At 45.8% G+C, this 132793-nt stretch overlaps 2 protein-coding genes across 10 annotated transcripts; one reads left to right on the top strand and one right to left on the bottom strand.

Moving 5' to 3' along the window:
• Positions 1 to 17227: 17227 nt before the first annotated feature.
• NCBP2L (nuclear cap binding protein subunit 2 like) lies at positions 17228 to 35249 on the bottom strand. The gene is made up of 2 exons (XM_031006112.1): positions 35124 to 35249; positions 17228 to 18922 (listed from the first exon to the last, which is right to left on the bottom strand). The coding sequence occupies exon 2, from the start codon at positions 18848 to 18850 to the stop codon at positions 18389 to 18391; it is 462 nt and encodes a 153-aa protein (XP_030861972.1). The 5' UTR covers positions 18851 to 18922; positions 35124 to 35249; the 3' UTR covers positions 17228 to 18388.
• A 190-nt stretch (positions 35250 to 35439) lies between these two features.
• On the top strand, positions 35440 to 100019 carry TSC22D3 (TSC22 domain family member 3). 9 transcript variants are annotated; one of them, XM_055375483.1, is made up of 4 exons: positions 35440 to 36012; positions 37465 to 37887; positions 97290 to 97341; positions 98491 to 100019. In XM_055375483.1, the coding sequence occupies exons 1-4, from the start codon at positions 35933 to 35935 to the stop codon at positions 98719 to 98721; spliced, it is 786 nt and encodes a 261-aa protein (XP_055231458.1). In that variant the 5' UTR covers positions 35440 to 35932; the 3' UTR covers positions 98722 to 100019. The 9 variants fall into 9 exon arrangements, with proteins under 9 accessions (XP_055231458.1, XP_055231462.1, XP_055231461.1 ...); XM_055375487.1 differs by lacking the exon at positions 35440 to 36012 and adding an exon at positions 36570 to 36646 and having other exon boundaries at positions 37479 to 37887; XM_055375486.1 differs by lacking the exon at positions 35440 to 36012 and adding an exon at positions 36745 to 36844 and having other exon boundaries at positions 37479 to 37887.
• Positions 100020 to 132793: the final 32774 nt, after the last annotated feature.

Genomic DNA, 132793 nt, shown 5'->3' with positions numbered 1-132793 from the left:
ACCTACTTACTCCTGCAGATAACATCACAATTGTAGAACCTAAAATAGGTTTTTTGAGATATGTTTTCAGGTTTTTTGCAGATCTGACCACGGATGGCTCCACCTGGATCCCCCAACTGCTCTTGTGACCCCACAGAGGAGTGACTCAAGGTGCAAGAGGACCATTTCCCACCCCCATATGATTGCATCCCCAACCAACCAAGAGCAAGCACCCATAATCTAGCCACTCCCACCCCCTCCCCAAAACTACTTTTAAGAACTCCTAACCTCTAAGCTTTCGGTGAGGTTGATTTGAATAATAGCTCTGTCTTCCAGGTGGCATACCTGGCCGCTCATCAATTAAACTTTCTTCACTGTAATGCCATGGGCTCTGTGAATTGATTTTGTTTGTGCAGTGGGCAGGAAGAATCTGTCGGGTGGTTATACTAGCTCACTCCCAGCTAATATTTCCACAATTCCAAACAGCGTGCAACATTGCAATTCTCCATGTAGGTACTTCTCTGCCTTTGTTTATGCTGTGGCTTCTGCCTTGAGGCTCATCCCAACCCTTACCACTTACTCCCATTTTGCCTGGCTGACTTCTTTTCATCCTCTCAGATTGAGCCCAGGCACTATCTCCTCCAAGAAGGCTTCCCTTAACATGTCCCGTCCTGGGCTGGGTTAGGTGTCCATCTTCTATGCTTTCAAGGGATCCTTTTTTGAGGGGTTGGGGGGATGGGGTCTCACTCTGTCACCCAGCCTGAAGTGCAGTGGTGCAATCTAGCTCACTACAGCCTCAAACTCCCGGGCTCAGGAGATCCTCCCACCTCAGCCTCCTGAGTAGGTGGAACTACAGGCATGCACCACCATGCCCACCTAATTTTTTAAGTTATGATTTGTAGAGACAGGGTCTCATTATATTGCCCAGGCTGGTCTGGAACTCCCTGGCTCAACCGATTCTACACCTCAGACTCCCAAAGTACTGGGATTACAGGCATGAGCCACCATGCCCAGCCAAGACATTCTAAATTTGCCTTTATCACAGCACTTATTCTTCTGTATTTTTCTTGCCTGTTCACATGCCTGTATCCCTCATTAGACTATGAGTTCCTCAGAGCAGGAACTACAGCTTATCCACAGTTGTACCCACAGTGTTATGTACAGTGCCTGGCACATAGAGAGAATTCAATTAATGCTTAATGAGTCAGCTATTTTATGACCACCATACATTGCTGCTTCATTTAGTTGACTTATAACAACCTTAATTCTTTTTCACACAAGTAATTATTACATAGTGTGGTAAGTGCAATGATAGAGGTACAGCAAAAGAACAGAAAAGGGACACCTAACTTGGCCTGAGGTGAGTGGAATGGAAGGAAGAGGAGATACAGAAAATACACTAACTCAAACTTAGGCAGCAGTAATAGAAATAGAGTACACAAATCCAGAGAGGAAATAGTGTGGATCTATGCTGCATGGCCAAACTACACCTGAATAACAGGTAAGTTGGATTATTCAATAAATGGCAATCGTTTGGAAAAAATAAAGCTAAACCTCAGAAATGGTTGAAGGGGCTGGGTATAGTGGCTCAAATCTCTAATCCCAGCACTTTTGGAGGCCAAGATGCGAGGATTGCTTGAGCCCAGGAGTTTGTGAGCAGCCTTGGCAACATAGTGAGACCGAGGCTGCTCTACAAATAATAAAAAAGTAACTGGGCATGATGGCACATGCTTGTAGTCCCAGCTACTTGGGAGGCTGAGGTGGGAGAATCACTTGAGCCTGGGAGTTCAAGCCTGTACTGAACCATGATCGCACCACTGCACTCAGCTTGGGTGACAGAGTGAGACCCTGTCTCAAAAAAAAAAAAAAAAAAAAAAAAAGTTGAAGGAACAGGGAAGGTTTAGCCAGGATAAGGGAAGACTGTGAGGTATTTGATGGTTTTCTTCAAATATTTGAAGGGCTGTGTTATGAGTGGAATTGTGTGCCCCCTGCAAAATATGTTGATGTCCTAACCCCCAGAACCTCAGAATGTGACCTTATTTAACAATGGGATCTTTGCAGGTATAACTAGTTAATATGAGGTCATACTGGAATAGGGTGGTCCTTTATACCAATATGACTGGTGTCTTCATGAGAAGAGGGAAATTGGGACACAGAAATAGAGCGAAGACAGCCATGAAACGATGGAGACAGAAATTGGAATTACACTGCCACAGGTCAAGGAATGGGAGCCCCCCCACAAACTGGAAGAGGTAGGGAAAGATTCTCCTTTAGAGCATTCAGAGGGAACATAGTCCTGCCGACACCTTGATTTCAGACTTCCTTGATTTCAGACTTCCAGCCCAGCCTCCAGAACTGTGAGATAATTAATTTCTGTTGTTTTAAGCCATCAAGTTTGTAGTACTTTGTTATGGCAGTCACAGGAAACTAATACGCGCTGTCTTGGAGTGGAGGGAGCAGATTTGTTCTGTGTGACACCCAATGGATGGGAGACATAGGGAGACAAAAATATTTCTTTATGTTGAATGAAAACCTCATAGTCATGCTATCTAAAGATTAAAATGAGCTGCCATGGGAGCTAGCAAGCTCCGTCTCACTAGAGGTCAATGTATAGGCTAGAAGTTTCTTTGGCAAGGGTTGCAATGATAATATGATCAGTAATAATACAGATACCATCTTTATCCTGATTCAAAAATCCCTAATTGTCATAAACATTTTTCAAGATGACCTTGAAAAGATGTTTATGACAATTAGGGAATTTTATGTTTTTATTTATTTATTTATTTATTTATTTATTTATTTATTTATTTATTTATTTATTTTTTGAGACGGAGTCTCACTCTGTCGCCCAGACTGGAGTGCAGTGGCGCGACCGGCTCACTGCAAGCTCCGCCTCCCGGGTTCCAGCCATTCTCTTGCCTCAGGCTTCTTAGTAGCTGGGACTACAGGCGCCTGCCACCACGCCCGGCTAATTTTTTGTATTTTTAGTACAGACGGGTTTCACGGTGTTAGCCAGGATGGTCTCCATCTCCTGACCTCATGATCCACTCGCCTCGGCCTCCCAAAGTGCTGAGATTACAGGCGTGAGCCACCGCGCCCGGCGACAATTGGGAATTTTTGAATGCTGATTGGATATTTGATTATATTAAGGATTTTATGTTCATTTTTAGGTGAAAATAATAGTAAAATGGTTATAATGAGAGAGAAGGAGGGAGAGTGAGAAAAAAGGGGGAGGGGCGTCATCTTTTAAAGATATACACTGAAGTTTTCATGGAGGAAATTATATGGATGTCTAGTATTTGCTTTAAAATAATTCAGGGGATGCCAGGCACTGTGGCTTACATCTGTAATCTCAGCGCTTTGGGAGGCCAAGGTGGGCAGATTGAGGCAGATGTATTCTTTAAAAGGCATTCAGTGTTTGCCTTCCTCACATGATACTTTTAGATAGAAATATTTAATTCGTCATTACAATGATATTTTCCTCCAAAACCTTGGAGAAAAATTCAAATGTGTCAGGAGTATGGGCCACATTGTAACTGTGGCTTTTTGTGTCTGCCAGCACATTGCCACATACTCTGGGGGGCTCAGGCCCCAGGTGGAGGAGCACAGGGAGTCCCATAACAATGGGCAGATGGTAGAGGATGAGGGGACCACCTGGGAGCACATGCATATTTTGAAGGCTGCTTATTGGACATAACGCTCAACCCACAAATTTCCATCTACATATACTGCTTCATCCCTAGCTCCCTCCGAGAGGCATGTGGGTGCAAGGGCAGACCAGCGATGATAGGTTAGGGGACAGGTGGGCTTGCACTCACACTCCAATGTTATAGGCCACCTGTTACACACGGGTTGCCAGGACCCTGAGCAGCAATTACAGGGTCATCTTCTGATGAGTGTGGCTGCATCCATGCCTCTGTTTTCAGGGGAAGTGATTCATACGTAGGGTTGAAACCAGGCTTGGTGGCTCATGCCTGTAATCCCAGCACTTTGGGAGGCCAAAGTCGGCAGACCACTTAAGCTCAGTAGTTCAAGACCAGCCTGGGCAACATGGTGAAACCCGGTCTCTACTAAAAATACAAAAAATTAGCTGGGTGTGGTGGTTAGCACCTGTAGTCCCAGCTACTTTGGAGCCTGAGGTGGGAGGATTGCTTGAGCCCGAGTGGTTGTAGTGAGCTGAGATCGCACCACTGCACTCCAGTACCTGGGCGGCAGAGTGACAACTGTCTCAAAAAAAAAAAAAAAAAATACCTGCTACCATGTACTGAGCACCTGTGATGTGCTAGGAACCATACTAAGTGCTTTTAAAGCATTATCTCATTTAATTTAATCATAGCACATAAAAAGGACCTCAATAAAAAGAGACATACTCCTGTATTAAAAGACACAGTATTGTAAAGATATTTCTTACAAACTAGTCTGCATAATTAAGATGAAGAGAGAGTCCACTTTGTTTGAATTGCTGTAATTTTCAAAAGAATATATGTATGCCAATTTGTATACTTTAAAACAATCTCCAGGACAGCTCAATGAGGCACTATTATATCACTTTTAGAAATGGGGAAACCAGCTGGGCATGGTGGCTGCTGCCTGTAATCCCAGCATTTTGGGAGGCTGAGGCGAGAGGATTGCTTGAGTCCAGGAATTGGAGACTAGCCTGGGCAACATATGGAGACACTGTCTCTATAAAAAATTTTAAAAAGTTACAAAACAAAACAACAAAAGAAATGGGGAAACTGAAGATGAGACAAATGAAGTAAAGGCTGAACATCTAATTGGAGGCAGTAGGATTTAAACCCAGTTTTCTCTGACTCCACTGTTGCGTGCTTTTAATGCCTTTACTATTCAAAATGTGACCCAAGGACCACCAGCATCCTATTACAGGATAGTTTCCCAGAAATGCAGAATATCAGGCCCTTATTCAGACCTACTAAATGAAATTCCACATTAAAGTTTCAGAACAATACAGTTGTCCCACAAGTATCATGGAGGATTGGTTCCAGGACCTCCTGCAGGTACCAAAATCTGTGCATGTTCAAGTGTTTGATATAAAATGGTGCAGTATTTGTATATAACCTACATGCATCCTCCTGTATACTTTGAATCATCTCTAGATTACTTATAATAACTAATACAATGTAAATGCTATGTAAATCATTGTTACACTACATTGTTTAGGGAATAATGACAAGAAAAGTCTGTACATGTTCAGCACAGACACAATTTTTTTCAAATATATTTTTTAATAGAGATGGGGCGTCTCACTATGTTGCCCAGGCTGGTCTTGAACTCCTGGGCTCAAGTTATCCTCCCACCTCAGCCTCCTAAAGTGCTGGGATTACAGGCATGAGCCACCATACCCAGCCCTCAAATATTTTTGATCTGTGGTTGGTTGAATCCACTGATGTGGAACCTATGGCTATAGAAGGCTGAGTGTACTGCTATATAGGGTACATAAGCCCTGGAAGGATGGCTGGACCGGCTGGAGGTTTCTAAAAATCAATTGTTCATTTGGATTTATCAAGGGAAATTTAGAAATACTGGTCTCAAGTTGCATAGTATTTTATCTCTGCGATGGGGCCTGAGAATCTATATATTTACAGGCTTCTTCTGATGAACTATCAGGTTGGGAAACACTAAAAAATGAGACCAATAAAGGTCGTGTTCAACCCTTAGAGTCCCTAATTTCTGACACATTTTCAGGAGAAGATGAATAACTCAGTTATGTGTGACTATGAATAAATACTTACCTGTTCGCTGAAGATAATAGTTTAGAAGTGACTTTAAGTTTCTTTCTAAGGAAATAAAAGTTTCAAGGAGTGAAAATGGAGTGCAGATGGACAGAATCAGAGGATTAGGAAATATAGTATACCAAAAATATGACAATTAATATATGAATCTTTTATTTCAAAGAATTGTTAATGTATGCATATGTAATAAAACAAGATATAAACTTGTGACTCCAAAGCAATTTGATTGGTTCTCCTGGATGCCTTACATAAATCAAACTCATTACTCTGGAGTTTAATTGTTCAATATTTATTGGGTCCCTATTCTCAAGGAGCCCACATTCTAGTAGAGAAAAGATAAGTAAACAGACAATTGCAATAAAATGTGATGAAATACTGAGATATCAATACAAGCTGCTACAGTTCGTGTAGGATGGTATCATAATACACCACGGAAATAGCAGGAGGGTAGTCAGGGAAAGATGAGTCCTGAAAGTAGAGTAGCGGTTATCCAAGGGAAGAAGGGCATTTCAGAAAGATAGCACAGCATGCACAACAGCACAAAGGCCAAAGAGAATGTAATAACTTCTGATAATATTGTACGAACATAGGTTGAGTGTGGAGTGGAATGAAGAGAAAAGGTAGATGAAGTAGTCAGAGGATAGATCACAAACGTTCTTTATGCTATTCCAAAAAGTATGGACATTATCCAGTAACTATGGATAGAATTATGAAATTCCAAGGAGTATGAACATTATCCAGAATCTTTGAATGGTTTTAAATAAGAGAATGGCACGATATAATTTTTATTTTTAAAAAATTGCTCAGCTGTGGGAAGGGTGGATTTGAAGGGAATGAGAATGAAGCAGGAAAGCTGCTGAGAAACAATTGCACTATGTTAAGCAAGAGATAAAAAGGAGAACATATATTTAAAAGAAATGGCCGGGCGCGGTGGCTCACGCCTATAATCCCAGCACTTTGGGAGGCCGAGGCGGGCGGTTCACCACGTCAGGAGATCGTAGCCATCCTGGCTAACATGGTGAAACCCCATCTCTACTAAAAATACAAAAAGAAATTAGCTGGGCGTGGTGGCGGGCGCCTGTAGTCCCAGCTACTCGGGAGACTGAGGCAGGAGAATGGCGTGAACCAGGGAGGCGGAGCTTGCAGTGAGCCGAGATCGCGCCACTGTACTCCAGCCTGGGCGACAGAGCGAGACTCTGTCTCAGATAAATAAATAAATAAATAAATAAATAAATAAATAAATAAATAAATAAATAAATGAAATTTTAAAAGTTGAATATAATTTTGTGACATAATAAGTGAGGGAAGCCAGGCACGGTGGCTCACGCCTGTAATGCCAGCACTTTGGGAGGCTGAGGTGGGCAGATCACTTGAGGCCAGGAGTTCGAGACAGGCCTGGCCAACATGGCAAAAACCCTGTCTCTACTAAAAATACAAGAATTAGCCAGGCATGGTGGCACATGCTTGTAATCCCAGCTACTTGGGAGGCTGAGGCACAAGAATCGCTTGAACCCAGGAGGCGGAAGTTGCAGTGAGCGGAAATCATGCCACTGCCCTCCAGCCTGGGCGATAGAGTGAGACTCTGAAAATAAATAAATAAATAAATAAATAAATAAATAAATAAATAAAGTAAGTGAGAAGTGAAGAGTCAGTTTTCTGATTGGGTACTGGAGGTGGTGCCACTAACTGGGATAGGGAATGCAGACAGAGGAGCAGACTTTCAGAAGAAATGGGGATAAGAAAAAATAAAAATAAAATAAATAGAATTTTAAAAAGAAATGGGTTGGGGAAGGATAATGAGATCAGTTTTGGATATGTCGCATTTGAGTAGTCTATGGAACAACTAAGTAGAATTGTTGAGAAGACAAATGGATACTTGAATGAGTTGCTCAGAAGAGAGATAAGAACTAAAGACATAGATGTGGATGTCATGAGCATGCGCACTGGAATTACGAGAGCAGATAAATTCACCTAAGAAGAGACTGCAGCCAGGTGCAGTGGCTCAGGCCTGTAATCCCAGCATTTAGGGAGGCAGAGGTGGGAGGATAGCTTAAGCCCAGGAGTTCAAGACCTGCTGGGGCACCATAACAATACCCCATAGAAGTGTATATGATGTGTTGTGGGTAACGGGAGTCAGGTTTCTCACTGTTGGTGATGAGAGTGAGTGTCTGTTCATGTCCTTTGATCATTTTTAAATGGAGTGACTTGGTTTTTGCTTGTTGAATTTTTTTTTGTTTTTTGAGACAGGGTCTCGCTCTGTCGCCCAGGCTGGAGTGCAGTGGCATAATCATGGCTCACTGCAGCTTCAGCCTCCCAGGCTCAAGTGATCCTCTCACCTCAGCCTTCTGAGTAACTGGGAATACAGGTGCGTGCCACCACGCCCGGCTAATTTTTTGCATTTCTTGTAGAGACGGGTTTTCACCATGTTGTTCAGACTGGTCTCAAACTTCTGGGCTCTCGAATGCCTGTCTCAGCCTCCCAAAGTGCTGGGATTACAGGCGGGAGCCACTGCTCTGGGCATGTTGAATTGTTTAACTGGTTTATATAATAGACTCTTGTTATTAGACCTTTGTTGGATGCCTAGTTTGCAAATATTTTCTCCCATTCAGTAGATTGCCTGTTTACTTAACCATTCTGAATCCATGTTTCATCTTTGCAAATACACACTCAACTCCCTTGCCCACTTCTCCATTTTACTCTACTGGCAAAGCTCCAACCCTACATGAAATTTGTAATTTGTCTTTTTGGAGCCTGCACCCAAACTGCTGAATAGTGCAGGAGAATATCACACAACTGAGCTGATTGGTTTCACTTTAAGTTAGATCCATGAGAATGGATCTTAAAGTGTCCCTTACAGTCCATTAAACACAAAGCTCAAGAGTTCCTCCATTGTGCTCTGAATCCCATCCCTCTTTTTCTCCTCAAGGAATCTGTTCCTTCAGTTATCTTCTTTCTCTTCTGCAATAGCAATCTCTCCCTCTCCTTTGGATCATTTCCATCAGAGTTCAAGCAAGCTCTAGTACTGCTAATCTTAAAAAATAAACAGTCTCCCTTGACCAAGATAAATCTACCTCCAACTTCTATCCCATTTATTTGTTCCTCTATATTACCAACTTCTCATATATAAAGTTGTCAACATATGTTGTCTCCACTTCCTGCTGTCCCATTAAATCCTCAATCCATTTCAGTCAGACCTTCACCCCCTACCATTTCAGCAAAACAGTTATTGTCACCAATGACCTACATGTTGCCAAATTGAATGGGCACTTATCTGTCCTCATTTTACTCACACTCTCAGCAGTGTTCAGCACTGTTGACCATTCCTTTCATTTTGAAATACACTTTCCTTTTGCCTTTCTTGACACCATAATGTTTTGGTTTTCCTCCTAACTTCTTAGCCACTCCTCACTCTCCTTTGCTACCTGTTCTTCCTTTACCTTATGTTTAAATATTAGTATTCTTCAGTGATTTGCCCCATACCCTCCTCTTTTCATTCTACATTCTTTCATTGGGTGATCACTTCCATTCTCAAAAATGTAATGCATTTATTTATTTATTTATTTATTTATTTATTTATTTATTTATTTTTGTGACAGGATCTTACTCTATCTCTCAGGCTGGAGTGCAGTGGTACCATCCCAGCTCCCTGCAACCTCTGCCCCCTGGGCTCAAGAGATTCTCCCACCCCAGCCTCCCGAGTAGCTAAGACTACAGGCACATGCCACCACATCCAGCTAGTTTTTGTATTTTTTTGTAGAGATGGGGTCCCACCATGTTGTCCAGGCTGGTCTCGAACTCCTGGGCTCAAGCTATTTGCCCGCCTCAGCCTCCCATAGTGCTAGGATTACAAACCTGAGCCATCATGCCCAGCCCATTCTCATGGATTTAAATGCCATTTTTGCCACTCTAAAAGGAAGCCTCGGCACGGTGGCTCACACCTGTAATACCACCACTTTGGGAGGCCAAGGCGGGTGGATCACTTGAGGTCAAGAGTTTGAGGCCACCCTGGTCAACATGGTGAAACCGCCTCTCTACTAAAATAAAAATTAGGCTGGTGTGGTGGCAGGCACCTGTAGTCCCAGCTACCGGGGAGGCTAAGGCAGGTGAATCACTTGAACCCGGGAGGCAGAGATTGCATTGAGCCAAGATTGCATCACTGCATACTCCAGCCTGAGTGACAGAGTGAGACTCCATCTCAAAAAAAAAAAAAGAAAAGGGAAGCCTTATACTCATTAGTGGTCACTCTCTCCCCCATCCCCACCCCTGGCTCCTGGCAGCTATTAACCTGCTTTCTGTCTACAGATTTACCTACTCTGGAAATTTCATATAAGTGGAATCATACAATCTGTGGTCCTTTTTGACTTCTTTCATTTAAGGTAATATTTTAAAAGTTTATCCATTTTGTGGCATGTATCAATATTTCATTCCTTTTTATGACTGAATAGTATTCTATTGCATTGATATACCACATTTATTTATCCATTAATCAGTAGACGGGCATTTGGGCTGTTTCCACTTTTTGGCTATTATGGATAATGGTACTATGAACATTCGTGTACAAGTTTTCGTGTGGCCATGGAATACTACACAGCCTTTAAAAAAGTGAAATCATGTCCTTTGCAGCAACATGGATGCAGCTAGAGAACATTACCCTAATATAACTCATGCAAAAAACAGAAAAACAAACATCACATGTTCTCACTTATAAGTTGGAGCTAAACATTTGGTACTCACAGACATGAAGATGGCAAAAATAGACACTGGTGACTTCTCAATGGGGGGAAGAGTTGAAAAACTCTTAGAAACTATGCTCAGTACCTGGGTGACAGGACCAGTTATACCCCAAACCCCAGCATCATGTAATACACCCAAGTAACAAACCTGTACATGTAACCCCCAAATCTAAAATAAAAGTTGATGTTATAAAAATAAAAATGAAATAAAAAATTTTTGTGTGGACATGTTTTTTTTTTCATTTCTCTTGAGTATGTAACTAGGAGTAGAATTGCTGGGTCATATGGTCCTCCATGTTTAACATTTCAAGAAACTGCCAGGCTGTTTTCAAAATGGCTGCATCACTTTACATTCCCATCAGCAGTATATGAGAGTTCCAATTTCTCTACATTCTCATCGACACTTATTATTATCTGACTTTTTAGTTACATTTATCATGTGGGTGTGAACTAGTATCTCATTGTGATTTTGATTTGCATTTCCCTGATGGTTAATGATGTTGAAGATCTTTTTACATGCTTATTGGCTATGTGTATCTCTTTTTTAAAGAAATGTCTATTCAGACCCTTTGCACATTTTAAAATTGGGTTATTTGTCTTTATTGTTGAGTTGTAAGAGTTCTTTACATATTCTAGATACAAGCCTCTTATCACACGTATGATTTGCAAACTGTTTCTCCCATTCTGTGGGCTGTCTTTCTACTTTTTTTTTTTTTCTGAGATTGAGTCTTGTTCTGTCACCCAGGCTGGAGTGCAGTGCCATGATCTCAGCTCACTACAAACTCTGCCTCCCAAGTTCAAGCCATCCTCCCACCTCAGCTCCTGAGTAGCTGGGACTACAGGCATGTGCCACCATGCCCTGCTAATTTTTGTATTTTTGTAGAGACAGGGTTTTGCCATGTTGCCCAGGCTGGTCTTGAATTCGTGAGTTCAAGTGGTCCACCCACCTTGGCCTCCCAAAGTGCTGGGATTACAGGCATGAGTCACTGGACCTGGCCCAAGGTCTTGAAAATGTATATCTATGTTTTCTTCCAAGAATTTTATTGTATTAGCTCTTACATTTAGCTCATTGAACCATTTTGGGTTAATTTTAGTATATGGTGTGAGGTATAGACCCAAATTTATTCTTTTGCACATGTGTGTCCATTGTCCACCATGTGTATACCCAGTTGTGCACCATTTGCTTAAAAGGCTCTTCTTTCTCCCATTTAATCGTCGTTAACACTGTTATCAAAAATCAATTGACTGTAAATATGACAGTTACCTCTGGACTGTCAATTCTATCCCATCGATCTACATGTCTATTCTTTTGCCAGTACCATGCTGTCTTATGTATTGTAGCTTTGTAGTAAGTTTTGAAATCAGGAAGTGTGAGTCCTCCAACTTTGTTCTTCTCTTTCAAGATTGTTTTGGCTATGCTGACTATTGCATTTCCATATGAATTTTAGGATCCGCTTGTCAAATTTTTTTGTTTTTTTCCTAGTAGTTTGAAAAAACACTTAAGAGCTTATCGATTTCTACAAAAAAAGCCAGCTGAAATTTTTGATAGGAATTGCACTGAATCTATAGATTAATTTGTGGGTTATTGCCCTCTTAACAATATTAAGTCTTCCAATCCATGAATATGGAATATCTTTCCATTTATTTAGGTCTTCTTTAATTACTTTTGACAATGTTTTGTAGTTTTCAGAGTATATGTTTGGCACTTCTTTTGTTAAACCTGTTTTTAAGTACTTTGTTCTTTTTGATGATATTGTAAATGAAATTGATTTCTTAATTTGATTTTGGATTTATTGCTAGTGTATAGAAATACAGTTGATTTTTGTATATTAATCTTGTGTGCTACAACATTGCTGAACTATTAGCTCTAATAGACCTTTTTGTGGATGCCTTAGGATTTTCTATGTACAAGATCATGCCACCTGTAAATAAAGATAATTTTGCTTATTTTTTCCAATATAGGTGCCTTTTATTTCATTTTCTTGCCTAATTGTCCTAACTAGAACCTTCAGTACAATGTTGAATAGAAATGTCTTGTTCCTGATCCTAGGAAATCTATCAGTCTTTCGCAATTGATGGTATTAGCTGTGGGGTTTTCAGATGCCCTTTATCAGGGTGAGGAAGTTCTGTTCTATTCCTAGTTTGTTGAGTGTTTTTATCATGAAAAGGGTATTGAATTTTTTCAAATAATTTTTCTGGGTCTTTTGAGATGACTGTGTGGTTTTTATCCTTCATTCTATTGATGCACTCAGCACGATTTTGAAGAACATATTATAAGAACTACTGGAGGAGTCTTCTAGCCACACAGTAGGAAAGTCCCTTTACTTAACCAAAAATATGTTTCACAAGACATTGTTAAAAGCTTTTTCTGAGCCTAGGAAAACAATTGCTCTTCGGGAGCAATCCAGGTGGACAGCCACTAGAAGGAGTGGTTGAAAGATACTCCAATATACCCCTCAAGAAACACCCTGTGATAACAACAAATTTTAATTGTATGACTTTGCAAATCCTTTTTTTTATTTTGGGAAAGTTGCAGAGGAGAGATACTCAAACATTAGTAAACTCCATTGCTATATGCAGAATAAGCTAAATTGGCCAGAAATACATGTTGGATGTTCTTCCTTCCCCATTAGATTGTGGAGTCTGAGTGATTCTGGATGTCAAGGCAGAAAGGAGAGCACAGTTAAGAAGTTTGCTTGAAGGAGACAAAGCTCAAATGTGATATAGTCAGTGGGATAATTCCCTGAGAAAAAGGAAACTCAAAGAGAGGTTTGCACCTATGGCATGAGTGAAGGAAAGGGAAAGAGACAATATAGTACCCTGATTAAGGGCACCAGCTTTGACACAGACTCCTTTGGTTTGAATCCCAACTCTGCCACTTCCTAGTTAGTGACTTTGAGCGAATTACTTTACTTCTTCAATCGTCAGTTTCCTCACCTATATAATCGGCACAGAGTGGTTAAGAATAAGATATTGGGTTTTAAAACCTCTGGCAAAATGCCTAGCACATAATAGTCACTCCGTAAAAATGGGCATTCCAGTTCCCCCCTGATTCAGAAAACAAACAAAAATAAAAACAAAAAAAGTTACTGATCAGAGAGAATGAATTCAAGTCATAGGGTAAAGGATTCAGGAGCAAGACATTTATTTTTTCAAACTTTCCAGACAAAAGGTCATGAACCCTGGAGATACATGCTTGGTTTCATGAGGTATCAATTTAATTAATTTCTTTGTACAAGGATTAAACTAAAGGGAAAGTGTGTAAGTCTTGGTATCAGAGTGCTTTTTTAAAATTTAATTTAATTTAATTTTAAGTTCCAGGATACACGTGCAGGACGTGCAGGTTTGTTACATAAATAAATGTGTGCCATGGTGGTTTGCTGCACAGATTAAGCCCCACATGCATTAGCTATTTGTCCTATGCCCTCTCCCCACCCCCACCAACAAGTCCCAGTGTATGTTGTTCCCCTCCCTGAGTCCAGGTTTTCTTATTGTTCAGCTCCCACTTATAAGTGAGAACATACGGTTTTTGGTTTTTCTCTTCCTGCGTTAGTTTGCTGAGGATAATCGCTTCCAGCTCCATCCATGTTCCTGCAAAGGACATAATCTCATTCTTTTTTTATAGCTACGTAGTATTCTATGATGTATATGTACCACATTTTCTTTATCCAGTCTATCATTGATGGGCATTTGGGTTGATTCCTCAGAGTGCTTTTGACTGTATATTAACAGAAAATCCTGCACAAGCTGGCTTAAACAATAAAATATAATGTATTATCTCACATACAGAACATCCAGACATAGTGTATGCTGCAAGGTTAGTTGACTCAGCAACTAGATAATCTCATGAACAACACAGGTTCTTTGGGCCCTCTCTCTGCCATCTAAAATGTCCTATTCATCCTAGGGCTAGTTTATTTTGTGGTTTTAAGAAAGCTATCTGCAGTAATCACCATATGCATGCTTATTCATATCCAATAGGAAGGAGAGATACAGCCTCTCCTTTAAGCTAAAACTAAAAATCTTTCATTCGATCTCACTGGGGTCTCTATTGGTCGCTGTCCATCCCTCAGCTTATTAATATAATTTTAGGATTGTCCACTTCTAATTGGCTTCAGCCTAGGTTCCTAAACCAATCACTAGCAAGAAGGAGAGGATTATCATAACTGATTTACACTAATCAGGGCCATGAAAATTAGGGAATAAATCCAAAATGCCCAGTATCCAGCTAATAGGGGTTACAGAAACAGCAGAGGAAACAGAAGGGAAGAAACTACAAATAAGTGATACAAGACTTTAAGATTTAATGACTGTCTTACTGGGTTTCAGGCTTGCATGAGGCCAGTAGGCCCTTTGTTTTGGCCAATTTCTTCCATTTTGAATGGGAGCATTTATCCGATGCCTGTATCCACATTGTATCTTGGAGGTAATTAACTTTTTTTTTAATTATTTTACATGCTCATAGGTAGAAGGGACTTGTCTCAGATGAGATTTTGGACTGTGGACTTTTGAGTTAATACTGAAGTGAGTTAAGACTGGGGGACTATTCAGAAAGGATGATTGTATTTTGCAGTGTGAGAAGGACATGAGATTTGGGAGGAGCCAGGAGTGGAATGACATGGTTTGGATTTGTGTCCTGTCCAAATCTCATGTCTAATTGGAGGAGAGGACTGGTTGGAGGTGACTGGATCATGGGGGTGGATTTCCCCCATGCTGTTCTTGTGATAGTGAGTTATCATGAGATCTGATGGTTTAAAAGTGTGTGGCACTTCCCCCTTTGCTCTCTCACTCTCTCTCCTGCCCACCATGGTAAGATGTGCTTACTTCCCCTTCACCTTCTGCCATGATTGTAAGTTTCGTGAGGACTCTCAGTCATGCCTCCTGTTAAGCCTATAGAACTGTGAGTCAATTAAACCTTTTTGCTTCATAAATTACTCAGTCTCAGGTAGTTCTTTACAGCAGTGTGAAAATGGACTAATATAGAAGTAAATCACAAAAGGGATAAACACAGGATCCATGAAATAGTCAGTCCAATTCAGGACTATAGTGAAGAAAAATCTCTGGATGGAAACTGTTGTCTAGGGAGTGGTTTGCAGCCAGTTGTGATTTTGCCTCCCCACTGGCCTGCCAGAAACAACTGGTAATGTCTGGAGACATTTTTGGTTGTCACAAGTCGAAGTGTGTGTGCGCGCACAAATGCGTGCTACTGTATTTAATCGGTATATGAGGCCAAGGATACTGAATTCTACAATGCACTACACAGCCTTCCACAACAAATAATTCTCTGGTCCAAAACATCAGTAGGGCTGAGATTGAGAAATCCTGGTCTAGAGAGTAACAAATCCAAACTGGAATAGGAGGACAGACAGACCATGCAGAGGAAAGTAGAATTGTCGGGTGCAGTGGCTGACGCCTGTAATCTCAGCACTTTGGGAGGCCAACGTGGGTGGATCAGGAGGTCAGGAGTTTGAGACCAGCCTGGCCAACATGGTGAAACCCCGTGTCTACTAAAAAAAATACAAAAATGAGCTGCGTGTGGTGGCACACACCTGTAGTCCCAGCTACTCGGGAGGCTGAGGCAGGAGAATCGCTTGAACCCAGGAGACAGAGGTTGCAGTGAGCCAAGATTGTGCCACTGAACTCCAGCCTGGGCGACAGAGTGAGACTTCAAAAAAGAAAAAAGTAGGAGAATATCCATGGAAAGCTTAATTTTTTACAGAGTTTGGAGGAAATTAAGGGGTGCAATAAAGGCAAATATAAGAAAGAGAGAATGGTAAATAAAAATTCCAGCAGAAAAGATATAGATGTTGGACTCTCCCTGGCTTTGCAGGGAACTTTATTTATTTATTTATTTATTTATTTATTTATTTACTTATTTTTGAGATAGGGTCTCACACTGCCACCCAGGCTGGAGTGCAGTGGAACAATCTCAGTTCACTGCGACCTCCACCTCCTGGGCTCAGGAGGGATCACTACCCTACCACCTCAGCCTCCTGAGTAGCTGGGACCACGGGCACATGCCGCCATGCCCAGCAATTTTTGTATTTTTGGCAAAGACAGGGTTTCACCATGTTGCCCTGGCTGGTCTGGAACTCCTGACCTCAAGTGATCTGCCTACCTCAGTCTCCCAAAATTCTGGGATTACAAGCATAAGCCACTGCGCCTGACCAGGGAACAATATTTATATAGTCACAGTAATAAAATACTCTTTACTAATTGTAAACTTTTGGAATTAACTGAAAGACAGAGCACGGACAACTTTATCAAGTTTGACAATATAAAAACAGAAATATAGATGAAAAAAGCTAGAAAGTAGAAGGGGGAGGAAGAAAGATGAAGAAAAGGCAAAAGGACATTAACATCTTCATCTTACAAAGTGGGAAGTACTATATGGTGGAGCAAAACAAAAATGGGGTTATATTTGTATATATTAAAGTTATAGGAGAACCTGTAGTAAACTGTATAACTCATCACAAATATTCAGGATCTCTTCCTGCAGATCCTTCTCCACTTCCTCAGAATCAGTTTCGACAACATGTTTTGAGAATGGAAATGTGAGCAAAAGTGACGGATATCATTTCTGGGTGGAAGCTTGAGGAGCCAGGACATGATTTGTCACTCTGTTTTTCCCTCTGTCATCATCATTCCAGATAGTGGGTATACTATTAGCTTAGGCCCCAGAAGGAGGACAATCATGGCATGGAGCAGACCCCCGCACCATATAATCAGCAATAGGAATGTAGTGGGAGGAACAGAACTTAGTAATTTTAAGCACTACAATTTTTTGATTTTTTATTACTGCAGTATAACCTAAGTTATGCTATGTAACAGTAAAGAAAGTAAGTACAGATGCTCATTGACTTATGATGGGGTTACATCCTGATAAGCTCATTGTATATATTAAGTTGAAAATGCATTTAATACATCTAACCTCTCAAATATAGCATAGCACAACCTATCTTAAACGTGCTCAGAACATTTTACATTAGCCTACACTTGGGCAAAATCATCTAACCCAAAGCCTATTTTATAATAAAGTGTTAAGTATCTCATGCAATTTGTTGAATACTATACTGAAAGTCAAAAACGAAATAGTTGTATGGGTACCTGAAGTATGGTTTCTACTGAATGCATATCACTTTTATACCATTGTAAAGTCCAAACATTGTAAGCCAAGCCATTGTAACTCAGGAACCTTCTGTAAAGTGTTGTGAACTATATTGAGATGATGGAGAGTAGAGAAGTGCAAATGGGGGTGTAAGTGAGCTAAATCCTCATCTCTGAAAGTAGGAAGTCAGTACGTAGCGTTTAAAAAGAAAGTAAGTAGTCATGTTATTTGGAGATATGGAGGAAACTACCAAGAAACAAACAAACCAAAAACTAGTAAAAATAATTAAGCGTTATCATCCAGGGAATAGGCGTAGGATAGGAAGAGGTGGGGCAGGAGGATTTTTGTTTTTATTACAAATTCTTCCAGACTTTTCTATGGTTTCAAATAATAGTGCTTGTGTTTCTCTTGATAATTTTTTAAAATTTCCACTTATTTGACTGTATTTTATGCAAGCTCTAAAAAAAAATTATAATTTTGGGCTGCAGGAACATGGCCATAGAATCCAACAGAAATCTTCTTAAAAGGGAAGTTGTGCTTTGGTTGACTCTGATCTTACATACCTAATTTGTTCCCGAAGAACACTTCACTTTGGACCACCTAACAGTCAAACTGGTAATCTGAAAAGCATCTTCAAAATTCAGACAAAAACAAATGGATTTTTTTTTTGTTTCTGCTATTTAATAAAATTTCAGAGAAAAAAATACATCAACAAGTAAGGTAATTTAAACTTGGAATTGGCTATTTGCAGACTTGAGGTTGGTCTATAACACACTTTTCAAGGGGTTAGAGTTAAAACTTTTTCTCTATGGATTGTTCTAGATCTGAGTCTGTCTTCCAAAGCCTCCTCTACCAGAATGAAAATCTTCACGAAACTCATCCCTTACCTGACCCCCAGATGTACCGCGACCATACTGTTGACCCTCTCTAAAACCTACATCCCAATCAGTGCGGATAATCCATTCATCTAGGCAGGTCCCAGTTAGAAACCGCATGGCATTTTCAGCATCAGCTCTGTTATGGCATTCTACAAAGCAAAAACCACATGCTGTTTTCTTTATTTTACCCAGGCCCATAAAGATATTCCTGATATCAGATCTACTAAAGAGTTCATGTATTTTCTCTTCGGTTGTATAAAAGGAAAGATTCCCCATATTCAACGTGGAGCTTTCCTTCAGTAATTTTTCCTGCTGAAATTTACGGCCACTGAACTGATGGTCCCGGTAGCAGCTCAGCTCCAAAGCCGGGTCTTTACACAGAATTTTCAGGTCTTTGGACATGGTGCTGGTTGGGCAGCGTGCAGATGGCCGTTTTCAGTCCAGCTTGGCAGCAGTGACACCACCACTGAAAACCTAAGTTGAGTTGAAAAAAAGAGGGAAGTCAAAAGGAGGGAAACAGAAGTATAAACCTGTGAATATTTAACATATTTGTGTTCAGATACAAGAACACTTCAGCTCCTGACCATAAGGATCATGTCAAGGCACACTAAAAATAGACAGTTCCAGTCCCCAAAACATGGTCATAAAATCCAATTTGTCAAGTCTTCCTGAAAGGGAAGTTGTGCTGTCTTTGGTTGAGACTTAGACCTTATATACCTAATCTATTACCAAAGAGCACTTTTAATAACAGCATGTTCTTGGAAAATATGGCATAAAACAGTTAAATGGATCAAATTTACACAGAGAATGAGCACTAACAATTCTGATTAAGGGCTAAGCATCAGATAAATCACATATATAATCAATGTTAAAGCACAAGTACAGTTTGGACATACTCTTTCTTAATTTGCAATTCAAGTCTATAACATGGAATCAATATATTGTATTGTTGGGTTACACAATGGGTCCCTATATACCATCAAATATACAAGTAGCACTTTAAAAATGAAAACTCTCTGGTATCATAAAGTTGACCTAAATTAAGATTAGATTTTATTGTCAATAATTCCACTTGTTCAAAAGGTAAATAGTAATTAACCTTTCTAGACAATTTTAATTAATTCCTTTTTCTCTTTTACTAAAATTTACTACAGCATTCGGAGGCATTAAACACGATTTAGTCGGTTTTAGCTACACTTTTCAATGTTATTATAGGGAGGCATATATAGGGAGGCATTAGGTCTCCCTATTTCTATTCTGTTTCGCAGAGGTTCCCAAATTTTAGCATGAAAGAAACACTGCAAAACGAGATTAAAATACAGATTCTTGCAGCCCACTCTTAAGATATTCTCATTCAGTAGGTTTGGAGAGGGACCCAAGAATTAACATTTTAACCTACACCCCTCAATGATCCAGATGCAAATGGTCCAAAGATCACACTTTGAGAAACTCTGCTAAGGAAGTGCATTCCCTTAACAAACATTTAATAAGCACTCTACTTGCCAGACACTATGACAGGTGCTATAAGTACAACAACAAAAAGACACAGTGAAAATACAATTTTCAGAAATCACTGTGTCCCCAGTACCTACATGAACAATGCCTTGTACACCTTAGACACACAATAAATATTTGTTAATGACTGGATGAATGAATGATCACTCATAATTGAGTGATGAAGGCAGACAAGTAAACATGAAAATACAATATGGTGTAATCAATACTATTTTAGAGATATTCATGGAGGAAGGGGAGAAGGGAGTTAACATTTATTGGGGATCTACTTTGTGACAGGCACTGTGCTCACTTGCCACTACAACACCCAAGAGGAGAAGCAGTTACCTCATCCTGGGGACAACAGAGAAGGCTTCTGGAGAAGGGACTGCATGCACTGATTCTCAAAGGACAAGGAAGGTATGTATATGTGTGTGTTGCAGGGCTGGGGGGTGTAGGAGTTTAGGGAATGAACCAGGCAGAGGGAACATGTGCAAGGGCAGAACACAAAGAAAAAATAAAAGCCCAGAAAACTGAAATGGAAGATTAAATAAAACCAGATGTAAACAACAGTGCTGTGCAATTCAAAGCAATGAAAATGGGAGTCCCTATTTAGATGTCATTTGAAGAGAAGTAGGAAGCCCACTGGCCAAAAATCATCTTCCTGACACGCTGTCAAGGATGTCTGAAAGTATACCACTGGAAACTCATTACTTTAAGTCATTGACAAATTGCCCCGTTAAAAAACAAATATCCCTCCTAGACTTCATTTCCTTTTTTTTTTTTGATCTGGTTACTAGATAAGCTATCAGAAAATGTGATAGTTATAGTGGATTTCATTTCATCCAGGCATTGGACAAAGTTTGCCATAATTTCCTTGTAGATGAGATGGCAAAATATAAGCTGGATGCTTCAGGCATTTGTTGAGATGAGCCTATAACTAGTTGAACAACTATAGCCAAAGAAGCAAACACATGGTTTGGTGTCAGACTGGAAGGAAGGTTCTAGCAGAGAGCCAAAAGGCTCTGTTATTGGCCATGTCTTGTTTGGCTCATTTATAACTTGGCTCACTACAAACAAGAGCTTTTAAAATGGTCAGAGTAGTCCAAAGACAGTGGGCTGCCTTGAGCTAGGCACCCAGTAGTGAAGCAGTGGAGATGCCCCTTTGAATCAATGTAGTGTTATGACTCAAGCATGAATTTTGAAGTCAAAAGACCTTGGTTCAAATCTCAACTTCACCATTTACTAGCAATATGACCCTGGGCAGGGCACTTAACAATACTGATTTCAATCTTCTCATCTATAAACTGGAGAGCAAAATACCTATCTTGCAATAAATACTGTGACAATGTCATATGTAAAAACACCCAGCACACTGTTTGACACACTGTAGGTGTTCAATAAGCAATAGGTATTGTATCAATATTCTGATCAAGTGATTCAGAATAGGATATACAAATACATATCAAATCTACCCATAACACAAAAATAAGAGGGGCTTTGAAATGATCTGGGCAGTCTTACATGATGCTGAGCCCAAATTTACAAGATAATTGATGGATAGTACTTAAGAATAAATGTAAGGCCGGGTGCAGTGGCTCACGCCTGCAATCCCAGCACTTTGGGAGGCCGAGGCAGGTGGATTGCTTAATCCCAGGAGTTCAGGACCAGCCTGGGAAACATGGTGAAACCTCATCTTTACAAAAGATTACAAATATTAGCATGGCATGGTGGCATGTGACTATAGTCCCAGCTACTTGGAAGGCTGAGGTAGGAGGATCTAGAGCCCAGGAGATCGAGGCTGAAGTGAGCCATAATTGTGCCAGTGCACTCCAGCCTGGGTGACAGAGTGAGACCCTGTCTCAGAAAAAAAAAAAGTATAAATGTAAAGTATTACTTTCAAGCTCAACACGTGGCAAAAGGACAGATTGATGGGTATTGGGAAAGATAACTGGCTTGGGAGCTTTGTTTTATAATTTGGGGCATCCTCTACTTTATTCTTCTCTTCACTTGTTTCTCCATTCATTCAATCAACATTTATAGAGCACTATGTTAAATTCTGGGGAAACAATAAAAAGTAAGATGCAGCCCTTTCCCTCAGGTAGCTCACAATCTGGGGAGATGGACAACTTAACATACAAATTGCAATGCAATGTAATTATTCTAATCACAGGAGCATACAGTAGGCCCAGAGGTAGCACAAAGAAGGGAGCACAAAACTACAGAGGAGGATGAGGAGGGGAAAACAACTTTCTAAAGGACCTGATTCCTGAGCTTTTTTAACAAAAAATTTACATAGTATTTACTTTTTTGAATAGTGAATTCAGATTTGTGTTACAAAATGCAGAATGTACAAATAGGTGGAAAAAGGAAGTCTTCTTCCCACTCCTGTGCCCCAGTCACCCAATCATTGTCACTAGTTTCTTGTGTATCTACCCAGACATACTCTGAGTCCAATTTTGAAAGCTGAATAAAGACTTGACTGGAAGACCAAGGGGTCATTCTAGGCAGAGAGAACAGTGTGTATGAAGGCATGAAGGCGTGGTGGGGGGTGTTCAGTCTGACGTTATTTGGGAAAGAAAATAAGGAAAAGATGATAGGAGATAAGATTGGAAGGGTAGGCAAGGCCAGATTGTGAGGGGCCTTGTAAGCCTTGTGGAGCAGCTTGGACTGTATCAGTAAGCAGTGGGAACCATGATAGGGCTTCAAGCAGAGGAGTGATGTGATCTGATTTGCATTAGAGAAAATGCATTCTATCACAATGTGAAGGATAGACTAAGGGGGAGCAGACCAAGAGGCAGGAAGACCAGTTAAGGAGCTATTTGAATGGCTAAAAAACGAAAAGATGATGGAAAGCCTGGACTAATAATATGCTGTAGTAACATAAAGGAAACACATCTCAGATAGATACTTAGAAGACAGACTGAACAGGTCTTGGTGACTGGTTGAATGAAAAATTCAGGATGACTACCAAGTTTCAGCACTGTGTAGATAGAGGTCAACTGTGTAGATAGAGGTCTGAGTCACCAAAATGGTGTCAGTTGGGCAGACAGAGGAGGAGGGGCAGATTAGAATAAAAAAGATGAATTTGGAACATACTGAGTTTGGTCTTGAGGTACCTGTAGGATGTGCCGTATTATACCTGTCAAGTATTAACTAGTATATGGGTTTGGAGCTCTCAAGAGAGGTCTGTGTCTGGGACTACAGACACAGATTTGGGGCTCAATAGGATGGTAGATAAAACCATGGGTATGGATGAGATGATCTAGGGGAAAGGTGAGGAATGAAAAAACCTGGGAAAGACTGGCATTTAAGGGGTGGCAGATGAAAAGTCCACAAAACAGCATAAGAAGGAGTAATCAGAGAGGAATGAGGACAGTCAGAAGATGTGCAACATCACCAAAGCCAAGGAGTAGGCACTTTCAAGAGAGTCATGAGGACAGAAGTAGGGTGAGAGCAATTAATTATGTTAAATACATCAGAGAGAGGTCCAGTAAAATAAAGACTTAACATTGTTCATTAGATTTGGCAATTAGGATGTCATTGGTTTACTTAAAAAGAGAAATAACAGTGGTGTTCTGGGAACAGAAAAGCCATAGTGGGAGCTGAGTTTTTCACAGGAGGTGAGGAAATGGAGAGTGTCTACACTTTAGAAAAGATTCCCTAACAATAAAAGAAGAGAAATAGGGCAAATGCCAGTTGGGGATAGAGGCGAAGGAAAACTTGTTTGTTTCTTTTTTTAGAGTGAAAGTTGATCATGCCTGAAGGTTGATGGGAAGCAGCCAGTAAGTAGAGAAGGAGTTGTTGAAGACACGGATGACAGGAGGGATAACTGATGAAGTAAGTCCTCATGGAGGTGAGAAAGAATGGGCTCCAAAGCATACGTAGAGAAATTAGCCTTGAACTAGAGAAGCTATGTGTATTTCTGCAAGCCCAAAAAAAAAAAAAAAAGAGGTTAGGACATGTAGGGACACAACTATGTGGCAGGGTGGGGTTAGGACAGGAAAATGAGTGTTAGCATCCAACGACCTAGATTTTCATAATGGAATAAGAGGTGAGATCATCTGCTGAGAATAAAGTGGATCATTGAAAATAGTTGGTGAAGCAGAGTGGAGGTAAAATGATTGAAAGGATGAAGCTTATAAATGGGTCATCTATGAGGACATTAAGATCACTCAGGATGGTGGCTAGAGTTGGGGTGGAAAGGAAGACTATCAGTGAGGAGGTGAAGTCCTCAATAGGTGAGAGAACTAAAGTACAGCAGATGACAGTAGGAAGGATTGGAAGAGGGTGGCTGTACCATCTCCAGGCCCTATGGGGTAAGAAAGAACAGAGAACCTCTACCACTGAAAACAGAGGTTTCTAGTTGATGTTAGGTACCTGACCCAAAGTAGGTACTCACTAGATGTGAAGAAGTGAGTTACTCTTTTTTAAGCTAGCATGATCATAAAATTGCATCAGACCATCACAAGGAGTGGCAGTCCCAATGTGCTCCATGCTGGTCAAACTACACAGCGAGCACTACGTTCCATTTCGAGGTACTGTATTTTAAAGTGAACATTTACAAATCATAGTGCATCTGATGTTTATTGAATGAATGAAGGGTCAAGAAGTAACTGAGGACTGATTAGAAATTGGGGATGTTTAGTCTAGCAAAGAGATGGTTAAAGGGGGATATGACAAATGTCTTGAAATATTGAAAGTGCTATTTCTGCTCCATATGATAAAAGTAAGATTAATGGATAGAAGTTAAAAACAGAAGATTACAATTCTTTTTTAGCAGAGTTTTTAATTCATCCAGTGATAGAATGTGAACTTACCTAATCTATTCATGTGGAGGCTGCAATGAACACCTACCTGCTAAAGGTGTTAGAAGGGTCGCCCCCAAGGTTAACATCCCCAAAGGTTAAAGAGAAGATAGAAAAGCAATCCAGTTGCCAGGGACCACAGATCACCAAGTTGATCTGTAAACACTGTGAGAGAATATTTCTTACCTAAAAAGTAGAGCTTGGTTGGAGTGGAAAGTTTTCCTTGACTCTTGCTACTGGAGAAAATTAGTCAGAGAGTCTAAAAATAGAAGAAAAACATGAAGAATGGCTCAAAATGATCAGTCAAAATCCTAAGAGGACGGAGGAGAGGAGGTGGCAAAATAAAGTAAATTATCTTCCAGGAAACAAATTTCACTGGGCTTTTGGAGTTGGCAGGACTCTGCAAAGAATCTTTTCAATGGTTGCCTTAAACTAATGCTGGGATTGTTTCAACTGTGTGAAAGGAACAAGGATCTGGACTCTTTAAAAAGCCAGGCTACTTTCTGCTCCAGATGAAGGCAGTAGCTCTAAGAAAGGAAATTAGAAAGCGCTGGGACAGTAGTGTTACTACATGCCTTACCTTTATAAGACTGTTCCTAATGGGTGAGAGAGCTGAGAGCCATTGTTGAGGACTGGAACCCTGTGGCCAAATATCTACTTTGTGCCAAGAGAAACTCATGTCTGATTGAGACTGCCTAGTGCTCAGAGTGACAGAAGATGTTCATATGTATTTAACACCTGTATTTAAATGAGTAGTTAAACATAAACATTTCATGGAGGTGAGAGATGAGAAATTACTTAATGGGTACAATCTATACTGTTTGGGTGACGGTTACATTAAAAGCCCAGACTTCACCACTCTGCAATATATCCATGTACCAAAACTGCACTCGAACCCCTTAAATTTGTACAAATAAATAAATAAACAAACATAAGCTGAAACAGACTGGCAGAACTAAAGCGGAGACAATGGCCTGAGACAGGCTACAGGAGAAAAGAGGATAATAAGTGACTGTTTAGTGTAGAAGCTGATCTGGATTAAATTAGGAAGCAGGTGTTAATGGATGCTTGAATTTTTTTGTTTATCATTTGCACTATATGGCCTTACTGTTCAAACTGTCCGTGGGCCAGCAGGAGCAGCACACCTGGGAGCTTTTTAGAAATGCAGGATCTCAGGCCCCTCCCTAGATCTGCTGAATAATAATCTTCATTTTAACGAGTTTCGGGTGATTTGAGTGCACAGTACAGTTTGAGAAGCACTGACGTATGTGGTTTCTTAGTTGAACTTTTGCCTAACAAAATTCTCTGTCCCTTCCTCCTTCCTTCTCTCCCTTGTACCACCTCTCCTAGTTTCGCAATCTTAGTTTCCTTGTGATCTGGCAAATAACTCTAATCATGGCTGATAGCCCCAAAAGTAGTGTTCCCAATATATCCAGATAAAGAAAAGAAAAGAAAAGAAAAGAGTGGTCAGATATATATTGTAAAGCACAGGTTTGGGCAGTAGGAGACCATTGACTTGGCCTCTAATTGTGCTGTCTGTATAACTTTTGTCAAGTTCCTTGACCCTTCTGAGCCTCAGTCTGTAAAATAAGGGTCATTATAGTATTTACCTCATAGTGTTGTTGTGAGAATGAAATGAAATGAGGGGAAGGTATGTAAACTGCCTAGCACAGCGCCTGACACACAGTAAGTGCTCAGTATATGGTAGTCATTATTATTGAAAGCCATCAGTTTTGAAGTAAACTTAGAACTATGTTATGATTCCAGACTTTCAAAGTCCCCATGAGTCTTTCTGGAGAGCCTCCGGAAAGCCCTGTGTACCTCATCCAGTTCAGCTTTCTTGACTCCAGTACCAGCAGTCAAGCAAAAGTATTTCTTATTCCCTTGGATTGTCTTCTTGTTTTTACTGAATTACCAAGATTTCCTACTTTGTCATTGCAAATGGCCCACATTTTTAGTACATTAAAGCTAAAAACATCTTTTGTGGGCTGGTCTGGAAATGTAGTTCAATTTATAACAATTTTTTTCTCCTATGGAAAAATGCATGTCACCTTCCAAACAATTGACTTGAGAGTGAACTTTTAGAGCTCAGCCTGTCTGCAACTTGGAGGCTCCCTGTATGTCAATATATGGAGTGGTCACAAAGGCTAGGTAAACCAAGTCCAGAATTCCAGAGGTGGCTGAAAGACAATTGACAATGCTACAAGGAGTGGAAAGTAGGGCAAATGGATCAATCTGCGTGCCCAGTATCAAGATTTAGAAAGCTAATACAGGAAGGGAGATATGCCTCTGGAAGGATATTAAAAAATAGCCACAATGACAACACAAACCTTTTTTTTTTACTATATTAGGTCAGGGGCCCCTAATCGGTAGCTTGGGATCTACAAACAATATCAAGGCCTTGCAAGCTAACTCTCCAACATGATCGCCCTTCTCCTGCCCTGCTCTCTGCAGTTTACCTGGATTCTCAGCTCAGAGAGGAAGACAGTAAGCAGCATCTCCCCAATCCTCTTCACTCCCACACCCTGGTAGCCAGCCCCCAGATTCAGTCAACTTCCCTCTACCTTTAATTTCCGTCTTCCCAGGGAGATCAAGGCATCGGGAATATACAACACAGTTTTTCCTTACAAAAAGGATGAAGACTCCTGTATTGGGTAAAATGAGATGACTGGTGAAAACAGGGCCCCCAGGATGGAGAGGGCTGGAAAGACAGTAAGAAAGGACCATGAAAAAGCAAAGGACTTTTGTGCCTTCTCCCTGAAGTTGTTAGCAAGAAAACCAATTGTATCTGGGGGAACTCTGGGTTAACATGGCAGCAAGATAACACAGTCTGATACCCACCATCTAGGAATGCCCATTAAAATATCCATGAAGCTTTGCAACAAAAAACTAAAACTTGCACTAGCTACGGAAAATAGGGGAAAAGGGACTGTTAATTGCTAATGGAGAAGGAATTTCTGCTAGCTGTTGTAGGGAGATGGGGTTGGACTGAGGAACATATTTATAATCTACATACACTCTACCCTCCCATCCAGAACAGCAAAAGTGCCCAACAAAGTTGGGGAAAGATTTTGATTCACTTCTACCAACTGTCCTTAGATTGGAAATACAGAGGCTGATCAGAAAACCAATGTCATCCCTTTACTATAAAGAAAATATTTTCAGAGGCAACAACAGCTCTGTTCCACTTCTTCTACCATCAATTCCTCTATTTTATTTTTTTCTCTTTCTTTCTCCTTCCTTCCTTCCTTCCTTCCTTTCTTTCCTTCTTTCTTTCTTTCTTTCTTTCTTTCTTTCTTTCTTTCTTTCTTTCTTTCCTTCCTTCCTTCCTTCCTTCTTTCCTTCCTTCTTTCTTTTGTTTGTTTTTGAGACAAGGTCTCGCTCTGTGGCCCAGGCTGGAGTGCAGTGGCACAATCACAGCTCACTACAGCCTCAACCTCCCAGGCTCAAGCAATCTTCCCACCTCAGCCTCCTGAGTAGCTGAAACCACAGGTGCATGCCACCACACCTGGCTAATTTTTTTTTCTTTTTTTTTTTTTTGTGGAGATGGGGTTTTGCCATGTTGCCCAGGCTGGTCTTGAACTCCTGAGCTTAAGTGATCCACCCGCCTCAGCTTCCCAAAGTGTTGGAATTACAGGCGTGAGCCACCGCATCTGCCCAGCTCCTCTATTTCCTATATGCTTTGTGGAGACCACAACTTGAGAACACCATGTGGCTGGTGATGGTGGTAGCGGTGGTTGGGGCCAGAGATTGTTATGGCTGGGGCCAGAGATTGTTATCGGGAAAAGTTCTGAACATAAGCATGCTTGCAGACATTATATCTGAAAAAATGTAATGTGTAACATGTAATTTCATATTACATATATAAATATGTAATATGTAATTTCATGTAATATGAAATAATGTAACATGTAACAAATTGCAGAGTTGAATGACCCAAAAGATCAGAGATGGAAGATTCCATCTATCTCAGTCCAGCCAAACCTAAAAATAATGATAGCAGCAACAATAACACTATCAACTGCCACCAGTTGCTGGGCAATTATTATATGCCAGACACTATATTAAGTACTTAACATGCCATGCATTATCTTACATATTCCTCATAGTAAACATAACTTGCCATTCAAGTTTGTTTGAAAAGGTCAGGTAACAATAATGACATCTACCACATATTGAGCTGTGACTATGTGGTAGGTACCAAGTGTTATACATCCACCATCTCATTAGATGAATGCCTACTAGGCACTAAAAATGGGCTTGGATAAGTACTTTGTCCTTCTCAATTCATCCTTCGAGCCATCATCTCCTCTAGGAAGCCTTCCTTTACCCTTTCAATCTGTGTTTGGTATGCCCACTCTTTGTTCCCTCCATCACTATTCTGTGCTTCATTCCATGACAATCCTTATCATATATACTGTGATTGTCTCTTTACTTGCCTGTGCTCCCACCCTGGACACACACACACACACACACACACACACACACACACACACACACACATACGCACACCAGACTGTGAGCTCCAGAAGAAAACACTGTAGATATTAGGATGTAATAATATATGGCCTCCATGAAACAGTTCTACAAAGACAGGTTGATGTATATATTAATTAGCTTGATTGTGGTAATCGTTTCACAATGTATGTCAAAACATCATGGTGTACACCTTAAATATATACAATTCTTGGCCGGGTGCAGTGGCTCATGTCTGTAATCCCAGAACTTTGGGAGGCCGAGGCAGATGGATCACTTGAAGTCAGGAGTTCAAGACCAGCCTGGCCAACATGGTGAAACCCTGTCTCTACTAAAAATACAAAAACTAGCTGGGCATGGTGGCAGGTGCCTGTAATTTCAGCTACTTGGGAGGCTGAGGCAAGAGAATCGCCTGAATCCAGGAGGCAGAAGTTGCAGTGAGCCGAGATCGCGCCACTGCATTCCAGCCTGGGCGACAGAGTGAGACTCCCTCTAAAAAAAAAAAAAAAAAAAAAAAAAAGGCAAGTGCCACCATGCCAGGCTAATTTTTATATTTGTAGTAGAGACAGGGTTTCACCCTGTTGGCCAGGCTTGTCTCAAATTCCTGACCTCAAGTGATCCCACTGCCTCGGCCTCCCAAAGTGCTAGAATTACAGGCGTGAGCCACTGTGCCTGGCCCTCAAGGACAGCTTTTCAATTTCCCTCAGTTCCCCATCTCCATATTTTATTTCCCCTTCGTTAATCAGATATTTATTAGGTATCTACCATGCCCAAGCACTGTGCTAAGAAAGCTTGTGGAAACAGCCTAAGTGTCCATTGATAGATAAAAATGAGTTTTTATCCATTCATTTCAATTTCTAAATTAATTTCTAATTTTTTCTAAAAAAATTCAATTTCTAAATATAGAAATGGTGGTGTGTGTATATATATATATATACACATGTATGTGTGTGCATATGTGTATATGTATGTGTATATGAGTGTATATATATGTGTATATATGTATATTATGTGTATATATGTGTGTATATTAGGTGTATATATGTATGTATATATAAAATAAAATATTATTTAGCCTTAGTAGGAAATCCTGCCATTTGTGATAACATGAATGATCCTAGAGGATATTTTGCTAAGTGAAATAAGCCAAACACAGAAAAAAAACACTACATGATCTCACTTATATGTGGAATCTAAAAAAACTGAATTCATCAAAGCAGAGAGTAGATGGTGGTTACCAGGGGTTGGGTGGGGAACACATTGGGAGATGTTGGTCAAAGGGTTCAAAGCTTCAGTTACATGGGATGAATAAGTTCTAGAGATGTAATGTACAGCATGGTGACTATAGATAACAATACTGTATTGTTCACTTGAAATTTGCTAATAGCGTAGATCTCACTGCACACAGACGCACACACACACAAAGATAACTATGTGAAGAGATGGATATGTTAGCTTGACTGTAGTCTATGTGTGTATATATGTGTGGGTGTATATATATTATATATATATATATATATATATAGCCATGATGTACACCTTAAATATATACAATTTCAATTAAAATGTAAAATAAAAACAAAAAGTTTGTGGTTGAGAACATTAAAGCTCCCAAACCTGGCTACCTTTAAGAATCATCTGGGGACCTTTTAAAAATATAGATCCCTGCCCAGTGCAGTGGCTCACACCTGTAATCCCAGCACTTTGGGAAGCCGAGGTGGGCAGATCACCTCAGGTCAGGAGTTTGAGACTAGCCTGGCCAACATGGTGAAACCCTGTCTCTACTAAAAATACCAAAATTAGACAGAGCGAGACTCCATCTCAAAGAAAAATATATATATATATATAAATATATATATCTCTATATATATAAATATATATCTCTATATATAAATATATATCTCTCTATATTTAAATATATATATCTCTATATAAATATATATATCTCTATATATAAATATATATATCTCTATATATAAATATATATATGTATATATAATATAGATATCTATATATAAATTAGATATCTATATATAAATATAGATATCTATCTATCTATATATATATATAGAGAGAGAGAGAGATAGAGAGAGAGAGAGAGATAGATAGATAGATGATAGATAGATAGATAGATAGATAGAATGATAGATGGATCCCAGGCTGGGTGTGGTGGCTCACGCCTGTAATCCCAGCACCTTGGGAGGCCGAGGCAGGCGGATTGCTTGAGCTCAGGAGTTCAAAACCTGCCTGAGCAACATGATAAAGCCGCATCTCCACACACACACAAAAAAAATTAGCCGGGCGTGGTGGTACTCACCTGTAGCCCCAGCTACTCGGGACACTGAGATGAGAGGATCGCTTGAACCCGGGAGGCGGAGGTAGCAGTGAGGAGAGATTGCACGCCTGTAGTCCCAGCTACTCAGAAGGCTGAGTTGGGAGGACCCCTTGAGGCAGGCAGGCAGGCCGAGGCTGCAGTGAGCCGAGATCGTGCCACTGCACCCCAGCCTGGGCGGCAGAGCCAAACACTGTCCAAAAAAAAAAAAAAAAAAAAAAAAGCCGGCCTTCATGGCTCATGCCTGTAATCCCAGCACTATGGGAAGCCCAAGGCAGGCAGATTGCTTGAGCCAGGAGTTTGAGACCAGCCTGGGCAAAATGGCGAGACCTCGTCTCTACAAAATTTAGCTGGGCGTGGTAGCACACCCTTGCAGTCCCAGCTACTCAGAAGGCTGAGGCAGGAGGACCCCTGGAGCCCAGGAGGTCGAGACTGTAGTGAGCTGAGATTGTACAACTGCACTCCAGCTCTGGGCAACAGAGCAAGACCCTGTCTCAATAATTATAATAATAATAAGGCTGGGCTTGGTGGCTCCTGTAATCCCAGAACTTCGGGAGGCCAAGATGGGTGGATCTTAAGCTCAGGAGTTCAAGACCAGCCTGGGCAACATGGAGCAACCCCGTCTCTACTAAAAATACAAAAATGAGCCCTGCATGGTGGCGTGTGTCTGTAATCCCAGCTACTCGGGAGGCTGAAGCACAAGAATCACTCGAACCCGGGAGGCAGAGGTTGCAGTGAGCCGAGATTGTGGCACTGCACTCCAGCCTTGGTGACCAAGCGAGACTGTCAAAAAAAAAAAGTGAACTTCCCAGGTGATTCTAATGTAGCCATCCTGGTGCAGATCCAAGGCCTGAAGTTTGGGTGGGGCTTAAGTGACACTGACTCAGGGTCAAGTCCCATTTCTGCCCCTTGCCAGCTGTGTAACCTTAGAAAACAATTCCATGTCTCCGAGAGCTATGAAAACAAGGCTGCCTCACAGGCTTGTGATGATGAATCAGTAGAAAATGACTATAAAGGTTTTAGCACAGTGCTTGGCATATAGTAAAGACTCATTCATCTAATATTGTTATTAATATATATAAGGAGGTTGATCTAGAACTCTTCTCCCAGGCTGGAGTGCAGTGGAGCAATAATGGCTCACTGCAGTCTCAACCTACCCGGGCTCAGGTGATCCTCCCTGTGTAGCTGGGACTACAGATGCATGCTAGCATGCCCAGGGAATTTTTGTACTTTTTGTAGAGATAGTGTTTTGCCGTGTGGCCCAGGCTGGTCTTGAAATCCTGGCCTCAAGGGATCCGCCCACCCTGGCCTCTCAAAGTGCTGGGATTATAGGCATGGGCCACAGCACCTGGCCTTAGAACAGGGACCCCTAAAAATTCAGGGGAGGCTGGGCGCGGTGGCTCACGCCTGTAATCCCAGCACTTTGGGAGGCCGAGACGGGCGGATCACTAGGTCAGGAGATCAAGACCATCCTCGCTAACATGGTGAAACCCCGTCTCTACTAAAAATACAAAAAAATTAGCCGGGCGTGGTAGCAGGCACCTGTAGTCCCAGCTACTCGGGAGGCTGAGGCAGGAGAATGGTGTGAACCCGGGAGGTGGAGCTTGCATGAGCCAAGATCGCACCACTGCACTCCAGCCTGGGCGACAGAGAGAGACTCTGTCTCAAAAAAAAAAAAAAAAAAATTCAGGGGATAGGCTGGGCACCGTGGCTCACGCCTGTAATCCCAGCACTTTAGGAGGCCGAAGCGGGTGGATCACCTGAGGTCAGGGGTTCCAAACCAGCCTGGCCAATGTGGCGAAACCCTGTCTCTACTAAAAATACAAAATTAGCCCTGTGTGGTGGCACATGCCTGTAATCCCAGCTACTTGGGAGGCTGAGGAAGGAGAATCGCTTGAACCTGGGAGGCGGAGGTTGCAGTGAGTTGAAATCGCACCATTGTCTGGCCTGGGCAACAAAAGCAAGACTCGTTCTAAAAAAATAAATAAATAAATATTCAGGGGATAAATTAACTTAGATGGGAAAATATTACATCTTTGTTTTCACCAACCTCTAAAATTTAGATTTCCTTCAACTACAAATGCAGAGAACAGATCACGATAGTGTTAGCGGTACCTGTGACTTTGTCCCCAATAGAAATCACAATTTTATGTCACATTACTGTTACTACAGGTATCTTTAAATATGTTTACAATTATCATTACTTTCAAGTTGCCATGGTTATGAGAGTTGCTTCTATATATTGTTATTTATTACATTAATAACAAGCACTTCTATAACTATACCAGCTTCCATGTCTCACATTTTATTCTCCAGTAACACTGAACTGCTTTGTAATCCACACCCGGATATCAGCATACACACTGTTCTCAGCCCCAAGCCTCTGTTCACTAGTCTCTCTAGTCTCTCTACCTAGATTGTCCTTCTCTTCTGCCAGAGCTAACCCCTCCTCCACACCCAAGACATGCCACCCCCTATTCCCCCTACACACACCAAGCCTCCATTACCACTTAGTATTTGTACTGTTTTTGTCTGTCTGCAGCTCTGTTTCTGCAGCTAGACTATGAAGTCTTTGGGAGCTTGTCCTGTTTTGTTTACCTCTGAATCCCCACTTACACTATACCTGACACAGGACAAGCACACAGTGACTGTTGAATGAGTTCATCCGAGAAAGAGATGCCCCTTATACCCTCTTTCTGCTCCACCCAGAAAGCTACCAGCTCTGTCTGGAAGTGGGGGCCCCCCCTCTGCTTTCTTAGTTTATGCAAAACGTTTTGCTGCTTGGAGTCTCTCCATCCAACGCAATATATGTCAGCAAAGCAAGGCTTCACAGAAGGGAGCCAAGGTGGCCCTGCCCAGTCAGCCTTCTCCTGAGGAGGTGTGCAATATGTCAATACAAGCTGGACTTGTATGCAAATACATACCAGCTCCTGAACTCTATCTCTGAACTATGTAGTTTTTTTATATCTCAATTATATTTACTCTTGATCAGCCTGGATATAGTATGGAAAGCTGTACTGAATTATTAACAATACTGCTTGAGAGCAAGGACTACAACAAGGGAAATATCAAGGGGACAGAATCTTGAGTTTAATGGTGCCAAATGCCAAGAAGGAAATACTTCTACCAGGGCCTCATCCCAAGGTTATGCACAAAGATAAAAGGACTCAGGCAAATATAGAAACAAAAGTCCCAGCAGTTCACAAAACACAACTTAAATAAACATTTATGGGTCTAATATATTTTGCTATAACGTTTAACATGAAATAATTATAAACAAGAGGAAAAAACATAAACACTGTAATTACAAAACAATTTAGTAGACTATAAGTCTACACAATGCAGATGAAATTTCATATTCTACTACCTCCTCTGGCTTTTACCCAAGAACATTTAAAAAAAAAAAAGACAGCGAAGAAGAAGAAAAAGGGAAATTAATACATCTAAAGGGTTTGCTTTTGAGAGGAGAAATAGAGACTCCTCAGCAGTCTGTTAGAACAAAAGGACCATACTCTCAGTTTTGCAGGTATGGTCAGTGACCCCCAGCACCTCTTTCACCTCTGACCTTGGGATCCTGTCAAGAGCGAGAGGTACGGCTTGTTTTTGGCTTTCCGGCTGCTACAGCATAGAGACCACAACCCCACCTCCATTTTCCCCAAGTTGCAGGGCACATATAGGACCCACGGGGCCTTGGGAATAAGAGTTACAATAGTTGGCCGCTCTTTGCTCTTAATCACAGGCCTGATGCTTGTGGTACCTGGAGAAAGTTTCAAATCTATGGAAGTCCAATCCGCAGGGACTCAGGCCAAGTGAAGCTCCACTAGAAAAAAGGGCGGCTCTGGCCCTAATTGGTGTTCCTGCCTATTAGCTGGAGCTCTCTTAGTGTAGGAGCGTGTTCCTGCCTATTAGCTTGGCCACAGAACTCTCTTAGTGTAGCAGCTCCGCCTCCTACACTTCTTCCCTGCTACTCTTAGAACCAACGCACTGTGGATTCCACCAGGAGGTACCTCTGGTGCCTCTCCGAGCTTCTGTGGCGCAGGCAGAGAACGTTCAACGTCTTGGACACTAGATGGCAGTATATGCTGCTCTATTTCAAAGGCCAGACTTGTGAAGGAAGGAGCCGTTGGGGGGGTGGGGAGTACTGACTGAAATGTAAGTCAGTTTTACGTGAAAACTGAACGTCATGAAAAGTTTAGTTTTTTCAGACACTAATCGTTATTTAATCCTACACATTTAAAGTATTCCAAGTCTCTGAGTCCTGAGAAACCCTGGAAACCCACCACTTGCCCACCCAGAACATCCCTCCATCTTACAGAGCTGGGGCACGCCCCTCAGGCCTGTGAACATGCAATCGCTACATCTATTGAAAGGGTAATGACAGACGGAGATCAACTAAGGTGGCAGGTGAGGTTCAGAAAAGGAGAAGGAGAACAAATTTGGAGAAATAGGAGAAGGTAAGTGAAGTGAGGAAAAAGAGGGGGTGCTGAAGTAAGAAATGAGGGGAAAATAAAATAAGGGAAATGGCGGGGGTGGGGGAGAGAAAAATGAGAGAAAAGAGGAAAGGGGAGAAAGGGGAAATGAGGAAATAGAGAAAAGGAGAAAAGAAATAAGGAAAGAAAGGTAAAAGAATGGAAATGGGGGAGAAAGTAGAAGAAATGGGTAAAGAAAAGAGAAAAAATAAGGGAAATAGTGGAATGAGTGGAAGCAGAAGAGCAGAGAGAAGGAAGCGGAGGACTGAGGAGTGACGGCGAAGGGGCAGAGGGAAACCGGGACAGAGACTGCCTCTGAGGGGTTCAGGGAAGAGAGAACACAGCGAGCTGGGGAAAGGAGGTGACGATATCGTTAAGTAAGCAGAAAGAGACATAAACTGAGGAGAGTTTGAGCGTGCTTCTGTGAGTTTTGCTTACGGCATTTATTGGGTACTCCTAATGTGTGCCTGGCACTCTCTGACTCTCTGCAGAGGCAACCGCTCTCCTTGCAGGCCCCCCCCCCCCCAGAAAAAGGGGGGCTTTGGAGGGCGGCAGTTTAAGGCTACAACACTTGGGGCTCTCGAGGGCGTCGTCTCTTCTGTAGGGGGACCCATTCGAGGTGAGACTAGAGACATTTGCCCTCACGCCGAGCTCGAGCCCCGCGAGACCGGGCCACTGAGGGGGTACGGCAGTCCGGGTGGGCGGCGTGCGTATTTCTGGCGGAGGATGCGCCATGAGCGTTGAAAGAGCCTGAACCGAAGCGTCCGGCTCGCCGAGAGAGTGAGAGCCGGGCCGGCTCCCAGGAGCGCGGGCGAGGGTGCGAGCGGCAGCGTGGATGCCAGGGCACAAGGGTGCGGGCGGGGTGGGGCGAGGGGTGGAGGGACAGGATCCAGCCCGCTCGGGGCCCCCGCCCGCCAGCCGGAGAAGCGGCGGAGGACCGTCCTCCGTCGTCCCCTCTAGGGTAATTTACATGCTGTCATATCCCAGTGCTGACTCCCGGGCGTGCAGACCGCTCACTAGCTCACTCGCTCTCAGCTCCTGCCACCGCTCAGCCGTCACAGCCCAGGGGAGCCCGAGAGCCTGAGAGCCTGCAAACCGGGGAGGGAGGGAGCAAAGGAGGGAGGGAGCAAGGGCGCGCCCTGGCTCTCCCTCTGCCCTGCTGCCCGCCCTTCCTGCCTCCACAGGTCCGCCCCAATCCCCGCTCACACTTGGGAAACTTGGGACTGCGCTGGGGCCGCGTGTGGCACCTCAGGGGGGCGGCCCCAGCCTCAAGAGGAGGGGGAGGAGAAGGAGGAAGAGGAGGAAGTGAGCCCGAAGGATCCGCTCGGAGCTGTTTGTCCAGCTGTTTCTATTCGCACCCGGAGCAGTACAGCCAGAAGGGGGCCAAGCCGAAGGTGGCTGGCTTTAGGCGCTAATTTCCAACTCTTTTCCTCACAGCTTGTCTTTTCCAGGCACCCTGGAGTCCCCTCAGGCCAGCTCGGTGGGCGCGCACCTGCCAGCCGCCCCTGACCTCGCAGGCCAGGCGACCTCCGAGCCTGAGATGGCCCAGTCCAAGCTCGATTGCCGCTCACCTGTCGGCCTCGACTGCTGCAACTGCTGCCTGGACCTGGCCCATCGGAGTGGGCTCCAGCGAGGCAGCAGCGGGGAGAACAACAACCCGGGCAGCCCTATAGTGAGCAACTTTCGGCAGCTGCAGGAAAAGCTGGTCTTTGAGAACCTCAATACCGACAAGCTCAACAGCATAATGCGGCAGGATTCGCTAGAGCCGGTGCTGCGGGACCCCTGCTACCTGATCAACGAGGGCATCTGCAACCGCAACATCGACCAGACCATGCTCTCCATCCTGCTCTTCTTCCACAGGTGGGTGGCTCGGCACACGGCGGTAACTCAGTCCTTGCTCCCACCAGCCTCTGCTGCACCCTCATCTCTGGCAAAAGGGGCAACTAGGAAGTTCAGGAGGGGTACTGGGGAGGTCTGACTCAGGCTACAGTGACTGGACCTTGAGGTTGCCTGGAGTACCGCGGAGCTGAGGGGAGGCCTGGCAGGTGCAAGCCCTATTCTGAAAGCTGCCTGCAAAGGCTTTCTGATGGGGACGCTGGGGCCTAGAAGGTGGGCAGACCCCAGATGGTTTGGAGGTAGCTGAAAGTACCCCCTCCTCAAATGCATACATTTCCATAGCCCCTTTGGAGATTCTGCCATGGGGTCTTCTTGAGTTCCAAGTTCTACCCTTCTCAAAAGCCCATCTCAAATGTGCAAAATCAGATTGAAACTACAAGGGCTTTAAAATTACTGAGTGCCCCTGACTGACAGTGAGGGCAAGCAAAATGTCAAGAGAAATTAAACTGCTGGTGGTAGGAGAGGGAGATGGGGAGGGGGAAATTTTTAAAAATCGGAGACTTGTGAGAATTTCTTGAGCCTCTGGATGGGAGGGATTCGCCTCCTCCATGGATCACAGCCTTAAATTTCAAATGTAAGCTAAGCGCAACCCCAGAGAGCACCCTAGGATATCTTGAGTGCCTCAAGAACTATGTGTGGCAGGAGGGCGGATGAATCCATGTCGTTGCAGGCGTGTATTGGAGTACCGGTCAAGCTTTCTAGAAATCCTGCTGGGGAGGCAAGGAGAGGACAAGGGAGGGAAAAAACACAATGGGAAGACCCAAGGCAGCTGCTGTCCTTCAGTTTGAGACACTCTGGCAAGAGTGTCTCTGGGAACAACTGAGGCAATTTAGAGGCAGGGCAGACAACATCAGGAAACCCAGCCATGGATTTAGTGTCCTTAGCGCCATCAGGATAGGGCACCAACATGTGTGTGTGAGTGTATAAGTGAGGATTTATTCTTGCTCAACAACACAGGTTATGTAAGAGAGACATCGCCACTGTGGAAGACCTGGGTTGTAGTACAAGTTATGGCTTCACCTGTTTGTATGAGCCTGAGCAAGTCGCCTGACCTCTCTAGTCTCTCCAAGGTTCCTTTTAGCTCTGAGATTCTAGGTTGTAGGCAGGCGATGTGCCCAGACAAAGTGATAAGAAATTCTGAGCACCTACAAAATATTTGGAATGCAAGCAGGCTCAAATAGGAAATTTTAAAAACAATCGAGAAAGGCAGGCGCTATTCTCACTTAATGCTAAGAGCAGGTTTGCCTCCCTTGCCCCAAGACAAATCCACCATCGCCTCCCGCTCAGCCCAGCCCCAGTGATTCTGGGCAAGACAAGCAGGGCCGCTAACCTCGTTAGTGTTATTATAACAAGTCGTATTCCTCGGGCATTTTCGACACCATTGAAGCCCTTTCTCATCTATTATTTCACTTTAGGCATCAAATTATCTCATTGTCTAAAATAAACCAGGCTGAATTTTTAAAAATAATAAAATAAAATAAACCAGGCTGCGGGCAGAAAGGTTTCGAGGGAATCTTCATTTCTAGTGAAACATTACTACAAGTGTATTCAGCCCACAGACGCTGAAATCCTGCCAAGCGAAAGCCCTAACAGGCTCCTAAGGATCCCGCCTGTCTCTGTTGGAGAGTGGCAGTGGGGGAGGGGTAGTAGAAAAACCTGGAAAGAGCGCTTGTAGCATTTGCATTTGTTCAACTGGGAGAGAAACTGCCACTCCAGGCTTTAGGAAAGTGTGAGAGGGGGCGCTTCCTCTGGTTCTGGGCCTAGGAGGGTCAAACCTGGGTGAGGGAAGTGTGAGGCTAAAAGCCTGAGATCAAAGTGTTTCCTTCTGCCACACCTCGGGAGCATCCTGGTTGTTTGGGTTTGTGGAAAGGGAATACCTCCTTTGTCGTCTACTCCACTAATACGAGTTTATTGACTCTTGGTTTTCGGCAAAGCCTGGAAATGCTACAGGGTGGAGATGTAGTGGGGTGGCATTATAGGTATTGGTTGAGGGAGAAGCGCAAATTGTAGGGAAGGTTTATGTGAGCACCCTGCCTCCTTGGATCAGAGCAACTCACTCAGCGTTCAAAACCAGTGAGGAGCTAACCAGCAAGCTCTCAGGCTTCGCTAAGGCTGGGAATAACAGGGTCCTGTGGTAACAGTCTTATAGTTCTAAGAGGGCAAAGCATTCTCTTGCTTTTATTTATTTTTATTTTTATTTTTTTTCCTGAGACAGGGTCTCACTCTGTCACCCAGGCTGGAGTGCAGTTGCATGATCACAGCTCACTGCAGCCTCAAACTCCTGGGCTCCATCAATCCTCCCACTTCAGCCTCCCAAGTAGCTTGGACTACAGGCACACACCACCATGCCCAGCTAATTTTTGTATTTTTTTTTTTATAGATACGGGATCTTGCCATGTTGTGCAGGCTGGTCTCGAACTCCTGGGCTTAAGCGACCTGCCCACCTCAGCCTCCCAAAGTGCCAGGATCACAGGCATGAGCCACTGATCCCCTCTTGTTTTCCTTGACAATTGGGACCTTAGAGACTGGGGATTCTGAATTCGGTTTAGGTTTTGCCCAGTATGACATGCTCATTAGCAAACCAGAAGACGATTATTGCTGGTCATGGGGCTTCTCCAATATCTGGGGTAGACAGCCTTCTCCTAAGTGAACATATCCCTTGTTACTTCATTAAATTCCCTGGGTTTCTATCATCATACTTCAGCCATCGTTTTTACTTCTATTCAATTTAATGATTTGACATTTCAGGTTCCTGTTGGGTGCTTTTTTCCTTTGTCAACTTTCAAGGCCTCTCCTGTGCAGAAGCTAGTCTCCCACTCCTCCTCCTGCAGTCCATTCCTCTGCCAAGAGGGCTCCTATATTTTTAGGAAGAAGGGCAGGGCACATTCTTGATTTACATCTGGTTTGTCTGCTTTGACCTGTCCCTGGCTCCCAGCTTCGTTCTTGGTTTCCTTGGAACACAAGAGTATAAGCAATTTGAGGGCAGGGCTGTGTTTTACTTGCTTGGTTTTCCCTTGGCTTTTAGTTATACAGCCAATATTCAATAAAGGTTTCTTTAGTTGGATGACTACTTAAATATTGACATGGCCCCTTGTAAAGATTTTACAACTTTTTACTGTGCTAGAAAATCCTTATTAATGTTTAAAAGTTGTTTTCCTTCCGTTTTAACCACATGCAGTAACTCTCATAGCCTGATGGAAGTCCTGATAGTGCTGTGTATATACATACGAATCAGTGAGAATGGGCATGCAGCCTGTTGGTATGTAAACGGTACCTGTAAACAATTGGGTTGGGGAAGAAGTGTATTTTAAACACCATCCTTTCAATCTTGTATTATGTAACTAATAACCATAACAGATTAATAACTAACACTTCTTGAACATTCACAATGTACCTGCATAATCTAATTTAATATTTACATCAACTCTTTGGAATGGATTTATTTATTTATTTATTTATTTATTTATTTATTTTGAGACGGAGTCTTGTTCTGTCGCCCAGGCTGGAGTGCAGTGACACGATCTCAGCTCACTGCAGTCTCCACCTCCTGGGTTCAAGCAATTCCCCTGTCTCAGCCTCCTCAGTAGCTGGGACTACAGGCGCACGCCACCACACTCGGCTAATTTTTGTATTTTTCGTAGAGATGGGGTTTCACCATATTAGTCAGGCTGGTCTCGAACTCCTGATCTCAAATGATCCACCAGCCTTGGCCTCCCAAAGTGCTAGGATTACAGGCATGAGCCACTGCGCCCGACCAAATGGGTACTATTATCACCCATTTTCATTTTATAAAGAAGGAAATTGAGGCTTGGAAAAAATTAAGTATCTTGCCCAATGCCTCACAATGAAGAGCAGAGCCTGAATTGTCTATGAAGAAAGAATTGTTAAGAACACTCAGTAACTAAACTAATGCTAAAGAAATTCTTGTAACACTTAAGAATTGTCTATGAAGCAGAGGTAAATGTGAGCTCAGAACCTTTCCAAATGGTCAAAATGTCCTTATTAGGTAGGGAAACCAACCATCCCAGTCCTGTGACATAGGACTGCCTGTGCTCAAACTGGAACAGTCCTAGGGAAACTGGGATGGTTGGTCACCCTGTTGTTAGGGGACTTCCCCCTTGTCATTTGAATATGCTTCTAATACTGGAAAACTTAGGAGGGAGATAGAATATTCTGGGCAAACAGCAGAAGTTTCCAATTTAAACGTAGCATATGAAAAAGCTTCCCAAGTTGACATTTGAAGAGCCTTCCTTAATTTTTCTGACCTGTAAGGTATAACAACCTGTAACGGGAGCTTTGACAGTATTTGTTGTGATTGCTGTTGCTGTAACCTAAAATTTTTTTCTAAGATTTTACCCAAAACCTCTTAATCAGCTCTATTCTACCTTTGACCCCAGAGCGTACCTGGCTAGTGTGGTCTGAAATACTCTGAATCCGATTTCCCTTCCAGCTCTAAAAACCCTAGGATTCTACCTTTAAGCTTCTGACCTGGCCCCAACTGGTTCCCATATATAAATGCTCAGAAAATGATAAAAATAGCAAACATTTCTAATTGCTTTATGTGTGCTAATTCATTTAATATCCCCTATTAATATAGTAACAAAGGGGAAGGATATAGATTCAGAGATCAGGTTTTCAAGAAAAATTTGTGCAAAAAATTATTTGTGCTTCTCTAAGTGAGTCTCAGAACAAGTAATTTCATAATGTATATTCCTGGACCTGGCTTCTGAGGTGGTGGCCACTCACACGGCATGATTTGAGTGGCTGCCTGCTGCAGTGCCTAAGTTCATACTATTTAAGATTCAGTTCTCTGTCCATGTACCATCTAAAATTCCTCTCCCAGAGCACCGCTGGTATGTAGACCACACTGTGAGAAACCCTGTATTAGAGATTGCAACGCATTGTCAACTAATTTACCATTTGATTTTGAGGATGGAGTTACTTGCTATAGAGCGGTTTTGGGTTTCTGTGTGGTTAAGCCTGTCATTCTTTGCCTTTGTGATTTTTGCTTTTGGTATCAAGCTTCAAAAGTCCTTTCATAGCCCAAAGTAATTTAAAATAACTATTTCCTGAGTGCCTAGTGGTCTGACAAAGAATAGGCATTCTTGGATTAAGGGACATTCTCCATTAAAAGCACAAATACATTTGCAAACTTAACATTCATGGTTTGGATACTTCATGAGAACTCAGACTGGTAAGAAACTGTCTTTTTGCTGAGGCACAGATGTGAATCACATGTGCAAGGAGACTAGTATGTGGGGACCGGTCCTTTCACCAATGAGTGAGCCTGGTGCCCTACCCCACATCTACTAGTGTGTGTGTGTGTGTGTGTGTGTGTGTGTGTGTGTGTGTGTGTGTGTGAAAGAGAAAGAGAGAGATGTATTATATGCATATATTGTACATAGTACATATATATATAGTGGTAAAATAGATATAAAATTTGCCATTTTAACCATTTCTAAGTGTACGATTCAATAGCATTAGGTATATTAACAATGTTGTGCAACCATTATCATTCCCAAAATTTTGTCATCATCCCAAACAAAAACTCTGTACCCATTAAAGAATAACTCACCGTTTCCCTATTTTCCCCTCCCACTATCCCCTGGTAACCTCTATTCTACTTTCTGTCTCTACGGATTTGCCTATTTAGATATTTCATATAAATTGAATCATACAATATTTTGTGTCTGATTTCTTTCACTCAACATGTTTTAAAGTTCATCCATGTTGTAGCACATATCAGTACTTCATTCTTTTTATGGCTGAATAAAATTCCATTGTATGGATATACCTCTTTTGCTTATCCATTCATCTGTCAGTGGACACTTAGGTTGTTGCCCTCTTTTGGCTATTATGAAGAATGCTGCTATGAACACTGGTGTACAAGTATCTGTTCAAGTCCCTGCTTTTAATTCTTTGGGGTATATACCTAGGAGTGGCATTGCCCAGCACCTACTTTTCAACACAATTTTGTGGTCTACTGCTCGTAGTCCACACATATGTAGGAACCTGTCATAAAATGTGCAAATGTCTCAGGGCATTCCTTGAGGAGAATGCTCCCTCTCTAAGCCAGCTGCTGGTGCTAGTGATTACAACGAAGAGAAAGCTACAAAGTTTGGCAAAGTGATGGTGCTGCCTGGGAATAGACTTTTTATGGGGGAAATGACATGCTTTGGAGATTGCATCCATGAGTTGGAGACTGGCAAAAGTTTTAGTGTGTATCTTTCATGAATGGCCAAGGTCTAGCGTACCTTTTTAAAGAGTAACATGTGACACCATTACTTGCCATTAATTACTTTGTATGGATTTGTTTATCAGACCTCCGGTCATGGTGACAGCCCACTGGGAATAGGGTCCTATGGGACTGGAATGTGGCAAAGCCAACTTTGGAGGAGAGAGGTAGAGAGATGGGGCTGGAGTCCATGGAAGGCCTAGCTTGGGCTGTTACAGCACGGGGCCTGGACAGCATGAGAGTTCAAAAGATCTGTTTGGAAAGTTCATGCTCTTAAAGAAAGGTGGGAAGCACAGAGCTTGAATTTCATCTACTCAGTTTTTGCCAGGAGTGGACTATTATTTACTGAGTCCACACCTCAGCAAATAATGCTTTCCAGGGTGACCTTAGTTTTCTTCCCTGCCTGAAGAGAAGGTTAACACTCCTGCTTATATTTGCACTTACAGATAATCCAACAAGCTCTCCATTCCAGGTAGAGGGTTGGCTCCTTTCCAGATCAGGTACTGAAGGCCAGGGAGTCTGGGTGAAATGGAGATGGATGTATCTGGCCAAGACTGCCAAGACCTCTAGGCATCCTGGGTGATGGAACCCTGCAGAGTTCTTGCCCCCACCTGGTGGGTGGGTTGGTTGGGAGGAATGAGTTTGGCCATGTCTGCACCTGGTGGTGGCTGTTGCGCTGTTTGCTCATCGTGATTCTGCTCCTACCTGAACTTTCTCTTCTTCTTATGTAAGCTATCCCTAGAGATAACTGTAAAGCCATAATCTGCCATGGCTGGCTGGGCTTATATAACAAATTGGTTGGTATCGTGCAATAGCCTCTTGAACCCTGGAGAAACCAATGTGCTAAGTTGAGACTAAAACATGGGTTCATTTGATGGGGTATTTTGTGTGCTCAGTGAACTCAAGGGAGAGGAGTCCATGACCACAGGGGTCATAAAGATGAAATTTCCTTTTAAATAAAGAGAGCAATAATGGCCCAGAACATACTGTGCTGTCCCAAAGTCTGCAATAATGGGACAAGGGTTAGGGCATTGCTGTAGCACCACAGCTTTGGCAGAAAAGGCCCTCCACAGAACCCCATGGGCTAGGAGGAGCCCCATGAAGGCCAGAAGGCTAGATCCCAGTTTCAGGGCAACCTAGGTTTGATGAAGAGTCAGGTCAGGGAAAATGTCTTTTGGAGGCCACTATCTACCATGCTGAAATCCAGCTTAACTAGAGTTGGAGTGGGGCTAAGATGCGATCTGTGAGAGCAGAAAGCAAGCTTTTCTCGATTCTATTCCAGGCAGGAGGGAATTTCATCAGTAGGCAAGGCAAGTTCACTTGTACCTTCTAGCTGAAAATTCCTGCCCCAAAGTAGCTGTGGCCCTTCTGGAAACTGTATAAGAGGCATTAAGATCCCAGCCAGCACAGAAGACTGAATGGGAAGCTTCCCATTGTGCAGATACTAGCCCAAGGGAAAACAAGAGCTGGAAGCAGGCTGGATCACTGATGATCCAGGCTCACCATTGGCCTTTCTCTCCTGGGAGCCACTTTCCTCAAATAGGTCCAGCCAGAAATCGGGCCCCTGCCTATGGACAGAGCACACAGGGACCTTCCCCATCCTTCCTCGAAGGAAGACTTTACTCACAGAATAGGCTTGAGTATTCAACCCACTTCTTCTAATCTTCTCTTCAGGGGAGATGGAGAGCAGCTGTTCACAGCTTAGGGGTCTGGCCAGGATTCCGGCTCCGTGCAATCTAGGCTGGTGATTGGCTAGAGCTATCCCTAAGGAAGAAGGGGGTGAGAAGTGAGAGGAAAGGAAGCGACTCCAGCAGCTCCTTCCTGGCTTACCCCACTCCCAAGACACCCCTCCTTCAGCGCTGCCGTTTAGCCTCACTCCCAGACTAGGCTGGGCCTAGGCCAGCCTGAGGGCCCTGACTCATAACTAGCACATCTTATGTAACAGAGCCAGGTTACTGAGGCATCACACTTCTGCTTGCTCAGTGGTAGGCTTCCCTGGGGACAGGCATTTGGAAGCCTGCTGGGGGTCCAAGTCAAGCTCATCATACTTCCCAAGGAAAAGTCTACTCTCCCCAGTGTCAGGCAAGCAGTCTGCTCAGAGGCAAATGCCAGGCAGCAAAGCCTGACCCAGTCCCACACTCAGCCTCCACACTCAGCAGTAAATGTAAGCAGACAGGCAAGCTGGAGTGGACTTAGTTTGGCTTGAGGCATTTTGGAGGTGGCAGGGTGGAACCTACTATCACCTGATAATGCACTGCTAAAGAAACTGCGTGGTGCATGGAGAGGCCCCAGAACAGGTCGCAGAAGTCCCTCTTCCTTTTGTATCTGCTTGTTGGTTCAGAAACTACTGGGTGGATTGGGGTGGGGGGAGTTGTTGGGGGGGGGGCGGAAACTCCAGGCTGACTGACACCAGGTGAAAGGGTTTACCGGAAGCTGGAGGGGGTTTACCAGAAGGTGGAGGAGCTGTTTAAAGGAAGGCCTTTCAAGAGCCAATTCCCAGTCCACGCTCCATGAAGTCTCAAAGTCCCCAGGTTGACCTGAATTCACAGTGATTCTTAGCTCTCTGCCTGGCCTATTCAGAAAATTACATTACCGGCTTAGTGGAACTGAGCCCCCAGTGAAGTCAGTATTGCCAGATTCTATGACAGATTTCTCTAATAACAAATGTGACTATCTACAGCACAGAATACCCCCATCAATCTAATATTCCACTAACTCAAGGTTTGTAACTAAACCAATAGCTCCTCTTCTTCTCTTCCTTTGTCTTTTCCCCAGCCTGTCTCACATGTGTTGCCATCAAGTAAATGGCTCACAGACCGTGAGTAGGTGGGGACACTGCTCTCCACTCCAAGAAATAGAGGAGAAACAGGGAAACAAAGTCAAAAAGTGGTGTGGGAATTACCAGCAGGCATGATTTGTATCCAAAGCTGACTCATAAGTTCTTGGACAAGCTCAAGACTACCATCTCAGGGCTCAGAAGAGCTTGGCACCCCTAGTCCCCCAGATCACAGAATCCAGTGAAAATTAGGGGACCTGAGATGGAGATGCAGAATTTTCCTTTGTGGGACTCCTCCCAGGCTTCCAGCCCCTTTCTTCTCCCTATCCCCTCTGCCTTTTTGTTTCATAGGCTGTAGCAGTAAAAAAGAAAAAGAAACAAAGAAAACAAAACAAAGAAATAATAAATAATAAGAAAAAGAACTGCTCAGTTTTAAGGCAACATAATCTGCCTGCCCAGGTGCACAGAGAAATGAATGACGGCAGCACCTCATTCGGCCTTGTACCAAAGCGACCAAGCACTTCAATTAATCAATCCGTCATTTATTGACCAAGGGCCTGCTATGTATTGAGTACCAACTGAGGATTTATTGAATGCCTATCCTGCTAATCACTGTGGAGGACACAGGAGACGTCAGAGGCTAGGACCAGGGCCCTGAGGAGCTGAGGGTATAGCAGGAAGGAGTGGAGCAGCTGCACCCAAGGCCAATGGGGAACAAAGCACTGGCGTGACTGCAGGCCTTTGCAAACCTGGTCCAGCCTCCTGCTCCTTAAGGGAAAGGCCTTAAGCTTACTGCTCCTGGGGTCTGCAGGTCTGGAGCTTGGATGGTGCCAAAGCAAACTAGGAAGGGAGAGTCTCTTTATGGCGGCAGTTTCCAGCAGGGCCTGAAAGAATGGGTTGGCTTTGGCACGATGGAAAGCAGCAGGGCTTTCAGATTGGGAGAGGGGAGGAGAACCTCGCTAGTCCAGCAGGGCTCTTGAGTAGGAAGGGGATGGCCTGGGGTGGGGACACTTTTGATTCCTTCTGGGCTGGAACCCAGAGTCACCATTGATTCAGGAGCAAGAGAGAAAGGCCCACTCTGGCCCTCCCCTCATTGCCCCTCTCTGACACAGGGCAAACTGGACCCTAGCACCCTCTCCTTGGGAACCTAGGCTAGCCCTGGGGAGGCAGAGGCCTTCGGGGCCTGGGAGTAGGGAGGCACCTCCCTCTTATCCTGGAGAAAGCCCAGCAGAACAAGAAGAGTTGAGCAGGGTAGAACCAAGGGGTGCAGTCAAGGGTGGGCATCAGAGGAGCCTGGGGGCTGTGGCTTCCTATCTGTGCATCTCTGGCTTCAGTCTCCACGAGGTCCCTTCTGAGGTGGGTAACAGAAGCAGGGGTGTATCAAGGTGCTACCACGAGAATATATAGATAATCCACCCAAGTCTCTCTGGAAAAAAAAGTTGCTGATGGCCCTGCAGGGTGGCATTTTAACCTTGTTTGCACCTTGGTCAAACCTGTTTCCCAGATACCCTATAAATGAAAGCCTCAGGGTAGGGTTGAGAAAGGTAAGAAGCCTCAAGCTGACAGGAAGGGAGACAGAACCAGGGTGGAAAAAGAAAGCAGTCTCAGGTAAACTGGGGAAGAAAGGTGTTGTTCATGGTCAACGTTCCATCCTCACTCTCTGGGACCCTCTCCCCAAGTTAGTGTCTTGGACACACCTGTGCCCACATCCTTTCCCACCAGTACTCTGGAGAATTCATGTTTAAGTTCATGAATAGCTTCAGTCAATAACAAATATTCATTGCACACTTTCATGTGCCAGACTTGGTGGCAGGTACTAGAGATATCATGGGAAACACACGAAAGCTGTCATAGAACAGTCAACGGAGTGGGGAAGACAGGCATTAACCAGATAGTCATGCTAATGAAGTATAGTTACAAACTAGATGCCAAGAGAGAAAAGGAATAGACTTCTGTCAAAGAGTATAACAAAAGGTCAGAAAAGCCTTCCTGGAGAAGTTATATTTGAGCTAAAGAAATGAGTCTCTAGCACTGAAATTCTAATAATCAGACCCAGGCCAAAGGTGATATTTTCAGATAGAAGACTTTCTGAGTAACCACTGAAGCCATACCATGTAGGTAATTCTCACACCCCTGGAAGTATCTCTAGGCCATGAGTAGCCAGCAGGTCCCAAAGGGGAGGACTGACAGTTTTCTGACAAGAGGAAGAGATGAGTTTGAAGCTCATGGGGTAACTAGTATTTAATGTCATCCTTTGCTAAAAATAGTCCATGACAGTATGGAAATGTGTAAAGGCTAGCCCTGGGGACCAGTGATAAAGTGGGTATAGCCTGTGGGAAGGAAAATTTGTTTTTGTAAATTATTTACTGTAAAGGAAAAAGAAATGGGGGGTTGTCTGGGTTTTCTTTTCTCTTTGCGGGCTTCCTTCTGAGTTATGAATGCTTCTCATTGTACAGAGGCAGCGGGGCACAGAGCTTCAGGCTGCACTCCTTTCTGGGGCCCAAGGTGTAAATTTTCTGGGCTGCAAATATCAGATATTTGTCTAGGCTGAAAAACAGCCTGAATGCAGAAGGGGAGGGAGGCTAGACTTTCTTCTGGGAAAGACAAATAAATTGATCAAGGGGCCCCAAAGAGTGTTCATTTGAGAGAGGTAGCCCGTCTCTCAAATGGTGGGTATCACCTGCCCTCCACAATGGCAAGGCAGGTGATAGCTAACAGCCCAGCGTGATCCAAGGGAATCTGATTGTGAAGTGTCAGGAAAAGGCCAACAGGACTTGTTTAGCCAACAGGAGGCAAACATGAGACTCTAGGGACCTGTGGTGCAAAGCTAAAGGAACTAAGATTATTGATCTACAAGAAGTTTAAGGGTGGGGTGGAAGGTGGTAGAGAGCAAGAAGAGAGGTCAGTCTTCAAATATAAGAAAAGTAGAGGTCGGGCGCAGTGGCTCACGCCTGTAATCCCAGCACTTTGGGAGGCCAAGGCTGGTGGATCATGAGGTCAGGAGTTCGAGACCAGCCTGGCCAACATGGAGAAACCCTGTCTCTACTAAAAATACAAAAATTAGCTGGGTGTGGTGGTGGGCACTTGTAATCCCAGATACTCAGGAGGCTGAGGCAGAAGAATTGCTTGAGCCAGGGAGGCGGAGGTTGCAGTGATCCGAGATCGTGCCATTGCACTCCAGCCTGGGCAACAAGAGCAAGACTCCATCTCAGAAAAAAAAAAAAAAAAAGTACATGTGCAGGTTTTTTTTTAAAGGAAATATAAGAAAAGTCACAACTCAGAGATGGTGACTAGCTGTTTACCAACCACACTGGGAAGAGAACAAGAGGAAACAGGCCTACATTGTAGCATGAAGAATTGAGATTAGATAGCAGAAAGAACTTCCTGACTACAAGCATTCAGAGGAGGTGGACAAAATTACCAAGGGATGTTGTATGTAATTTATACATATGGGGAAGCTGATGACAGTAGAGATAAAGAATTGGATAAAAGTGTGAGAGTCCTGGTTTTATAAGGACCATGGTCAGAAGTGGACAGACAGGTGGGGAAAGCAAAGGGGTCAGGACCAGGTGCTTATAAGAAAAAAGAAAGTGTATGTGTGAAAGGTGAAGGTGTTTTCATGAAAATACTTTTATAATAAAAATGTCAATGAAATTTCCATTGGAGATAAGTCAGTAAAACTAGCATACATTCTCCTGTAACTGGAATAGTGTGGGAGAATGGATGAGGAGCTGGTAGGGCCCCTTCTATCATCCTTCAGCTCTCTTGTCTCCTGGATAAATTAGTCTCAAGGGGGCCCCCCATCTTCTACATTTTAACAATTTTGGAGCACACTCCTCTGCAGGGGGCATTGGAGTAAGGCCACCCACCCCAAGTACTTGTTGCAGAGGAGAATGTTTTCCTCTTCATGCACACAAACAAGATTAGACATAGGGGATACAAACTGAATACAAGGGGTACAGTGGCGAACAACAAACCATGCAGGATCCCTGCCGCAGGAAACTTACAATTTGGTGGTGGAGACAGGCATCAAATAGTAATTACACAAATAGCAACATCATTACAATTGATGGTAATGAAGGAAAAGTGCAGGAAGTCAGGAGAACACAGGCTAATGGGACTTCACCCAGAATTAGAAAATCCACAAAAGAAAATTCATTATGTAAAGACATGGGGCACTGCAAGTGCCCCACTGTGAGTGATTCTTGCCCAAAAATCAGTAGCGGAAAGGCAAAATGAACCCAGTCACTGCTAATGCCCTAAGATGTGGATTTTGAAGCTCCTCCGGCTCACTGAAGCCCTGTCAGATTAGGAGCAGGGAAATTTTCTCACTGCCAAGATCAGGTAGCCTTGATTTAGGCGAGTGACTCTCCAAAGGTCATAATGGCTCATCAGCTGAAAATCAGGATCAGGAAGACTGAAGAGCTCATCACTTGCCAGGTGTATAGGACGGAGGTCAGTGAAGAGAAGAAAGAACTAATGCGTGAAAATTGCACTTGAAATTGACCCCCAGCAGTGGCCATGTCTCCAAAATTCTATGTCCTCCATCTCCTCTTTAAATGTGGGAGGCTTTCCTGGTATATTCTAGTATTAGCTGCAAGGTGTGCCCCATGGCCTTTGAGCAGGAGCCCAGTCCTGGGGAGCCAGGATCCTAGAGAGATGGGGTCCCAGTCTGTTTTTCCCTGTCCCTCTTTCAGAGAGGCAGGAAGTTCTAGCCCTTGTGGGGAGCTAGGATGGGCTTCTCTGCCCTCACAAGGGCCTGGAGAGGCCACCAAGGAGCAGAGGACATTAGCCAGTATGTGATCATGAAGCACAGGTGCTTTGCGTCTAATAGACAACCACTGACAGACTGTGACCTTGGTAAGTGACAATCTCTCTAGACCTCGGTTTCCACCACTAGAAATTGGTGGTGGTGTGGTTGGGAAAGTGAAGTGAGAGGACGCTCCTAGAAAGCACTGAGTGTCTCTTTATTAGCATTAGCCAAGTCAAATGTGGTACCAGAACAAAACCTTATCTGGCTGGCCTTACCTCCCTCTCTCACAAAATCCTTCTCTCACCAGTCCTCTTCTTGCTCTGTCACTCACATACCCTTTTCTGTTCAGAGCCAGATGACACCTGAAACCCAGCCTGGCAAGCTTTCTCCCTGTCAAGGCTTGCTCTCTCAACTTTCTTCATTCACACACAGGTATAAATGACTGAGAACACTTCTGGTTTCCCTTCTTCAGGGAGGGGAGAGCAGGGAACTGTGAAGAACTTTGAAATTTTTACCAGAGATCAAAACCCACAGAAAGCACGAAGTTGCCCTACTGGCATTGCTAGCAACTGGGGAAGATCTCAGAGGACAATGGGCCTGGGGACGTTCTCTTCAAGCTCCTGAGCCTCTCCCTTTTCAGGGTTGGTGACCACACCTTGTACTTCCACGTGCACCTTAGATGGAGACACAGAGGCTCAGAACTGGTAGGAGTTTTCTCAGCCATCTGCCTGACCCTTTCCCATTACAGATGAGGAAACTGAGGCCCAATGTGGGGTGGGTACCTGCCCCAAACCAAACAGCCAATTAGTGACCAGCTGCAAAGGGAAACCATGTCTCCTGATTTTCTGATCCAATGATCTTCCGACTTCTCGTCTCTAGACGGCTGTGCAGCATCCCATCCCAGTAGGTACACAACATCTCCATGCCAGGAGACCAGCTTTGGGTACACCTGATGCCAAAAATGGTGATTTTTTTTTAATTTGATTTTGTTTAATAGAATTGACCAATGGTTTGGGTGTTATGAAGCCCCAGCCCTGGAATCTTGCTTCTGCTCAGGCTGGGGCTGCATGCCACAGCCACAGTCATGCAAGGGGGACAGAAAGGCTTGCTGTTCGGGTTGGAAAAGAAATCAGTTGCTGAAACATTGGTCTTTTTGAAAGTTCCAACCACAGGGGCTGGCTGGCAGAGCCGCCGTCTGGGCTCTCCCGGAGGATCCGGCCCTCCCCTTCAGTCTGGGAGTTAGTTTAGGAAGCTGGCCCGGTCTCGGCAGAAGATCCCGAGGGCAGCACTTGCCCCAGGAGCTCCAGCCTTCCCTCAGGGCCTGGGAGCTCCTGAAGACACTCAGGACCGTGAATTTCCTCCCGCCCCCACAGCCGAGCCAGCCCAGGCTGGCCCTGAGGCTCCTTGAGCACTTTTTCTTCTAAGCCTAGAGTTTCCAGTTGTCCCACCCTAGCCCGGCAGCTACAGAGAAAGAGAGAGAACGCAGGCAAGAGAGGAGAGAGCCAGAGCGTGAGAGTGCACTGTACTAAAAGAAAGGAGAGAAGCATCCCCAGCCAGGTAATCAAGGCTTGGGCAGCTGTGAGATGAAGGTGGAAAGGCTGGAGGAGCCCCAGCTCGTGGAGGAACCCCAACTCGGGGAGGACCCAGAGCTTGGGGAGGAGGCACAGTTCCTGGAGGAGCTACAGCTCGAGGTGGTAGAAAGTGGGTCAGATTTGGATCCAGAAGATTTGGGTTCGAGTCCAGACTTTGCCACCAATCTGATGCTTGAGCTTGAGTAAGTAACTCCTGCCCTTCTGTGGGCTGCTTTGCCTACTTACAAAATGGGGGAGGGGAGAGACAAGATGGTCTCTAGGGTCTCTTTCAATGCAGATATTCTGGAAGACTATGTTTCTAAAGTCTTGATATGTGAGAATGGGATGCATGGAAACTTGAATGAATAAGTCACTGAACCCCAGAATGTCAGAATGGTATTGTGCAGGGAGAGGGAGTTCACATAAGACAAAAAAAAGATAATGAGAAGGTAGTACCTGGATAAGAGTCATGACCCCAAGAGGGGGTCCCAGCTGAACAGAACATTGAGGTCGATTTTCAAAACTCAAGGATGGGCCGGGCACAGTGGCTCACGTCTGTAATCCCAGCACTTTAGGAGGCCAAGGCGGGTGGACCACCTGAAGTCAGGAGTTTGATGAAACCTGTCTCTACTAAAAAAGAAAATGCAACAACTAGCCAGGCGTGGTGGCCTGTACCTGTAATCCCAGCTACTCGGGAGGCTGAGGCAAGAGAATCACTTGAACCCCCGAGGCGGAGGTTGCAGTGAGCCGAGACTGCGCCACTGCACTCCAGCCTGTGCGACAGAGCGAGACTCCATCTCAAAAAAAGATTAAAAAAATCAAGGATGATGGGCTTGGAACGGATTAGTAACAAGAATCTGGGTGTTTGGAGGTGTCATTAATGTGCAGTTGTTAATAAGCTCCTTAACCACATGTCTCCCAGTGATCCCATGTGCCCCAAAATGCCAGCACTGAATGCACAATGCATTTCTTGAGTTCTTTATGTGTGTGTTTGCAGAAATTCTCTATTGAATTGTGAGGGATTTTCAGATAGTGATGTCCAGATCTAAAAAGCGAATCTACAAAGACAGACTGGTCTGGCCCTCTTTCTGAAAACCTCCTTTCTTGGTAAATCCCCACTCTCACCAGGCCCACTGTTGCATGACTCAGTGCAGGTCCCTTTGAGAATCTGACTGCTGCTATATACAGCTACTCTCCCCCAAATAATGCACAGATGAGCTACCAAAAGCCAATCTGCTTGGTGGGTGTTGATATCTGGTACATTTCACTGCATTAAAATTCCATCAAAATCAGTCATCCCTCTCTGGATTACATGGTGAGAGTCTCTTAAGCCATAACAGGTGACGTTCCATTAACCAGAGAGTGCCTTTCCAGGCCAGGCATGATATCTCAGGGCTCCCTATATCACAGATCATCTACAATGTGCTCCGCCAACCACATAACCACCAGTATCTACACTGCTGGGCAAAGTGTGATGGTGAGAGTGAGTAGACGAAGAACCTCCCTCCACCTGTCCAGACACCTGCCCACAGCCCTAGTGTGCTCACTACTGCACAGTCTCCTCCCTCCCTGCTAGCCCTCCTTCTTCTTGGCTCTGTTCATTCTTTCAACAATAATTTCTTGGGTGACTTCTGGCCACTCAGTTAATCTTTTGTTGTTGTTTTGTTTGTTTGAGACAGGGTCTTGCTTTGTCACCCAGGCTGGAGTGCAGTGGTGCAATCTCAGATCACTGCAGCCTCCACCTCCTGGGCTCAAGCAGCTTCCCCAGTAGCTGGGACTGTGCATCACAACACCTGGCTAATTTTTTTGTGTGTATTTTTTGTAGAGACAGAGTTTCACCATGTTGCCCAGGCTGGAAGTTAATCTTAATCAATTATAGATTCCTAAAGGAGGAGCTTTTAGAATTCCCTCAGGACAATGGTTTTCAAAGAACCCTTAGGGTCCTCCTTGGCGCCTTAGGGGCTGTGGGAACGGGAGGGGAAAGGGGGAAAGGGAAGAGAGTGTGGGGTAAGAGAGCAGAGGCAAGGGTGAATATGAGGGAGGGAAGGGGAGGGGGAGAATGGGTGGAGGACAAAAAGAAAGAGGAGAGGTAGATTGTGCCACAGCCCTCACCAAATATGGGCTACATCTGGAAACAAGGTTGCAAATAAGAATCTATATGTTTCTTTTAAAGTTTGTAGTGTTTTGTTCATCACCTGGCTTGTATCTCCTCACCAGAGAATTTTCAAGCTAAGTTCCTCCTACCTAGAAGGCATCTCCAAGTGGGTGATGGATGTTCAGGGGAGACCTGTGGGCTGGGTGGGTGGAGCTCCTGGCCTCAGCCCTGCCTCCCTCAGAGCAGTTCCACTCCTTTAAGGACTCTGTATCCAGAGACCCTGTGACCTCCCACATTAGACCGGGGAGTGGGATAGGGATTAGGGATGATTATCTGTTAAACAACAACAACAAAATATGTCGTAAGCCACAGAAGGATGTTAACTTCCCAGCTGCTACAAGAATCTCTTCTAAAGCACTCCCAGAGGGTGGACACGCTGCCTCAGCTCAAAGGCAATCTACATACAAGCCACTTCCCTTGTTGGTTGGCCCTGATTGTTAGACTGTCCATCTGTTTAGTCAAAATCAGCACACATCTTGCCCACAGAATGCTTTGGTCTCTCCTCTCTTGTTCCCACTGAAGGCCTCTTTTGTCTCCTGAACACCGGGGAACAGACTCTAGAAGGAGAGGAGTGGCCCCTGGCTTCCCCGGGAAGACCGAGTTCCCAGCTGGGGGCACCACGTGCTCCAAGGGGCCTATGTGAGCTCCGCGTGGACAGGCAGGTTACTGATGTGGGCATGGGGCACTCCAGCTGATGCAGCCCCTGGGGCTAAAGCAGAGGAAGTCCACTCCACAGAGGGCACTGGTCGACTTGAGTGAAGTCTAGTGTGGAATTCTCGGCAAGGGAAATAGCTCGAGGGAAGGAACACTTGACCAGGAATAAGGGCCTTGTGTTCTGTTGCAAACCCCAGCCTTGGCTGGGGCTGTCACCTGAAAGGAGAAAAATAATAACGGCCGGTGCCCTGGCCCTGAGAGGAAAGAGGGAGGGAGGCAGGCTCAGGACCGTATCCTGGCCATTTGCAGCAGTCTAAAGCCCAGCCCGCTTTACATTGGAGAAGGAAATAAAGCCGTGCTTGTTGGCGGTGGGGACCATCTGTGTGCACTATACAGAGAGCACTGTTTCCCCAAATGTGGTAAACATACACTGGTGGTGTGCAAGATGATTTTAGGTGGTACGTGGACTAACTTTGTTTTTCTATTTTTATAGCTATTTATTTATTTAACATGTATTGGGGGAATATACAGCTAACACATCCACTCCATGGTCTCAAAAAATATTATTTCTAAGGATGAGGCAGTTCTTAAAAAGGGAATCTGCTTAAAGTTAATTTACAGTAAATATTAAGTAAACAACAATACTCAGAAATGTCAAAAAATCTTGGTAGTGGTAGACAAGTAACTGGAGTCAAGAACATGCTACTACACTGTGTGTTAGCAGAAGTGTGACATGTGACAAGAGGGGCCAGAAGATATGTAACAGGAGCCACACAGTATGGTTTGAGATGGTCTTTTCCATGTATACCTAGCTTGAAGTCCCCCTCTGACAGCCTTCTTCCAAGTGTAAGAGCAACCTGCTATTTTTATATCCCCAGTGTCCTGCTCTGCCCCATGACACTCAACACTCCAGATTAGCAGCAGGCCTTTCCCTTGGTTGAAGGCACTGTCTCTACCACGTTCCTGGCAGACATGGGGAAATAGGCACTGGAGAATTGCTGGGTCTGTCCTCACCAGCCTCCATTGATTTCTTCTTGGCATTGTTCACGGGCTTTATTCAACCCAAATTAAGGGAGGTATTTCCAGGAAGCAAGTCAAGAGGTTACAATATTTCTCTGAATGCACAAAGTCACAGTAGAAGGACAGGAAATATGTCACTGTGGCAATTTCACATGGACTTGCTCTGATTTCCTGACAGATTCGGATAAGATTTGGTGGGAAATGTGTACAAAATCAGACTATACAAGAGAGTTCCCACTTCTACCAGGAGTTTATGATAGGCTGTGTGTAAATATGCGTGGTCCACTTCTTTCCATTCCCTGTGATACAAAACATGATTATTAATCCTGCTTCCTCCTAGGGCTCACCTTGTGGATTTCACGAAGGCAAGCCCTGGAGAGAAGCAGAAAGACGATGAAGGTTCTGGGTCTGGTCTCCTGCCTTCTGTCTGGGTTACACCTCAGGAGCCTTGTGTGTCTTTCCTATGTTGGCCAGTCCCTTGAACAGTTTTTAGCAAAAGCCTCAAGCAGAGACAGTTGATCTTCAAACACCTCCAAGAAAGGAAATACCGCAAAGTCCTTTGTTCATACATTCCAGTGTTTAACAACTTCTGCTCTCTGACATTATTCCTCCTAATTCTGTCCTCCAGCTTTCCTATGCTTAATAAATTTAATATGCTTAAATTGTAGTTATCCCATCCCTTGTCGGTCTTACTTTCCAAATTAGCTAAATCCATTTTTTTAAAGAAAAAACTTTGAACTAACTTTCATTTCTCCATCTTTTAGATAATGTCCAAGTTATCCACCAGAGATTTCATTCTGTCCTCTGTAACAGCTGAGATTGTGGCATGAAAACTTTGCCCTTAGCCAGTCACCCAAATCCATCCTCTGATCAGTGACACACATTTGCAAGATAGCAGGTTAGGAAAGGAGCAAAATTAACCCATTTATACCTGGTGTTCCATTATTGGAATGCTAAGCTTGTGTGGGAGTTATTTACATCCTACTGCTCAAGGTTATCGCCAAGGTCTGATTTTTCACGAAAAAAAATTTGCAATCTCTGTCATAAATGGGTTAACTGAACTGCAGAGGACGCAATCACCTGCCCTAACCCCCGAGCTAGCTGTTTTACAGGAAACTGTAGCTGTGTAAGATTTCATTAGTGGCCAATGACCATGGAATAGAGAAGGAAGATGACCTCATAGTTCCTACAAGCTTCTTTCCTATTTAGAGCATCCAGGATCATGCTTGTTCCTTAATGATATTAAATTGTGTGCTAGCAACTCATTGCAGCCTCTGCTCTTAGCTGCCTACCCACATAGCCCCATTCTTGTATCTGGGTAGAGTTTTGATTATTCCTATATTCATCATCCATTTTGTGGATTATCTATAGCAATCACAAAATTCCAGGCTGCCCCCCACCGACCTTCTAGCTAGTTTCTGGGAACTCTGGGGTGCAGGATCACTTTGATACCCGCCCAAGTAGTGCATAAAAAAAGTTTTTTCAAAAATAAATTACCCACTCACAAATGGATTCCAAATCCAAGTATGGCTGAGTTTCACATGGCTAGGGTAACATAGGACATGTGGCATGGATAATCCAAAATAAGAGATAATGTAGGAGAAACATCATGTCTAGCTAGCTTTGAAATTGCACCATGGTAGGCCAGGCGCGGTGGCTCACGCTTGTAATCCCAGCATTTGAGAGGCTGAAGCGGGCAGATCATGAGGTCAAGAGTTCGAGACCAGCATGGCCAACATAGTGAAACCCCGTCTCTACTAAAAATACAAAAAAAAAATTAGCTAGGCGTGGTGGCACGCTTCTGTAATCCCAGCTACTCGGGAGGCTGAGACAGGAGAATCACTTGAACCCGGGAGGTGGAGGTTGCAGTGAGCCAAGATCTCACTACTGCACTCCAGCCTGGGCAACAGAGTAAGACTCCGTCTTAAAAAAAAAAAAAAAAAAAAGGAAGAAAGAAATTGCACCATGGGTCTAACTTTTTTCAGTAGATCTGCCTTCTTAATTATTTGGGCTGATATGAAAATAAGCTTGCACCCCTGGAGTATACAGAAACTGGAAAAAACTGGATGTAGGGAGAAGCTAAGCTGAGACCAAGCATTGCCACTGCTATTTCACAAAATGGAAAAGCCACCTAGAAATACTTGGGAGTTGATTTTCAAGCATACTGAAGTCATTTCTGTGTGTCTTTGAAATATGTCATATGGTTGTGGATGCTGTGGATTTGTCCATGAAGACCTAAGGGGTCTGCGTAATGGTGCCTAGTTTGACTTGGGGAGACAGATCCAAGGAGTTACCAGGAAATTGATAGTTCCCTTCTTCTTCCTAACTATAACCTGATGGCTGTATCACAATGCCTGGTCTGATCATCTGACCCATGTGAGTCTGAAAGTGGTGGCGCAATTCATCTGAGGAAAATCACATCTGAAACAGGAAGGGGCATGGCAGCCTCTTCAGCCAAGGATTTATGTATCTGTCACAGGAGGGAAGTGTGAGCTGAGAAATGACTCCCAGAAGTGCTAGAATTGGAAGAGGCAGCACTGCTACCTATCATAGTCAGCAGTGTATTCATGGGGAATCTATGCTACCTCAGGAGGCCAGCATCCTGGCCCTTCCTCCCTTCCCTGAGTCCATCCTCCCTCCTCTCTCCTCTCTGGCTCAGCAAGCACTTAAGAAAACAGAGCTGAGCTAGCCAGGTGCACCCTGCCAGTGGCCAAGCAGTAGTTAAAGGGAAGGATAGGAGAGGCTTGTACTGCTCCTGGCCTGGCAGTTAGAGGCCCAGGGGACAAGTCCCAGGCCCTTGAGCCAGCCACAGTAGGCTTGCAGCTGATGCCGTGTCACCATGGCTGAAGCTAGTGGCAACCTGAGTGGATGGGGCTTCTCTGGTTCCTGCAGCCCACAGAGACCAACAAGTTCACTCAGTTGGGTTCTGTCTAGACTTAATTCTTGCTGTCTTTGTGAATTGATTTTTACATTCTGGCCTGCTGTGCGTATCTTGGCTATGGGATCTCTTGCTGAGCCTGGGACAGAGTCTTTTCTTCATGCCCCTTCTCCTCTGCAAGGCTGCCGGACCAGCTCCCTTGACAACCTCATCAGGCTCCAGTGGTGTCCGTGGGGAATCTAAACTGGGCAGCAGTGCTCCATCTTTAGGGCTCTCATCCATCCAGGTGGCTCCTAACCTCTCCAACGCAAAGGGACTCCAGCTGAAAAATCAAAACCAGCCTTCTTTGGGAGCCCCACTCATTGTTTGAGACAGGCTATGAGAAAGTCCACACCTCCAGGCATAGCTCCCCTTCCTTGTTCTTTGTCTCCAGGGCAGGAAGCTTGGCCAAGGAGGCAGATCACCCCCCAACTCACCACCCATAACAAAGAACTGATGACTGTTTTCACCATTCCCCTCCTCTGGAAGCAAGGGATGGGTCATGCCAGGCCTTGAAGTTGAGTAGGGAAAGTGAATCCCACCCAGGCTCCAGACCTGGTTCCTCCTCACCAGCACAAGGTCCCTGTATTACGTGGGAAGAGGTTAGTATGAATTCTGGATAAATGCCTCAGTCTGGAGAGGAGATTGTGTCTCCCTTGTTGTAAACCTAGCTGCCAAATCAGAACCACTTTCAGCTTGGATAGAGGAATCAAGCTCATCCCTCAGAAAACAGATGGTGAACAGTGTAGGCTTTGTTTTTCATACTCCCTTTTCTCATTCCTTCTCCCTTCTAGCACAAGCTCTTCATGCTACCCCCCGCCGCTGCTTAGGACTCTCAACTATAGGATGATAGCTCATGTTCCAAAACTTTCCTGATCTCCTGCCTCTTAACCATGGCCTTGAGGCCTTACTTTCTGCTAATGCGAATGTGATATGATGAATCCAGCTGAGGTGTAAACAGCTCGTAGTAGCTGAATGTGCTCCCCTTCCCAAGTTGCAATTTTATTTAAACCTGGGCCTTCAAAAGGAGTAAGCAAAGTGAGGATTTCAGGCTCAGCCCAGGGCAAGTAGAGTTGAGCTTTTGGGGCATGGTGCCTTTGACCTTTATCCCCTCAAATCATACCACGCAGGCAGCCACCCTGTCCATCTATGTGTAAGGCCATCCCTGAAAATCTGGTTGACTTAAGTAGAGGGAACTGAGAAAATCTTGTCTAGCTGAAGTCCCCAGTTTAGCCTGCAGAGCAGTAGCTGAATTCTACCTAGGCCTAGGCCTCTGGTCCCTCCCCTGACCAGCCAGGCAGGCACTTATGGAAGATGTAGGGAAGAAACTGGAAATCCTCCCTCGTGCATACCTGACTCAGTTGACTTTTTAAATATTTGAGAACACAAGCATGAGGCAATTACTTGTAATAGCAAAACCATTCTCGGTTAAAGGGAGGAACTCCAACCACTTACAGGGTAAGGGTTACAGTCCTTCCAAATGGTCTGTTGAAAAGCTATTTTTGGCTCATTTGCTCTTCTTTCTTCCTTGAGTTCTGTTCCCCTCTAGGCCCCTCAGGAGCCTCTCTCCCCACCTCCTTCCCGGTGTCTGTACTCACACAGCTTACGCAGGGGAAGTAACCCCTCGCCAAGTGATTCTCTCATCCAACACATTTTCCGAGATGATCCCATTGCTCCTTTGCAGAAGAAAGGGGACAAAGACTGTCTGGGTCAACATAACGACCTCTTCCCCTCCACCCAAGCACACCGGAATTCCAAATGCTCTTGTTTCCTTCGAGCACAAATGGCTTTTGCTGCTGATCCTCTGCTCTGGGTTACCCATTTCCTGTTCAGCCTTGGCACAGCAAACATGTCTCTGGAGCAGCTACCTCAGGGTAATTTGAGAAGTAGCTCTAGGTCATCACATGTGGAAAAGGAATCAGGGGAAGACACATGTGGAATAAGAATCTCCTAGAGAAAGACGCTGGGCTTTTGTAAACGGCTTTAATAATATAGAAATACCAGCAGCAGATGTTTCCAGAATGCCAGCATAATTTACTCTAAGGTGACCTTAGAATTATGATTCTATCCTCCCAGTTTCCATGACTTTAACAAAATCCCTGACACTGTGCCGTCTGCCTCAGGGAGTCAGCTACTGCCCATCTCCTGGCTATGTGAAAGTCTTGGGCATACATACCCCTATCCAGCTTGGAGCCTCCAATGAGTACCTACCTGCGGTATCTGATCAGTTTCTGCCTAGTCAGATGTGCCCTGTTGCTGAGCCTGCTTGGGTGGGTAGGATGGGAAAATGGGGCAAGTGCTTCATGAGGGAGCTGTTCTCAGCCACCCCCCCTCCCAACTCCCCAGCTCTCTCTCCTTGTTCTGTCTCCTGTTTCTGGGCTCTAATCCTGGTCAGGCCCAATGCCCCTTGCCTGTGATGCTGGGTCTGCAGTTTTGCTCACCGTCCTCGCTTTGCCTTCTTGCCCGCCACTTCCAGCATTCCTCCTCTGCTCAGCTTCTGAGCTGGTGTCAGGTTTCTACCTGCCTGGCCACTGAGCCCACCTGAAGATGTCTGGCCAATTCCTTTTAGCCTCTGCCTTCTCACCATGCCAGGGATGCTTATTCATGGTGGGACCACAGGTGGAAGGTGCTGCTTCAGCAGACTCACCCTAGGGAGCAACTGCTCCCCACTCTGCCACACCACCAAAAAAAAAAAAAAAAAAACTAAGCGAGAAAGCAGGAGTATTGCTCACATCCACTTGGCCCACAGCTTTGTTTAACCCGTTTCTGAATCCACATTTTTATTATTATGTTGCTATGTTGCCCAGGCTGGAGTACAGTGGCTATTCACAGTTGCAGTCATAGCATACAATAACATCGAACTCCTGGGCTCAAGCAATCCTCCTGCCTCAGCCTCCCAAATAGCTGGGACTACAGGCACATGCCACCATGCCCCCCTTGGATCCACATTTTTTTTTTTTTTTTTTTTGAGACGGAGTCTCGCTCTGTCGCCCAGGCTGGAATGCAGTGGCGCTATCTCGGCTCACTGCAAGCTCCGCCTCCTGGGTTCACGCCATTCTCCTGCCTCAGCCTCCCGAGTAGCTGGGACTACAGGCGCCCGCCACCACGCCCGGCTAATTTTTAGTATTTTTAGTAGAGACGGGGTTTCACCGTGTTAGCCAGGATGGTCTCGATCTCCTGACCTCGTGATCCACCCGCCTCGGCCTCCCAAAGTGCTGGGATTACAGGCGTGAGCCACCGCGCCCGGCCGGATCCACATTTTTAATAGGCCTTCCAGTAGCGATTGCTAAAGCTGCAACCCCATTCTAGGGTAACCGGAGGATGTAGGCCTGTTGTGGGGAGACTCGATGAAGCTGCTGAATAGGTAACTCTGTCTGCCTTTCTATAGCATTCTCTCCCTCCTTTTCTGTGCCCTGCACCCCAACTCCTCCAGCATCGAGGCTGTGGCTGCCCCTGGAGATGCTTGGGAGCACCAGGTGTTAAGCAAGGGCTCCTGCTCAACACTCCCAATTACAGTGTGTGCCACTGGAGTGATCTCAAGGACAAGTGGAGGATTCAGCCAGTGGGACCCCATGCCCATCACCCCAACTTCACCCTGAGTAGCTCTGCTTTTGTCTGTTTTATAAATTGGATTTTCTATGTGATATTCTATTTTAAATCTGCCAAGCATGGTGGCTCATGCCTGTAATCCCAGTGCTTTGGGAGGCCAAAGTGGGAGGGTCACTTGAAGCCAGAAGTTCAAGATCAGTTTGAGCAACTTGGCAAGACCCTGTTTCTAAAAAAAAAAAAAAAATCACTACTCTAGGCCTTTCTCTCTCCATATCAGAATTAACCACCTCTTGTCCTCCTGTCCTTTTCTTTTCTTTTCTTTTTTTGAGACGGAGTCTCGCTCTGTCACCCAGGCTGGAGTGCAATGGTGTGATCTCAGCTTACTGCAACATCTGCCTCCCAGGTTCAATCATTCTCCTGCCTCAGCTCCCGAGTAGCTGGGATTACAGGTGCCTACCACTACGCCTGGCTAATTTGTGTGTGTGTGTGTGTGTGTGTGTGTGTGTCTGTGTGTGTGTGTATTTTTAGTAGAGACAGGTTTCACCATGTTGGCCAGGCTGGTCTTGAACTCCTGACCTCAGGTGATACACCCGCTTCGGCCTCCCAAAATGCTGGGATCACAGGCATGAGCCACCGCACCTGACCTGTCCTGTCCTTTTCTCCTCTTCCCTCTGGCTCTGCCCTCTGCTAGCAGACGGGGTCCAGTAGGGGAGGATGCTAAGCAAATAACTGTCCCTACTACAAGCTGGCTATAGGCTGGCAATGCCAATGCCTTTACCCAGTTAAGATGGTAAGCAAAGCAGGCAGGTTGGCACTCTGCTTCTCTCATCATGTGGCTGCCTCCCCACCCGTCATTAATAATAATCCCTCGCATTTGCATAGCACTTGACAATTTCTAAAGCACTTTCACAGACTCTATCTTATTTGATCCTCTGGAAAGCCTGTGAAGGCCGCCAGGGCAGGGGCTGTTATTTACATCTTACAGACTCGGGAGACTCTTGAGACCATTTAATCGCTGGCCTTTCTGAAGAGTTTGCTAAGAGAACTAGTCGGTGTGAGCTGATGGGCTGGTTAAAGGGAACAAGAGTTGGAACAAGGGTTATAAAAGGAATGAAAGGGGAGGGAGATGAGGCAGAAGGGAGGAAGATCCCACCGTGCCCCAGATCCACCAGCCTTATTTGTGAACCATTTCAGAAGCAGTATGGAACTTTGGGAAGGGCTGACCCAAGGAGGCAGCGATTTTTCCTTCTCCATGATGGTGACTTCTGGGGCTTCTGAGCTGACCACTGGCCCTACCTTATCTCATCCCCACTCCACAAATCTGATCTTGTCACACAGCTCACTTGAGTCTCATTTCATTCTGAGGAGCAGAATTTCAAGTGCTAGAATTGGAAAGGCTCATAGAGATTATCTAGTCCAGCCCCTCATTTTCCAGAAGTGGAAATAGAAGCCCAGAGATAGAAAAAATCTTGCCCAAGGTCACACGGAGAAGGAGAAGCAGAGTTGGATTGAAACCCCTGTCTCTTGACTTGCAGCCCATTGAGTTTTCCACTATTTACATACAGCTCCCTCCATGTGTGTGCACGTGTGAAGGGGTGTGTCCAGGGGTGTGTGTGCAGGGGTGTGAAGAAGGCCGTGGGCAGTGCCTGGAATGCCTGTCTGGTGAACTGCTGTGGCCTGGACCTTGGACACATATGCAGTGGCTGAGAGTTAAAGCCACTTATAGGGCCTGGGGTATGATAGGGTATGAGAAAGACAGGGTTCAGGGTTTCTCTCCCAAGGGGATTCACCCACATAAACTGCTCCAGGTAATTAAGATCCCAGAATTGGCAGCTGCTTGCTGAACAAATTAGAATCTGCCTTTATGGGCATGTTCTGTGCTGGAGATCAGAGGGCCTTCCCTGATGTTTGGTTCATTAGTCATTGTTCCCTGTCAGAGCAAGCACTCAGAAAATTGGATGTCTGGCAACAGCCTGTATTTAGAAATTCAATAGCAGAGCAGCAACAGCAACAGCCGAGTGTCTGGGACAGTGCTCCATGCACAGTAGGTGCTTGAAAAATGCTTGTTAGCTAACTAATGAACTAAGTAAAGAAAGCCTTTAGTCCTCTGTGCTATTCAGAATGAAACAGTGTCAATAACAGATCTGATTGCTTTTCAGCCGAGCCACATTTGAACTTTTTAATGGGCAGGCTAGCGGGACTGGGTAAAAACTCACTGGTCACTAGGTTTTCTGTGCACACTGCACTGCGTAGATCACAGTGCCCACCACTTAGATGTCACACTACATTCTGCTTAGATCTGACAGACCCACTTCTCTTTCTAAGCTTCCCCATGACTTCCTTCTAGTCAAATCCAAAAATCCTTTTCCCAGTTTTAGGAGTCTTTGGCCAGAACAGAGTAAGCCTGGCAGGGGACAAGATGTGGTCCCAGGGCGTGTGTGATAAGGGGGACTAAGCAAGCTGCAAGAGGACACACAGCGGAGTGGGCTTTCACATCAACTTTTCTTTCTTCACCATCTTGCCGCAGGCCAGGCCTGCTAATTTGGACAGATACTTTCATATTGTTCTTAACCATCAGGGAAAGATTTTGTTTTTGTTTTGTTTCTTATACTAAATGTTCTTAGTTTGGAATACCCAAGATTCCTTGCAAAGGTCAGCTAGCATAGCAGGACTAAGAGAATCTTAGAAGCTTTTGGCAGTCACTAAAGGTTATCACTGGTGTCTTGTCTATAGGCCAAGGGAGTGAACTCTGTGAGGGATTTCAAATGTCCTTGATGGACTTTTCCATCATGCTAAGAAACATTGGAAAAAGTATTTATCCAGTTCACCTAGCTGTCCAGTCACTCCTCCAAATGTAATCCACCAAGTAAGAAAGAACAAAGAATGTATTGAGCGCAGACTCCTTTTGCCTTTGTTGGGAAGGAGGACACACATGAATGTGTGTATGTGTAACTCCGTACATATGTCAGGACTTGAGTGGGTGGAAGGGACTTGAGGAGTGATGAGGGTGTACGTAAAAAAACAGCTGTTATGCTGTATGCAAAAAAGGTATGGAAAAATGTATGGTAAATATACTTATGGGGGCCTACCTGTGTTTGTGAAGGGACAGCTGGAAGTATAGCATCTGGGAGGGTTGGTGTTCTTCTGTGTGTGACTCTATCTGAGTCAAATCCTGTATATGGAAGTAGTACTCCTGGAGAGTCAGGATGACCAAGGCATATGTGAAGGAGGTATGTGTGCCTGCCTGTGTGTGCATGCATGAGTGTGTGTGTATGTCTGTGTGTGTGTGTCTGTCTGTCTTGTCTGTCTAGTGAGAGTGTATACGTCTGGACTGTCCTCAATCTTGGGCCTGCCTGGGAGAACCGTCTTGGCCCCTCTTCCCTTTTCTGCACTCCCAGACCTCCTTAGTTCTTTGCCTCTGCTTCTTCCTTCTTAGGGAGATATTTTGTACCATGTGTCCCTCCTTTCTCTGTTTCATAAGATACAGAGAGAGGTGCCCCCTCTCCCAGGCCACCTGCAGTCTCTTCCAACAAAGCGGGGGTGACTCCCCCAGTGAGAATTGCAGGGCTCAATGATTGGGAAACAGTCTCCAAGCCAATGAAATGTCTGCCTAAAGATTGTTCTTGGATCAATGGGAATCCTGTGGGTCACACTTGGACAGTTTAACATCATCAAGAAATGTAATATAGATATTCAATCCTAGAATTTTGGTGAATTAATTAAAGCCTTGTTTTTAGTTCTATTGAGAAGGAAAATCATTTATTTTCTTTAGTCTGACCCTGTGCCTTCAAGAGAACTCTTATTCTGTGAAAATAAGGGCTGAGGTAGGCAATTCACACATACTTGTGAAATCTAAGCAGATTATCTCACCAGTGGCTATAACTGTAATAAACTAAAGTGACCTTGGTTTAAACAAACAGATGTTTGGAGCTGACAATTGAAGTGCAAACATGACCCTAATTAATGACTTGGTTAATAGTAAGTGGTTCTCTCTTTCAAGATATTAGCTAAATTCTCAGTCTTCAGCTATAATATAGGTCGCAGGCTACTTTTGCATTCTTCATGTTAGAAATTTAAAATTTCAAGCTAGTCAGTCTGTAAAGCTACTTGCAAAGCAGGAGAGAAGTACAAACTAGAGACAGTTCTGATTTGAAGGGTATTTTAGGTAAAATATTCCTAATTATTCACGGCTCCCATCCATAAATGTGCGTCCACCACCAAAACCAGTCCCCTTGTATCTTCTCATAGGTAAACCCATAAACAAGGTATATGCTAATACTCATTAATGAACAAACATGATATCTAGTTTCAAATGATTTCCTATCAGTAACTCTCTTTGGATCTGATGTAGTCAAGTGGCCAGATTCAGGGAGACTGCCACTTCTGGAAAGGAACCTAGAAATCAGCCTAAAATCCTCTTGCCAAAGAGATGGATGAAACAGAGGAGAGGATGCTGGGATGGAATGGAATGTCCAGCTCCTAGGCTTAATGGCTGGTTGATGTGAGGCACCTCACCCTTGTCCCAACTACTTATTTGTTATTTCATCAAGATGGGATAGGGAGGGGGTGGTTAAGTCAACTCACATGCTGGCTTTGGGTGGCCCTCCCTTCAAGAATAGCTCTTTCTTTGCTGCAACGGATACATCCAGCTGCAGATTTCCGTCATCACTGGATGCACTTTGCAGATGAATTCAGAAATTATACTGGCCTCCCCAATTGTTATTACTGAGTTGAAAAAGCACCATTGAGACCATCTTCTTGCCCACACAACTGTACTGGGTGCCACAGGAGAAGGGAGGAGGGGAGCACAAAAAGAACACCAAAAGCCTGCTTCCCACCCTTCAGAAGCTTTGGGTCAAGTTAGAGAGATGGGATATACATGGAAAAAAATCACTCAAGAACAATTATAAAGGAATACATCCACAGGAGCAAAATAGCACAAACCAAAATATCCTATAAAATGATGGGCTCTGGCTTTAGGAGGAATTAGGTGGCAGTTGCAACTGTCTGGAATCTTGGTGCAGAATTTCATGTGTGGAAGGCCAAAGAAGACCTTGTTCTAAGTGTTTCATGTGTATCACAGTCATTAACAAGAACAAGAATAAAAGTGGTTAGAATAGGTTTCACAGCATGTGTGTAAGTATGGAAAGTAGTAGGCACAGTTTGCTTTGATGCTGAGCTTTTTTTAAATTTAAATTTAATTTTTTTTTATTTTTTTGAAACGGAGTCTCACTGTATCACCCAGGCTGGAGTGCAGTGGCATGGTCTCAGCTCACTGCAACCTCTGCCTTCTGGGCTCAAGCAATCCGCCCACCTCAACCTCCCAAAATGCTGGGATTACAGGCGTGAGCCACCGCACCCAGCCTGAGCTCTTTATTTTAATGGATTTTCTCCCAGATATCCAGGTCACCCTATCTCAGAACATAGTGTGCTATTTCCACACTGGCTATAGTGAAGGGTTAGCGGCTGGCAGTATTGGAAGGTTGGCCATGTCAGAGAGGGCAGGGCAGCAGTACCAGTGGCTTCAGCTTCAGCCCTGGCCCGTGGCTTGAGCATGTATTAAATCGATCGACCTGATTGATTTAATTTTGGCCTGGGCATACCTGGGTCAGCTTAGTGAACCTTGCCATCTACCTACAGTCTGGCCACGGAGTAGGCTTAAATGTTAAGAAAGTTTCCCATGGCTTATCACCTTCTCAAAGCTGGTGGGCACTCCCACCCACCCACTTCTCTTGCGCTCATTTCAGGCTACACACTTGGGCCTCAAGTGGAGTATTACTACATCTGGACTGGGAAGGAGCAAGGTGGGATCTGAATCCCAAAGGAGTGGTAAAGGCTACAGACCTGGGTTTGTTCCCCTGTTGATTCCCCCCTCACCCACAACCAGTGGAAAAACTAGGGCCATGCTTCCCCTCCCTTCCAGAGCTTGAGCCCTGGGTAGGAAGAGCACTCTAGAAAGAATGAGGGCAGGGAAGAGCAAAGGTCTTCAATCCAGCTCAGGCTTGACATCGAGCCCTACATGTGATGCCCACCTGGCCCAGCAGTGTCAACAGGCATGTCTATTGACAAGTAAAGGGGTCTAGAGTGCTCCCTGCACCACACAAGCATCCTGGCCATCCTCAGCTCACAAATCCAACTCTGGAGCCAGGACTACTGCTTCTGGGGCCCGAAATACCTGCTTGGGCCTCAGGTTGGTATATCTTCTTTCAACCATGGCTAGGACCTGGAAGTGTTTGGGGAAGTACCTTGACTTCTACTGCCAGTTCTTCTGCTAGCCAGCAAAAGTCTCTTCCTCACTGTGGGCCTCAGTTTCCCCATATGTAAGATGAAAGGGTCAGACTAGATGATCGCCCTTCTGGCTCTGCTGTCTGTTCTGTGAGTCTAGCGCCCTCCCTTTCTTCATGAGGTAAATACTTTTGTTGGGGGTATGGGGGGTTGTTTGGAACAAGGGACGTTTGAGGCCTTCCAGTGTGGAAGCTGGTGCAAAGTTCCCAGGCTGTGTTTGTCGTTGTGCCGCGTTTGCTTCTTCGGAACTGGCTTCTCCCGTCGCTCAGGGCCAAGGGCCGCTCTGGTTCCAGCCTTGGATGGGCGTGGTGGGGCAGCGGGTCAGACAGGGCAGTGTCCAGGGCTATCCTGGCAGCCTGGGCTGGCAGGGGGAAGTTCTGTCTCTTCTGCTCGTGTTTCCCACCCGGCCACAGGGCCCTCTCCCTGGGCGGCCTCACCACTGACTCTGGGAGGTCGCCTCCCAACCACAGGTGCTGTGGGGCTGGCTGCCTGTGGGAACCGGCGCTGCTCTCGGGGCTCCCGAGGAGCAGGGATCTCTCGCGGATGATGTGAAGAGCCCATACTGATCCCAGGGCGGGATCAGGTTCCCCTCAGGAATCTGGGAAACTCGCAGGGAGGCCCTGCGGGGGCTGGTTAAACTGTCTGGGGTCTGGGGGCGTTGGGTCATTGGACTGTAAATGCAGGGAGCGGGCAGGCAGACTTGCCACATTGCAGGCTCTGGTCCCTGCAAGGGACCTTGGATGCCTTTAAGTCCCCTTGCTCCTTTTATGAAGGAGGGTGAAGGGGGAGAGACGGACTTCCACAAAGCCAGAAGACTAGGGGGCAGAGAGGCTTGTTGTTCTGCGTGATCTTGTGACATGGGGACTCCCTCTATTTCCCAGGCCTTCCAGGGAAGCATTAGTGAGCTGAAAGGAGCCTCGGCGGGGAGAACAGTGATGTGCCACACAGAAGGCAGCATCAGCCACAACAAACAAGCAGAGCCTCTCAGACACACACAACTCAGTCTCTCTCCCTCTCTCTCTTTCTCTCTCTCTCCCTCCCTCCCCCGCTCCCTCCCCCCTTCCTAAACACCACACACGCGCATGCGCGCACACACACACACACACACTCTCTCTCTCTCTCTCTCTCTCTCTCTCTCTCTTAAATACATGTGCCTGAAAGTATATGCTGAGACTTAACTGCACACCCGTCCCAAGCCCTTTAACATGGCTCTGTGGCACTGACTTTCTGTGAAGGCACCCGAAAGCCCAGCCCACATCACCTGCTGGTGCAACTTCACTTTGCCGAGGTGTTGGGGGAGGGACAAGGTTCCTTGGGAGGGGAGGGGCCTTTTCTAAAGCTTAAAAAAAGGAAAGAAAGAAAACAAAGCAAGGCTGAAGTCCTCCCACAGGCAGGCTCGTGCTCCGGGTGTGCTTTTGCAGGCCAGAAACTACAGAACTGGGAGTACTGCCAAGTGCTTTATCAAAGGAAACAGCCCGCCCAACAGCTGGAGATGGGCTCTTGCCAGCTGTGTGTGCCTCTCAGTCTCTCCTTCTCCTTTTCTCTCCCCTTTTCCTATCTCCATCCATCCATCTCCTGCAGCCTTGCACTTTGCACTGGGCTAGCCCTACAGACAGACTTCCTTGGACCACAGAGAGTACCCTTGATGCTGAGCAAGTGAGCAGATTGCTGCCCCAGCTGGATTGGAGGAGGCCGTTCTTGCAAAGGGATGTGTTACCCATGAGTTGGTCTCCAGACACTGAGCAAGGGGCTGCTGAGTTGTGGGCGCTTCTGCTGCAGCTAGAGCCTTAGGAAGATACAGTCCAATAGTTTCTCCTTAGCCTCCTTTCGCCCATGGTGGGAGGCGGGTGCCTGGCTGCGCTGTGTGTGTTGGCGGCAACAGGGTGTTTTCCAGCAACCTCAGCAACTTTGCCATCCATATTCATTAATTAGTTAATGACTTGGATTCATTTCTCTAAGCCTTGGGCTTCCCAGAGTGGGAGGGGACAATGTGGGAGTGGGGGAGAGCTCTGAGGAAAGTTGTTCTCCCCTTGCTGGGGTGTGGTTGAGGGGGCTTCACTGCCAGACACTAAGAAAGAAAGGGAAAGGCGGATCTACGGTGGCTTCGCCCCTTCTCGCAGTCCTCACTCATTTCAAGCTCCCAATTTGCCAGCTAAAGTGGCCAGCATAGCCCCAAAAGGCAGCTCTGAGCTGTGTTTGTAGAAGCAACCCCAGGGAGAAAGATGCCAGTGGGGCTGCCTAGTTCTGTGAGTGGCAGTGCTGAGTTCTGGGAGCTGAAGGCCACAGCCCCATCCCTGAGGAGGTCTAGGGGCTTCATTCTCTTCCCTAACCATAGCCCACACCTCAGTAGACCCCTGGAGATGGCTTAGGCAAACCTAACATCTCCCCTGCCAGCCTGGCCACACCTCAAGGGCAGGATCCTTGTGATGTTCATCTCCCTACTCCCAATGCCTGTCATGTGCTTGGGGCTTAAGTAATGTCTGGTGACCCGGACTCTGGGGAAACTCACTTTAAAGCTTGGGTCTTACCAAGTGGGAGGCAGTAACTTGGTCTGTGTGTATTTCCCAAGGTTGCCATGTTGAGCTTATTCATTCTTTAGCAGAGTTTGGCTGAATGAGTACCAGTGAAATGGCAGACACCAGTTTTGGTTGCTATGGGGGTTACCAAGAGGGACAAGGCCACAAACTTAGATAATCTTAGCTTCTGGCATCTGCTGGGCACTCTGCTGCCCATCCTCCCTCTGTTGTACACCCACTCTTTCACCGTCATGATTCTTCAACCTCAGCCAAGCTCTTGGATCTTCTCTCTCTCTTTTTTTTTTTTTAGACTGAGTCTTGCTCTGTCGCCAGGCTGGAGTGCAGTGGCACGATCTTGGCTCACTGCAACCTCCGCCTCCCGGGTTCAAGCGATTCTCCTGCCTCAGCCTCCCGAGCAGATGGGACTACAGGCATGTGCCACCAGGCCCAGCTAATTTTTGTATTGTTAGTAGAGACGGGGTTTCACCATGTTGGCCATGATGGTCTCAATCTCTTGACCTCGTGATCCGCCCGCCTCGGCCTCCCAAAGTGCTGGGATTACAGACGTGAGCCACCATGCCCAGCACGATCTCTCTTACTGTTCTTTCCTTCCCTGAGGCTTCTTCTACAAATGGGCATGCTCATATGCTTAGTCACAAGTGGCCCTGAAGCGTAATGAGCTCAGGCTTTGGAGCCAGCCAGACCTCAATTTGAATCCCTAGTCAGCCACTTTCTCTACCCGGTATGACTTTGGGTAAGTTACTTTGCCTCTCTGAGCCTCAGATTTCCCCTCTGCAAACTGGAAGTGATACAAACAATATTGACCTCCTGAGTCTGGAGAAAGTTGATTGAGATAACATATATACTGTATATGAAGTGCTTTGAGCCACGTTTTGCACAAAGCAGGTGCTCAATGACTGTTAGCTGCTGGTATTCATTCCCATTGCCCAGTGTATGTGTGATGATCAATCGTGTCGATCACACACCACTGGGCTGATAGGACTGACTATGTGATCAACCATAGACAGATCAAAGACCCCAAGCGGGACACTAAGAAGACACTTCAGTAATTATGTGTGTCCAGCCCTGGCAGTTACAAACCTAGGTGGAACGAGGTGCAGAAGTCAAGAGCCTGAGGCAGAGCTGAACCCACTATCCCTGATTTTGTCCCTCCCAGGTAGGGCTTCCCTTCAGGCCATGGGACAGACTAGACTGGCCCTTGGGCATGGGTCTAAATAAATGTCTTCTGGGAAGCTCCACCTACCACACAACTTCTCCAGACTCTGGCTTCCTGGCTTCCCTCATGTGGGGTCTTCTTTTTCTCACCTGTGAACCTCACCTATGCTCCAACACGCATGCCCTTGCCACATTTTCCCCAGCGTGTGTGTGGTCAACCTTGAGTATATCTGGAAGGACCAGGCCAGGACTGGAAAGGACCATTTTTATCACAGCCCATTTATGACCATCTCCCTGAAAGGGTGCATGTGTGTGTGTGCACGCGCCTGTGTGTGCGTGTGTGTGTGTGTGGAGCCTGCAGCATTGAAGTGCCAGTTAACCTTGTGACATCAAGATTCCTCATTCCTAGTCCATATACCCATTGCTTCACCTTCCCTCAGCAGCAGCTTCTGAGCTCTGGGTAGTCAGGAGGATGCTGACGTGGGCATTTCCATGATTTGTGATGTAGGTCTTCACGCATGGAGGTTTGTGGGGCTTGCCCCCTCCAGTTCCCTTGCAAGGGCACTTCCGATGGTTGGCACCAGCAGCATGTCAGCTGCAGGGAGCAAATGGTGTAAGGGAAGAGAGTCCAGGTCTTCTTTGGCTACGACTGATTCCTTATTTCCTCTCCTTTCCCAGTTTGGGAGCATTTGTTGCTGTCTGAAGGGCTGGGCAGTGCCAAGACCACAATAAACAGCTTGTCCGGTACACACAAGCTCTTTGGACCCTGAAATGTCAGCTGGCCAACTGGCTCACAGCTAGCCCCTGCTGCGTGCCATTTGCATCCGGCTCTGACAATGCCACTCAGCACTTGTAGAACCATGTGTCATGGCAACAAGGGTGGGGGTGGGGGGACCCCACAGTGACCGGGCCCTAGCTCTGGGAAGCCAAGCTCATGGGCCACACTTAGAGCCCCTGGTAAAAATTACTGCCTTAAGGACCCAGCTCTGCTGGTCCCAGACCAGCAGAGTAGCCTGTTCTCCCCTTCCCTTCACCTAGGTCTGGCCCCATGGGCAGCAGAAGGCCAGACTCCCTATGCCCCATATGGCTGAACTGCCAACTGGTGTTGAATAGAAACATCTTGCCCATGAAAACTAGTGGGGTGTGGGGCATGTGCCTCCAGGGGGTGCAGACTGGGCACAAAGGGCAAGAGAGGAGAGGGAGCGGCAGCAGGGTCTGGTGGCAAGAGTGCCAGGCCAGGATCCAGGAAACCTGGGCTGTGCTCCCATCCTCTGCCACCAACTCCCTTGGCGTCCTTGAGCAAGATCACCCAGAGGGCAGGGTTGGGGGAGCAGGCACAGGGCCAAGACCTTGCCTAGGAGAAGATGAGCTGCAAAATTTTGTTCATGCATTCAAGAGGTAGGGATGGGGTGTTTAACCAGGAAAACTCTCTGCTGAAGAGCTACCTAATTGCCTTTAAATGCTTTAGATGTGTCTTGACCAGCAAGGGAACCAAACTCAGGTGCCCAGGGGACATATCAGAAAAGAGGGGGCTGCTTCTCCCAAAATGCCTGTCCCTTGACTTGCTTGGGAGGCCAACAGGCAGTGATCCCTGCTGCTAGGACCAAGACCAGAGGACACAGTTTTTTCTTAGCTATGGAAAGCCCTGGAATTGTCCTCACTTCTGCCCCTTGCAGCCAGCCAGGACAACTTATCTGGGATGTAGTGTTTGTTCCTGGTCGTAGGAGTTCATATGGAAAGGGCATCTCTCAGCTCACCACCTCAGGCACCCATGCATCAATATCCCAGTGTCCAGGGACCCACACGATGGCACACACTTACTCCCAGGACCTAAATTCACATCTCTTTGCTGAGCTTTCTCTGCCTGGTAGCAACAAATCTGCCATTGATCTGGCCCTGTTTTCTCAATGGGAACTCATGGGGTGCAATGGTCTTTGATAGCACAAAACACTGTTGAGAGAAGCTACCAGTGTCTGACACAAAGTAGGGGCTCAATAAATTTTTGTCAAATGAATCCAGGTTGGAATCAACTCACAATACTTTCACATGAAGGACTTCATTTAATGGGAGAAAGTACAGGCTGTGCAGTAGGACCAGTTTGGGAGCAGGAAGAAGCCTGTTTGAAAAAAAAGAAAAAAAGCAGCATGGAGGCAGCCACCCTCTTTGTGCATGGAGGGAAGGTAGAATATACCCATGGTGTGTAGTGGGGAGGATGTCTGGGAAAAGGGCCAACATCCACTCCAGTCTGAGAGCCTCAGACACTTCCCAGTGCAGGAAGGCCCCATGGTGGTGTCTAATTGGCTTTCTGGTTGTTCTCTTACTTAGCGAAACTCCTGTGTGGCAAAGCTGGGACAGGGTTGAGCTTCCAGAATCTCTACTGGAGTTTTGAGTAGCTCCTGGTTATTTCCAACCAGGTGCCGGTTGCCAGGGAGGGCCTTGAATCTGAATAACATTGCCTGGGGGAATAAGGAGGGACTTGGCCAGGATCTTCACAAGTCATTTATACCTCAGCATGCCCCTTGTCCCCCATTGGTCCAGGGGCCCTGAGAGCCGTGGTCTGGCCTTTGCAACTTCCCTTGCTGGATTCCTGTGTTGTCTGTGCCTTCACAGCAGGGTGGGTGAGAGAGACCGGCCCAGGAGGAAAAAACAAACAAAGGAAAGGTCTCTGGGTCTGTTGACGTTATAAGTGCTATTGATTTTCCAAGATTTTTCCATTGAGAGGACAGTTAACTGACCTCGTTTTGCAGCCCATTTGGGCTTTGACGCCACTGTCTAGGCCATGAACTGAGAATTGGAGAGGCTATGACTTTATCTCAACACATACTTGATAGTCACCGCCCTCAGCAAGGCCAAATTGGGCTTCCCAGGGTGGGATGTGAGAGGATGTGGGTGGTTCCAGGCCTCTCAGCTCCTTCTACTTTTCCCCAGGGACGTTGTGTGACCCTGGGTCCAAGCACTCTCAGATCTTGCTGGATCTGGTTATGACTGGAAGGGGGCTTTTCAAGCAAGAACGGCCATAAAAATTGAGCACAGACCGAAAGACGATGGTTGGAAGAGCTCTGAACTAGGAGCTGGTGACTTGGCCTTGCATCCCAGGTGTGCCACTAATTAGCTGTGTGATTTCAGGCACTCTGTTTTCCCTCTCCTGGTCTCAGTTTTCTCGTCTGTTAAGTGCTAGGTAGAGGTCCCTTCCAGTTCTAAAATCCAGCCGGCTTGTTAAGAAAAATGCAGACGTTAGGAATGAGGAGAAGAATATAAAGAAGAGAGAAAGGGACACGATTGTAAAATTCCGCGACAGCACAGAAGGGGAAAATGGGGAGAGAAAGAGAGGTGTGCTGCATTGTGGTGTAGTGGGAGTGGCCCCAAGTGGAGGCTTGGAGACCAAGATCCTGTTCCCAATTCTATCACTAATGAGCTGTGTGACCTTAGGCAGGTCACTTCCCTCCTCTGTAGCTCATTCAAGTGAGAGGAATGAGTTAGCCCCTTACCACTCAGGCTGCTTTGTTGTTGGGAAAACTAGATACACACATAGCAAACAATTAGAGAATAGAATCAGTGCTCAGAGGTGTGTCATGGAAAAGAGGTACACTTGGAGAAGGGGATGGTGATGGTGGCCGGCGAGCCAAGGCCTAAAGGGCAAGGGAGCAGAGTAAAAGAGCAGAGGCTCTGGAATTACACCGGCCTGGTTAGAGTATTGGCTCTCTCCCTACCTGTCTGTGTGACCTTGGGCAAGTCATTGGCTCTACCCAAATTTCAGTTTCCTCACCCCAAAAAAGGAGGGAATTGAACTAGTTCATCTTCAGAGTTCCTTTCATCTCTTTGAATATGTAAAAAAACAAAACACAACAAAAAGAAGCCAGAGGATGCCAAGTAAGCTAAAGGGGAGAATTGTGCATTCAGGGAAGAAGCCAACTCGTTGGTGTGGGTCAGCTACTTATGTCAGGAGTGAAGAAGAATGGCATTCTGAGAGCAATAGTCAGCTGGGGGGGCGGGTGCTGAGGGGAAGAAGGAGAAGGGGAAGGAAAAAGCAAGGCAAGGTCATCTCAGAGGGGTGATTGGAAAGGACATTAATGCATGTTCAGTGAGAGAGGGTTTGGTTGGAGGGCATGCCAGTGAGGAGCTGTCACCTGGCATGGAGGTCTTTCTTGGTCCTGGAATCAAATGCTGAGGGTGGTGGTGAATGCTACAGCAGACTCATGATCTCCAAGTGGAAGGTGAGGAGCTGAAATGCTTTCAAATTGCCAGGCCTTCTTCCACTGGGGAGAGTGAGGTCAAGGGCCCATCACTAAGTCTTTGATACTCTTGCATTTTATACATCACTGATCCCTGCCCAGGACCAAGAATAGCGTCTGAACAGGTGTGGAAACCAAGGCCCTGAGAGGGGATTCAACCTGCCTTGGGTCACATGACAATTTTATGGCAGGACCAGGGGCAAAGTTGGTCTTTCTCCTGATTCAGAGCCCAGTACTCTTGTGTGGCTCCTGCCCCATCCGTTGGATGCTATTAAGCAAATCCCTCATTGGAATGTTGGCCTCTTAGGGAGAAAAAATGGAGAGAAAAAAAAAACCCCAACAATTTCAAGTAACTAAGGCTCCAAGGGCCTTGAGAGGCCAAACTGTGGCGGATGGTGCCTGGTGAGCCCTTCAGCAACAGGACCCATGTTTGTGGCAAGGACAGTGAGGGTCGGGTAAGGAGGAAGAGTGTGGGTCCTAGAATCAACTGGATCCTCAAATCCCAGCTCTAGCCGTGTGACCTTGGGCTGGTTACAACCTCTATGAGGTTCTGCTTCCTCATCTGTCATCTGCAATTTTTTTTTTTTTTTTTTTTTTACGTAGAGTTGTGAACAATAGATAAAATAATGCGTGAAAAGTGCTTGGCACAGTGCCTGGTATATAATAAACTCTCAATAAGTAGTAGCTATTATTATTGTTATTACTCTTACCATTACTGGTAAAAAAAAATGTGACAATTTATGATTTTTCTTGCCAACCTGCCACTTCCCTCTTCCCTCACTTGCTTCAGAGTCTTCACATTCACCTGCCTGAGCCTTGGTCCCCCAAGACCACCTTTTTCACCTCCATTACAGGACCAGCTTCCCCAGATGGCCTCTCCAGAGAGTCCCATCTCCTCCCAACTTGCCTGCCAACATGGGACCCCAGCAGCAGACAGAGGGAGGGAGACAGACAGGTGGCAGGGGCCAAAAAATGAGACCATGCATTGCCACCCTGTCACCAGTTCCCTGGCAAGATCTAGCAAGGTCACCTTTTGCTTATGATTTCCTTCTTTGTGAAGAGGAGGGTTGAAATGCAGCCTGGAGGGAATATTTGGATGAAAGCAAGGGCTTTGCCCCCACAATCTGGGAGACACACTCTCGCCAGTATTTTTCAGAGCAACAGATGTTCCAGCCAAGGAGAATGTCATCACTGTGTATAGGAGCAGAGCTGTTAATATACACACTGTACTATGGTGGGCCCGATTTTCCAGCCACTAGGTCAAAGCCCAAAAAGCCTCAATTCTGGGAAGGGAAGCCCAGGTTTCTTCAGGTGAGAGGACTCTTGGGTGTGGCCCTGCAGAGGGAGCTGATTGTTTCTGCTGGGAAATTTAGAGGATGCCCCAGACTGCTCCTTAGCTTCTCATCCCTGGGGGAAAGGTGGTGAGACCAGAGAAACTCAGTGGCACTAGGCCAGGGAGGACTGAAATCACATTCTAATGTGCAGGTCCTAGAGATGAAACAGCCCAGCCCATTCTCCGGGTTGAGAGGTGAAGGGAAAAATGGGTGGGAAGAGCAGACGGGCAGTGCCTGCCGAACCTAGAGGTGGGGCAGGCAGTTGTCTATCTGGCAAGATTTCAGGGGCCCCAAAGCAGACTCCACCCCAAACATCTTCCCCAGCGCAAGTAACCAAACAATGGTGTGTTTTTGGAGCACATGCTGGGTGTTCCGCATTGTGCTCAGTCTCTGTAGAAAATTGTCAAGTTCAGTCATTACTCCCCAGAGTCCCTTCCTCTTTAAAGCTTTGATGGAGAGGGCCTGAGGTCAGGGTTGGGAAAACGGGTTCATTCGGCACAGCAGCAAGAGAAGGAGAGAGCATGGCAAGAAGTCCTCAGCTGGTGGAGGAAGGCTTGAGGGGACAGGATGGATGGTGAGGGGGATGAGGGTGGGGTGGGAGATGTTCTTAAAGCAGGGTGGAGGTGTGCAGGAGGCCAAATGTAGCTAAGGGCCAAGCCTTGTGGGAGGGACAGAAATTGGGAGAGAAGAAAGGGACAGGCCTAAGGTACACTGACATTTTTTTTTGTGAAGAGAGCTCTACCAAGTAACCTGAATGAGTACTTCAAGCACATTGCAGTGGAGGTGGGAATGGGGATAATAATCCCTAATGTTTGTCCAGGGTCTTGCCATGTAGAAAGTGCGCATGCTCTCTCTCTATGTTATGCATGCCTGTGCACTTGTGCATGCACACATGCACACATTGTCTCTAATTTTCATAACAGCCCTGCCAAAGTGGGTAGGGCAGGGGTAATTACCCCCACTTGACAGATGAAATTCAGATGCAGAGAGATGCAGTAATTTGCTCAGGGTTACACAGATAATTTTTTTTTTTTTTTTGAGACAGGGTCTCACTCTATCAACCCAGGCTGGAGTGCAGTGGTGCAATCACAGCTCACTGCAGCCTCGACTTCCTGGGCTCGAGGAATCCTCCCACCTCGGCCGGGAGTAGCTGAGACTACAGGTGTGCACCATCATGCCTGGCTAATTTTTAAAAATTCTTTTGTACAGACGGCGTTTTGTCATGTTGCCCAGGCTGGTCTCGAACTCCTGGCCTCAGGCGATCCTCCCGCCTTGGCTTCCCAAAGTTCTGAGATTACAGGTGTGAGCCACCCCACTCAGCCTACATGGACTATTTTAATGGCAGAGATGGGACCAGAACTTTAGCCTTCCGACTCCCAGGGCAGCAAAGTCCAGAATTGGCCTAATGAGTATCTAGAGTAGGTAACTATCTCCATAGTGTTATGTCAAGAATACTGGGAAGGAATTCTGCCCCATAAATCTCTCTCTCTCCCAACTCACTAATACTTAAAGTTTCACCCCTGAAGATTCACTTGTTCGGATTGGAACTGCAGCCCCTGTTATAATGTGAAAGGGTGCTGCTGAAGGAAAGAGTAGGGAAGGAAAGGGAGAACATCTTGGCACCTGAGAATAATGTCTGGGAGTGTCCCTAGAGGCCTGGGTGATGGAGGAGGCTGGAGTAGGGCGGGGGTGTGTTTGGAGGGGAGGAAGGTAGTGCTGGCAAAGCCTCCTTCCTTTTGCATAAGGAGGGGAGGAGTTATGTCAGAGTGTGAATGTGGGCAACACTGGGAAGGGGGCCCAGTCTGCCCAGAAGCTGGCCTGGCCTTGGAGAGCTCTAATGGGTGACTGCACTGGGCCCCAGTGCTGAGTCCTTGGAGGGAGTTTGGGGGAGGGCTTCCATGTAGCCTTGGCAGAGGGAGGGGAGGGGAGGGCAGTGGAGGCAGTGGCTGAACAAGGAAGCAGATTGGCCTAAGAAGCTGAAATCCTGGAGGGGAAGGGTGGGGGTTGGGGGAACTATTCAGGGAGCTGGCCTGGAGCCAAGGGCCAGTCCCAAGCGGGTGAGCAGAGGCTTGAGAGCTCCGGGCCCCATTCCAGCTCCTGACCTTGAGTCACCATGCGACTCGGCACTTTTCCCTACCTCAGCCCAGACACCCATCAGGTCTCTGTTATCTAGGTTTCCCGTTTTACAGAAAATGTTGTAAAAGTTACTCCCATGGCTCCTCCTCCTGACCTACCCTGCTCTTCCTACAGCCCTCTCCCTCCCCCCACCCCCATCTAGCATCCTGCAAGCCTTCCGCACCTCTTGGAAGCTCTTGCTTGCTGCCTTTGTCTCAGATCTGCTTATCCCCAGCGCAGGCTGCCCCTGTACCCCATGGGGGCAGACATGATCTGGTCCTGAGGGCAAGGGCCTGAAGACCTCACCCAGCTCTTGGCCAACGCCTCTTGACTGAAGAAGCATGGTTGCAAATAGCTGCATCTGAGGAGATCGAGACTGAGACTGTCAGAACCGAGCAGCCACCTTAGAAGTCATTCTTGCCATCCATTCATTCATTTCACTCAACATAATCCATTTGTTGAGCACATACTATATGCCAGACACTGTTGTAGGAAACTTTGGATATAGCTCCCAGTCTAAATAGAGGTATCATTCATCAAAAAAGCACCTAAATAAATATAATTTTGCAGCCTCCACCCTCTCATTTTACAGTTAGGGGAAATGGGCCCAGAATGGTTCTGGAACTTTTCAAGGTTGTTTGTTCTGGTAGTCAGGGGCAAACTCAGGCCAGAACCCAAGTTTCCTGACTACTATTCCAGTGCTCTTTCCACTGTGCTCTGGAAGAATACGGCACAAGCATAAGAGCATAGTATTCATCCCTGTACATTCATGCAGCCAGCCTTACCTAGAGTCACAGTCAATTGTGGCCAACTTGGCAAGATTTGAACATCACTGATAAGCAATCTTTCCCTCAATGCTGCATCTCTCCAGCTTGTTCTTTCCCCACCATCCCCCACGTATGACTAAAGTTATAGCATTGACTGAAATCTTTGGATTAAAGCCCCTGTGATCTGACTGAGAAAAACCTGTTAAGCCATTACCTACAATTTACACAAACAAATTTCTTCGATTTGTCCTTTAGGGCTGGCCCGAAGGCCATTTACATTTGATTTTTGTGAAGGAGACTGGGAGTCCCTCTTAAAGCAGGCATTGCTAAGGAAGGCAGGTCCCCTGCTGCACCCCTGAAGCTATGGGCCCCATGAAACTCCAGGCAGCAGGAGGGCACAGGTGGCATAAAGGAACAGGCAGGAGGAAGGTACCCGAAAAGGAAGCAGGAAGGTTCTGAAGACAGACTCCTACTTCACAGTTTACCCTGGGGGCCAGCCCTGCACAGACCGTGATTGGTGACATTTTGTTTCAAAATATGTGTTTACATTTGGTTTTTGCTTATACTGGATTATACTGGTCTTTTGTCCCCTCCCCAGCCTGGTGTCTGGTAGTTTGTACTTATTTGCAGTTACTGAGTGGCCTGTCCTGAGAATGGTCAAGCAGCTGCCCATAAACAATCTGCTAGTCCCTGAATTGAAATGGAGATGACCCATCCCATCCTGGCATTCCAGGGGGGCTTGCTCTTCCAGGGAATTAATTGCCTTGGGAATCCTTTAGTCAATTGAAAGAAACAGGCCCCACCAAAGGCCTTCCCCACCATGACCCTGATAAGGACCCTTTTCAAATTCCTCTGCAGCTGTATGAAGGGAGTTCAGTGGGAAGGAACACTAGTGCAGGTTCCAGTTGCTGCCTGGAGTGCAGCTGGGCCTGGAACCCTCCTCAAAACAAAGCACAACTCCAGCTAGAGGCAGCCCAGTGCTTTAAAATCACACACCAGGGAGTTTCATCTGATCTCTGCCATTTGCTTGCTGTGTAACCCCAGGCAAGTTATTTAACCTCTCTGAGCCTCAGTTTCCTCATCCACAAAATGGGTCTAATGATAAGATAATACCCAACTCCTAACAGCATTGACAAGATTCAAAAAATTAATGTATCTAATGTCTTTAGCGCAGTGCCCACTAAGCAATCAGTACATGGGAGCTGCTGATATTATTTGGACCCAATGAGGCTTTGAGATCTCCCAGAGGTAGGTCAAGTCCTAACAGCTGTCCATCCCTGCCCTCTTGTTAAGTTAAAATTTTCATAATGTCAGGTTTGCTTAAAGCAAGGCCCACCTGTGGGGCATTCCCTGCACTGGTGATTCATGAGTGGGAGGCATTCCACCCACTTATTTTAAGCTGTTCTACATTTTCTTCCCCCTGACATGGATGTGTTTACACAGGGGAGGACGGTCCCAGTCAAAACAAGATGAAAATACACTGCTGGCTGGGAGCCCCAGGCTAACTGGTTTCAGGTCCTCTCCCAGCTGTCAACACCTCACAACAGGGCCCCGGGGGTGGAGGGGGGGGATGCCCAGCCCCACTCCCCTGCCTCCCTCTGTCAGCCCAGCTCTGCCTGGTGTCGGGCAGTTGGCTATCACCTGGTCAAACTAGAGGGAGCTCCAGGGCTGAGGTTTTTCCAGAATTTTACAAGGGCAAGAAGGAGTGGTGATGAGGGGCAAGGGCTTCCCTCGCCAGCTCTAGTGTCAGTATTGTGTCTGCTGCCAAGGCTGCCTGGTTCACAGGCAGAGAAGGCCACTGCCAGCAGAAAGTAGCAGAAAATGGTCAAAGAAAGCTCCTCCAGCGTCCTGCCCTTCTGCCTGGAATTTCTCCCACTAGACTCATTCCGTTGGGTTCGCAGCAGGCTCTTGGTAAAAAGAAATTACCCCAGGGAAGGAGAATCCATCAACCCCCAGCAGCCACAGACTCTTCTGGGGGTTAATTTCTCAGCTATGCCACCGTATAAATGAGGCAGTAGAGCTGGGGGAGGATGCACCCAGGGAGGATGTTTTGATGAGCAAGCAAACAGGGTCTCCCAGGCAGGGAGCGCTGAAGATTAACATCCCCAATATGCCCAAGGCAGCCTTGCTGCTCCTCACGACATCTTCATAACAGCTTGCTTTCATTTACCAAGAACAGAAGGAGAAAACAATCTCCTTTGCCCTAAACTCTACTCCTCTTAAAGCTGCCCACTCAGAGGCAGTTTGGTTTCTTGCCAGCGAGTCTTCAATATTTGGCCACATTTGCCTGTCCCCTGAAATCCCAAGGCCATCAGATAACCAGGACCCATTGTGATGCCCCACCCTAGGCAGCACTCCACCAGTCTATACTTAGCCAGCCTGGGGTACTTCTCCCAGAAGCCCCTCCCACTATTCTGACCAAGCTGAGGCAGGTCATCACATCCCTTCCCTGAGAAAAACTAAACAATTCCCCTTCTGAGAAAGATTTTCCATTTTAACAGGGCACCTCAAGACTTCAAACCCAAGGGTGACATTAATGGTGAGAATTTCCTTTATCTTAGTGAGTATTTTTAGTCCAGATGGTTTTTGTCCTCCCCCCACTCCCATCATTCCAACTGTATGACTGCCACTCACTCAGAGCGTCAGGCCTGCTAGCCCTAAATCCCTCTTTGATATTGGTGCCAGCTGAGACTTGGCCACCCTGCTCCTGGGCTTTATCACCCTCTACTGCTCACTGTGGGTGACCTATTCCCAACTGACCCAGCGCCTTTAGCTAAAGATGGAAACTGACCAAAGTCCTAGCATTAGTGGAGAACCAGGAGCACACACATGGGTGAATTATCCCTTTTATTTAAGTGGTTGAGCCTTGCTTCCAGGTCATTAGCGGCCACTTACTCAATTAAACTATGTTTGGGTTTCCCAAGTATGTTTGATTTTCACAGGTCTTTTGTGTTTGTAACTGCACAGTTTCTCTCAGACAATGATTGTCCCCAAATTAAAGTGTTAACAGAAGACTAATTCATGAATGTGCCTATCGTTCTCCACGAGGCCATTAGCGAAGTCCTAACACATAGATAACCTTTTTTTTTTTTCTTACTAAGCATGTATTTACTGCATTTGTACTGTGTGCCAGGCACCGGTCCAAGCCTTAGGTGTACAGTAGTAAATAAGATAAGCCCCTGCCCTCACAAGGTTTATATTCTAGTCTAGAAAGCCAATCAGTGCTCACTTGAGACCTTGCACGGCCCATTTTCAGTCGTGGTCCTGTCTGACTGTGCCTTCAGTCGTGCTAGAAAGAATAGAGGTCTTACTGATTACTGATTGTTTGTACTATCAAAGTGGTTCTTCGGGTCAAAACGTTGTGCAAATTAGAAGTTCTACATACAGGGAAACATTGCTAGGACCTTCAGGAGAATAATTTAAATATAGACTCCATTTTAACAACAACTTCTCAAACTACCCCCTCCCCATAGCAGTATATGTGAAACCATGAGAACAAACATTGAAACTGGACAGAAGGTTAGAAAGACGAATTTGAAACAGTGTGAAAAGGGCTGTTCACTTGGGGAGCCATTTTGCCAGCGGTGTTTGGGAACCAGAGTTTCTATTTATCATAGAGTTTATCACATTCACGTAGCCCTTTTTTTTCGCTCTCCAAAGAGCTCAGCTATGCTACCTACAGGGTGTCCATAAAGTCCATAGGTAAATACTTATAAAGTCATCAAAGACATCTTTAATCTGTAAAAAAAAAATAAAATAAAATGATTTATTTATGTTTCCAGACATTAGGGTATCCATAAAACATACATACCTTGTGTGGCATTACTCCCATTTCAGGGATGTGGATCTAGCAGCATAGAGAGTTTAGAGGTCTTCCATGAAGTCCCCAGCTGGCTAGTGGCCAAGGTGGAAAAAGAACTCTGGCCTTCTGACATATTTTCTTCCCACTTGAACACGTTCGTTTAAAATGGGAACTAAAGTGATGTTTCTTGGGGCATAACTCCCTTCACAAATGCATCAAGGGAGTCCCTCTCAATTTTTCATATCATTGCTGTCTGTCTGAGAGCTCAGTACCAGCTCTGTAGGCCAAACCCATCATTGCAGCAGCCTATTGTTGGAGATAAATCACCCTTAGACATGACAAATGCCTTCTGGGTTATCTCCCAATCGTGCTGAGTCCCCGGTGCCCCAAGATGTCCAAGGAGTATCTGTGAAACTCTCGTCCCCTCAACTGCTGAGCTAGTAACTGTCTATACTTGGCTGTTCCTCGGTTTCCATATTTACTTTAGCTCTTCTGCAACTCTGTCAACAAACTCCATGGTATTATTAGTTTTAGCAAATAACAGGATGTCAGAACTGTTGACCAGGATTCGTTAGTTTGCTGTTAGAGCTCTATCCCTAGGACATAGGGGCTAGTGTTCCTTTTATTTTTTAAGGTGTATGAGCTTTGGCAAGAAGCCTTCTTGGTCAGGCCCACCATGCTCTGGTGTCTATAGGTCTTTAAGGTTGCTCGTGCCACAGAGGCCCCACCAACAGAGACCTGGGCACTTCTGTCTTTGCTTGGTGGTACAAAGACATCTGTAGAGTAGATTTAAAAAAAGAAGACGAAAGAAAGAAAAGAAATCAATGCCAATACTTAGAATTTTCCATTTATGTGCTTTATTTTTACAGTCTTGCTGTGGGCTTTAAAAGAGCCCTGTCCTTGGTAAGGTGGCTTCAGTGCTTAACATTCATAATGCCGGCAAGGGCCGGGGATGGTATTTTAGGCTGGCACTAAGAATTTCCAGGTTTTTGACCCTAAATATCTTTTTCTTTCAACCCCACCCCCAACACTGAATGTCTCAAGGAGCAAGAGAAGAGGTTAAAAGGGTCACTCTGTTGCTGGCAGGCAACCAGGAACTCTAGGCCTTGGGGAGAAGCATAGCTTTTGTTTATTTAAGCCCCAAAACTAGCAAACAATGTAAATTAAACATAAAAATAAAATAAAATAAAATAAGGCCAAAAGACAGTCCGGATGCATACCACAGACAACAGTAAATTCCCCTCCTGCTCCCCCTTGGAGAGGGGAGTCAGTGAGCAGGGGAGATGGCCTTGTTGCCAGGGAGGGGCTCACAAGCAATGGAATGGGGTGAGGATTGTAGGCAGGGGTGAGTTCCAGGCTTGGATCAGGGTGGGGACGGGCATGTTTGCAGAGATCCTGGCAAGTCTTTATAGTCAGCCCCAGCAGGTTTTTGAGGGGGGAATGAGTCACACCCCTTCAGCTCACCTGGGAATTGACCCAGGTTTGACCGGGCAGTGACAGCCACAGGGCTGGAGAAGAGCTGGTTCCTATAGAAGGGAGGTTGGGCCGGTTCATTGACCAAACTGTGCTGTTAGAGAAAAACCAGTCCCTTCCCCTTCTCTATGCTGGGTTCTCTCCTTCCCACAACGATGCCCACCCCTCCCCCGCCGCATGTCCCTGACCTGCCAGGCTGAGAGTTTCCACTGACCGCTGTGAAGTATCTTAAAAGGCATCCGTTCCTCTTAACAGAGAGGCAACAATTGCCAAAGATTTGAATATAAATCACAGCGTGTTCAGGATCATCTCTCTCATAGTAGATCTCACTCACATTCTGGTCAAACTTTCAGGAGTGAGAGGGAAAGAAAGGGCAGAACAGACAGCAGGCCTAGAATATGCCAAACCTCGTCTGAATGTGTCACACGAAATGGGTCTCAGTGCCCCTGGCACCATAGGGGCTCTTCAGATAGACCCTTTCTTGGCTCTTACCTTTAGGCCAGCAGTTCCTAAAAGCAATTCCATGGACTGGTGTCAAAAGAGCTGCGTCCAAAACACCTGAGAAATACCCTTCTCCCGCCCCACGCCTAATCCACTAGACATGCTAGGGCTGCAGCCCAGGACGCCTGCATTTTCCACAATCTCCCTTAGGCCCACTGCAGCCCACCATCAAGGTTTACCTGCTGTGTGTCCAATTGTCTGCTGACACTGATTGGCCACTGACTACTCTGTTGAAAGTAATACTATAATTTAGTTCATACTGAAGTATTTGAACTGATAGTGTTGAATGTGGCACCTTCCCAGGGCTTTTTGCATTGGAAAAGAAGGCGTTCTCATTCCTCAAAGTATAAATGAAGAACTCCAGGAGAGATCATTGGAACCCAAAGGCATGATTCTCATGGTGGCATTTGTAAGGACCACAGTAGTGGTCTGGAAAACAGCTCTGACTGAGAGGGATTTTTTTTCTCACCACCCTTCAGATCACACTTCTCAAGTCACAGAGGGCCTCTATGCCAGGACTGGCTCTAGTTAGAACTGTCCTCAAGAGGAGCCTGTGGGAATCATTTCTTAGGCGTCCATATGATTGATTGTGCACAAATGGTACTTGTTTTTATTTCTCCTTCATTTAAAAGAGCCCATTATAATGCATGATTGATATCTTTGAAAACTGTGCTTCTGGCAGTGCCGGGACTTCCCGTTCCCAGTATGCAGTATGAGGCTTCAAATTGGTTCCCCCGTGTCCATCTGAATACCACCTCAAGCTTCCCCTAAGACCCTGTCACCTGTCACCCTTGCACAGCACACAGCTAGCTCCGGATGTCAGAGAGCGCAGAGGCCATGACTTTTGACATTCTGGCATGGGCTAGAGTGTCCTGCCTTGCTATCTTGCTATGTCTTGTGGCCTTACTGCCCCTTTGGGGTCATGGGGAAGGTGACAACATCGGGGAAGGGGGGCGGATGCCCCTCTCTGCCTGGCTATCTGTGAATTATTAGACTGTGTGAAAGGCTGGAGAGGGTGTTTGCACAAATGCACGTGCTTCCATGCTACTCTTTCTTCCTGAGAAGTTGTGTGTATTCCTTGTCAGTGATTCTCAAACAAGGCCAGGAGACCTTCCTTAAGCCCTTCCAACACTCCTTTGAGATCCCTGGTGCTGTTCCCATGGTTGGGGGGCCCTCCCCAGGGAGAAGCTGGCCCTGTTTCTCCTTTTCTTTCTGTTCTGGCAATAGTGTGCCCCCTGCCTCCTCCTGCCACTGCCCCCACCCCAGCTAGGCTGCCTTCTATCCATCCTGGAAGGTGGGAGGCAGCGGGTGGTGATGACTGGAGAGCCAGAGGCCCTTTGCAATCTGCAGAGCCCCTCTTCACATGTGATAGAGTCCCACAACTGAGAATCAAGGAGCTACCTCAAATGAGCTCATGGTGAATAGCTCTGCTGTGAGGTAAGCGAGGGCCCTAGGAGGCTCACAGTGCTTACCCATCACAGCCAAATAACTAAAGAGCCCAGCATTATTAACCATCCTTTTGTTCCCTAGAGAACCTCTGCCACTTCAAAGATCACCCATTCTATAGCGAGGCCCACAGTGGAGGCAGGTGCTCCTGCCCTCTTCACAAGCCGTTCGTCTGCTGCACCCCCATCCCCAACAAGATCCTCCTGGTTGCTGTCTTCCAAGCATTGCCAATAGCCCCCAAGTCCTTCACATGCTACTCAAAGTAACCCTGGCAACTGCCAGAGAAAATGGCTTGGAATTTCGGCTCTTGGAACTGTTCCACAGAGCAGAATGGATGGAGAGAGGCCTTGCCAGTGTCCCACTGGCCTGGATAGACTGGTGGAGGGCTGGTGCAGACACATAAATGTGGAGAGTGGCCATAGTCTTGCTGCTTTCTTTCTCAGCCCCTGGGAAGGCTGCAGGACACTGGGATTGCCAAAGGGTGGGCTGTGACGAGGGAGCCTGTTTGCCTACCTGAAGATGCTTGTTGGTCTGTAGGAGAGGGCAAGGAATCTTAGCACCTGCCTCTGAAAGAGGTGGGATAAGTGTAAGGCTGAGAGGAGCTGGCTAAAGGACAAAGATCAAGAAGTTGGCACGGAGAGGTGAGCCCACGCTAAACAAAGACCCCCTTCTTGGAAGAAAGGGACTAGCAACTCAGAAAGCAAATACCTGTGCCTTGTTCCCTTGCTTTACAAAGCCCTGCAGTTAAGGAAGGGAATCAGGGTGAGAGACCTTTCCTGGCACTATCAGCCACAATGTTAAAGGAGTGGTAGATCCCACAGAAACCCTAAGTTTCGTGCTGCTGCATTATCCTATCTAGGTGGGCACCAGTTGAGGGGCAGGGTGGGGAGAAGAAAAGCATGCCTCATTCTGCCCCATGAAATGATGCCCCAGATGGTAGTGGCATGGTCCTTCCCAACCCCAGGCCACCCCCCAACCCAGGCACCCCCAAGCCCGAGGCTTTTTCCTGAAGCAAACATTTCACTAAGGTCTAACCAGTAGGGAGACTTCTGAATTGGCCACAGACCTAGAATATTCTGGAAGGAAGCACAATTTTGGATTTGTACTGCCAATTTACTTTTTTAAATTTCCTTGACATGTGCCTTGTGCTTTGAATAAGCATACAACTTTGAATTGAACTGATTTGAATTGAATTAAATGATAATGGCAACTAGCATGGGCAGGGGAAAGGAGGACAGTGACTCCATTTACCAAGGTTAGTTTTACCAACTGCCTTTTTCAGGGATATCTATTTCCTACTTGTAGATGGACAATAGGGAGGGTGGAAAATAAGAGGAGGGCTTGGAAAAATTATGGAGGTAAATTTTCCCAGCTGGAAGGCATAAGGGGAAGGGAGACAAGCATAAATATTGACACAAGGTTCATGAAATTTAAGATCCACTGAGCTAAACTGCATTCCTGGATAAGTCGCCAATACTTCCAGTCCTGCTGACATGGCAGAACAAACCACCCCCCAGCATGGTGAGCCACCAAAGTTAGGGTGATGAAGGTGATTTGACAAGAGCAGTTTTTTACTTCTCTGAGTGAGGGCAGGAGGGGTAGAATGCCTTGTTAAAACAAGGTTTGGTTGCGCCTGTCATCCCTTGTGTCACTCAGAGATTGTTTGTGATGCTCACATGGGACCTTGGACAGGAGGAAGCTGAAAGGCACAATTCATTGCTCCTGCCGTCATTCGGTGCCAGAGTTTGCCCCAAATCAATTGCTAGAGCTACTTTTCCAAGACAGTGTCCATCTCTCCACCAAGATTCTCCTTGGACTCCCTCCCACTCATCATCGCCTTCTGCATCTGCATCTGCATTCTCCTCCCCATTTTCCTGCCCCTGAAATTCGGAGCTCTGGGCCCTGGCCATGCAGGGCAGTTCACATGATCCACAGAGAACAAGGCACTTTCTCTTTCTCTGTCTTTCCTTCTTGCTTCCCTCCTTCTGGACTTTGGGGATTTTCCATGAAACCAAAGTAACTATGTAAGTGGCAGTGGCCTTCCTGTCTATAGTCTCCCACACTGGAGTGGAACCAGAAGGGAAGAGAGAAGATAAGCGAGAAGCAAGGACAAATTAAACCATGGCATTTCAGCCTCCTTATTCCTCCAGCCTCTTCAGAAAAAGGGACAAGTAAGTAATTAGAACTAGACAGTGCTTCAGATGGAGGGGGCCCATAGTGGAGGAGTAAGTGGGGAGGGATGTTTTTCAACCATCCCATTAACACTGTGTTAACGCTCTAGTGCTCAATATCCTTTTTGTATTTCCTTTTCCAGCTCCTAACCCAGTGTTTGCTTTGTGGCTTCTCCCGCACCTCTCGCATCATGTCTTTTTCCGCTTCTCCTGACACAGGACCCTGTGTTTTGCTGGCAACATTGCCGAATCTTTGGGTGGAACATTCCCTGTAGAAAATAAGGAAGACTTGCCTATAAATAGTTTCCTTCTGGCTGTGTGGTACACAGTGCTTCAAGTGTAACAAAAAGGGAAGTGAGATGTTCCCCCTCATCACCACCCCCAACCTACCGCACCCGCCCTGAATCTGCTGTCCAACGCCGTCAGGGCTCTGAGATCCTACCCAGGGTTATGCTGCCCAGACTTTGCCCAGTCTCTGTTCTACTGTCCCATGGGAACCTGACGTAGGAAGGGCTCTTGTCCTAGAGAGTCCAATCTGGCTTTTGAAGGGGAAAAGATGAATGGGAAATGCTGAGGCACTTCTTTCAGCTCAAAGGGAATATGCTGATTTCCAAAGCCTCCTGAAATGAAGGGAATTGGCCCTGTCCTCATTACGCCACCCTCAATCTAGAAGGTTGCCCCGAGAAAGGTAGGGTCAGCCATGTCTGTTTTGTTACTATGCCCCTTTAAGACTACAGCTGAGAGCCAGCAAAGGGCCTGGCTCCTCAGTGAGGCGCTGTTGCCATGTTGGCTCTGGGTCCAGCCTACATTGTGAGTTGTGGGATGTCAGAAAGAGAATTTGGCAACATTTATGAATGTTGGGGTAGCTGGGCCATTGAATGCCTAGGCCACTGTTTCCTGTTTGGGGCCCACTTCCACGGGACACAAGGACCCTGAGAGTCTCAATATTGGATCAGATCATGGATAGGTACAGCACAAACTTCCATTCACTGCAAGGTTTGGCATAGCTATTCTGGGTGGAGAAATTTTCTGGTGTGCTGAGGGTTAAGCAGAAAACTCTTTGGGTTCCTCCTCCTTCCCCCACCCCCACCCTTCTTACCCACCCTTATCTCCCCTGCCCTTGTTGTTGGAAAATCTTTTTTCTTTTCTTTTCTTTTTTTTCTTTAGACAGAGTTTCGCTCTTGTTGCCCAAGCTGGAGTGCAATGCCACGATCTCGGCTCACTGCAACCTCCGCCTCGTGGGTTCAAGTGATTCTTCTGCCTCAGCCTCCCGACTAGCTGGGATTACAGGCGTGCGCCACCATGCCCGGCTAATTTTTTGTATTTTTAATAGAAACAGGGTTTCACCATGTTGGCCAGGCTGGTCTCGAACTCCTGACCTCAGGTGATCTGCCCACCTCAGCCTCCCGAAGTGCTGAGATTACAGGCGTGAGCCGCTGCGCCTGGCCAGAAAATCTTTCTACAGAGACATTTAAGTCCATATTCTTCCCTTAGGGAGCCAGTGGACCCTGGGATCCATCATTCTTTCCTAATGGAGGATCATAAGGTCTCAGGGTGATCACATCTCACTCAGCAGAACCAGAGATGTAGAGCGGATGAGAGCTTGTCTGAGTCTGGGCTGAACCTGGGACCTCCTTTCCAAGTCTTTTTTTTTTTTTTTTAACTAAATCTTTGATACGAACTTGTTTTCTTATTGACCTCATTTTCCTAAAAGCTGAGCACAGCTGGAATAGGGGGAAAAAGGAGTTAATTAAGAGTTGCCGGTGAGTGGGGCTCCAGGAACTCAAAGTTTGACTGGATTGTGATTGTGCTGCCAAGACTCCATACTTGATTTGGAATATTGTACACTCTCCTACACGTTCCATTCTGGAAGCCACGCTGTTAGATTAATGTCTCCTATTTCCCAAACAGATAGCTTTCTTTGAGGATTGCTTGGCTGCCTTTTGGAATGATGTGGTTGAGCATGGCCATCTCATAAAGCTCATTTGGATAGTTGGATATTGTTCCAGTCACCCATTGCAGCTCTCCTCTGCCTCACGTGTCAGAAAAGCCAAGGCTTGCAGAACTCAAAGGCAGTCTCTGGACCTCTCTAATAGTAGGGCTGCTGCTTCTCACCCTTTCTTCTTCCTTACCACTCTCTGGCACCTCCAAACCCCCTACCAACTTCCTCAACTCACTCATTCAAGCCTCTAACCATTCAACAAACCTATTCCCTGCCCCACTGATCAGTGCAGTAGGAACAAATTTGATCTCTGGGTCAGGAAGACCCTGGGCTGCAGTTCTAGCTCTGTAATTTATTACCTTTGCTGCCTTGGGCAAGGTAGCCTCTCAGACCCTTGGTTTCTTCATCTGTAAAATGATAGTGACAGTGCCTAAACCTTGGGGTTGGTGGTGCAGCCAGCACAGTGTCTGCCCATAGCTGATGCTCTATTAATAGTAACTATTATTGTCAGTGAGTCTCAGACTCAGTTTGCTTTTATAATTGAAGTATAACTAATGAACAACTCAGATGAGATCAGGTGTGTTCAGGGTGGTATGGCCGTAGACAAATTAATGATCAATTCAAATGCAGCTTTGCTGGGAATCTTAACCCTTTTGCCTTCCCTTCCCATGCCACCTGGATTTCTCTGCCTCTGTCTCCACATAAGGGAGTCCCTCTTGAAGGAGCTGCTTTTACTTCTGTCCTGTGCCCTGTTTTCCTGGTGGTGTTTTTCCCCTGCCAGCCCAGCTTATTTCTCTGTCCCCTTTTCTTCTCATCATCTTCCTTGGAATCTTGGTGGGAGGGGAAAGCAATAGTTGAAGAAAAATTAACAAGCCAATGAAAGGTCAGCTCGGAGACTTTCTGAACCAAGAAAACTCTATGTGGTGCGGAGGGCAAATTAATATTAATATATCAGGGAATTCCGATACCAGTTAAGCTCCTGATTTAAGACGTTTTTTTTTTAGTGAATGTTCTTGATGACCCATAAGTATAGTCTGCACTTTGTTCTGTCTACTACACATGTCTTAGTGCAAACACCGTGTTCAGAGAGGTTGTGTCTTAAAGTTAACAGAATGTCCTCAGATCATTATTGTCTCCCACCTAAAGTGAGATGAAGAAAAACACCATCCCGGGCTAGTGCAGCAGGTTTACTTAGTTCTATTGGTCAGCACTTTGCAATATAATGGCTCTTGTACACATATTATCACCACTGGAATCCACCAATAGAGCACCACACCATAGCCAAAAATGTTGGCTGTTCAGTGGCATAACTGCCCTGGAAGCCGGGAGGAAATCAAGGCCTTCAGACTGCATTTGGCTGGGGCCTTGGCCAGGGTGTTAGTGCCAGGCACCTGGTTAAGATAAATGTCCTGAAGCAAACAATAATTACCTTCTTTGCTGATAAGAGGCCCCAGTACTTTTCCAATAGCATGATTGCGTTAGGATCTTTCTTTGGACCACAGCCTGTGGAGCACTGATTCATGGGTACTGGCCTTAACTTCATCCAAACTGTTGTATATGTGGTGGAACCCAATGTTCTCCTTTGGTCCTGAGTTGGTGTAAATAATATTCCCGGTTGCATCACCTGTCCCTGCCCCTCTTGCTCCTTCTGGTGGAAATTCTGCTTTTGTCCACCAGGTGGCCTCACTTAGGAAGAAGCAGAAGAAAAGGACCTCAAGTCTCTGGTGCCTTTATTTTTTTTCCCTCAGCTTGAGGCTGAATATAAAGAAGATATATTTTAATGGAAACGTGTAACTTTTATTATGGAACAATCACCTCATCTTGTTTATGGTTTGGAGTCTGTTTTTCCTGAGGTACCCTCTAATGCTGTGCATGGCTGGGCCCATCACAGGGCAGGTGTTTTCCTGGGATCGTTTATATAAATGTATACCTTTGGTTTGGAGTGTTACTGTCATTCGCTGTTTTAAAGAAAAGTAACAAAGTTGTGTTTTTAAAAAATAGAGACACGGGATCCTGGATAATGTTGAATGTATTTTCTTCAAAGAGTAGAATGTGGAGACTAAAGAGAAAAGGGCTGGCATCTTGTGGTCACTCCAGTGCTCACTCCAATACCCTGTCTCCTCCTCACCTCCTCTGTCACCCACCTAGCTGCTCTCCCATACATGTTCACCCACTCACCTCAGCTCCCGGACACCCTCTCTTCCATACATTTGCATCTGTAGATTAGCATGGACCTGTGCATGCATTACATGCATGTCATAGATCTGTACATGTGCCGGTCCACAGACAAGTACTCCCACACCTGAACATTCAGAGGAAGGGGCAAGTGGATGAGTGCTGGGGTTCAGGGCAGGTCGGCAGGCCAGCTGGCTGGTGAGGGGAAAGCTGGGTTGATTAGAGAGTGAATGTGCAGGTGACAAAGTATGTGTGCAGGGGAGAGACTGAGAGGGCAGTGACTGGGAAGAAGGTGAGGTCGTGTTGGTGAGGGCGCGTGTCCAGGGAGTATGACATAGGAGAGCATGCAAAGCCATGGGGGCATGCTGGCTGCCACCTGAAGAAGAGCTTTTCAAACTAGCGCTGTTCTCTACTGAATGCCCTCTGCCTCTTGTTAGGGCATTTGTATTTCTTATTTCTCTAGAAATCAGCTCCAGTTTGGTTTTTATCGATCTCCAGAGCCTTCTTTGGAGATGCCAGTTGGTACAAGAAAGCGCTGAACTGTTTACAGTCCCAGCCTAAGGTTCAGGGAGGGGATGTGGTTTAACTGGGCCACAAAGCCCGGTACAGGACTCATTTGCATGGCCCCTGACGCCATGTGACGCAGCCGGCTCCTCCTATATAAAGAAGCAGGAGCCAAAATATCTCCGAGTCTGGGTTGGACTGGCGGCCGTGGAGTTTGTGACATACGAGGTGACACCCCTCGAGTCACTTCCCTTCAACTCCAGCTGGAGCGCCTGCTTGGCTTTGGGTTCGTTCTGCAGCCTTCGCCCCGCTCCTAGCCTCAGGGCCGGACTCCAGCGCAGAGCCCAGCCCAGCGCAGCCTGCCAGCAGCCGCCCAGCCGCCCAGCCGCCCAGCCCCTCACGAAACCCGGCCAGAGCTTCCTAGCAGCCCGAGCCATGAACACCGAAATGTATCAGACCCCCATGGAGGTGGCGGTCTACCAGCTGCACAATTTCTCCATCTCCTTCTTCTCTTCTCTGCTTGGAGGGGATGTGGTTTCCGTTAAGCTGGACAACAGGTAACCGCTGGCCCCAGCTCCGGCGCCTCCCGAGCCGGGGCGCCGGCCGGAGCTGGGCTAGGAGCCGGATCTCTGAGCGAGCTGTGTGCCGCCGGTCCCTGTTCCCCGCGGTGCAGCATCCTGGGAAGGGGCGGGGGGGAGGGGACGCAGGAAGGGGGGTGGTCACCGCCGCTCTGGGATCCGTCGTCGAAGCGTCCCTGCGGCCGCTGCGCCGTGAAAAACAGCTGCTGTAGCCGCAGAGGCAGCCGGAGGCAGAGGGGCGGCAGGCAGGGCCAGACAGGGCTGGGCAGGGGGCTGGCCGAGCGCCGTGCGCCGCTTGGGAGAAGGCCGGAAGCTTACCAGCCGAGAAGGAGTTCCTAGCTAGCTTCAGAGCCGGGTAGGTTTGCCTGGGACCTTGTAGGCCGGCTGTGGGGGACTCCCCGGGTCGCACAACCCCATTGTTTGCATATTGCCCGAGCAGGCCACGGTGGCCTGCGCGCCCCAGGACTCGCAAGCAGCTCCGATCGGTTGGAACTCGGGGCGGCGGCAGCAGCGCTGAGCCGGCCTGGATGAGGAGATGCCGCTTCCTGCAGGGGCCAAGGAAGGATCTGGGGACAAACTGTCCGGAACTCTGGGCCAGGGAGGCGAGAAGGAGAGAGAGAGGAAGAGCCGAGGCAGATGGAGGACTTTGGCCACAACTGCCATGTACTCAAGAGTAGAACCGAGTGAGTAATGGGTCGCTTTGCTTTTTGTCTTGGCAGTGCCTCCGGAGCCAGCGTGGTGGCCATAGACAACAAGATCGAACAGGCCATGGTGAGTGGCATCACTGCGTCATTCTCATCCCCTGACTTAGCTGCTGCTTATGTAACTCTGGGCAGAATTGAGGGAATGAGTGAAAAAGCCCTTAGCCAAAACCCTGAGGAAGCCGACAGCCTGCCTCCTATCCCCACTGGAGGTGGAGTCTGATTGGAGTGGCACCTTTTAGGGCATTTCCAGTCTTCCCTTCCTGGGCTCCCTCCTTTCTTCCTCCCTCCTCCATCTCAGGTCTTTGCCGCAGGCTCTGACTCTCTCCTGGGCCCGTTGTTGGGCAGGGAGCTCAGACTCTTGCATTTGTGTGCATCGTGCAGCTGGCAAGGGGCAGAGCTCATTGGATGCAACAGCACTGCAGTGCCTCTGCAGAGCCTGGACTGGGGTCAGGAGTTGGGTGGAAACAGGAAGCGAAGCACCCCACCCCTGTCCCTCTCCTTACCAGGTAGAGGTCATACTCCAAGGAGCAGCCACAATGGCTGCAGAGGGTTAGGGCTTCAGCGGTTGGGAGCCACTTAATTGTGCCCTGGAGCTTAAGGACACCTTCCCTGCCCCCAGTGCAGTCATCAAATTCAGAGAGGATGCGGCAGTTCTATACCTTTCCCCAAGGCCAGTGTCCTGTGTGCTAACTGGCCGGCTGCAGGACAGCTGCAATTCAATGTGCTGGGTCATATGGAGGGGAGGAGACTCCAAAATAGCCAATTTTATTCTCTTGGTTAAGATTTGTACAGCAGACAAACAGTACGGGATGCATTGCAGGTCTCCCCTTCCCCCAGATCTGGATCAGCAGCAGCAGGGGCTTATGTAAAAAGGGGGACATAGCAAACCACTGGCAAACAGCAGAAGTGTCACCCCGAAGGCCCCTCAGCAGCCAGCTTTGAAAGTCATTAGAAACTTGCAGGGGAGAACCTATCTAGTTCAAAGCTGGGCTCTCAACTCCAGCATAAGCCAAATCATGTAGCTCTCCTGAATGAGGGTTTAAGTGCTTCAGAGAAAGGTGAACGAGGAATTGGACTTGCCAGACCAGTTCACTGAGGGAAGGCTGGAGGGCCCTGGCATTAAGGACAGCACAGGCACACCAATGACAGAGCAAAGGTGCTGCAGAGGGGCCACGATGGCTAAGGAATGGCTTTGTTATGATTCCCTCATTGGCAGGATCTGGTGAAGAATCATCTGATGTATGCTGTGAGAGAGGAGGTGGAGATCCTGAAGGAGCAGATCCGAGAGCTGGTGGAGAAGAACTCCCAGCTAGAGCGTGAGAACACCCTGTTGAAGACCCTGGCAAGCCCAGAGCAGCTGGAGAAGTTCCAGTCCTGTCTGAGCCCTGAAGAGCCAGCTCCCGAATCCCCACAAGTGCCCGAGGCCCCTGGTGGTTCTGCGGTGTAAGTGGCTCTGTCCTCAGGGTGGGCAGAGCCACTAAACTTGTTTTACCTAGTTCTTTCCAGTTTGTTTTTGGCTCCCCAAGCGTCATCTCACGAGGAGAACTTTACACCTAGCACAGCTGGTGCCAAGAGATGTCCTAAGGACATGGCCACCTGGGTCCACTCCAGCGACAGACCCCTGACAAGAGCAGGTCTCTGGAGGCTGAGTTGCATGGGGCCTAGTAACACCAAGCCAGTGAGCCTCTAATGCTACTGCGCCCTGGGGGCTCCCAGGGCCTGGGCAACTTAGCTGCAACTGGCAAAGGAGAAGGGTAGTTTGAGGTGTGACACCAGTTTGCTCCAGAAAGTTTAAGGGGTCTGTTTCTCATCTCCATGGACATCTTCAACAGCTTCACCTGACAACGACTGTTCCTATAAAGAAGCCACTTGTGTTTTAAGCAGAGGCAACCTCTCTCTTCTCCCCTGTTTCGTGAAGGCAGGGGACACAGATGGGAGAGATTGAGCCAAGTCAGCCTTCTGTTGGTTAATATGGTATAATGCATGGCTTTGTGCACAGCCCAGTGTGGGATTACAGCTTTGGGATGACCGCTTACAAAGTTCTGTTTGGTTAGTATTGGCATAGTTTTTCTATATAGCCATAAATGCGTATATATACCGATAGGGCTAGATCTGTACTTTAGTGTAGCGATGTATACATATACACATCCACCTACATGTTGAAGGGCCTAACCAGCCTTGGGAGTATTGACTGGTCCCTTACCTCTTATGGCTAAGTCTTTGACTGTGTTCATTTACCAAGTTGACCCAGTTTGTCCTTTAGGTTAAGTAAGACTCGAGAGTAAAGGCAAGGAGGGGGGCCAGCCTCTGAATGTGGCCACGGATGCCTTGCTGCTGCAACCCTTTCCCCAGCTGTCCACTGAAACGTGAAGTCCTGTTTTGAATGCCAAACCCACCATTCACTGGTGCTGACTACATAGAATGGGGTTGAGAGAAGATCAGTTTGGGCTTCACAGTGTCATTTGAAAACGTTTTTTGTTTTGTTTTGTAATTATTGTGGAAAACTTTCAAGTGAACAGAAGGATGGTGTCCTACTGTGGATGAGGGATGAACAAGGGGATGGCTTTGATCCAATGGAGCCTGGGAGGTGTGCCCAGAAAGCTTGTCTGTAGCGGGTTTTGTGAGAGTGAACACTTTCCACTTTTTGACACCTTATCCTGATGTATGGTTCCAGGATTTGGATTTTGATTTTTCAAATGTAGCTTGAAATTTCAATAAACTTTGCTCTGTTTTTCTAAAAATAAACTTGGTGTCTGACTGAGTATAAACGGACTGGGTGGGAGAGGCCCCTCACCCGGTAGGGTCAGTTTTGCTGACCCCCTGAATATCCCTTGAGCACCCTGTCAGTGCCAGGCCTATGCTGCAGCCATGATCTCGTGTCATCTGCACAATACTCATATGACGGACATGCTGTTTGCCCTCACTGTCTGGATAAAGAAACTGAGACTCAGTGAGTTTAAGTGACTTGCCCAAAGTCACATGGCTATTACGGGAATTAGGACTCAAGCCCAGATCCTTCCTCTCTCTCCTGCTCCGCTTTCATATGAGAGCTTCGGAGTGAGTGGCAAGGTGACTCATAACACACAACCGTAGCTTGAGGGGGTGATTTGGGAGGAAAGATACCCTGAGGAAGGCCCAAAAGAAACAGGCAGGGTATACATAGGAGGGAGCGAGAAGAGCGGAACCAAATCAACAGGCGTGGGCCCCTTCTCTCTTCTGAAAACATCACTGGGGTCACTTAATGCATTCTCCTTAATACCGATCCACATGTGACACTTGACTTGGCAAAGGAGCTAAGAAGGCTCTAGTAAGAGAAGGAGGGAGAATGTATGAGGTAGCAAAACCACCCCACTTTCCTTTGCTCTTCCCCCTACTTCCAGCCAAGGAAAGATGTCCTCAGTCCCTGCTGAAAGTTCTCAGGGACACTGCTGAAAGTTCTCTCACCAAACCCACCAACCACGTGGGTAGGGCCAAGTCTAAGGCTCCTGGCTCCAGATTCCTTCCTCCACCTCTCTTTGGGGTTCATTATCACCCATCACCCTTTCCCAGCTCCATGTCCCCAGCATCCAGAATCCTAGCATTTCTCTGATTGGTTGTTGATGAGTGCTTAGTGTCTCCTTTACCACGCCCTAACCTGAACTTCCTCTGGACCCTGAGCTGTGTTCTAAGCCCACTATGTTCCCAAGGGAAACTATCACCTCTCTTCAAGTGACTCCATTCCATCTCAGCTTCTGGTAGCATATATACCTATCCTTTTCCCACTTGAAATTGGGGAAACAGAACTCCCTGATTTTCCTGAGCCACAAACCTCAAGGTGACCAAGATGTCTTGCCCCCCTCCCCTTACATCAACCACTGCCTAAATGTAATCAAAATGACATGCTTCTTCCTCTGTAAAGGTCATACATGTTGACATTTTGGGTTTTTTTTTTTTTTTTTTTTTTGAGACAGGGTCTCACTCTTGTTGCCCAGGCTGGAATGCAGTGGGGCCATCAAAGCTCACTGCAGTCTCAACTCCCTGGGCTCAGATGATCCTCACCTCAGCCTCCTGAGTAGCTGGGGCTACAGGTGTGCACCACCACTCCTGAATATTTCTTTTGTATTTTTAGTAGAGATGGAGGTTTCGCCATGTTGCCCAGGCTGGTCTTGAGCTCCTGGACTCAAGCAACCTGCCTGCCTTGGCCCTCCAGAGTGCAGGGATTATAGGCATGAGCCACTGCACCCAGCTGACCTGTTCTTTTCTAATCACCAAAACCCTTCAGAACATTGCAAACTCCTGCTTGCTGGCCCCTCAAATCCCAATTTCCCCACCTGCTCCCAACCTTGCTATTCATAATGCCAGGTTCATTGTCTACACCTACCAATTGGTTCATGGCATGCAGATTCCACAGCTGCTGGTACAGATACAAACTTCAAACGAGTGCATTCAAAGCCCCCTGGCAGCCATTCCTCACCCTGACCAGCTCTCCCAATGCCCACTTACTCCCAAATCCCCCCCCTTTCAAAATTAGCTCAGAGACTTTGTGGCTATTTGGTTCATCTTCTGTAGGCTTCCCATGCCAGACTTGCAGCTGAATGAGAAAAAGCAGACGAAAAAAGGAAACCTAGAAAATAGCCCAACAACGCCCCAAACCTCTCTGGTCATCAAGCCTTTCTCTACAAGAAAGGGGAAAAAACTGGCCCCACAGTCACATAGTGGTAAAGAGAGAACAACTTTGTTTCCTAGGCAACGCTGACTAAACAGAGACAAACACTGCAACTTCTGAGGCCACAGCAGTTACTAGGCTAGATAAGAGGAAGTTTGTAGATGTTTCTTAGTCACATACAGGAGCAGCTTTCTGTTGTTGTTTCTCCACAGAAAAGCAACTAAGGGTGGAGAAAGGCAAAAGAACACGTTGCTCCTGGAAAGACTTCCATGGGTTTTAGGCTTCTGGGCTCAGCTGGTCCAGCTGGACCCAGAACAAGGAAAATAATAATGAGGCTTGAAGCAGTACGCATCCCCTGCCTGCTTTTGCCACCTCTGCATGTGCCCTCCCATCTATTCTCTCATCTCATCCTCATGGAGGCTTCCCATCATAGCAGCAAGGATCACAAGAGCACTGCTCCCTGGCCCCACTTCTGAGTACAGAACATTCTGTTTCCTGCCCTTAGAAAAAGAGGCAGTTATGATTTACCTCCATTTGACAGACGAGAAAACTGAGAGCCAGAGAACTTAGTGCTACTCCCATGGCTCCCACATGTCCCATGGGGCAGTGGTTCCCAACCTTAGTGACAATAAGGGCCCTTTTTTTATGTCGAAAATATTCTCAAACCTCCCCCAACTCTATAGTACTTGAACTTTTGGTATTCATTGAGAGAGAAAGAGAGACTCGGGTGGGCAGGGCCGGGGGGGGGGGCGGCAGCGGGACACATAATTACAAACACTGACTGTGAATTCAGTGGGCCTTAAAGGAATTAATTATATTCACTACAAAATCAAAGACATGTATTTGAAAGCTAAAACAACAATGCATATATTAATTAGCTAGATTGAGCCATTCCACAATGTGTATATATTTCAAAACATTACAAATGCATACAATTTTAGTTGTGTCTGTCAATTTAAAGAAAAAGTAGACTAGAACAGAAATGTGGGTGATGGGTTATTTCCAGACAAGAACTGCTTGGGACACAAAGTGTGAGGCTCTCAAGCTGGGGATGGCCACAGAGGAGGGTGTTCCAGGAGGGCTCAGACAAGGAAGCCAGGGGCAGGGCCTCTGGGACCTGGAGTATCAGCAGAAGGACTCCAGAAAGACCATAGGAAAAAAGGTGCATGATCCACTGTCCCTTAAGGTATTGTGAAGTTGGCTGGGTGCGGTGGCTCACGCCTGCAATCCCAGCACTTTGGGAGGCCAAGGCGGGCAGATCACCTGAGGTCAGGAGTTCGAGACCAGCCTGGCCAACATGGTGGAACCCCATCTCTACTAAAAATACAAAATTAGCTGAGTGTGGTGGCGCATGCCTGTAATCCCAGCTACTCGGGAGGCTGAGGCAGGAGAATTGCTTGAACCCAGGAAGAGGAGATTGCAGTGAGTCAAGATCATGCCATTGCACTCCAACCTGGGCAACAAGAGCGAAACTCCGTCTCAAAAAAAAAAAAATAATAAAAGTATTGCAAAGTTGCCCTCACATCATCCACATCATCAATCCTATTTATGCTGGAAAATCTTGCTTTCAACTCTCAGCACCTCTCCTCCTAGTTGGTTAGAAATTAATGGACATAATTACAGCTTTGTAGACAGCCCAGTTCCTCAGGTTATCTCATGTACAGGAGCTTGTTGAAACCCAAACACTTAATACTTAACTGCCTCCATAAGATCAGGCAAGGTTTAACAGAGAACTCGATCAGTTAGGTATTCCAAGCAGACATGGTTTCCAGAGATGAGCTGGCTGAAAGAGGAGGTGATCATACTAATTAGTAATAATAGCTAACACTTACATGGCACTTACTTTACGCTAGAAACCGTCATAAGACTTTTTACATCTGTTGACTCTTAATCCTGTCCACAGACATATGAGGTATGCCCTATTGAGATCACCATTCTACACATGAGAACATGAAAACACTACGGCACAGAGAGGTTAAGCAACTTGCTCAAAGTCATACAGCTGGTGAATGGCAAAGCCCACATTGGGGGGAGGCAAGATCAATGCACTGAGAAGCAGGATAGAGAATCTGAACAGTTTTCATAATTCCTCCAACGTAACCAGAAGTGTTCCAGGGCTCATGGTGGGAAGGGGGAAATAGAAGAAAGACCACCCCAAACTAGCAGAGGGACTAACATAAGGAAAATAAATGACTAATGAGCACGGGAGGGGTGGCAGTGAACAGAGAAGAAGGTAAGCGGGAGGGTGGGAGGCTCACTTGGCTGGCTCCCAGCCAAGTGACTTTAGATAGAATCTAAGAGGTCTCAGGGAGCCATGGTAGGCTTCTGAGCGGGGAAGTGATGTGATGCAAAAGATATTTGTAGAAGATGGGTCCTGGCAGCTGGAGAGGCTGGAATAGGGAAAGGCTAGTGATGGGCCAGCTGTTGCTGTAATCCAGGTGTGAGGTGATGAGGGCCAGCTGGGGCAGGGATAGGGGTAGTAGAAGGAAGAGGAAGGGACAAAGCCAAAAGACACTGAGAGGCAGTATTTATTTCTCCAAGTGCAGTCTGCAGTCCACCCACATCAGGTTTGTTGGGAAGTTTAAAATGTGGATTCCATGCTCCACCCCTACACCAAAGAGCCGAGTAGGACTGGGGAATTGATAACTCTAACAAATCCCTCTTGGTGCTGGAGTATGGGAAAGTTTGAGGAATCTCCACTAGGTGAAAAATCAGAATTACTTGGTGGCAAAGTAAGCTGGGGAGAAGACAGCAAGATAGCCACAAGTCAAGGATGACATGAGTTTTGGGTTTGGGTTTTTGTTTTTGTTTTTTTTAATTGTGGTGAAATAGACATAACATAGAATTTACCATTTTCACCCATTACAAATGTACAGTCCAATGCCATTAATTATGGTCACATTGTTGTGTAACCATCACCACCATCCTTCTCAAGAACTTTGTCATCATCCCAAACTGGCACTGTATACCCATTAAACACTAACCGCCCCCCAACCCCATTTCCTTCTCCCCCAGCCTCTGGTGACATGGAAGTTTTGAGTCGGGAGGATTGGTGGACTCTGGAAGCACTGAAAGAAACAGGGGGGTAGGAAAAGGCTGTAGCTTTGCATAGGGAAGATGAATTCCAATTTTGATTTCTGGCTGAGCGAGGCATATTTACATATGGAAATATCCTATAGAAAGACAAATGTGAAGGTGAAGTCAGGGCTAGAGCTCAAGATGCGGGCATGTCTGTGTGTCATGGGAGCTGAAGACGTGTGCGGACAGATGCCCCAGAGAAGTGGCTACAGAGGAGGACGAGCAGGAGCTCCACAGCCAACCCTGGGAGGCTGTCCCCAGGGCAGCCTTACGTTCCAGGGAGTAGGAAGACAGGCAGGCTATGGAGGTGGCAAAAGGGCTAGGGAAAGTCGGAGAGAACGCTGAGGCTTGATAATCTGTTTCCATCATTTGGTCTATTCTTTTGACATTTTCTCTTCAGAGTCCTTACCACAAGCCCCGCCATCTTATAAAATTAAACTGACAGTCACTTTGAGGAAGGCTGAGAGAGCAGAAGTATTCCAGGAAAAGGCAGTCAGGAGTTCTGGGCTGTAGTCCTAGTCTTTGGCTAGCAAACTACATGACCCTGGACAAGTCATTGGCATCTCTAGACCTCGGTTTTCCAATCTGCAAAACAAGGTGGCTATACACGATCGTTTCTAAGTCAAGTGCTTAGTGGGTACTGGGGCCAGGAGGAGTCCTCTGGCTGTGAGACTCCTACACGTTACCTCTTTGTTCTAGGCCTCAGCTCTGCTTCTAGCCCCCAAATTCTACTCATCCTCATATCTAGCTCTTATCCAGTTACCCTGTTTGAAGAAGGTTGAGGAAATAGCCACTTTTAAAGATGGATACATGGCCCAGCACCCACAAGACTCCATGCAATTTTGGAGAGGAAGAGAATCACCTACAGCCTTATTTCTTCCCTTTTTATTTCACCTTCTTTTCCTTCCTTCCTTCCTTCCTTCTTTCCTTCCTTCCTTCCTTTCTTCTTTCTTCTTTCGACGGAGTCTTGCTCTGTAACCTAGGTTGGAGTGCATGGCGCGATCGGCTCACTGCAACCTCTGCCTCCCAGGTTCAAGCGATTCTCCTGCCCCAGCCTCCTGAGTAGCTAGGATTACAGGCATGCACCACCACGCCTGGCTAATTTTTGTATTTTTAGTAGAGACAGGGTTTCACCATGTTGGTCAGGCTGGTCTCGAACTGACCTCCTGATCCGTCCGCCTTGGCCTCCCAAAGTGCTGGAATTACAGGCATGAACCACCACCCCCAGCTCCTTCCTTCCCTTCCTTCCTTCCTTCCTTCCTTCCTTCCTTCCTTCCTTCCTTCCTTCCTTTCTTTCTTTCCTTCCTTCCTTCCTTCTTCCTTTCTTTGAAACACAGTCTCATTCTGTCGCCCAGACTGGAGTGCAGTGGCACAATCTCAGCTCACTGCAACCTCTGCCTCCCAGGTTCAAGCCGTTCTCTTCCCTCAGCCTCCCCAACAGCTGGGATTACAGGCCTGCACCACCACGCCCAGCTAATTTTTATATTTTTAGTAGAGACAGGGCTTCACCATGTTGGCCAGGCTGGTCTTGAACTCCTGACCTCAGATGATCCACCTGCCTTGGTCTCCCAAAGTGCTGGGATTATAGGCATGAGCCACTGCACCTGGCTTCCCCCCTTTTTCATTTCAGGAGCCACTTCTGATTGCTCACATTGTGACAACACACTTAGAAGCTCTGGGGTGCCAAACTAGAATGGGAGGGAGGTGGGTGGATTCCATGGGTAGGAAGAAATAATAGGTTTGCCTTTGAAAGACTTGTGATTGATGCAGATACATGGAGAGGGCAGGAAAGGAAAGAGAAAGAGATGACTGGGAGCGGGGTGGGCAGGGGAAGACAAGAGCTAGAAGAGGAGGAGCAGTAGCAAAGAGGGCAGCCCTAGCTCACTGCAGCTTCCTCAGCTGGGCTCCTCTGTTGTTTCTTTGCTGTTCCACTGGTCAACTTGCTGCCACCACCTAAGGAAAAAACAGGACGAATTAACCACCAAAGACTGAGTGTGTAGGTCCTGAACTCTTCCAAACATCTCTACTTTGCTGTCCACTGCAATCCAGAACTCTGTCATCTCAAGCGCAAAACTAACCTAACCACCGTGCAAAGGCATCTTGAGGCACAATCGATGTCCTAGTGAGTTAAGTTCACATCTGGGATCAGAATAGAGAGTAATACACCATTAGAGCTGGACAGGGCTCTAGATATCGTCTGTCCCCACCCCCTCACTTCCCACCTGAGAGCAATGAGGGCCAGACAGAGAAATAGGCAAGTCCCAGCCCCACACACACAGTCAGCAGCAGGGCCAGGACAAGCCCTCTGACGTTACACCCTCTACAAATAACTTTGCTGTAAAATGAGGGGTTGGACCAGGGCCCTGCGATAATAGTTCTTCACCTTAGCCACACATTGAAATCACCTGGGGAGAGCTTGGAGAAATCCTGAATGCTGAACCTCATCCTTAGAAATGTTGATAAAAATTGGTCTGGGATTGAGGCCTGGGCATAGGTGATTCCTGAATGATATGTGAGGATTATTCTAGTCTTGACATCCACATCTGTTCATTCATTCATTTAACAAACATTGGCACCTATTGTGTGTCAGGTACCCTGTGAGGCACAGGGATGAAACAATGACCAGGTCATACGTCGCCTCTGTGCTCCTGGAGCTTATTTCATGTTTTCCAATGGTGAGAGCAGATGAAAGACAGAATGGGGAGTTGGCAAGGCAGAACAGAGCACACTGAGAGTTGCCCCTGCTCTCTCCAGACCTTATAGGTTCTCTCAGCCTGCAGAGCACACGTGTTCTGTGTTCTGGTCTGCTCTTACAGCCCTGCAGTAACTTTAGTGGGGCAGGCTCATCCCGTACTGGGGAGGCGTGTGCTTGTCCACCTATGGCAGGGACAGTATGGCTAAGTCTCTCTAACTGGACAGAAGTGCATATTAGCAAGTCTGTTCGGCTGCACCCCTACTCCTTTTTCTCCAAATAGCTTTATGATTGCTAAAGGTAATATTCTTTTTTCCCTGTCTGGCTTGTGTGTGTGTGTGTGTGTGTGTGTATGTGTCTTGATTGATTCTGATTTCAGGTAGAAGAAAATAGGTGCTATTTATCAGCGACCTCAAACTCCAGAACATTCTATCGGAGATGGGCAATATATAAATAATCCTAAGGCCCCTTCTCAGTCACCTTTGCAGGCTTCTCTTCCCCTATTTGGAGTGTCTCTGAGCTCAGCTCTGTCCTCTCTGTACTCTCTCCCTGGTCAGTTCCATTTACTCCCAAGGTCTTAAGTAACATTTGCCATGCTAATGACTCCCAAATTTGTATCTCCAGTCCTAAGCATTCACCTGAGCTCCAGACTCCAATATTCAACTGTCTCCTTGACAGCTCCATTTGTTTGTGTCACAAGTATGTCAATATCTGCATGACCAAAACCAAAGTCCTGACTCCCACCTCCCCCATCGTATCCCACCTTGGTGTTTGGCACCACCACCTACATAGCTGCTGAAACCAGAAACCTTGATTCCTCCCCCAACCCTTAGCTCCTACATCCAATCCATTACCCAGTCTGGTCCACTCAACTTCCACAACACACCTCGAATCCCTCCACTTCTCTCTAGCCCCCTTCCCACTCCCTGATCTAAGTCACCCTCATCTTTCACACAAAGGCAAAAGCCTCGTTGGTCTCCCTACCTCCACACTGGACCCTGTCCAATTCCACATAGCAGCTAGAGTGACCTCCTTCTTAATGCAAAATCAGATCATGGCATTCCCTTGCTTTAGGCTTGTCAGTGGCTTATCATTGTACTTAGTAAAGTCCAAACTCCTTCCCATGGCCTACAAGTGCCTGTGTGATCTGGCCTCCACTGACCTCTCCAGCCTTTTCCCGTGTCACTCCTCTGCTCTTACCAAGTTCCAGCCCACTGAGCTGCTTTCATCCCTCAAATACTCCTCAGAGCCTTTGTGTGTCTGGTTCCGTCAGCCCAGAACCTTCCACCAGCACCCTCCCCTGACTTTGCTTGGCTGCTTGTTTCAATCCTTGGGCTCTCCTTTCCTCTGAGACATCTTTGCCTGTCACTCTGTCTAAATAAGTTTTCTCCATTACCTTTGTTTTGTTGCATTTATCCCAGATTGTAATGATTTGTTCACAAATTTTTGCTGTTTCTGCCTTACCACTCTGGAATATCCCTGTGGGCAGGACCCATACCAATTTTGCTCAACACTATATCCTCAGAGCTGAACACAGTGCCTGACACTTGCTGATCAAAAAATAAATTTCTGGGGCCAGGCATGGTGGCTCATGCTTATAACACTAGCATATTGGGAGGCCGAGGTGGGTGGATCACCTGAGGTCAGGAGTTCGAGACCAGCCTGGCCAACATTATGAAACTGCATCTCTACTAAAAATACAAAAATTAGCCGGGCGTGGTGGCACACACCTGCATTCTCACCTACTCAGGAGGCTAAGACAGGAGAATCGCTTGAACCCGGGAGAGGTGGTTGCAGTGAGTTGAGATCCCACCACTGCACTCCAGCCTGGGTGACAGAGTGAGACTCTGTCTCCAAATAAAGAAATAAATAAGGCCTGGCGCAGTGGCTCACACTTGTAATCCCAGCACTTTTGGAGGCCGAGGCGGGTGGATCACGAGATCAGGAGTTCAAGACAAGCCTCGCCAAGATGGTGAAACCCAATCTCTACTAAAAATACAAAAATTAGCCGGGCGTGGTGGCAGGCGCCTGTAATCTCAGCTACTCAGGAGGCTGGAGCAGAAGAATCGCTTGAACCCTGGAGGTGGAGCTTGCAGTGAGCTGAGATCGTGCCACTGTACTCCAGCTTGGGCGACAGAGTGAGACTTCGTCTCAAAAAAAAAAAAAAGAAAGAAAGAAATAGGCCAGGTGCAGTGGCTCATGCATGTGATCCCAGCACTTTAGAAGGCCAAGGCGGGCGAATCACGAGGTCAGGAGATCGAGACCGTCCTGACTAACATGGCGAAACCCTGTCTCTATTAAAAATACAAAAAATTAGCCTGGCGTGGTGGCACGCGCCTGTAATCCCAGCTGGTTGGGAGGCTGAGGCAGGAGAATTGCTTGATCCTGGAAGGTGGAGGTTGCAGTGAGCCAAGATCGTGCCACTGCACTCCAGCCTGGGTGATAGAGCAAGACTCCGTCTCAAAAAAACAAAAACAAAAACATGAAAGAAGGAAGGAAGGAAGAAGGAAGGAAGGAAGGAAAGAAGGAAGGAAAAGAAAAATTTCTGGGAGGTTCACATGCTATAGTAGTCATGGATTGGGGAAGACATTTTTGGGTAGGGACAGTGGGGTGGGAAAGCTTTCCCAAATTCTTTCATATCACCTAAGTAAACTGGTGGCCTGTTGATTATTTCCATTATGAAAACATTGAACTGTTTATTCTGTCAATTAGACAGAGTCTCGTTCTGTCACCCAGGCTGGAGTGCAGTGGTGCGGTCTTGGCTCACTGCAACCTCAGCCTCCTGGGTTCAAGTGATTCTCGTGTCTCAGCCTCCTGAGTAGCTGGGATTACAGGTGTGCACCACCATGCTGGGCTAATTTTTCTATTTTTAGTAGAGACAGGGTTTCACCATGTTGGCCAGACTGGTCTCAAACTCCGGACCTCAAGTGATCTGCCCGCCTCGGCCTCCCAAAGTGCTGGGATTACAGGTGTGAGCCACCACACTCAGCCTCTGTTAATAATTTTTAATTTAACCTATCCTATGTGCCAGGCACCAGGCTAAGCACTGGGGATACTGTGGTAAATCTGAGAGACATGTACTGGTCTTCATGGGGCTTACTATGAAGGGAAATTGTACTATGAAGGGAAATTGCCTACAGTCTACTAGTATTCCTGTGCCTCTTGACTAGGGATCCCCCCCCTCCATACGTAAGACATTCCAAATGCTTACTTTTCCCTATATCCATATTTTAACCCATAAAACCCTAGACCATTATCTGGATCTGTTTGTCAAACCATAGTCTCATTCTCGGGGTGGGGGTGGTATAGTATGAGTTAGGATTAGCCCTGGCTGTAATAACAGAAAAAATAATAACAGTTGCTTTAAAAAGATAGTTTATTCATCTCTCCCATCAGAGAAGTCTGAAGGTACACAGTCCAGGGTTGATAGGGCAGCTCTATAAAGTCACCACAGACCCAAACTTCTTCCTAGTTGCTGCCCACTGTATTTAGCATATTGCCTCATTGTCTGAGATGGCTGCTCAAGCTCCAGTCATTGTATCCACAATCTAGGCCACAGAAAGGAGGAAGGGGAAGAAAGATGGCTCCTCCCTTTTAAGAAAGCTTCCCAGACATACTGCACAACACTTCTGCTTATAGCTCATTAGCCAGAATCTGGTCTGCCCACTCCTAACTAAAAGAAGGGCTTTCTTGAACTGAGTACATTGCTAGCCCCAAACAGATTCAAGTTTCTGTTATTAAGGAAGTGAAGAACAGACATTGGAGTAGGCAACCAGCAGTTTCTTCTTCAGGTGTTTGGATATATTGAGAGATGAAAAGGAGGGAGAAGAAGAAATGAGGAAGAGAGTACAGGAAAAAGCTTCTCAGGCTCTGTGACCACTGACTTCTACACAGAGGGTTATGCCTACTCAAGCAGGTCAGAGCTGGCTGACAGGTGTGGCCATATGCTTTGGGAACACAGTGAAAAGAGCAAATCCCTGAGGGTTGGGGGAGTGTCCCTGCTGCTGCAGAGCTGTTTTGCCAGAATGGCCCAGGCAAGGGGGATCTCAGGAAATGACCCAAGAGGTCTCTTACTAAAGAAATTGCAGAAACTGGGAGCCCAGACTATCCTCTTAAATGTCTTTAGGGAGGCAAAGGGGATAGTGATCCCTAAAATAGGCAGCCTCAGGTCAAAATCTGCGGCCCTGATATCCAAAGTCAAAATTCTAGAAAAGATCCTCTTAGTTTTTAATGGCTATAAAAGGAACATCAGCACAGAATCTTCAAATCTTGGAACTGGGAGAGGGCGGGTGGAACTGGAACTGGGTGGGAAGTAAACCACTTCCCACCAATCACACTTTCTTCCACCCTGCAGTCTCACATTCAGGACAGACAGGCTGTGTTGAGAAGATGTTAATTTGAGGGAATTATTTTTTATGGGAATGTAGCTTTTTGCAGAGCTAAAAGATTTTTTTGTGGGTAAAAATTATTCAGTAACACCCATTTCCTCAAATGTAGGATTACAGGATCCATTTCAACAGTCTTCAACCTTGCTGAAGAGCAGTTGCTAACCTTATAGAGAATGACATAGACAGCTGAGTATCACTGAGGGCCAGATCATTCCCCATAAGTTCTTTCTCCTTCTCCCTCCAAAGGCATCAATATCATTTTGGCAGTGTCTGCTCTGCAGAAGGTCAAAGCATATGTTTTGTTGTTGTTGTTGTTGTTGTTGCTGTTGTTGTTGTTTGCCTTTAGCAAAAGGCAAGGGGCCCTTTAGAACTCCCTTGGTCTTGGGGGCTCCCAACTGAACTCTTCTACTTCGAGTTGTTTTTGAAGGTCCTATAGCTTGATTACCTTCAATCTCCCCCATTGAGCCTGTGAAATGGGACACCAGGGCATTGTTACAAACCGCTGGGGAAACTAGGACATAAAACATTTTTTTTCCTGCCTCTGGGCAGGGCTCATGCTGGTGCCAGGCAGAGATATGGACGTTTGTCACCTGACCCTGCCCATCCAGTGAGCAAGAATTACTCAGGCAGAACACAACTCTTGCCCCTCCCACAAATGCTGAACATTCTGTTTTTTGCTCTTAGGAAGAAACTGGTAAATAACTGCATTCTCTTCTCCCAGTTGTACACCCCCCTTCTTTGCAAAACCAAGGAACTGGGTCACATTACATAAGTCTATGTGGTTTCAAAGGGCTGAACACTGAGATTCAAATTGTTGTCACACACACATGTTGGAGCACAGCCTGTGCTCTCCTGGATAACACGAAGAAAAGCTGCTGAGTTCCAAAGTTTGACAAGTTGATTTTCCATATACTTCCGATCATTCTAATCCATGTAATCTATTTGAGTTCCTCTCCCAGAAAGGCATTAATCTCTCTTAGGAGTACTTAAAACTAGCCCAGACAGGTAACCCATTTGAGTAGGGAAGGGGAAAGTTACCAGAAATCCCTGCCATCAAATTATCAAAGTCAATCCCTTCCTTTTGTAGATTAAGTCATTCAGTCATTCATTTGTTCATTCAACAAATATTTATAGAGAACCTATTATATGGCAGGGTCTTTGACAGATGAGGTTCCCAATCTCATGGAGGTTACATTCTAGTGGAGGGAGGCAGACAGACAATAGAGAAACAAACAAGAATAACATCAGATAGTAAGGAAGCTGAGGCTGGGAGAGAGGAAGGAACTCGCGTGAGATCACAGTCCAGGTCTTCTGACTCTCAGTATCTTCCTTTTTTCTCTGAACATATATTAAGCACCTACCATGTGCCAGGCACAGCACTAGACACTGAGTTTATAGGATGAATAAGATAAACAAGGTTCCTCTTCCTGCAGAGTTTATAGTATAGTTAGGGAGACAAAGTGAATAAACAAAACAAAACAAAACCAAAAACAGAGAGACTTCTGGTTTCAGGCCCAGCATGTAAGGAGGTTAGCAGTTGCCACTCCATCCCAACAACAAGTAAAAAGCTGAACAAACTGAAAGATTAACAACTCTTCTTAGATCTGTCAGAGAAGTGGAATCACAGGGCGAACTGCTACCTCAAAAATTAGAGAGAAAAGCTGATATAGAGAATCACAACTTTCAAGAACAGAAATTTCTGTGGGAACCAGTGCCAGGGAGAAAATTTGAATTTTAATTGACAAATTCCTGGAGGCTCAGTGTGAACAAGCCTGAGAGTTAAAAACTCCAGGGGGAACCAGTTATGGTGGGGAGAAGGGAGGTGCCACACTTTTGTGTTTTACTTCCATAAGCTCTACATGTCCTTACAGTGAGTATCAGGTAGAAATATCATGCTACCTGCAGAGGGAGAGGAAAGGGTACTATTTTGAAATATGCCAGAGCATTCTGTTCTTAAAAAGGCCTGCCCAGGCTGGGCACAGTGGCTCACGCCTGTAGCCCCAGCACTTTGGGGGGCCAAGGCAGGTGGATAGTTTGAGCTCAGGAGTTCGAGACCAGCCCAGGCAACATGGCGAAACCTCATCTCTGCAAAAAATACAAATAAATAAATACATAAATAAAAATTAGCCAGATGTGGTGATGTGCACCTGTAGTCCCAGCTACCCAGGAGGCTGAGAAATGGGAGGATCACTTGAGCACAGGAGGTCAAGGCTGCAGTGAGCCATGATGGTGCCACTGCACTCCATGCTGGGCAACAGAGTAAGACTCTGTCTAAAAAAAAAAAAAAAAGCCTGCTCTTCGGAAAAACTAAGCCTAAGTTGGGGTTTTCTCAGAGCCTAACCAACCCAGGGGAAGGAAATCTCCAACTGCAGCTTCCTCTAGCCTTCCATGTTAGGAAAGGGAATACACAAATTCAGCCCTCTCTACCCATCTTGTCCCACCTAAGGAGGATAGAGATTGAGAAGCATTGGTGAAGTTCACTGCCTAGGGGCACAGGCTAACTAAAAGACTAAGAACTAATCATAGGACTAGAGAGCACTTCCCCTCCCCACACACCTTACCACCACATCACTAGAGAACTATTAAACTGGTGCAAAAGTAGTTGTGTTTTTTTCCCATTAAAAGTAATGGTCAAAACCGCAATTACTTTTGCACCAACCTAAATATCTACAGCAGTTCCTTTTACCCAGTACATCATTTCCACTCATCAACAAAAAATTATGGCCGGGTGCAGTGGCTCACGCTTGTAATCCCAACACTTTGGGAAGCCGAGGTGGGCAGATCACTTGAGGTCAGGAGCTTGAGACCAGCCTGGCCAACATGGCAAAACCCTGTCTCTACTAAAAATACAAAAATTTGCTGAGCATGCTGGTGCATACCTGTAATCCCAGCTGCTCGGGAGGCTGAGGCAGGAGAATCGTTTGAACCTGGGAGGCAGAGGTTGCAATGAGCTGAGATTGTGGCCACTGCACTCCAATCTGGGCAACAGAGTGAGACTCCATCTCAAAAAAAAAAAATTACAAGCTATACTTAAAGACAAAAAATATATAGTTTGAAGAGATTGAACAAGCATAACAACTAGAGTCTGGGAGTCTGGGCTGGGTGCGGTGGCTCACGCCTGTAATCCCAGCACTTTCAGAGGTCAAAGTGGGTGGATCATTTGAGGTCAGGAGTTCGAGACCAGCCTGGTCAACATGGTGAATCTCATCTCTACTAAAAAATACAAAAATTAGCCAGGTGTGGTGGCACAGGCCTATAATCCCAGCTACTCAGGAGGCTGAGGCAGAAGAATCACTTGAACCTGGGAGGCGAAGGTTGCAGTGAGCCGAGATCGCACCACTGCATTCCAGCCTGGGTGACAGAGTGAGACTTTGTATCAAAAACAAAAACAAACAAACAAACAAACAACAACAACAACAAAAAAAGAGTCTGATATGACAGGGATGTTGGAATTATCAGACTAGGGATGTTTAAAAACTATGACCAATATGCTAAAGGATTTAATGGAAAAAGGAGACAACATGCAAAGATAGATGGATATTGGTTTAGCTGCTGGTAAGGAAAAAAAGAAAAAAGAAAAATTTTTAAAAAAGATGGATAACATAAGCAGAGAGATGAAAATTCTAAGAAAGAATAAAAAAATGCTAAAAATCAAAAACACAGTAACAGAAATAAAGAATGCCTTTGATTGGCTCATTAGTAGACTAGACATGGCTGAGGAAAAATCTCTTTTTTTTTAGACAGGGTCTCACTCTGTCACCCAGGATGGACTGCAGTGGTTTGATTATGGTTCACTGCAGCCTCGACCTCCCGGGAGTACCTGGGACCACAGGCACACATCAGCATGCCCAGCTATTTTATATATATATATATTTTTTGTAGAGATGGGGTCTTGCTATGTTGCCCAGGCTGGTCTCAAACTCCTGGCCTCAAGTGATCCACCAATCTCAGCCTCCCAAAGTGCTGAGATTATAGGCATGAACCACTGCACTAGACCAACCAAGGAAGAATCCCTGAAGTTGAAGATTGTCATTAGAAATGTCCAAATCTGGGCCAGGCACCAGGTGGCTCATCGCTGTAATCCTGGCACTTTGGGAGGCCGAGGCAGGTGGATCACCTGAGGTCGGGAGTTAGAGACCAGCCTGACCAACATGGTGAAACCCCGTCTCTACTAAAAATACAAAGTCGGCCAGGCGTGGTGGTGCATGCCTGTAATCCCAGCTACTCGGGAGGCTGAGGCAGGAGAATCGCTTGAACTTGGGAGGAGGAGGTTGTGGTGAGCTGAGATCGCGCCATTGCACTCCAACCTGGGCAACAAGAGCGAAACTCCATCTCATAAAAAAAAGAGAAGAAAGAAAGAAAGAAGGAAAGAAAGGAAAGAAAAGAAAGGAAGGAAGGAAGGAAGGAGGGAAGAAAGAAAGAAAGAAAGAAAGAAAGAAAGAAAGAAAGAAAGAAAGAAAGAAAGAAAGAAAGAAAGAAACTTCCAAATCTGAAAAGCAGAGAAAAAGACTGAAAACAAAAAGAGAACAGAATATGCAAGAACTGTGGAATAATTACAAAAAATATAACATACATGTAATGCGACTATCTGAATGAGAAGAAAGAAAGGAATGACTGAGAATTTCCCCAAATATAATGTCAGACACCAAACCACAGATCCAGGAACCTCAGAGAATAACAAGCAGGATAAATACCCCCAACCCCCACAAAAAACTACACCTGAGCATATCTTATTCAAACTTCAGAAAATCAAAGTTAGAGAAAAAAAAATCTGAAAGAAGCCAGATGCGGAAAAAACACCTTACCTATAGAGAAGCAAAGATAAAAATTACATCTGGGCCAGGCGCGGTGACTCACGCCTGTAATCCCAGCACTTTGGGAGGCCGAGGCAGGTGGATCATGAGGTCAGGAGATTGAGACCTTCCTGGCTAACACAGTGAAATCCCATCTCTACTAAAAATACAAAAAATTAGCAGGGTGTGGTGGCGGGCGCCTGTAGTCCCAGCTACTCGGGAGGCTGAGGCAGGAGAATGACGTGAATCTGGGAGGCGGAGCTTGCAGTGAGGCGAGATCGTGTGCCACTGCAGTCCAGCCTGGGCGACGGAATGAGACTCTGTCTCAAAAAATAAATAAATAAATAAATAAAAATAAAATAAAATAAAATAAAGAATTACATCTGACTTCCCAAAAACCAAGCTAGCAAAAAGAGAGTAGAATGAAATATTTAAAGTGTTGAGAGGACCAAAAAAAAAAAAAAAAAAAAAAAACTAACCTAGAATTGTCTACCCTGTGAAATATTTTTTTCAAAAGTAAAGGAAAAATAAAGATTTAAACAAACATTGAGGGAATTTGTAGCCAGTAGACCTGCCTTGCAAGAAATGTTAAAATAAGTTCCTCAGAGACAAGAAAATAATATAGATCAGAAATGTAATAAGTGAAGGTAAAATTTTAAAAAATTATTTTTATTATTTTTAATAAATTGTATTTTAGATTCAGGGAGTACAGCTTCTGTTGAACCTATCACCCCAGTAATGAACAAAGTACCCAATAGTTTGTTTTTCAATCCTTGTCCCTCTTCTTCCCAACCTGCTTTTGGAGTTTCTAGTGTCTATTATTTCCATCTTTATGTCTGTGTGTACCCAATGTTTAGCTCCCACTAATAAGTGAGAACATGTGGTATTTGATTTTTTGCTTCTGCATTAATTAACTTAGGATAATGGCCTCCAGCTGCATCCATGTTGCTGCAAAGGACATCATTTCATACTCTTTTATGACTGTGTAGTATTCCATAGTGCCTGGCTAGCTCAGTCCGTAGAGCAAGATACTCTTATTTTTCTTATTCTTAAGTGATCTAATAGTTTGTTAAAAATAATAATACTAACAATGTATTTTATTTTACATATAATAGAAGTTCTATTGCATATATAAAGAAGTTCGTGAAGTTCTATTATATATATGAAGACATTAATAGAATATACATATTCTATTATTAACTTCTGTTATACATATAAGAAGTTAAATGGATAACAGCAATAATACAAGGAATAGAAGGGAAGAATTGGGACTATGCAGTTATTATAAGATATTTGCAGTACTTTGAAGTGGTATAGTGTTATTTGAAAATGGACTTGATTAGTCGTTAACCCAATATTGCATACTCTAAGGCAACCACTAAAAACTGTTTTAAAAAAGTATAACCGATGTGCCAAGAAAGGAGAGAAAATGGAATCATAAAAATGCTTAATTAAAACCATAAAAGTCAGAAAAAGCATGGGAGACAAAAATAGGAACAAAGATAAAGGGCAACAAATAGAAAATAGTAACAAATGTGGTAAATATTAATCCAACTATATCAATAATTACTTTAAACATCATTGGTCTAAATACACCAATTAAAAGAGAGAGATTGTTAGAGTATATCACAAACCAAGACCCAAATATGTATTGTCTACAAGAAACCCGCTTTACTTTATAAAGACACATATATATTAAAAGTAAAGGGATGGAGAAAGATGTACCGTGCTAACACTAGTCAAAAGAAAGTGGGAGTACCTATATTATTTTCAGACAGAACAAACTTCATAGCAAGGAAAGTTATTAGGGATAAAGAAAGGAATTACATAATGATAAAGGGGTCAATTTTCCAAGAAGACATAACAATCCTTAATGTGTACATGTCTAACAAAAGAGGGTCAAAATATGTGAGGTAAAAATTGAGAGAACTGCAAGGAGAAATAGATAAATTCACTATTATAGTTGGAGATTTCAATACCCCTCTATCAGAAATGGACAGATCCAGCAGGCAAATAATCAGTAAAGACATAGTTGAACTCAACAACACCATCAACTGATATAATAGAAACCTTTACACTACCTCATCCAACAACAGCAGAATGCACACTCCTGTCAAGATCACGTGGAGCATTCACCAAGATAGACCACATTCTGGAATATAAAACATACCTTTAACAAATGTAAAAGAACATAAATAATTCAATGTCTGTTCTCAGACCACAGTGGAATTAAACAAGAAATCAATAACAGGAAGATAGTTGAAAATCCTGAAAATACTTGGAGATTAAACAACACACTTCCAAGTAACACATGGATCAAAGAAGTCTCAATAGAAATTTTAAAATATTTTGAACTAAATGAAAATGAAAATATAGGCCAGTTGTGTTGGCTCATGTCTGTAATCCCAGCACTTTAGGAGGCTGAGGTGGGAAGATGGCTTGAGGCCAGGAGTTTAAGACCACCCTGGGCAACATAGCAAGACCCCATCTCTACAAGAAAATAAAAATAAAAAATCAACTGGGTATGATACCTATAGTCCTAGCCAACAGGATTAGCTATGTGCCTATTGTGCCTATAGTCCTAGCTTCTTGGGAGGCTGAGGAGGGAGGATCACTTGAGCCCAGACATTCAAGGTTGCAGTGAGCTATGATTGCACCACTGCACTCCAGCCTGGGCAACAGAGAGAGAGATCCTATCCCCCCAAAAAAGAGAAATAAAAGAAAATGAAAATACAACTTATTAAAATTTATGTAATGCAGCAAAAGCAGTGCACTTAGAAGGAAGTTTTATAGTATTGAGTGTGTATTTAGAAAAGAAGAAAGGTCGAAAAATCAATAATCTAAGCTTCCACTTGAGGAAACTGGAAGAAGAGCCAGTTAAACCCAAAGTAAGCCGATGAAAATAAATAATAAAAAATAGAGCAGAAATCAATGAAATTGAAATCAGAAAATGAATAGAGAAAAGTCAACAAAACTAAAACCTGGTTGTTCGAAAAGATCAATAAAATTGATAAACTTCTAGCCAGGCAAACTAAGAAGAAAAGAGAAAAGACACAAATTACTAACATCAGAAATGAAAGAGGGATATTACTACAATTCCCAAGGACATTAAAAGGATAATAAAAGAATCTTATGAACAACTGTATGCTCACAAATTTGATAAACTAGTTGAAATTGACCGATTCTTTAAAAGATAAATCCGCCAAAAGTCACACAAAAAGAAATGGCATAGGCCTATTCATTTAACTAATGAATTCAAATTATTCAGGAGAGTTTTTATCATAAGACTCTCATAAAAATGAATCAAGGCACAGACTTTACACCCTTCCTAAAAATTAACTCAAAATGGATTACAAACCTAAATGTAGAACTCAAAACTGTAAAACTCCCAGAAGATAACATAGGAGAAAACCTAGATGACATTGAGTATGGTGATGACTTTTTAGATTCAACACCAAATGCACAATCCATGAAATAAATAACTTATAAACTAGACTTCATTAAAACTAAAAACTTCTGCTTTATGAAAGACACTGTCGAGAGAGAGACAAGCCATAGACTGGGAGAAAAGATGTGCAAAATACACATCTGAGCTGGGCGTGGTTGCTCACACCTGTAATCCCGGCACTTTGGGAGGCCGAGGCAGGTGGATCACTTTAGCTCTGGAGTTCCAAACCAGCCTGGGCAACAGGGTGAAACCCCATGTCTACAAAAAACACAAGAAAAACTAGCCAGGCATGGTGGTGCACACTTGTACTCCCAGCTACTTGGGAGGCTGTGGTGGGAGGATTGCTTGGGCTTGGGAGGTTGAGGCTGCAGTGAGCTGTGATCATGCCACTGCACTCCAGCCTGGGTGACAGAACGAGACCCTATCTCAAAAAAAAAAAAGATACATCTGATAAATAATTGTTAACCAAAATTATATAAAGAATTCTGTTTTTTTGAGACAGGGTCTCTGTCGCCCAGACTGGAGTGTAGTGGCACGATTACGGCTCACTGCAGCTTTGACCGCCTGGGCTCAAGCAATCCTCCCGCCTCAGCCTCCCAAGCAGCTGGGACTACAGGCGTGTGCCACCATGCCCAGCTAATTTTGTTTTCTGTAGAAGCTCAGTCTTCCTATGTTGCCCAGGTTGGTCTCGAGCTCCTGGGCTCAAGTGATCCCCCTCCCTCGGCCTCCCAAAGTGCTGGGATTATAGGCGTAAGCCACAAGAACTCTTAAAACTCAATAATAAGAAAACAAACAACTTGATTTTATAATAGGCAAAATATCTGAATAGAAAGCTCAACAAAGAAAATATACAGATGGAAAATAAGCATAAGAAAAAATGCTCAACATCATGTCATTAGAGAATTGCAAATTTAAGTAACAGTGAGATGCCTATTAGAATGGCCAGCATTTGGAACACTGACACCACCAAATATGAAGCAATAGGAACTCTCATTCACTTCTGTTGAGAATGCAAAATGGTACAGTCACTTTGGAAGACAGTTTGACAGTTTTCTTCCAAGAGTAAACATCCTCTTACCATATGATCCGTTGATCACACTCCTGGGTGTTTACCCAAATGATTTGAAAACCTATGTCCACACAAAAATCTGCATATGGGTGTTTATAGTAACTTTTTTCATAATTGCCCAAACCTGGAAGTAACCAAGTTGTCCTTCAGTAGATGAATGGATAAATAAACTGTGGTACATCTAGGCAATGAAATATTGTTTAGTGCTAAAAAGAAATGAGTGTTCAAGCTATGAAAATATGTGGAGGAACTTTAAATGCACATTACTAAGTGAAAAGAGCCAATGTGAAAACACTACATACGATACGATTCTAACTAGATGAAATTTGGAAAAAGCAAAATCTTAGAGAGAATAAAAAGATCAGGGCTTGCCAGGGGTTAATGGAGAGGGAAGGATGAATAGGTGGAAAATGGGATTTTTAGAGCAGTGGAACTATTCTGCGTGATACTGTACTGGTAGATGCAGGTCACCATACACTTGTCAAAACCCATAGAAGGTATGACTGCAAGAATGAATCCTAATGTAAACTATGGTCTTTGGGTGATAACAATGTGTCAGTGTAGGGACATCAGTTATAACCAATGTACCACTGGAGTAGGGAATATTGATAGTGGAGCAGCATGTGTGTGGGTGGGGAAAGCAGTTACATGGGAACTCTCTGTACTTTCTGTTAAGCCTTGCTGTGAACCTGAACCTTCCCTAAAACATAAAGCTTAAGCCGGGCATGGTGACTCATGCCAGTAATCCCAGCACTTTGAGAGGCTGAAGCAGGTGGATCACTTTGAGCTCAGGAGTTCGAGACCAGCCTGAGCAAGATGGTGAAATCTGTCTCTACGAAAAAAATATTAAAAAACAGCCAGGTGATGGTGGCTCGTACCTGTAGTCCCAGCTACTCAGGAGGCTGAGGCTGGAGAATCACTTGAGCCCGGGAAGGTGAGGCTCCAGTGAGCCAAAACCACGCCACTGCACTCCAGCCTGGGTGAACGAGTGAAACCCTGTCTCAAAACTAAATAAATAAATAGTGTATTTAAAAAAAAATAGAGGCCAGGCGTGGTGGCTCATGCCTATAATCCCAGCACTTTGGGAGGCCGAGGCTGGTGGATCACAAGGTCAGGAGATTGAGACGATCCTGGCTAACATGGTGAAACCCCGTCTCTACTAAAAATACAAAAAAATTAGCCAGGCATGGTGGCGAGCGCCTGTAGTCCCAGCTACTTGGGAGGCTAAGGCAGGAGAATGGCACGAACCTGGGAGGCAGAGCTTGCAGTGAGCCGAGATCCCGCCACTGCACTCCAGCCTGGGCAACAGAGAGAGATTCCATCTCAAAAAAAGAAAAAAAAAGGAAGTTGGGGTCTCAGGTCCCTGAGGGATCAATCTGTCCACTCCATTTACTTGGTTGATGGAGCAGCTGAGGCCCGGCAAGTGGAAGGTACCTACGCAAAGTCACAGAGCAGGCTTGTAGCACAGACTGGGTCAAACCAGATGTCTTGCTTCTCTGTCCAATATATGTCACCCTGCCATGTAGCAAGAGTCAGAACATTGTTTTTCAGTTAGACAAATGACTAGCATGAGCTCTTCTGAAGTAGCTTACAGGTTCTATTGTCTGCAAAGGGACAGAACGTCTTAGCCCTAAGCTCGTCTCCCTAGAAGGCAAACACTGCGATTGGTGGGCTTCTGCTTCATAAGAGATCAGTGCTGTTGCCAAGCCCAGGCCTCACTTCTGCCATGAGTTCTGCTGAATCTTCAGGGCTAGGGGAGGCCTCAGAGGGGAGAAACTTGAAAAGAGCCCAAGGCCTTTCTCCCTGTTCTGTTTTCAGTGCTCCTGCTCCTGGCCCAAGTCCAGAGCAGGATAGAACCATTAGCACACCTATTCATTAGGTCCTATTTATTCACTCTAAAGGCTCATAATTTGTTTTAAGGGAGACTTTTAAACCCTGATTAATACTGTAGGCTCCCATGCATACATTAAAATGTGTTTGAATCTGTATAAGCACATTTGGAGCAGCATTGTTTGCACTTTCCAGCAGGGAAGCAGTGTCTCTGTCAGCACTGTCCTCTCCAGATGCCTATGACCAAGGCTCAGGGTTCTATCTGAACCAACACATGATTAGGCCACACTATCCAAGTTTGAAAAAAAAAAAGCCCCAATTCATGCATTGATAATTTAATCTTTGCTGCTTCCTTCACGTGGAAAATGATTTCATGAGAAATAACCGTTCAAAGAGAGGTACCCCTTCTCCTACTCAACTCTAGCCCCTCTTCTTGGGCTCTAAGCTCCCACCTTCCACTCCCTATCTGGCTCCACTAGTTAATTCCTTTGTCTTCTAGGTTTTCAGCCTAGCCTGTCTACTGACTCTTTCTCTGTGGCTAAAACAGGCTTACTTGTCTCTTATCCTTATAATAAGGACTCTCCTCCAACCTGTCACCCTCCACTCCTCCCCTGGCTACCATCCCACCTCACTCCTTCCCTTCATTCCTCAGTCTTGCAGTTTGGCTTCTGCCCCTGACACTCCCCTGGACCTGCTCAAAGATCCAATGTAAACACCAGACCCAGTGGACATTTTTCTGCTCCTATATTAGAGGGCCTCTTAGCCCTGGGCCCTGAGCATACTGAACATGCTTCCCTGGAAACGCTCTTCTCCTCAGCCTCCTCCGACTCTCTTCTCTCCTAGACCTCCTACTGTGCTATTACCACTCTTTTGTAGCCCCCTTTACTAAGTCATCCTCCTCTGCCCCTTTTACATGTCAGTGGTTCCCAGGACTCTGTCCTCAGACCTCTTCTCACTCCAGTACATACACTCTCCCATTCTGGCCCCATCCAATCTCATCTTTCCCCCCTCCATCTATATGCTACCACATCTGTGGCCTGATCCAGGCCTTCTCCCCTGAGCCCCAGATCCATATGTCCAACTGCTGGGTGTCCCACTGACATCTCACACGCAACAGATCCAAGACTGAACTCATCGAATTTTACTCCTTACACCACGAATTTTGCTCCTTGTTCCCTGTTACCCGTCTCGCCAAATGGCTCCATCAGACACCCATCACTTAAGCCAGAAATCTGGTAATTATCCAAGACTTCTTTTTCTCCTTTACCCTCCCCCATATCCAAACCATCAATTTGTCCTGCTGACTCTACCTTCAAAATATACCCAGGACATGGCCACCTCTTTCCACTTCTACTACAGGTTGAGTATCCCTTATCTGAAATGCTTGGGACCAGAAATGCTTCAGACTTTGGATTTGGGAATATTTGCATTATACTTTCTGGTTGAGCATCCCAAATCCAAAAATCTTAAATCTGAAATGCTCTAATGAGAACTTTCTTTGAGCGCCATGTCAACAAGTTTTAGATTTGGGAGCATTTCAGATTTCAGATTTTTGGATTTAGGATGCTCAACCTGTACTACCTTCCTGGTCCAAGCCACCATCCTCTCTTACCTGGATGGCTACAATAGCTTCCTAACTGGCCTCCCTGCTTCCACTCTCATCCCCTTCAGTCCACACCCCACTCTACAGCAGAGGGATTGATGGAGCATAAACTGGCCCATATCACTCTCCTGCTGAAAATATTCCAATGGGTTCTCATCTTACTGAGATGAAAATGCAAACTCCTTACCATTGCATAGAAGGAAGTCCACCTTCTGGTTCCTGCCTGCTCTGTCCAGCCTTCTCTCACAATAGTCCCCATCCCACCCAATGCTCCAGCCACTTTACATACCAGGCTACTTCTCCCCGTGTGGATCTTTGCTCATAACTGTTCCCTCTGCCTGAAACAATCTCCCCATTATGGTCAGCAAACCTGATGACCACACACTCATCTTTCAAGATAGCAATAGAAAGCTTTCCTGACGCTCCCAGGCTAAGTCAATCATTCCCTTTGTTGTGTCCTGTAATTCACCGTCAGGAAATGCTTATTAAGCACCTATTATGAGCCGTTCCTATCCACTCCTGTAGGTAACCAATTCCATCAGTTTCTGGTTTATTCTTCTTGTGTCTCTTTTTGTACAAATGAACAGATGCCGCTCTGTATTTTTTTTACTTCCCCTTCCTTCTTACACAAAAGGAAGCATACTACAGACATGTTTGTTTTGTTGTTGTTGTTTATTTGTTTCTTTGTTTTTGCACGTGGCTTTTCTTTTACTTAACAATATATCCTGGAAATCACTCCATATCAGTGCATAGACAGCATCTGCATTATTTTTCACAGCTGCGTAATACTTCACTCTGTGGCTATGCCATAATCTATTCAACCACTTTTCTATGTATGGACATTTAGGTAGTTTCTAATATTTTGTAATCATAAACGACACCGCAATGAAAATTCTTGCACATATGCATTTCCATATTGTTGGAGGTGTATCTTCAGGGTAAATTCCTAAAAATGGGATTGGCGAGGCAAAAGATAAATGCATATAATTTTGTGAGATATTGTATCAATTTTATTTCCCTCCAGCCATATATGAGAGTCACTTCAGGCGTTTCTGAAAGAGGGTGTTTTCAGAACATTAACTAGCTCTCTTTCCTAGCTGACCTGTCTTTGTCTGTGACTGATTCATCCCAGTGCACACAAAGGGCCCTCAGGCACTCAGAACACAACCCTGCCCCTTGAGCACTCACATCCCAGGGTTGGGGTATGGGGAGCAATGGACAAAACCAAGCCTTATGTTGCTGGAAATGCTCCTGCATCGTCTGCCTTTCACATTCTTTGTTGAGGAGAAACAATAAGCAAATTACACTGACTCCAAGTACACAAGGCTACAGGACCAACAGAAGCTACTTAAACAGGTGTCAAGTAGCTTGAAGAACACAGGAGGAAATACAAGGAAAATTTAGTAATTCCAGGCTCAACAAGTACCAATTTGATTTGTTTGAAGGCCTCCAATGAGAACAGGTATCTATCTTGTAGATAAGCAAGCCATCCTATTGAGAAAAATAATAATAAAAGTAATTTACTGTGCTTCAGAGATCACACAGTGCTTTCACGCTCATACATTATCTCATTTGATCCTTACAATAGAAGTTTCCATGCTGGAACAATTGCTTCATTGGTCAATCTTTGATGCACATTAAGTGGTTCGTGGACTTGAGCTGTGATTTATCCGCCCAGACTTCAAAGGGTTAACTAGAGCTGAACTCTAGACAACCTGAACTTATTAAAGACACAGGGTTGGAGGAAGCCTGGGAGCAGGAAGTGGTCAGGAAGCTGAGTGGGCCCCAGGCTCAAATTTCCCTGACCGAGAGCCTCAGATGAATTATGGTGGAAAACCCCCAACTGCACTGTGTCCTCTCCCTTCAATTTAGGCATTTAATAAACAGATTGCATCGTCCTCCAGAAATGAGGAAGGTTAATAATTTCCTTGGATGGAGAGTTCCAAGCAGCTCTGTGGCTTTGTGTGGACCTTCAAAAGAACTTCTGCAGACAGAGTCTGTGCAACTTTTTATACTGGTCTATTAAATTTTCACTAGGCTCCCCTGCCTTCATTAATATCATTAGAGTATAGCACTGAGAACCTGTACAGGATTTGTCAGACATTTCAGAACATAAGTTAGGGGATTGTGAGGCATTCTTCCTGCCAACGTTCCCAGCTGGCAGTGCCCTCCTGCTTCTCCCCGGATGCCCAGGGCACCCCAGCATGGCAGTAGATTATCGCCAGGCGATCGCTCTTGGCAATTCAGCTCATAGGATCCAAGTGCCCACCTGCTTCTACCAACATGTCAGTCCCACCATCAAACTGTGAAACAGGGAGGAAGGGTCATTTTCGCTCCTTGGCAGTCCCAGCTTATCAGGGCTTTAAGGGCAATTTGGATGGCATAAAACCTGTAAAGTTGCTGCTTAGGGAAGCAGTTAATGAGTGTGGAGTGTGGAATCAGGATCAGACAGACCTGAATCCACACCCTGGCTGTGCCCTTTGCTAGCTGTGTGTTTTGGGGTAAGTTACTTAACCTCCCTGAGCCGTGATTTCCTCATCTGCGACGTCCATGTGAGAGGTGAGGGGCATAATAGTATCTGACTCACAGGAGCTGTTGTGGGAATGAAATCAAATAAGAAATGTAAAATGCTTAGCCTGGTATCTAATGCATAGCAGCTATTTGACCCTTTGCATGTCACAACTGGAAGTGACCTTGGAGAGCATTTACTCCAACTCCCTCAGTTTCTAGATGGAGAAATGGGTCTAGAGGGGAGGTTATCCAACTCACCAACAAAAGAACCAGGATTAGAAACGGTTTCCTGACCCTTTTCACTCCACTGTGGTATTTCTCTTGTCCAAAGCAGATGGGTAGGTAGTGAACTGAGGCCCAGCCTGCTATAGGTCAGGTTTGGGAGATGGCAAATGCCCCTTTGACTGGTGCAGTGTAACGGCACCAGTGCCGCCTAGAAGGTAAGGCCTCGGCCGGGCGCAGTGGCTCATGCCTGTAATCCCAGCACTTTGGGAGGCCAAGGCAGGTGGATCACCTGAGGTCAGGAGTTCAAGACCAGCCTAGCCAACATAGTGAAACCCTGTCTCTACTAAAAATACAAAAACTATCCAGGCGTGGTGGTGCATGCCTGTAATCCCATCTACCTGGGGGCTGAGGCAGAAGAATCACTTGAACCCAGGAGAAGGAGGTTGCAGTGAACTGAGATTGCACCACTGCACTCCAGCCCAGGCAACAGAGAAAAAAAAACAAAGAAGAAGGAGAAGATAAGGCCTTGGGAGAAGAGGAATTTTCCTGTCTAGGATTATTTTCACAATTATCTACAGTCTAGGCTATTTTGGCAAAGCCTTGGTTGAAAATCCATTTGGTGTCATTTCTCCCTAATTGGTGCTCAACCTAGTCCCCCACAAAGAGCAAATGCTTCTCTCCAAGCTTTGGGAAGCAGGCCATTCAACCTTTGGCTGTAAGCAAGGTGCCTCTCCCCAAGGCCTTTTGGACCGGTTATGGAGTGGAGGAGGGAAGGAACTTCTCTCGCCTGCTCACTTTGTGGCGGGAAGTTCTGTGGCTTTTGCAAGGACAAGTGAAGGAGGGGAAGAAGTGAGCAAGGATACTGTGGCTCTTGTGATTGGCCGTCCACAGAAGTGGTGTGTCAAAGAGCAGCCAATCTCAACCAAGCTCAGGTATTCGGACCCCTCCCTCCTGACCTCACATGGCCCCGCATGAGGTTTCTGCTTGCTTGCTCTGAGACCAAGAGAGCACTGGGAGTCCTGCCCAGCTCACACTTCCTTATACTATGGAGGCAGGAAGGAACTGGCCTGCGAGCACTTAGCTCCTGTCTGAGCAATGGCCAGACTAAACAGAGTGGGGATATGTAACTTGGGGCTGATGCCAGCCTCACCGCAGCCCCAGGCACTGGAACAACAGAGAACCCCAAATACCAGAATTCTTAATTTACTTCCCACTCTAAGCATCTGCATCAGCTTCCAGAACCCCAAATTTGCCACAGTGCACCAACGAATTCATCCTACCAGAATTCATTTAGAATTATCTGCTTGGTTCTCTGTTAAATTCCCTCTTATGGGAGAATAGGACCAGGAAGCAGGGTGACCTTGGGAAAGTCACTCCCCTTCTCTGGGCCTCAGTTTCTTCATTTGTAAAATGTGTGGGCTCAACTTTCACAGGAGGCCTCCACAGCCACCACCCACTGCCAGGTCACCATCATAACCTCCAAACTTGTCCTTCTGCTTCCACTCTTGTCCCCACCTCAATCCATGACCAACAACACAGCAGCCAAGGGACTCTCTTTAAAACACAAATGAGGTCAGGTGTGGTGGGTCACGCTGCCTGTAATCCCAACACTTTGGGAGGCCAAGGTGGGAGGATCGGTTGAGCCCAGAGGTTCAAGACCAACCTGGGCAAGATGGTGACACTCCCCTCTCTATTCACACACACCTACACACACACACAGCGTTAAATTGTACCACTCCCCAGCTTAAAACCTTCCCATTCCACTTTTAGTAAAATGCAAGCTCCTTACCATGGCCCACAAAAGCCCTAGTGACCTGGCCCCCAGCTAGTTGTGTAGTCTCACCTCCTGCCTCTCACTCCCTCAGTCCCTCTGTTCTAGCCGCATCAGCCTCTTGCATGTTCCTGACACATGCCAAATTTGCAGCTGACTTGGGTCTTTCCATAGCTGCACCCTCTGCCTGGATGCTCTCCTCCAAGGTTTTTGTGTTTAACTCCTGGGCATGCTTATGATCTCAGTTTATGGCCACTTCCTTGGGTAAACCCTCCTTGAACAGCTCCACTGCCCTCGTGTCAGGCTAAATTGAGTCCTCCTATTATATGCACGTTCAGTGCACATTGTTCTTTTCCTTTACAGCACTTATTATAACTATAATTCTTTCTGAAATTAATAACATCCATCTCCCCTTCTAAACTGTAAACACTGTAAGGGCAGGAACCTTGTCTGTTTTATTCATGGCTTTATCTTTGGTACCTTGTGCAGTGCCTAGCACATAGGAGGAACTCACTAAAAGTTGGTTGAAAGAATGAATGCATGAAGCTCCCTGCCAGCTTGGCCTGTCCACAGTGCCAGCCCCACAGCTCTTGACCTTGCTATGGCCTTGGCAGGTCACTCTGTTCCCACCTCTCTGGGGCTTATAAAGCAGTGGTGATGACCTATTAACCTCACTGTCAGGCAAATCTGTTCTTGGAAAAGACCCGGAATGCAGTCACTCCTAAAGCCAAATGCACAAGACTTTGATTTATGTTATTCAGGCCTCTTGCTCCTCTCATGAGTGATTCAATTCCCTAAGTATCTATCAGGCACCTACTGTATGCCTGGCCCTGTCCTAGATGCTGCTAGTCTAAAAGCATTAGTCTTCCCAGACTTGGCCCAGGCTCTTCACGAGCTCACATGTAAACAACCAATTCTCACACGAGTCAGACTGTGATAAGTGCCTGGAAGGACAGAGGAAAAAGCAATTGAGTACTGATTGTCCTGTGGAAATTGAGTGGGGGAAGGAGGAGGGGCAGAAGATTGTGCAAGATCTGATTAGTGGCAGAGCAGGAGTGTGTTTCCTGGTGGAAAGATGAGCATTGAGGGAGCATGCCCATGTTGGGAGAGCATTCTAAGGAAGGGTCCATTGAGTGGCCCCCAGGGGCTGTGTGCAGTGTGGCAGGAGCACATGCACCCTTAATCCACACTTACACTCTCCACCACAGCAGCTCCCATATTACTGGGTATCAGGACCACCCAGGGAACCTCTGAAACATGCGGGACTGATGCATTCCTTCTACCCAGCCCCGTAGAATCTGATTTAGTGGAGCAGACTAAACACGCCATCTGCGTGTTTAATAAATCTCCCTATCCATGTGGTTCTGAGGCAGGTGGTCCAAAGAGAATGCTGAGAGGCCCACTGCTGGCCTGGTGGATTGGCAGGTGGCTGATTCCAGCGGGAACTGCAAAGGAAATGTAGGCCCACAGTGGGAAACCTAGGAATGAGGATTCCAGTCGCATCACTAATTGATGGGAGGCATAGCTGGGTAGGATGAGGCGGGTTTGTGGATGAGTGGCAGTCTGGGTGAGGATGCAGGTTAATGATATAAGAGAGGGTCCTGAGCTCATGACAAGGGTCCTCAGAACCTTGGTGGCTATCCACTCCCAAGTTCCCTCCCATCCCTCCGCCCAGGCCAAGAATCTCTTGAGTGACCAGGCGGTTTCTGGACCAGAAGGAAAGAAATAAGATAATGGTATCCTGGGGCTGAACCCAGGAACAGCAGAATCTCCAGGCTGCTCCATGCCTCTAAATGGGCAGTGGTGGAATCAAGTATGCTGAGGTTCAAAGGTCTACCCTATGGGTGATAAGGAGCCACAGAGAGGGAGGAGAGGACATGAATACACTTCATTCAATCATTCAATCGTGTGTTCATTCCACAGACTTGTGCTGAGGGCTAGACACTGTACTGAGCCCTGTGGGGTTTGGTAGTACCACCATCTGCCCACCTGTCAAAGCCAGAAACCAGAGTGGCATCCTAGACTCTTTCATCTATCTAACTTATTCCCTCCCCTCAATCCGTTTATCTACTCTCATTGATTCAACCTCCTAAATGTCCTCTGACTCTCAACCCTCCTCTCCAGCCCCTCTGCCACTACCTTAGTGCCAGAGCTCACTAACTCTTGCCTGGGCCATTGCAGAAGTCATTTCACTGCTCTCCCCACACTGAGGTTAGCCTCACTCTAATCCATTCCCCATACTGCAGCCAGACTGATTTGATGGTCTCTTATTTTTTTTTTAAGATGGGGTCTTGCTATGTTGTTCAGGCTGGTCTCCAAATCCTGGCCTCAAGCAATCCTCCCACCTCGGCCTCCCAAAGTGCTAGGATTACAGGCGTGAGCCACAACACCTGGCAGACTCTTAATTTTAAATAGATTTACTGAGGTATAGTTTACATACCATCCAATTCAAATTCATACCTCTTGGCCTGGCATGGTGTAGGGCTTGTAATCCCTACACTTTGGGAGGCTGAGGCAGGTGGATCACCTGAGGTCAGTAGCTCGAGACCAGCCTGACCAACATGGTGAAACCCCATCTCTACTAAAAATACAAAAATTAGCTGGGCGTGGTGGTGCACGCCTGTAGTCCCAGCTACTCGGGAGGCTGAGGCAGAAGAATCACTTGAACCCGGGAGGCAGAGGTTGCAGTTAGCTGAGATCGCGCCACTGAACTCCAGCCTGAGTGACAGAGCGAGACTCTGTCTCAAAACAAAACAAAATTCATACCTCTTAAGTGTACAATTCAATTACTTTGAGTGTATTCACAGAGCTGTGTAACCATCACCACACTCCAACGCTAAAACATTTCCATCACCCCAGAAAGGTCCCTCGTGCCCATTGGAAGTCACTCCCTTGTTCCCAACCCTAGCCTCAGAAAACTACTAATTTACTTTCTGTATCCATGGAGTTGCATTTTCTGGGTATTTCATATAAATGGAATCATATGATATGGGGTCTTTTGTGTTTGTCTTTGAGTGCCTCTCAATATAGAAGTCTGCTCAGTTACCCTTGAACAGTTTCCCATCATTCTCCATCTGAACACTTCCCGCTGCTGTTCAAGGTCCTTCATACCTGACCCTGCTCTTGAACTTCCATTGTTCCCTAACACACACCATGTACTCTTTCCTGCTTCCAAGCCTTTATGCCTACAGCTCCCCTGACTGGAATGTCCTTACCTTCCCCCTAAGCAGGCACTGCCTCTGCTATGTCTTCAACATCCCATTCCCCAAATTCTGCTTACCACTTTCACCTCTTTAGGCATTTTTCACCTTGTCTATGCTTTATTCATTGTACATCTCACACTGCATTGTAAATATTCACACACATTGGTTTCCCAGCTACATGGTAATTTCCTTGAGGGCAGGGACTATGCTTTTCATCTCCATAATCCCACATCTGGAACAGATCCTGGTCAAAAAATTGTTCG

The sequence above is a fragment of the Gorilla gorilla genome, chromosome X (assembly GCF_029281585.2).
Source record: "Gorilla gorilla gorilla isolate KB3781 chromosome X, NHGRI_mGorGor1-v2.1_pri, whole genome shotgun sequence".
NCBI lineage: Eukaryota > Metazoa > Chordata > Mammalia > Primates > Hominidae > Gorilla > Gorilla gorilla.
Note: the sequence above shows the minus strand (reverse complement) of the source record. Positions and strands in the feature narration are given on the sequence as shown.

What these genes read in the sequence shown, in the direction of transcription:
- NCBP2L (XM_031006112.1), bottom strand. Translation starts at nt 18,850, where the DNA reads ATGTCCAAAGACCTGAAAATTCTGTGTAAAGACCCGGCTTTGGAGCTG.
- TSC22D3 (XM_055375483.1), top strand. Translation starts at nt 35,933, where the DNA reads ATGACAGACGGAGATCAACTAAGGTGGCAGGTGAGGTTCAGAAAAGGA. An exon ending in ATCCTGCTCTTCTTCCACAG is followed by an intron (nt 37,888 to 97,289) that starts GTGGGTGGCTCG and finishes TTGTCTTGGCAG; the next exon opens with TGCCTCCGGAGCCAGCGTGG. An exon ending in ACAAGATCGAACAGGCCATG is followed by an intron (nt 97,342 to 98,490) that starts GTGAGTGGCATC and finishes CCTCATTGGCAG; the next exon opens with GATCTGGTGAAGAATCATCT.